The sequence below is a fragment of the Apis mellifera genome, linkage group LG10 (assembly GCF_003254395.2).
Source record: "Apis mellifera strain DH4 linkage group LG10, Amel_HAv3.1, whole genome shotgun sequence".
In the NCBI taxonomy this organism is placed as follows: domain Eukaryota; kingdom Metazoa; phylum Arthropoda; class Insecta; order Hymenoptera; family Apidae; genus Apis; species Apis mellifera.
Window position 1 is genome coordinate 2,797,626 of NC_037647.1, and position 144,179 is coordinate 2,941,804.

At 34.8% G+C, this 144,179-nt stretch overlaps 4 protein-coding genes and 5 long non-coding RNA genes across 18 annotated transcripts in view; 7 read left to right on the forward strand and 2 right to left on the reverse strand.

Annotated features, from left to right (window-relative positions):
• Window positions 1–48,500: 48,500 nt before the first annotated feature.
• LOC410241 (ras-related protein Rab-10) lies at window positions 48,501–50,580 on the forward strand. 2 transcript variants are annotated; one of them, XM_006559986.3, is made up of 5 exons: window positions 48,501–49,018; window positions 49,328–49,388; window positions 49,445–49,583; window positions 49,662–49,751; window positions 49,826–50,580. In XM_006559986.3, exons 1-5 carry the CDS (start codon window positions 48,892–48,894, stop codon window positions 49,901–49,903), a joined length of 495 nt encoding a protein of 164 aa, XP_006560049.1. In that variant the 5' UTR covers window positions 48,501–48,891; the 3' UTR covers window positions 49,904–50,580. The 2 variants fall into 2 exon arrangements, with proteins under 2 accessions (XP_006560049.1, XP_393723.2); XM_393723.7 differs by having other exon boundaries at window positions 48,508–49,018; window positions 49,822–50,580.
• Window positions 50,581–50,953: 373 nt separating this feature from the next.
• On the reverse strand, window positions 50,954–54,853 carry LOC408303 (protein lifeguard 1). 3 transcript variants are annotated; one of them, XM_391854.7, is made up of 6 exons: window positions 54,628–54,853; window positions 53,218–53,288; window positions 52,783–52,875; window positions 52,514–52,694; window positions 52,164–52,434; window positions 50,954–52,019 (listed from the first exon to the last, which is right to left on the reverse strand). In XM_391854.7, exons 2-6 carry the CDS (start codon window positions 53,267–53,269, stop codon window positions 51,660–51,662), a joined length of 957 nt encoding a protein of 318 aa, XP_391854.1. In that variant the 5' UTR covers window positions 53,270–53,288; window positions 54,628–54,853; the 3' UTR covers window positions 50,954–51,659. The 3 variants fall into 3 exon arrangements, with proteins under 3 accessions (XP_391854.1, XP_006560047.1, XP_006560048.1); XM_006559984.3 differs by having other exon boundaries at window positions 51,561–52,019; window positions 53,218–53,300; window positions 54,628–54,849; XM_006559985.3 differs by lacking the exon at window positions 53,218–53,288 and having other exon boundaries at window positions 51,561–52,019; window positions 54,628–54,850.
• Window positions 54,854–55,446: 593 nt separating this feature from the next.
• On the forward strand, window positions 55,447–58,341 carry LOC724542 (U3 small nucleolar RNA-associated protein 4 homolog). Its single transcript, XM_003249547.4, has 4 exons — window positions 55,447–55,681; window positions 55,756–57,295; window positions 57,726–58,028; window positions 58,094–58,341. The coding sequence occupies exons 1-4, from the start codon at window positions 55,578–55,580 to the stop codon at window positions 58,208–58,210; spliced, it is 2,064 nt and encodes a 687-aa protein (XP_003249595.1). The 5' UTR covers window positions 55,447–55,577; the 3' UTR covers window positions 58,211–58,341.
• LOC107965072 lies at window positions 58,304–95,872 on the reverse strand. 5 transcript variants are annotated; one of them, XM_016914451.2, is made up of 4 exons: window positions 60,075–61,177; window positions 58,999–59,990; window positions 58,822–58,906; window positions 58,304–58,734 (listed from the first exon to the last, which is right to left on the reverse strand). In XM_016914451.2, exons 2-4 carry the CDS (start codon window positions 59,085–59,087, stop codon window positions 58,459–58,461), a joined length of 450 nt encoding a protein of 149 aa, XP_016769940.1. In that variant the 5' UTR covers window positions 59,088–59,990; window positions 60,075–61,177; the 3' UTR covers window positions 58,304–58,458. The 5 variants fall into 5 exon arrangements, with proteins under 5 accessions (XP_016769940.1, XP_016769937.1, XP_016769941.1 ...); XM_016914449.2 differs by lacking the exons at window positions 58,999–59,990; window positions 60,075–61,177 and adding an exon at window positions 95,665–95,872 and having other exon boundaries at window positions 58,330–58,553; window positions 58,605–58,734; XM_016914448.2 differs by lacking the exons at window positions 58,999–59,990; window positions 60,075–61,177 and adding an exon at window positions 95,665–95,872.
• Window positions 61,589–64,495, forward strand: LOC102654079. Its single transcript, XR_408567.3, has 3 exons — window positions 61,589–62,379; window positions 62,586–62,695; window positions 62,886–64,495. It is a non-coding gene; the product is annotated as an uncharacterized LOC102654079 (long non-coding RNA).
• On the forward strand, window positions 64,808–74,878 carry LOC102654050. 2 transcript variants are annotated; one of them, XR_003305504.1, is made up of 6 exons: window positions 64,808–67,891; window positions 67,989–70,277; window positions 70,520–70,619; window positions 70,959–71,280; window positions 71,403–74,558; window positions 74,628–74,878. It is a non-coding gene; the product is annotated as an uncharacterized LOC102654050 (long non-coding RNA). The 2 variants fall into 2 exon arrangements; XR_001704531.2 differs by having other exon boundaries at window positions 71,403–74,878.
• Window positions 95,873–95,939: 67 nt separating the features above from the next.
• Window positions 95,940–100,767, forward strand: LOC113219057. Its single transcript, XR_003305508.1, has 3 exons — window positions 95,940–96,029; window positions 96,703–96,748; window positions 96,843–100,767. It is a non-coding gene; the product is annotated as an uncharacterized LOC113219057 (long non-coding RNA).
• A 3,511-nt stretch (window positions 100,768–104,278) lies between these two features.
• Window positions 104,279–111,614, forward strand: LOC107965073. The gene is made up of 2 exons (XR_001704528.2): window positions 104,279–106,876; window positions 111,172–111,614. It is a non-coding gene; the product is annotated as an uncharacterized LOC107965073 (long non-coding RNA).
• Window positions 111,615–142,522: 30,908 nt separating this feature from the next.
• The window catches only part of LOC102654285, a 9,171-nt gene continuing 7,514 nt past the window's right edge, over window positions 142,523–144,179 (forward strand). The window contains exons 1-2 of one of the 2 annotated variants that reach the window (XR_003305505.1): window positions 142,523–143,238; window positions 143,340–144,179. The exon at window positions 143,340–144,179 is cut by the window's right edge and continues 2,381 nt beyond it. This is a non-coding gene — a long non-coding RNA (uncharacterized LOC102654285). The remainder of the gene's footprint in view (window positions 143,239–143,339) is intronic. The other variant, XR_003305506.1, reaches the window with a different exon arrangement.

Sequence of the window (144,179 nt, forward strand, 5' to 3'; positions counted from 1 at the left end):
TAAAAATAGTTATATAACATATGTATATATAATAGTAAAACATGAGCAAGTGGAACGTTCAAAGATTGGAAATTAAATAATTGAATTATTTTTAATGAAAGAGAAATTGATTGATTGAAATTTAATCTCTCGAAGATAAAATTATTAAGATCTGAAAATTATAATGATAATTTTTATATGTTTTTTTTTTCATATTTCAATATTATTGAATTTTCTTAATATTTATAATAATTTCAATTATATTAATTAAATATATCTGTAATTATCAAATGTTGAAATATATTTTTAACTATTAATTTAAATATTTGAAAAGTTATTAAAACAATAAATAATATCCTTCAAGAGATTAAATGAAAATTTAGAGTAATAGTTTTTAACATTAAGTTAGAAGTAGTAAATTATTACCGCCAAAAGATATTTGATTTTTCACATATGGAAATATTTATCTCTATATTAATTCTAAAGAAATGTATGTATACGTGTGTTGAAAAAAAATTTTAAAATTAATTAAAAGCAATTTTTGAAATACAAGTTAAGATATAAAGAATAAAATATTTACGCTACAATTATTTATTATCAATTCTAAATTTATCTCGTTTCAACACTTGTATTTCAAAACTTGCTTACAGCCAACCTATTAACACTTGTAGATTAATTATTTTTTCTGCTAAAAGAATTATATATTTATTAATATTCTACGTTAAAATAATTCAATATATTTGTAAATCATTTTCATATCTTTACGAATTTTCATACTTTTTTCTTTAATCTCTTCAATTTTCTTCGATAATAATATTTTTAACCAGTCCAATTCATTGTCGATTCTAAAGGATTGATTATCGCTGTGATTTCGTTCAATTTTGTAAGCACTTAATGAATCACGAATGCCAATAGAATTATTTAATAGAATTGAATATAAGCTAATCTCGTACTACCAAGAAAGCTTTTGTTTCCACCATAATATCTTCGATATTTATTTTATTAATTATCGTTAAACACATGGAGTTGAAATATATATTAAGTTTTATTGTTTTTACTTTTGGTTAATCGAGAGAAATGGATGCTTTAATTTTGTATTCAATTTAATTAAATATCTTGGTAATGCGAGGGATAATTGATAATTCATCTCTTCAATTCTCATAAAAATCGGAATTCTAGACTTTCCCTTATGACAGTTCTCCGCCATAGTTTCACACTTTGACACATTTTCTTTTTGCTCTCAACTCGTGTCTCGATAAATGATTGTAATTAATAATCATCGCGATTAATTTGCTACGTTATCTTGCTAAGAAAAATTCATTTTTTTTTTTGGTTATTTTCCTTTGTTTTTTTTTGTTGCTTTTCTTATTTTGTCTCTTTATGTACATACGTTAGGTATATACCTACAACATTTCCACAGTTTGTTTTTCTACATATGAGATTTTATTTTTAATTATTTATTTAATTAGTTATTTTTATTCTGTTTCTGTTTCTTTTAAGGCCATACTTAAGGAGAGGAGCGTTTCATTAAATAATTTTCGCATATGTGTATTGTTTGTGTTTATCACTGTGAAAAGGTTTCAACTTTAAGGTTTCAATTTAAAGTATATTATAGGTGCTCGATTTTTTAGTTTTTCGAACATTCTTGTTATAAGAATTTTGTATAAATATCTCTTGATGAGATTTATTTTGTCGCATAACTTAAGACGAGGCAATTTATTGACTATTTTCTCTTTTTTTTATTCATTTTTTCTTCTATTCAAAAGATAAAGTTGTAATAATTGCTACAATTGCAATTTTTTTCATATAGAAACATATATAAAAATTATTTCACTATTTTATTATAACATTGTTTGAATATTATTTTCTATGTTAATTAATAAGATTTTAAAATATTAAGATATGACATCAAAATGTGATAAACTTAAGAAATAAGTTTTAATATTTAGATTATTTAATAAATATTTAATAATAATAATATATTGATAATTTGATAATATTAATAAAAATTGTTTTTCCATATCTAATCTTCAATAAATAGATATTATGATATCCAAAATGTTTTACATAGAAATAAAAATTTCGCCTTAAATATGCGGTTTCAAATCTCGTTTTCAAAAAATTATGTGAACTGTGATCATTAAAATGTGGCTATGTTTGTTGCAGTGATTCTTACGGATTCTTAGAGAACGAACAGATATAGATGAAAATTTTCATCACATAAAATTTATAAGTAGAGATTTGGTAATATTACATACATTTTTATCCGGTTATTATTGTGTCTTTTTTTGTAGTTAAAAATTTGCAAGAATCTCTGCAAAAATACGGTATAAGTGCAAGATGAAAAATACTAAAGGGGACTAAATTGTTGTTTTCAAGAATACGGAAGTCTTGTTGGAGGAAACCAAGCAATTTGTATAAATAAGAATAATAAATAATAGTTCTAATTTTACTATATAAAAACAAGTGTATTATTAGTAAATGTAAACTGTTAGCAAAATAATTAATAGATTTCTAAATCAGTTGTAAATAATATTTTTGTATATTTATTTATGAAAAAATTATATTACTTTATTTCTCCTCACAAGATTTCCTTCTCCTCTAAAGGCAACAAAAAATAGTTAATCGTCCCAAATTCATCTTGCATGGGTGTATAACCACGGCACTGGCACATCTAAATCTAGACTTGCGTCTATAAACTCGAAAGCAGATTGCGCGATGATCTCAACGTTGCGCTTCAAGTATATCAAACTGTATTATACACGTATATATATTTGTATATATTTATTTTTCTTTCTCGAAAGACTATTTCCGTCGTCATCGAATAAATCAACAAAAAGATCAAAATCATCGTGTGCACATGTCTATTCAATTTACAATTTAAGCGTAACACAGATCAAGTCCTCGAGTTTTGCTTATTTTTTTCTTTTTTCTTTTTCGTAAAAATCACTCCTTTCTTCTCCTTATTTAATATCTTCAATCTTAGTCTCTTTTTTTTCCTTTTTCTTCTCTTTCGTTTTCTTTTTTTTTCTTTTTTTTTTTACAATATACCGGAAGGTTCAGAGTTGCTGCTAGGATACTTCTAGTAGAATCTTAAGGCCACGATACCAAGTTAATGAGCGATCGTATAACGAGTCGTCGCTAAATGGGAACACGCTACGGCGTCTAGGAGTTTAAAATGGCGCGCATTCTCTCCTGTTCTCGATCTTTCTTAGCACGCAGAAAGCAACGCAGCAACGAAGATTGACGAAGAAATATCGTTGCTCGGTCCCTTTTCCATCCCTCTTCACTCTTACGATCGAAAACATTTCTTTTCTAATTGGACGAACCGCAATTTCTTCAGGAAGCATTTGAAAAATCAACTATTAAAAAAAAAGAAAAAAGAAAAAGTACCCCTGTCTATCGGTAAATATAATATTTCATCATCAGTCGTGCTACGGAGGAAACGAGGTGTATCGGTTTAAAAAAATATCTCTCTCTCTCTCTCTCTCTCTCTCGTTCGCACTTTCTTTCATTCTCTCCCTTTCTCTCTTTATTCTCTCATCTCATCAGTCTGGTCAAATGTTCAAAAAAGATTCACGCAGTCACCAGGTATCAAAGAGAACTCAACCTCGACTGACCATTTTGTCGTAAAATTGTAACATCGTTATCGAAATCATATTTCGATATCATCATTAGATTACGGATATTTGTGCCATACTTTTTTGCAAATTAAAAGAAACGAATTCTAACAGACATTTTTCTTAGTCTCTAATTTCATGATTCACTATACGTTGTACATATCTTTTTTGGTTCTTTCTTTTTACAGGTTTCAATAAGAATACAAACATCCATTGTCTAATGATCGACATTAAAGATTCCCGACATCATAGATTCAGAAAATAATATCGAGATATTATCCGAATATTTCCGATTTTTCCCGATATTCAATTTTTGAATCATGGCACAATTTCGCGCACTTCTATGTATCGTCAACGATCGAATCAATCGATAAAATATTATTATCCTTTTTTCTTTGACAATAATATCGAAACTATCTAATATATATATATACATATATATAACAATCCCGAATCACTCGTTTCTGCGTGCAAATGAAAACATCGGTAATCAAAACGAGAGGTACTTTCCGTCATCGTGGTCCTGTGACAAGAGAGAGATTTTATTCATTTATTCATGTATTATAAAGTTAAATTCTTTTCTTATATATTGCAATTTTAAATCTAACAATTTTGTTAGATTTAATCAATTGTTATTTTGCAACAGATAAAAGAATAAAATTTTGCAATATATATATATATAATACATATAATATATAACAATGAACAAATATAAAACATAAGACAAGAATATAATAAAAATAAAAATATGTTTTTTTCTAATTCAATTAGCATTTATGTTAAATTCTTTTTTGATCTTTTAGATTTTTAGATTTATTTTTAAACTTTCAAATTAAATTCTTCTTCTTATGTTTCAATTCTTTTCTATTTTATTTTAGTAGTTAACCTTTATGTTGTTATATTCTCTTCTTATGTCTTTATATTTGTTCATTGCTTATATATTGCAACATTTTATTCTTTTTTGTATGTTGCAACATATAAATTGCATAATATATTAATTGAATCTAACAAATGTGCAACATGTAAATAAAAGAAATTTTCAACATAGTTATATAATACAAAATTAATAAAAAAAAAAGGATACAAATTACAGGATGTATTATATTACAAGGATGTAAATGAAATAAAATTGAAAGATAAGAGAAAAATTTAATCTCAAAGTTAAAAAAATCTGAAAGAAATATAACATAAAAAAAAATTAAACAGAAATATTATACAAGTCAAGAAAAACATTTAAATAAAACATTTAAATTTAACAAATTAAAAATGTTAATATTTTTCTATGTAAATTTTTTTTAAATTTAACTTACATTGAGATTTTCTGGTTTAGATTTTTTTTATGTTTGAGATTAAATTCTTTTCTTAAGTTTCAATTCATTTTTATTTTGTAATAGTTAACCTTTTTGATACATTCTCTTCTTATGTTCTTATATTTGTTCATTACTCATATATTGCAATATTTTATTCTTTTTTGTATGTTGCAACATAACTAATTAATTAATTAATTGAATGTAATAAAGCTGCAGCATATTTAAAAAGAAATGTAACATTATGATAAGTAATGACTAAAATATAAAAAGAGAATATAAAACTTAATTATTGTAAAGTAAAAACAAAAGATCTGAAAGATAAGATAAGAATTTAATCTGAAAATTAAAAAAATTAGAAAATTAGAAAGAAGGGACAACATGAAAGGAGGATTTAGCAGAAATATTGTCTAAATCAGGGAAAACATTTACATAAAAGAATTTAAATTTTCTTTTTAATCTTTTTCCAAATTCAATTGACAATTAACAATTAATTTATGTTACATTCATTTTTGGATCTTTGAAGATTTAGATTTTTTTTTTTAAGTATGAGGTTAAATTTTTTTTCTTAAGTTTCAATTCATTTTTATTTTATAATATTTAATCTTTTAGATACATTCTATTATTATGTTCTTATATTTGTTCATTACTTGTACATTGCAATATTTTATTCTTTTTTGTATGTTGCAACATATGAATTGCATAATAAATTAATTGAATCAAACAAATGTGCAACATATAAAAAAAGAAATTTTCAATATATATTTTCAATATTTTCAAAATTAATAAAAAAAAGAGGATATACTATAAATGAAATAAAATTGAAAGATAAGAGAAGAATTTAATCTCAAAGTTAAGAAAATCTGAAAGGAATATAACATAAAAAAAAAATTAAACAGAAATATTATACAAGTCAAGAAAAACATTTAAATAAAACATCTAAATTTAACAAATTAAAAATGTTAATATTTTTCTATGTAAATTTTTTTTAAATTTAACTTACATTGAGATTTTCTTTGTTCATTTAGATTTTTAGGGTTAGATTCTTTTTTAAGTTTGAGATTAAATTCTTTTCTTAAGTTTCAAATCATTTTTTTTTTTTGTAATAGTTAACCTTTTTGTTACATTCTCTTCTTATGTTCTTATATTTGTTCATTACTCATATATTGCAACATTTTATTCTTTTTTATATGTTGCAACATAACTAATTAATTAATTGAATGTAATAAAACTGCAGCATATAAAAAAACAAATTTAACATTATGATATTATCATAAATAATGACTAAAACATAGAAAGAGAATATAAAACTTAAGTGTTGTAAAGTGAAAAACAAAAGATCTGAAAGATAAGATAAGAATTTAATCTGAAAATTAAAAAAATTAGAAAATTAGGAAGAAGGGACAACATAAAAGGAGGATTTAGCAGAAATATTGTCTAAATCAGGGAAAACATTTATATAAAAGAATTTAAATTTTCTTTTTAATCTTTTTCCAAATTCAATTGACAATTAACAATTAATTTATGTTAAATTCATTTTTGGATCTTTGAAAATTTAGATTTTTTTTTTTAAGTTTGAGGTTAAATTCTTTTCTTAAGTTTCAATTCATTTTTATTTTATAATAGTTAATTTTTTAGATACATTCTATTCTTATGTTCTTATATTTGTTCATTATTTATATATTGCAATATTTTAATCTTTTATCTTTTTTTTATATTGCAACATATAAATTGCATAATAAATTAATTGAATTTAACAAATGTGCAACATATAAAAAAAGAAATTTTCAATATGGTTATATAATACAAAATTAATAAAAAAAAAGAGGATATACTATAAATGAAATAAAATTGAAAGATAAGAGAAGAATTTAATCTCAAAATTAAAAAAAATCTGAAAAAAATATAACATAAAAAAAAGATTAAACAGAAATATTATACAAGTCAAGAAAAACATTTAAATAAAATATCTAAACTTAACAAATTGAAAATGTTAATATTTTTCTATGTAAATTTTTTTTAAATTTAACTTACACTAAGGTTTTCATTGTTCATTTAGATTTTTAGGGTTAGATTCTTTTTTAAGTTTGAGATTAAATTCTTTTCTTTTCTTAAGTTTCAAATCATTTTTTTTTTGTAATAGTTAACCTTTTTGTTATATTCTCTTCTTATATTCTTATATTTGTTCATTACTCATATATTGCAACATTTTATTCTTTTTTTTATGTTGCAACATAACTAATTAATTAATTAATTGAATGTAATAAAGCTGCAGCATATAAAAAAACAAATTTAACATTATGACATTATCACAAATAATGACTAAAACATAAAAAGAGAATATAAAACTTGAGTGTTGTAAAGTGAAAAACAAAAGATCTAAAAGATAAGATAAAAATTTAATCTGAAAATTAGAAAAATTTGAAAATTAGAAAGAAGGGACAAAAGGAGGATATATTGAAATATTGTTGCAGAAATATTGTTTAAATCAAAAAAAACATTTATTTAAAAACATTTACATAAAAGAATTTAAATTGAACAAATTTAGAATGATAAATTTTCTTTTTAATCTAACTTTTCCAAATTCAATTGACAATTAACAATTAATTTATGTTAAATTCATTTTTGATTCTTTGAAGATTTAGATTTTTTTTTATGTTTGAGATTAAATTCTTTTCTTAAGTTTCAATTCATTTTTATTTTGTAATAGTTAACCTTTTTGTTACATTCTCTTCTTATGTTTATTCATTACTCATATATTGCAACATTTTGTTCTTTTTTATATATTGCAACATAACTAATTAATTAATTTAATGTAATAAAGCTGCAGCATATAAAAAAACAAATTTAACATTATGATATTATCATAAATAATGACTAAAACATAGAAAGAGAATATAAAACTTAAGTGTTGTAAAATGAAAAACAAAAGATCTGAAAGATAAGATAAGAATTTAATCAGAAAATTTAATAATCAGAAAGAAGGGATAACATAAATGAAGGATTTAGCAGAAATATTGTCTAAATCAGGGAAAACATTTACATAAAAGAATTTAAATTCAACAAATTTGGAATGATAAATTCTCTTTTTAGTCTAATTTTTCCTAATTCAATTGACAAGTAACAATTAATTTATGTTAAATTCATTTTTGGATCATTTAGATTTTTTTTTTTAAGTTTGAGATTAAATTCTTTTCTTAAGTTTCAATTTATTTTTATTTTGTAATAGTTAACCTTTCTGATACATTCTCTTCTCAACATTTTATTCTTCTTTATATGTTGCAACATATAAATTGCATAATAAATTGATTGAATCTAGCAAATATGTCACATTTAGAAAAATAAATTTTCAACATGGTTATATAATACAAAATTAATAAAAAAAAAGAGGATATATTGTAAGTGAAATAAAATTGAAAGATAGGAGAAAAATTTAATCTTAAAGTTAAAGAAATCTGAAATAAATATAATATAAAACAAAGATCTAACAGAAATAATAAAAATATAAAATCTAATATTAGTAAAACTAAATCATGAGAGATATTATTTTAAACAAAACAACTAGATTAGCAAATTTGTGTTATGTTGTTAAATTTCTTGTTATAAATATATTTCAAATTCAATTGACTAAAGTTAAATTGTTTCTTTGTTCTTTTTTAGATTATTAGATTTAGATTTTTTTCAACTTTGAGATTAAATATAATATAAGAGTTAAGTATTTATAAAATAACATAAGTTTGAAAGATAGAAGAAATATCTTTAATCTCAATGTTAAAAAACTCAAAAAGAACTGAAACTTAGGAGAAAGATTTAACAGATTTAACATATTATATAAATCAAGGAAAACATTTAAAGAAAACAAGTAAATTTAGCAAATTGTCAATGTTAAATTTTTTTATTTTTATATTTAATTTTCCAATTCAATCAGTAAATAAATGTATTAAATATTATTTATGTTATTTAAATTTGTTTATCTTTATATCATGCCTCCTTGATATTTGAATTCTGTTCAAATTTTGTTCATCTTAATATAAAATATCTTACTTAGGTTTCAATCTTTCAAATTATTATGTTAAATATCCTTTTGTGTTTTAGTTTTTTTCTATTTTGTTGATTTTTATATTTTTATATTTTGCTTTCTTATATTTTCTTAATTTGATCTCTTAATTTTATTTATTTTAAAATTAAATTCAATTCATGTGTTTTAATCATATTAAATTAAATTATTTTTATTTTCTTTTTTTATTCTATCATTCTTTTTATAAATTTATTTATTTTTTTTTATTAAATTTTTCTTTTGTGTTTTATTTTTATTTAAATTTCATTTAAACGAAATATAATTTTATTTAAATTAATCTTTATATTAAAATCTTTCTTTATGGAATTATCTGTTTTATTTAATTTAATAATTTATCTTGTTGAATTAATAATTTTCTTATTATTATGTTTTTAATAAGTTAATATTTTTGCAGGATTCCAACAATATACATACATAATATTTTAATTTTTCGCGCGTTTTTGAATGGAAAAATAAGCATTATACGCCAGCCAATCAGAACGTCTGCTTAATTTTTGGCGCGAGACGAACCAGTGCGCATCACACTGCGCATCGTTCTGCGCATGGCGTCAGTCTACAGTTGAAAATTGTGTGGAGTGGACGTGTCGTCGCCGAATTGGGATTATTCGGTAAGTTATTTTACTCTTATTATTACGAAATTTATCAATCATTGCTAATTTAAGTTTCTAAATAATCCATTCAGTGTAGTGAAAACGAAATTAATCAGTCTTTTGTGTTTCTTTGCGTTTTTTCCTTCGATTGTTCATTTTGCGTTTATTGCGTCGTTAACGTCTCGTCGAAATATCGAAATATTTCGAAAGAGAATTTGAAATGGTATATTGGTCTGTTTTTAATATAATTTTAATTAAATTCTTGATCTTTATTTCATATTATTTTAGTCGTATTAAAATAAAATAAATTTTTCATAGTTCGTTCGTATTATTCGAGTGTCGCATATATTTTCGATCGTACATATATATATATGTATATATTGTGTGTAACGTCTCACGTTTCTGTTTATTGTTTACTTTTTTTGGTCGTTTATATCTTGCTCGAGGCTAGAAACAATCCTTATAACATTGTGTTTCCAAGAAATTGGATTCGTGTCCAAACATGTTTCGGCTTGTCGAATTGTCGAGCGTATCCCCCTCTCCATGTTGTTATTCGATGCGCGAAATCGAAGCGCAGTGACATTCGTTGATTCGTCGTGAGAAATTAGACGTTTGAAATTTTCTCGAGACGTGTGTTCTATTTAATGCGTAATAATTTAATACTATTTTTCTTTTTTATAATTTGTGCGCGTTTTATTTAATTAATACATCTTTGTTCAATATTTTATACAAAATTATTAGAATCGATAATTCTTTGACAATTAAATCATTTTGAGTTCATTTCTCATTCTTCGTATAAATGGAGTGTCGAATTTAATAAGATAGCTTATATCGAGAATTTTTATTTGATTTGATTGTTGTGATACTTTATTAACATAATCTAATTTCTAATTTTTTATTTAATTGATTTATTTAGAAATTTTGATTTTTTTTCTGCGCAGGTGTAATTGGTAGCGTCATGGTGGTAGCTCTGTGATGGAAAGGCGGGAAAAATTCCAATATGGACGCCTTTCTTGATGTGGTAAAATTTTATATTTCGTATGTATAAATTTTTATTCTGTTTTATAGGATTGTTAGTGATTGTTGTTAAGCAATTCATAATAAAATTACGTTTTAATTAAAAGAAAGTGAAAAAATTAGAAATTTATGAAGCACTTTCATGATTTATACATAATTCGTAATTTTTACAATATTTTCAGGACAAATGTACGATAGAAAGAAGAAGAAAAATATCAAAAAGATATTGTTTCTTCTTTTATCTCTTTCCCATGCCACTAATTTAATATTAATTTCAGAAAATATATTTGTGACCGCGCGCAATGCGGTTAATAGAATCAGTGTTTGCTTCGTCATAGTATTTTTAATATTTTTTAGAGCACAATAGCTCTGATTAAATTTAATTAGAATAATGAAACGCGAAGGTAGAATCAGTGTTTGTTCGCCGATTATAATTTATACGGACGCGTTATTAGTTTGTTATTTTTATTTTTTTCTTTTTATAAATATTCGTTTTCGGTACAGAGTAGAGTCAGTGCTTCTCTCAAGAGAATACGGCGATCATCCATCACGCGAAGAGGTAAGAGAAATCATTAGATTCTCATTTTTTAGATTTTAATCTTTTATATTTTTATTATTATTAAAATTTATTAGAAACTTAACTTTTTATATCAAACTATTTTTATGTTTATTAAAGTTTTAAGTAGTTGAACATAGTTATATTTTTTGCTATTCCAAGATTTTAAATAACGAATATTATATTTTTAAGAAAAAAATTACATAGAATATTTTATATTTGATTGCAGATGCTGATGAAAGTTTTTCTTGGACTTTAATCTTAAAAAATATTTGCGACCACGCGCAATGTGGTTAAGTAGAATCAGTGTTTGCTTCGTCATAATATTTTTAATATTTTTTAAAGCACAATAGCTCTGATTAAATTTAATTAGAATAATGAAACGCGAAATTAGAATCAGTGCTTGTTCGCCGATTACAGAATATGTACGAACGCGTTAATAGTTTGTTATTTTTATTTTTTTATTTTGAATATTCGTTTTCGGTACAGGGTAGAATCAGTGCTTCTTTGAAGAAAATAAGGCGATCATCCATCACGCGAAGAGGTAATTATCTTTTTTTCTATCTAAATGTTTTATTCTTTTAAACAGAAATCAATCATAATTTCAATACGTATCATTATTACATATTGCAAATTTAATAGTTTCATATTTCAATTTGTTTGAATAACGAGAACCGTGTTTTAAATTGATGACGTTTTGTCACAGATTTCTTCCATCCTCCTACCTGATGACAGGCTTCTTCTCGATGACTTCTGGGGCTACAACACAGTGAAGGCGTTCGTCGCATCGTATGGTGAGTCGCATGCTTTTTGGTTCCTCCGGTCATTCAATCATGTCGTAGGATGAAAGATCCGAATCGACACGGATGACTGGTTGTATACGTAGAATTTTGCACGAGCACAATGACCGCGGATATTTGTTTATAATATCCGTGAGTAGTAACAATTATTTCTTTTGTGTTTTATTTATTAGTTCAGGCTAGGATCTTCTTGCGTTTCGCGTTTTTGATTAATATAAAATGTTTAGTAATTTTCTAATGTCAGTAATGCGTATAATAATTATTGTATTAATATAATACAATAATTAATTTGAATTTTTATTATTCAAAATTCTTGAGAATAACATTTTAAGTTATTGGATCAAATATATTTTATATATTTTATATATAATTTGATTATTGTGATATGATAAATAATAAATTTTATATAATAATAACTTTAATATGACTTACAACATTTGTAGACAGTAAAGTTGAAATTTTCTTCGTTTCGTAATTCAGAAATATGAATTAAATTTTGTGCAAGAAGATATTTCGCGACAGATAGATTTTAGAATCAGAGCAATAAGTTTTGAATACTATTTTTATGAAAATATAAAAAATATGCTCTGATGAAGGAATCGCCTGAGGATATTTCTATTAATATTTATGTTAAATTACAATGAATAATTCTAATTCTTTTTTAAATTCAATATTAAGAATTAAAATTTCAATAACTTGTTCAATTAATGAAATATATAAATATAGAGTAGAGTCACAAATATAATTATTTGAAATATAATAAGAATATAATGCAAAGTGAAAGAATATTAAGAATTAAAATTTCAATAACTTGTTCAATTAATAAAATAAAATAATATAAAGTAGAATCACAAATAATTTGAAATATAATAAGAATATAATGCAAAGTGAAAGAATATTAGCCCGTTAGATACAAAACTGGATATATTAATATTTCTTTTTAGCTCAGGATTTTCAGATTTAACCCTTTCCGTGTTCACTGCCAGGAACTCACTCACGTGCCCAGGTGTTACTTGAGTGAGGGAGAGGCAATGGGTATGATGACCTAGTTCATAAGTTAATACAAATTTTTTAGCGACTGGCGATGCGTTAGTGTATCGTGCACGAGGTAGTTTCCACATTGTGTGTGTGTGGTTAGGCTGTGGAATTGCGTCGTTTCAATTATTATTTCTTGCACTGTTCAATCCCTTTTTAGAATCACATTCGCAATTAATGAATTAAATATTGCGAATAATTAATAAATAACAAGATTATTAATCTTTATTCTCAATTTACAATAATGGTACAATTTTGATTCACAATAATGATACCGTTTAGTCTGGTGACTAGTATTTTAGTAGAAAATATTACATATTTATAAATATTCAGAATTAAAATGTAGATTTCTTACACGCATTTTTGTCGCGTTTCACGCAATGGTCGCTAGCCATCGTCAGTCGATTTCAGGAAAATGGTACGTAAAGTTAGAGTGTGCGAGTAGTGTGCCAAGCCCGGGTGTCGGAGGCGTCCCGGGACGTTTTCCCTAGTGTAGGCTTTTGCGCCCGGGTGTTATGCGTGAGAATCGTGGAATGAGTGTGTTGGTGTGCCTGTTTTGCCATTTTTTAAATATAGGGTTAGGTAGGATAGGTAGTATACTTCTGGCATGTCTGTTAATTATAAGTAGGTAGGGCCGGGCAGGTTGTCACAGTCTCTGATCGGGTAGGCGCGTTTTTCGCGTGACAACCTGTTTCAGGAAATAAAATTTGATAAATCGAGGGAAAAGCTGCGATAAATGGACGATTATGCCATTCGTCTCTGGCTTTGCTCATCGATTTTTCGAATTTCGCGGTCGCGGTCGTGATTTGCTTTCGAAACGAACGTTGCGCTCGAGATTCTGTGCATGTACGGAGAATGATCATTGCGATCGTTGGTCGTCCATGTGCACTTAGCTTCCGCGACTTAGTCCCTTTTTTTTTCCTTTTTTTCTTTGATTTGCGATTAGTGAATCTCGAGCCTAGATTTAAGTTTCAGCGGGCATTGCGCCCGAAGGAGGAAGACCGAAGAGGCCTCGACAAACTGTCACGAAGAGGGGCTGCAACGAATGGTTTCTCATTTTTTGGATCTTGTCTGGGTCCAAAGAATGGGAAGTCATTGTTACTACTTTGTCATTGTGCTCGTTTAGTAATACGTAGTATATGTTGTATCGTCTTGGCCAATTTGCATGCTGGCCCATCGTTCATCCAGTCATCATGGGCAAATCGCGGGCAAATTTGCATTAGTGTTGCGATTGATTAATAACGGGTTGAATTAGAGTTGCGTTGAAAAAATTATCGCGATTGCTTTTAATTATTTTCATTATGAATTAGTTTATTTTTTATTTATTTATTTATTTATTTATTTATTTTTTTGAATATTTGAACTTGAATTTATTCTTTCTTATTATATCAATTTATGATATCGTGATATTTCAAATAGCTTTTTAGATTTATAGAATAATAATATTAAATTCATTAAATTTTGTTTATTAATTAAATTCATTTGAAGAATTAGTGTTGCGTTGATGAATGATCGCGTTTTTTATAGTAGTGTTGCGTTTATTTGTCCAAATTGCCCATATTTCTTCCACTTGGATTGTGGAAATACGTTCCAGCTCGTTCCTGAATCACCTATTACAGTCAAAAAGGCTGTACAAAGGGTGATTGTACGACGGCAGTCTCTGAGTATGGCTGCAATCTTCCGCATTTAGTGTTGCGTCTACAATAAAATAATGAGTGCATAAATTATTTTATCAGAGTTTCGTATATGTTTTCGCGAATTTTTTATCTTTCTTTCTTTCTTTCTTTTTTTTTATCTTTCTTTTCTTGATAAAGAATTGCATTTGAAGTATAATAAAGCACTCTTCGCGTTTTCTTTTGAGATTTTAGTATAATAGTGTTGCGAAATAAAAAGAAAATTCCACTCACGGTTTGTTCGGGTTCACATTGAGTGGATAATTATTTTGGTAACCCTTCTGGTTACCTTTTCGTCGTTTTTCTCTTTTCAGCGCCCCCTTATCAAGTGCGTTTGTTATTGAAAATACTGTTAAAAATTGCATTTCTTTCTTATCAATAAATATCTTTCATTTAAAATCATGAATTGCTTAACAACATTTTGATAATTTGATTTTTTTTTTTTAATTAATAATTATTTTTTAATTACTAATCTGGTAATTGAGTTTGTTACAGGTATGAATTGAAGAAAATAAACAGGAAAAAATAGATAGGAAATAACGTGTGATCTCTTCATTTGTTGAAAATTAATTATTTTTGTTGTTTGAGTTTCACTAATTCTGTTGTATAGTCTGTTTCAGGTATCCTCCTCACTTTTCAACGAAATGGATTACATCTCATCATCAAATAAATATTCTAATTTTTATATTAGGTAGGGTAGGTTATAAAAAATATAGGATTTGTAAACCGTGTTTTGTTCTTCTTTTTATTAAAAAAGGCAATTTCGCCTTTCCTACTCTGTTTCGTTTTCCAAACCAATAGTTTTCCTATTTTTCAAGGCAATATGATCATCCTGTCATCCTTAACTTCCTCGTTATAAGCAAATATTTGATACTTGATAGCTACGTGACTTTGTTCACTAACTATCATTGATATATCCTGATTTGTATTTTCCTCTTGCCACATGTGGTTTATCTCGTATCAAATTTTTTGAAAATTGTGTGTCGTCAGTGTGAATGTAGATATGGTTATGAAGAGAATTTGTTAGATTTTCAATAAACAGAATTACAAACAAAATGTTTAACTAGGAAAGAGAGGGAGAAAAGCTTTTTAGAATAAGTAAAATGTTAATGTTATACTTTTAATTTAAATTTGTTTCAGGATTTTTTTACAAGGGAAAAAGATTTTGTTGAAAATGATATTGATTAAAGAAAACGTTTTTAAAATTAAGTACATGTACAATCAAGATACTACTTTATTAAATAAAGTAGTATATTGTAGAAAAGTAGATACTGTAGATAAGTAGATGGGTGTAGTGCTTTCTGGGATGCTTATTTCGCTTGTTTTTTTTTTTTTTTTTTTTTGCCTGCCCTTTTTCTATCAATCATTTTTCATTTTCATGTCGATGGAAATGTAAAATATTGATAGAAATTCTCTTGATTTAAATTTTATTTTCAGGTTTAGTCTTCCGCGCCGGTTTCTTTTCTTACGGCTCCTTTTGTTGCTCGTGTTGCACAACGATCAAAAGTTTGGACGTTTTGCAAACATACATCAAATGGAGAATTTATTTATGAATTAATAAATTTTCGTGCAAATGGAGGGTGGATGGGACGTCGTGGTTAGGGTGGGTCTCCAATACGCAGCAACCTCCACGCGGTGAGACCCGGGAAATCATATTTATTTAATGTACAATATATAATTATATCATTTTGAAGCTAAATCGGTGTTACAATTATATATTTTATAAGAAATAATATGAGCTAATTGGCTGCGATCGCGGTTACATATTTGGTAAATATAATTTTTTATTTATTCGAGATTGTTATGTGTAACATTCTTGTTTCATTATTTAATATTAAAAATTATAAGATTTTTTATATTTGTATCTTTAAAGATATATTTTTTATATATATCTTTATAAGATAATATTGTGTACGTAAGTGGTTTGTAGTATTTTAGATGGCGTAGCTGTAGTGTTTGTTTGCTGCTTTTCATTTCCTTATTTTAGGGAATTCCGTAAGATGGCGCATTAATTTGTATGTTGTCGGTATTTATTTTCTGCGTTCTTCTAACAATCTTATGATGGCGCTACTTTCCGAATTTGTATCATGTTTGGGAAATGTTCATTCTTTCTGCTTTCTGTGTATGAATATATTTTATTTTATTTTTATATTTTTATCTTTGTAATTATTAATATTTTATGTTTTAATAATAATAATTGTATGTAATATTGATATATGTACGAAATGATATATCTATGTCTCATATTGTTAGATGCAATTTGATTGCGATTATCGCATGTTAAGTTTTTCGTGCTATTTTTTGTTTTTTGATTTTCTTGGCATCAATAGTTAAATGTTTTGTAGCTTTAATATTAAGCAAAATTCATGAGAAATGTTTTTTCATGTCTTTAATTGTTATATTAATAATAAAGAGCATATATTGCATATATACTCTTTATTATAGAAAGTATATTGCATATATTGTATGTATCTATTGTCTGTTTATGTCTACATTAATTTCTTAGCTTATTTATTATTGAATAAGACATCAAATTTTTTTTTAGAATCTTAATCAATGAAAATTCGTAGTGTATGTTTAAGTATTTTTTATTTTTATCTTTCGATGATGAGGTAAATATAGTTTCTATGTAAATTCTAATAAATCGTACGGACTATGATAGATAATTTTTTTTTCGAAATTTTTCTAAATGTGTGATATGAAGTACATCATGTTTTTCTTCTATCATGGATTACATATGGAAATTTTTTATTTGTAGTCTTTGCATCCCGTCTGTAGTAACAAAATATCAAATTTCTCCTTGTCGATAAAATAGATTATCCATTATATATTACAGATTTCTTCAATGCAACAGATGTTAAAAATGAAAAGTATGAAATAAATTACAATTACAATTACATACTTTATATTTTTACATATTAATAGGTTAAAAAAATTCAGTTATTTCTAAATCAAAAATTATTCAAAATCCAAATTATATAAAATCATTATAGAGAAATCCATTAAAGTCTTTGTTGTTTCTTTTGTATCTATCTGTATGGATGTGTAAAATATTAAAAGGAAATCTCTTAATTTAAATTTTATTTTCAGATTTAGTCTTTCGCGTCGATCTTTTTTTCCTTTTGCTCGTGTTGCACGACGATCGAAAGTTTAAACATTTTGCAAACATACATCGAAAGAAGAATTTATTTGTAAATTATACAATTTGAGAAATTTATAAAGTATTAGATTTTTATTTCTTTGCATCCTGAGTGATAATAATTGTTTACGTAATTAGAGTATATTACGCTAGACGGCATAGCTTTAATCTTTTTTCGATTCAGAACATATTTTACAATTTTCTATAAGATGTCGGGTCAGTCTATTTCTCGATATTTCGTTTATACATTTATTTTATGAATCGTTATTGAATGGTGGAGAATAAGAAATAGACGAATAAAAAGTGAATAGAAATAAGATAATTGAACGTGAGCACCATCTCTTGCAAAGATAGTGCTTAGAAAATGAATCTCTTTAAAATAATATTTTTAAAAGCACTACGAGATGGCAATAATCCTTAATTTTTACTCTATCTTATCCTCTTTGGCGAAAATTCGTCTCTTATGATTCAATCATTTTTAGTTTATAATTAAGTTAAGTTTTATGTTATATTCCCTTTTTATGTTTTTATACATAATTTGTTACATTCAAGTATTTTTCATATGTGTTTCTTCTAATTTAATTAACATTTATGCTAAATTATTTTTTCTACATTTTAACTTTTTTGGATTGAATAATTCTTTCATGCAATTTTTTTTTATTCTTTTTGTATATTAGAATGTTCAATTATATCTTGAAGCTTTTTTAGATTTAATAAATTGTTATGTTACATTTCTTTTTTATGTTTTCCTTTTTTTTTATTTTTATCTAATTCAATTAACATTTGTTGTTATAAATTCTTTTTTGTTATTTAGTTGTTTTAGATTTTTTTTACTTTGGAGTAAGTTCTTCATCTATGTTCAATCATTTTCTACTTGTAATATTTATGTTGTATTTTCTCCTTATGTTTGTATATTTAAAAAATTATTTATATATTATAACATAAATTCTTTCATATGTTGCAGCATAATAATTAATTAAATCTTAGAATGCTGCAACATATAAGAAAATATTTTACATTGTAATACATAAATAATGAATTAAAAACATTAAATGAAAGTGTAATATAAAAGTTAATATATATCATGAAATAAGATACAATTAAAATATTAATAAAAGAAAAATTTTAAAAAATTTTAAACAAATCAATTAAATTTTCTCTTTTATGTATGTTTTTTCTAATTGAAGAATTTAACACTCATGTTAAATTCTTTCTTTGTTGTTTTAGGTTTTTGTAGATTTAGATTTTTTAACTTTGATATTGAATTTCTCTTATGTTTTATTCTTTTTTATTATAATATTTAACTTTTTCTGTTAAATATTTTCTTTTACTTTTTTTTTTCATTATTCATCATTTATGTACTATATTGTTAAATTTTTTTTTTAATATATGTATATATATATTTAAAATCTTGAAACTAAATTAATCTATGTGTCAAATTTTATTTGCATTCTCTAAATTTTTTAGATTTATTTAACGTTATTCTTCTGTTATATTTTAATTCTGTTCAGATTTTTTTGTTCATCACAATTTAAAATATCTTATTTGTATTTCAATCTTCCCTAATCTCTTTGAATTTTATTAATTAATATTCCTTCTTTGCAACTATTTTATTAAATTGATAAATTAGTAATTCTAGTAATAATTTTTTTTTCCAATAAGTAGATCTTTGTAGGATTCCAATCTGACAAATAACACAACAATAATATATGTGTTGTATTATATTTCAATTTTTCGCGTGATTTTTGAATGAAAAAATAAGCATCATAAGCTAGCAAATCAAAATGTCGTTTTATTCAGGTCGCGGGACGAATCATTGCGCATTGCAATGTGCAATGCAGCAAATTATTACTAATTTAGTTTTTCTATTCAGTAATCTATTCAAGTAATCTATTCAGTGTACAGAAAATGAAATTAATTAGTTTTTTTCATATGTTTGTGTCTTTTCCTTCGATTGTTCATTTCGCGTCATTGTGTCATTTACATTCTATTTATCGAAACATTTCGAAACAGAATTTGAAATCGTATATTGGCTTTTTATAAATATAATATTAATCGCATACGTTTATTTTACAATTTCTACGTCTATATATTTTTTCATTTTATTGATATTAAAGTACAAGAAATATTTTAGGGTTTATTATGTATTTATTACGTGAAATCGAATTATTCAGGTATCGTATATTTTTCCAAAAACTTAAAATCTACTTTTAAAAAATATTATACTTGAAACTTAAATCTAAGGATTTAAATCTAAAACGCATGCACCTTCTGATTTACATCTAATAAAAAATTATAAAAAAGAAATTAAAATATGTATTCTATGTTCCTTATCGTGATTCAACGTTATCTAACGTAATCCATCGTCGTTTATACATCGAATATAAGAAATTACAAAAAAGAAATTAAAATTGTGTCCTACGTTGATCATCATGATCTAATGTCGTCCAACGATGTCCAACGATGAAGTCTTAAATTAATTCATTCTAGATTTTAATAATAATACTAGATCTTAATACTAAATCTTAAATATATCCTAAAAAATATACTTAAAACTAGAACTTACGTCTAAAATGCATGCATCTTATCGAAATATAATAATATGAATATATGAATATATTAAATTACTAAATCGTAAGCCTAGCTTATATTATTCTTATATTATACTTATACTATACTTAAAGTTAGGATTTAAGGCAAAGATGCTTGCATTTTATCATTTACATTGAACGTATTGTAATGAATACACTAACTAACTAATATCTGTATCAAAGACATTCTGGTCTCGTTTAGAAAAATTAAAAAATAATATAAAACAAGCAAGGATTGACCAGAATATCCTTGTCCAGATTTTATTAGTACCTTCAGTCTAGTCCATTGATAATTAATCAAAATAATGTATAGCAATCATATTTTAGACTAAGGTGTGCGTAGTTCTTAGCTTGCCATCGCTTTTCGAAAAAATTTACAATTCAATTCAAGATATTTCTTTAAATGAAAAATATGAAAAGCGATGCCAATTACCGGGTCTCACCCACGGGGAGGTGACTACGCATCGAGACCCATCAGGTTGAATTTATTGAACAAATTTATTAATACAATAAAATTACAATACAATAATATTACAATACAATAAAATTACAATACAATTAATTATCTATAAATTAAATCTTAAACGTAGAAAAGAAATATATGATACAATTGTTAAAAAAATTATCCATCGTCGTCCAACGTTATCCATCGATGAACTCTTAACTCTACCTTATTCTAGACCTTAATACTAAATCTTATATCTATCTTACATCTATTTTACATTATGCAAAAAACTAAGATTTAAATCTAAGATACATGCATCTTATGATTTACATCAAATATAAAAAATTATAATAAAAAAATTAAAATATATGTCATATATTGATTATCGTGATCCATCGTCGTCCAACGTCGTCCAATGTCGTTCAACGTTGTCCATCGAGATATCGAATATAAGAAATTTTAAAAAAGGAAGTAAAACCTGTTTGCTATGTTGATTATCGTCACCCAACGTTGAGATAACGAATATAAGAAATTATAAAAGAGAAATTAGAACCTCTATCCTATATTGATTATCGTGACTCAACATTGTCCAACGTTGAGAAATTGAATATAAGAAATTTCAAAAAAGAAAGTGATACCTACATCCTATGTTGATTATCATGATCCAACATCGTCCAACGTTGACCATTGACATGTCGAATATAAGAAAATATAATAAAAAAATTAAAGTGTATATTGCATGTTGATTATTGTGATCCAACGTCGTTCAACGTTGTCCACCGACATATCGGATATAAGAAATTATAAAAGAGAAACTAAAGCCTGTATCCAACATTGATTATCATGATCCAGCATCGTCCAATGAGATTGTCCAATGAGACATCGAATATATGAAATTGTAAAAGAGAAATTAAAACCTATATCGTATGTTGATTATCGTGATCCAACATCGTTCAATGTTCTCTATCCAGATATCATATATAAGAAATTATAAAAAAGATATTAAAACCTGCGTCCTATGTTGTTTATCGTGATCCAGCATTGTCCAACATTGAGAAATTTAATAAAAGAAATTTTAAAAAAGAAAGTGATACCTATATCCTATGTTAATTCTCATGATCCAACATCGTCCAATGTTATCCATCGAGATATCGAATATAAAAAATTTTAAAAAAGAAATTAAAAACCAATTTCCTGTGTTGATTACTGTGATCCACCGTAGTGGACCATCTATGTCCATCGTAGTCCATCTATGTCCATCATAGTCCATCTATGTCAATCGTAATCCATCGTAGTCCATCTATGTCCATCGTAGTCCATCGTAGTCCATCGTAGTCCATATATGTCCATCGTAGTCCATCGTAGCCCACCTTTGTCCATCATAGCCCATCTATGTCTATCTATGTCCATCGTAGTCCATTCTAGTCCATCGTAGCCAATCTATGTCCATCGTAGCCCATTTATGTCCATCGTAGTCTATCTATGTCCATCGTAGCCCATCGTAGTCCATCTATGTCCATCGTAGCCCATCGTAGCCCATCGTAGTCCATTGTAGTCTATCGTAGCCCATCTATGTCCATCGTAGTCCATCGTAGTCTATCGTAGTCCATCTATGTCCATCGTAGTCCATCTATGTCCATCGTAGTCCATCTATGTCCATCGTAGCCCATCTATGTCCATCGTAGCCTATTGTAGTCCATCGTACCCCTTTGTAGTTCATCGTAGCCCATCCTTGTCCATCGTTGCCCATCTATGTCCATCGTAGCCCATCTATGTCCATCTATGTCCATCGTAGTCTATCGTAGCCCATCTATGTCCATCGTAGCCCATTGTAGTCCATCGTACCCCTTTGTGGTCCATCGTAGTCCATCAATGTCCATCGTAGCCCATCTATGTCCATCGTAGTCCATCGTAGCCCATCTTTGTCCATCGTAGTCCATCGTAACCCATCTATGTCCATCGTAGTCCATTGTAGTCCATCGTAGCCCATCGTAGCCCATCTATGTCCATCGTAGCTAATCTATGTCGATCGTTGTCCATCGTCGTCCATCGATGAACTCTTAAACTAACTTTATCTAAATCTTAAAACTATCCTAAAAAATATATACTTAAATATTATACTTAAAACTAAGACATACATCTAAAACGCACGCATTTTACAATAAATTACAATAAAATACAATAAATAATAATATTAAAAAACTAAATCTTAAAGCTACCTTATATATTACGTTTACATATTATGTCTTAAAGGTTGTCCTAAATGTAAGATGCATGCAACTTATCATTTACATCGAGTATAACAATAAAAATATTAAAATCTAAGTCTTAATACTAAATCTTAAATCTATCTTAAAAAAATATTGTACTTAAAACTAGGCCTTACATCTAAAACGCACGCATCTTATCGAAATACAATAAAGTACAATGAATACATTAAAATTAATAAATCTTAATACTAAATCTTAATCCTACCTTATATTATTCTTATACTATACTTAAAGCTAGGTCCTAAATAATAAGATGCATCTTATCATGTACATCGAGTATAACAAATTACAATAAAAATATTAAAATCTAAGTCTTAAATCTAAATCTTAAATATATTCTTAAAAATATTACACTTAAAGCTAAGATGCGCGCATCTTTCATTTACATGAAGTATATTATAATGAATTCATTAATTAATTAATATCTGTATCAAAGACATTCTGGTCTTATTTAGAAAAATTAAAAAATAATGTAAAAACAAGCAAGGATTGACCAGAATATCCTTGTTCAGATATTATTAGTACCTTCAGTCTAGTCCATTGATAACTAATCAAAATAATGTACAGCAATTTTATTTAATATTAATATTTTCGACTAGAGTGAAGGTGTGCGTAGTTCTTGGCTTGCCATCGCTTTTCGAAAAAATTTCCAATTCAATTCAAGATATTTCTTTAAATACAAAATATGAAAAGCGATGCCAATTACCGGGTCTCACCCACGGGGAGGTGACTACGCATCGAGACCCATCAGGTTGAATTTATTGAACAAATTTATTAATACAATAAAATTACAATACAATAATATTACAATACAATAAAATTACAATACAATTAATTATCTATAAATTAAATCTTAAAAGTAGAAAAGAAATATATGATACAATTGTTAAAAAAATTATCCATCGTCGTCCAACGTTGTCCATCGATGAACTCTTAAATCTACCTTATTCTAGACCTTAATACTAAATCTTATATCTATCTTACATCTATTTTACATTATGCAAAAAACTAAGACTTAAATCTAAGATACATGCATCTTATAATTTACATCGAATATAAGAAATTATAATAAAAAAATTAAAATTTACATCGTATGCTGGTGATCCAACGTCGTCCAACGTCGTCCATCGATGTCCATCGATGAAATCTTAAATTAACTTATTCTAAATCTTAATACTAAATCTTAAATCTATCTTAAAATAAAGTTATACTTAAAACTAGAACTTAAATCTAAAACGCTCGCATCTTATGATTTATATGGAATTAATAAAAATAACAAATTATAATAAAAAAATTAAAATCTATATAGTATGTTGATTATCGTGATCCAACGTCGTCCAACGTCGTCCAACGTCGTCCATCGATGAAAATGAATCTTAAATTAACTTATTCTAAATCTTAATACTAAAACTTAAATCTATCCTAAAAAATATCATACTTAAAACTAGAACTTAAATCTAAAACGCACGCATTTTACAATAAATTACAATAAAATACAATAAATAATAATATTAAAAAACTAAATCTTAAAGCTACCTTATATATTACGTTTACATATTATGTCTTAAAGGTTGTCCTAAATGTAAGATGCATGCAACTTATCATTTACATCGAGTATAACAATAAAAATATTAAAATCTAAGTCTTAATACTAAATCTTAAATCTATCTTAAAAAAATATTGTACTTAAAACTAGGCCTTACATCTAAAACGCACGCATCTTATCGAAATACAATAAAGTACAATGAATACATTAAAATTAATAAATCTTAATACTAAATCTTAATCCTACCTTATATTATTCTTATACTATACTTAAAGCTAGGTCCTAAATAATAAGATGCATCTTATCATGTACATCGAGTATAACAAATTACAATAAAAATATTAAAATCTAAGTCTTAAATCTAAATCTTAAATATATTCTTAAAAATATTACACTTAAAGCTAAGATGCGCGCATCTTTCATTTACATGAAGTATATTATAATGAATTCATTAATTAATTAATATCTGTATCAAAGACATTCTGGTCTTATTTAGAAAAATTAAAAAATAATGTAAAAACAAGCAAGGATTGACCAGAATATCCTTGTTCAGATATTATTAGTACCTTCAGTCTAGTCCATTGATAACTAATCAAAATAATGTACAGCAATTTTATTTAATATTAATATTTTCGACTAGAGTGAAGGTGTGCGTAGTTCTTGGCTTGCCATCGCTTTTCGAAAAAATTTCCAATTCAATTCAAGATATTTCTTTAAATACAAAATATGAAAAGCGATGCCAATTACCGGGTCTCACCCACGGGGAGGTGACTACGCATCGAGACCCATCAGGTTGAATTTATTGAACAAATTTATTAATACAATAAAATTACAATACAATAATATTACAATACAATAAAATTATAATACAATTAATTATCTATAAATTAAATCTTAAAAGTAGAAAAGAAATATATGATACAATTGGTAAAAAAATTATCCATCGTCGTCCAACGTTGTCCATCGATGAACTCTTAATTTTATCTTATCCTAGACCTTAATACTAAATCTTATATCTATCTTATATCTATTTTACATTATGCAAAAAACTAGGACTTAAATCTAAGATGCATGAATCTTATGATTTAAATCTTACATAAGAAATTACAATAAAAAAATTAAAACGTATTTTGTATTTTGATTATCGTGATCTAACGTTGCCCATCGATAAACAGAATAAGTAAATTATAAAAAAGAAATTAAAATCAGTATTCTATGTTGATTATCGTGATCCAATGTCGTATCAAATATCGATCCAACGCAAGAAAATCCATCGACGTCCATCGATACATCGAATATAAGAAATTATAAAAAAGAAATGAAAACCAGTATCCTATGTTGATTATCGTGATCCCACGTCATCCAATGTTATCCATCGCTAAATCGAATATAAGAAGTTATAAAAAAGAAATTAAAATCTGTATTCTATGTTGATTATCGTGATTCAACATCGTCCAACATTGTTCATCGATAAGAAGAGTATATGAGTATATGAAAATATAAAAAAGAAATTAAAATCTAGGTCGTATGTTGATTATCGTGAACCCAACGTCGTGCAACATAATCCATCGATGTCCATCGCTAAATCGAATATAAGAAATTATAAAAAAGAAATTAAAATCTGTATTCTATGTTGATTATCGTGATTTAACATCGTCCAACATTGTCCATCGATAAGAAGAGTATATGAATATATGAAAATATAAAAAAGAAATTAAAATCTACGTCGTATGTTGAATATCGTGAACCCAACGTCGTGCAACATAATCCATCGACATCCATCGATACATCGAATATAAGAAATTATAAAAAAGAAATGAAAACCATTATCCTATGTTGATTATTGTGACTCAACATCGTCCAACGTTGTCCATCGATAAACCGAATATATAAGAAATTATAAAAAAGAAATTAAAACCAGTAACCAATGTTGATTATCGTGATCCAACGTCGTCCAACGTCGTCCAACGTCGTCCATCGAGACATTGAATATAAGAAATTATAAAAAAGAAATAAAAACCAGTAACCTATGTTGATTATCGTGATCCAACGTCGTCTATCCTACTCCATCCTAGTCCATCCAAGTCCATCCAAGTCCATCCAAGTCCATCCAAGTCCATCGAACTCCATTCAAGTCCATCCAAGTCCATCCAAGTCCATCCAAGTCCATCCAAGTCCATCCAAGTCCATCCAAGTTCATCCAAGTCCATCGAACTCCATCCAAATCCATCCAAGTCCATCGAACTCCATCCAAATCCATCCAAGTTCATCCAAGTCCATCCAAGTCCATCGAACTCCATTCAAGTCCATCCAAATCCATCCAAGTTCATCCAAGTCCATCCAAGTCCACCCAAGTCCACCCAAGTCCACCCAAGTCCACCCAAGTCCATCCAAGTCCATCCAAGTCCACCCAAATCCATCCAAGTCCATTGTAGTAAATAGTAATAAATCGTAGTCCATCGTAGTCCATCGTATTCCATCGTAGTCCGTCGTAGAAGTCTTAAATTGACTTATTCTAAATCTTAATATTAAATCCTAAAAAATTTAACTTTAAAAAATATTATAAATAAAATTATGACTTAAATCTAAAACGCTCGCATCTTATGATTTACATCGAATATAAAAATTTATAATAAAGAAATTACAATCTATATCACATGTTGATTACCGTGATCCAACGTCGTCCAACGTCGTCCAACGTCGTCCAACGTTGTCCATCGATGTCCATCGATGAAATCTTAAATGAACTTATTCTACATCTTAATACTAAATCTTAAATCTATCCTAAAAATATTATAACTTAAAACTAGGACTTACTTCTAAAACGCACGCATCTTATCGAAATATAAATTAAAATAAATATATTAAAATTAATAAAACTTAATACTAAATCTTAAGCCTATCTTATATTATACTTATATTATACTTATACTATATTTAAGGCTAGGTCCTAAATCTAAGATGCATGCATCTTATCATTTACATCGAGTATAAAACGCACGCATCTTATCGAAATATTATAAATTATAATGAATATATTAAAATTATTAAATCTTAATACTAAATCTTAAGTCTACCTTATTATACTTATGCTATACTTAAAGCTAGATCCTAAATGTAAGATGCATCTTATCATTTACATCGAGTATAACAAATTACAATAAAAATATTAAAATCTAAGTCTTAATAGTAAATCTTAAATCTATCCTAAAAATATTATACTTAAAACTAGGACTTATATCTAAGATGCGCGCATCTTTCATTTACATCGAATGTATTATAATGAATACAAACTAATTAATATCTGTATCAAAGACATTCTGGTGTCATTTAGAAAAATTAAAAAATAATATAGAACAAGCAAGGATTGTTCTATATGGATTAGTCTATTGGACCAGAATATCCTTGTTGAGATATTATTAGTACCTTCAGTCTAGTCTATTGATAACTATTCAAAATAATGTACAGCAATCATATTTTAGACTAGAGTGAAGGTGTGCGTAGTTCTTGGCTTGCCATCGCTTTTCGAAAAAATTTCCAATTCAATTCAAGATATTTCTTTAAATGAAAAATATGAAAAGCGATGCCAATTACCGGGTCTCACCCACGAGGAGGTGACTACGCATCGAGATCCATCAGGTTGAATTTATTGAACAAATTTATTAACACAATAAAAATACAATACAATACAATTAATTATCCACAAATTAAAACTTAAACATAGAAAAGAAATATAATACAATTGTTAAAAAAATTATCCATCGTCGTCCAACGTCGTCCATCGATGAACACTTAAATTAACTTATTCTAGACTTAATACTAAATCTTATATCTATCTTATATCTATTTTACATTATGCAAGAAGTAGGACTTAAATCTAAGGTGCATGTATCTTATGATTTAAATCGAATATAAAAAATTACAATAAAAAAATTAAAATGTATTTTATATTTTGATTATCGTGATCCAACGTCGTCCAACGTCGTCCAACGTCGTCCATCGATCTTAAGTTAACTTATTCTAAATCTTAATACTAAATCTTAAATCTATCCTAAAAAATATCATACTTAAAGCTAGAACTTAAATCTAAAACGCACGCATTTTATCATTTACGTAGAATACAATAAATTACAATAAAATACAATAAATAATAATATTAAAAAACTAAATCTTAAAGCTACCTTATATATTACGTTTACATATTATATCTTAAAGGTTGTCCTAAATGTAAGATGCATGCAACTTATCATTTACATCGAGTATAACAATAAAAATATTAAAATCTAAGTCTTAATACTAAATCTTAAATCTATCTTAAAAAAATATACCTAAAACGATCGATGTACATCGATGAAGTCTTAAATTAACTTATTCTAAATCTTAATACTAAAACTTAAATCTATCTATAAAAAGTATTGTACTTAAAACTAACCTTATATCTAAAACGCATGCATCTTATCGAAATGTAATAAGTTACAATGAATATATTAAAATTGATAAATCTTAATACTAAATCTTAAGCCTATCTTATATTATACTTATACTATACTTGAAGCTAGGTCCTAAATGTAAGATGCATCTTATCATTTACATCGAGTATAACAAATTACGATAAAAATATTAAAATCTAATTCTTGTTACTAAATCTTAAGTCTATCCTAAAAAGTATTACACTTAAAGTTAAGATGCGCGCATCTTTCATTTACATCGATTGTATTATAACGAATAGAGTAACTAACTAATATCTGTGTCAAAGATATTCTGGTCTCATTTAGAAAAGTTAAAAAATAATATGAAAACAAGCAAGGATTGACCAGAATATCCTTGTTCAGATTTTTGAGTACCTTCGGTCTAGTCCATTGATAATCAATCAAAATAATGTACAACAATCATTTTTTGGACTAGACTGAAGCTGTGCGTAGTTCTTGGCTTGCCATCGCTTTTCGAAAAAATTTTCAATTCAATTCAAGATATTTCTTTAAATGAAAAATATGAAAAGCGATGCCAATTACCGGGTCTCACCCACGGGGAGGTGACTACGCATCGAGACCCACCTAAAACAAACCTAACAACAAACAAAGAAAAAACAAATAAAAGTTATATTAATATTATATTATTAACAATTATTATTAACAAATTAATGATATACCAATCACAAATAAAAATATATAATGATATAATATAAATTATATAAAAATGTAAAATATGCAACAAAATGATATTCTATAATCGTAAATCTTTGTTTTTATGTATAACTTTGTGTTGGTATTTACAAAAATTTTTTACATTTTTCGCAATTTCTACACAATTTATCCCACGCCGTCCAACGTTGAGGCTTAAATTTATAACTTAATCTATATTCTTAATACTACATCTTAAATCTATGATTTATATATCCTACAGGCATCATCCGTACAAAAGATACGCTCCTATTTAATGCAAAAGAAAAACGAAAAAGAAAGAAAAAAGAAACAAATGGATTGAAAATATGTATGATTGAATGTTGTTGTTTTGTATGTATTGATTTTATGTTAAGGAGCATATCTTTTTACCGAATGTGCTTACAATAAACTTAATCTAAATATCTATCTTACATTAAACTTAAATTTAAGACTTAAATTTAAGACTTAAAATTTATTTAAATCTTAAATTTTAATCTTAAATTAAAACGCAGTTATCTTAAAAATTTACATACAGTATAAATTAAAAATTTCATTTTGATATTTCACACAGAATTCCGAATATTTATTCAATTGTTTCGTAATTAAAAATGCAAAAATACTAACAAATTTTATTCAATTTTAGGAAAATAGTAAAAAAAAATTTAATTTTAATTTTGACAACGAATAATTATTTGTCATTTGTTCTAAATAAATCAACTGTGTTTATATCAATATATTGTAGTAGAATATTAATTTATAAAATATATAATATAATAAATATATATATATATTTATATATATATATATATATATATATATATATATATATATATATTTATTATATATATTTATTATATTATATATTTTATAAATTAATATTCTAATTACATAATAACGAACGATTTTATGTAATATTACGAGAATTTAAAATTCAAATGAATGAACATTTTAGCAGTATTTTCATTAACAAATGCTGTAATATTTAGGGGCGCTGAAAAAAAATGATAGCCAGAAAAGGCTATAAGGACCACACTTGTGATCCAAAAGCAGGATCATTCCCACCATGTTAGTGGAAAAATTATGGGCATTTTATAAACGCAACACTACTTTCAAAACGCGATCATTTTATAGCGCAACACTACTTTCAAAAACGCGATTATTTTTTGACGCAACACTATTTTCAAAAACGCGATTACTTTTCAACGCAACACTAATTCTTAAAATGAATTTAATACAAATGCAAATGAATCGAAAATTAATATCTCTAATTAAAACTCGAAATAAAGTAAATATAAAATTTTTTAATACTACTAATACTATTAATAAAAAAAATTACTCATTAAATTTAATAATGATTAAAATTATTAAAAGAAAATCGCGATATCTCATAAAACGCAACACTAAAGCAAACGCGATTGTTATTCATTCGCAACACTAATGCAAACCGTAATTTATTTGTCGCAACACTAATTAAAAAATCGCGATTGCCCCTTTTCCCACTTTGCGACCCAAAAGTAGGATCACATTTTTGCAGCTCTTACAACTGCATTTTATGATCCCAAAACAGGATCTTTTCCACAATATTAGTGGAACAATCATGGGCATTTTATAAACGCAACACTACTTTCAAAAACGCGATCATTTTTTGACGCAACACTACTTTCAAAAACGCGATTACTTTTCAACGCAACACTAATTCTTTAAATGAGTTTAGTACAAATGCAAATGAATTGAAAGTTAATATCTCTATAATTCAAACTTGAAATAAAATAAACGCAAATATTTTAATATTACTTTTTGTACAAAATTATATTATTAAAATTAAAATTATTAAAAAAAATCGCGATGTCTCATTAAACGCAACACTAAAGCAAACGCGATTGTTATTCATTCGCAACACTAAAGCAAACGCGATTGTTATTCATTCGCAACACTAATGCAAACCGTAATTTATTTGTCGCAACACTAATTCAAATATCGCGATTTTTGCCCATTTGCCCATGATGATTGTACGTTGGGCCGGAATTCTCATCGGCCATAAATACTACTACTACTACTACTACTACTACTACTACTACTACTACTACTACTACTACTACTATTACTACTGATTCTAAAACGAGCATAGTGACAAAGTAGTAACAATGACTTCCCATTCTTTGGACCCAGACAAGATCCAAAAAATGAGAAGCCATTCGCTGCAGCCCCTCTTCGCGACAGTTTGTCGAGGCCTCTTCGGTCTTCCTCCTTCGGGCGCAATGCCCGCTGAAACTTAAATCTAGGCTCGAGATTTCCTAATCGCAAAAAAAAAAAAAGAAAAAAAATAGACTAAATCGCGAAAGCTGAGTGCACATGGACGACCAATAGTCATTACTGACCATTGTCCGCACATGTGCAGAATCTCGAGCGCACGTTCGTTTCGCCCAATTCGCGACCGCGACCGCGAAATTCGAAAAATCGATATAAGTAAAACCAGAAACGAGTGGTCATTAATGACCAGTCGTCTCAGCTCCACTCTCGATTTTTCAAATTATATTTCCTGAAACAGGTTGTCACGCGAAAACGCGCCTACCCGACCAGAGACTGTGACAACCTGCCCGGCCCTACCTACTTATAATTAACATGCACACCAGAAAGTATACTACCTATCCTACCTAGCGCTATATTTAAAAAATGGCAAAACAGGCACACCAACACATTCACTCCACGGTTCTCACACATTACACCCGGGTGCAAAATGCCTACACTAGGGAAAGCGTCCCGGGACGCCTCCGACACCCGAGCTTGATATTTCTTTCACACTCTAACTTTACGTACCTTTTACTGAAATCGACTGACAATGGCTAGTGATCATTGCGTAAATCGCGATAAAAATGTATCTTAATTACGATTATGTATACATTCATGATTAAAAAAATATGTATATATATATAACTTTTAAAATATTATTACATGATATTGAATTTGGTAATTAATTTGCAATATTTCATAGAAGATGTAATATTGCGATAGTAAATTGTGATAGAAATGGTAATAGTGTATAAAATAATAATCGTAAACGATGCAATTCCACAGCCTAATCACACACACAATGTGGAAAATACATCGTGCACGATCACTAACTCATTGTCAGTCGCTGGATTAATACTTATAAACTATGGTCATCATACGCATTGCCTCTCTCTCACCCAAGTAACACCTGGGCACGTGAGTGAGATCGTGGCAATGGACATGGAAGGGGTTAAACCTGAAAATCCTAAGCTAAAAAGAAATATTAATATATCCATTTTGTATCTAACGGGCTAATATTCTTTACTTTATCATCTATTTTTACTTGAAATTTTATTTAATGACTCTAATTTTATTAAATATTAAAATTATGATAATTATGTAAAAGGCAAAAAATAAAATAATTGAATTCAAAGTTAAAGTTAATATTAATAGAAATAACCTCAGGCGATTCCTTCATCAAAACATAGTTTCGAATATAAGAAATGTTCAATATTATAGTTTTGATTCCGAAATCTACCTGTCGCGATATATCTTCTTGCACATTTTCGTGTACGAAGGAAATAAAATTAAAAATTTTATATTTTGTATCATATGATTGTTGAAAATTGAATAATTAAGAAAAAGAAATATGTATAAAACAAAATGTAAAAAAGAAAAGAAAATTTTTATTTTACTAGTATTTAAAAACGCGATGTGCAAGAAGATCTAGCCTGAACTAATAAATAAAACACAAAAAATGTTACTACTCACGGGTATAATAACTATACCCGTGATCACTATGCTCGTTGCAAAAATCTACGTATACAACCAGTCACTCGTGTCGATTCGGACCTTTCGTCCTACGACATGATTGAGTGACCGGAGGAACATAAATGCATGCGACTCACCCTTGATGCGAAGAATATTGGCAGGAGGATGTTCCAAAATCTGTAACAAAAAACGAAACAACATAATTTAAAACATAATCCAGATTATTAAAAATTGAATTCTAATTATTAATTTAAAAATTAAAAATCTAATGAATTAAAAAAAGATGAAACTCTACTAAAGTAATATAAAATAAAGTAAAAATTAAAATTCTAATGTACTTTAATAAAAATAAAAATTAAGACTTTGATAAAAAAAAAAATAAGAATTTATATAAAATGAAAGATAATTACCTCTTCGCGTGATGGATGACTGCCTTATTTTCTTGAGAGAAGCACTGACTCTAAACGTATTTTATCGCGACCGGTTAAAAATTATATTCGGCGAACAAACACTGATTCTAATTTCGCGTTATTCTTTAAAGAATTTAAAAAAACTTTTACGAAAGCAAACACTGACTCTACTGACCGCGCGCCCATACAAAAATTTACTGAAAATAAAATTGTATAATAGGGAGGGATGGGGTGGAAAAAAAAGTAAAATATTCTTTGATATTTTTCCTTTTTTTTCCTTTCAAACATTTGTTTAAGAAAATACTGCTATGAGTTGTAAGATTCTTTTTAAAATTCAAAAATGTTTATGAATTTGGAAAAATTTGGAAAATTTGAATAATTTGGAAAAATTACGTTATAATTGTTCGCTATCAAAATTTAAATTGTAATCAAATAGATTATAATAAATTATGTCGCGAATTATAAATATTCGAAATTTCTTGCAAAATAATCAAAATTTACAAATTAAATATACAATAACAAACTTAAATTTAAACTTAAATTTAAACTTAAAATTAGCGTAGTTCTTAGCTTGGCATCAGTTTTCAAAAACTAATCATTCTGATACAATTCTAATACAATTTTTATTTTTAATGTAATACTTGCAATAATTTGATAAAATAATATAAAATGAAAACCGATGCCAATTACCGGGTCTCACCAACGAGGAGGTGACTACATCGAGACCCATATAATTATTATATTTATTACATAAATTATGACAATGTACTTTAAATATTAAAACAAAATTAAATGATAAATAATAAAATTAAAAGAAAATTATAAATTAAAATATAAATCAAATTAAAATTTTGAAATAAAAATTTAAATTGAAAGTTAAAGTGAATTGAAAGTAAAATTAAATAAAATTAAAAAAAATTAAAAAGCAAATATTTAAAGTTTGAAATAGAAATCGAATGATAAACTAAATTAAAAATAAAATAAAAATTAAAAATTAAAAATCAAATCAAATCTATCAATCGAAAAATGTAAAGTTAATGTAAATTAAAAATAAAAAATAAAAGCAAAAAGGGAAAAATGTGTGTATATATATATATATATATATATATATACACACACACACAATATTATAACATTGAGAATACTTTCTTATTATTTATTCTTTTATATATATGAACATTTATATATAAGAATATATAATAATATATATTATAATATATAATAATAATATTATATATATATATATATATATATATATATATATATATATATATATATATATAAGAATAAATAATAAAAAAGTATTCTCAATGTTATAATATTTCAGTTAAATGTTATGATTTCGATGTTACCGCGATGCGAGTTCGATACGAAATGATTGCTCTCGCCCGTCCTGTCCCGTATTTATATAAGCGCGTGACTCGAAGTCGAACGAAAATATACGACCCTTTCCGATTATACCAAAGTAGACTTTTCGAATATATTAATCAATGATTTATCAATTTTTATACTTTTATTGTTAATTTTTGGACTTCTCTTTTTATGTACATGTATTCATCATTTATATATTATAAAATTAAGTTCTCTTTATATGTTGCAATATATAGAAAAAGAATTAATTAACATTGTAATAGATAAATAATAAATAATCCATAGAAAAGGGAATATAATATCAAGTTTAATTAAACTGAAACATAAAAAAAGAAATATAATACATGAAGAATTTAACATAAATGTGATCCAAATCAAGATAATGATCTAAATCAAGTTAATGATCTAAATCAAAAACTATTAAATTTATCAAATCTAGAGTGTTAAATTCTTTTTTCATACTTTGCATTTATAATTATTTAGTTATTATGTTAAATTTCTTTTTATTTATCTTCTTTTCTTTTCTATTTCAATTAGTACTTATTCTAAATTCTTTTTTGATGTTTTAATTCTTTAAATTCTTTTTCAGTTTGATAATAAATAAATTCTTTTCCAATATTTCAATTATTTTTCATGTTTTAGTAATTAACTTATGTTATATTTTCTTTTTATATTTGTAAATATATTCATCATTTATATATTATAAAATTAAATTCTCTTTTATGTTGCAACATATAGAATAGGAATTTAACATTGTAATAGATAAATAATGAATAAATCATAAAAAGAAAATATATTATTAAAATTAATTAAACAAAATATAAGAAAAAGAATATAATAAAAAAGAATTTAAAACAAATATGATGTAAATCAAGATAATGATATATGATTATAATGATCTAAATAAATGATCTAAATCAAAATCAAGATAATGATCTAAATCAAAAATTATTAAAAATATCAAATCTAGAGTGTTAAATTCTTCTTTTATACTTTGCACGTTATATTTATTTAGTTATTATGTTAAATTTCTTTTTATTTATCTTCTTTTCTTTTCTATTTCAATTAGTATTTATTCTAAATTCTTTTTTGATATTTTAGTTCTTCTAGATTCTTTTTCACTTTGATAATAAATAAATTGTTTTCCAATATTTCAATTCTTTTTCATGTTTTAATAATTAACTTATGTTATATATTCTATTTTTATGTTTGTACATGTATTCATCATTTAAATATCATAAAATTAAATTCTCTTTTATATGTTGCAACATATAGAAAAGGAATTTAACATTGTAATAATAGAAGAAAGATAAGTAATAAATAATCCATAATAAGAGAATATAATATCATGTTTAATTAAACTAAAACATAAAAAAAAGAAATATAATATAAAAAGAATTTAACATAAATATGATCTAAATCAAGATAATGATCTACATAAAAAACAATTAAATTTATCAAATCTACAATATTAAATTCTACTTTTATATTTTACTTAGTTTAAGAATTTACTTAGTTACTATGTTAAAATTCTCCTTATTTATATTCTTTTCTTTTCTATTTCAATTAGTACTTATTTCTAAATTCTTTTTTAATGTCTTAGTTCTTTTAGATTCTTTTTTACTTTGATAATAAATAAATTGTTTTCCAATATTTCAATTCTTTTTCATGTTTTAATAATTAACTTATGTTATATATTCTCTTTTTATGTTTGTACATGTATTCATCATTTAAATATCATAAAATTAAATTCTCTTTTATATGTTGCAACATATAGAAAAGGAATTTAACATTGTAATAATAGAAGAAAGATTAATAATAAATAATCCATAAAAAGAGAATATAACATCAAGTTTAATTAAACTAAAACATAAAAAAAGAAATATAATATAAAAAGAATTTAACATAAATATGATCTATATAAATATAATCTAAATCAACTTAATGATCTAAATCAAAAACTATTAAATTTATCAAATCTAGAGTGTTAAATTCTTCTTTTATACTTTGCAGTTATATTTATTTAGTTATTATGTTAAATTTCTTTTTATTTATCTTCTTTTCTTTTCTATTTCAATTAGTATTTATTCTAAATTCTTTTTTGATGTTTTAGTTCTTTAAATTCTTTTTCACTTTGATAATAAATAAATTGTTTTCCAATATTTCAATTCTTTTTCATGTTTTAATAATTAACTAATGTTATATATTCTCTTTTTATGTTTGCACATGTATTCATTATTTATATATCATAAAATTAAATTCTCTTTTATATGCTGCAACATATAGAATAGGAATTTAACATTGTAATAGATAAATAATGAATAAATCATAAAAAGAAAATATAGTATTAAAATTAATTAAACAAAACATAAGGAAAAGAACATAATAAAAAAGAATTTAAAACAAATATGATATAAATGAAAATAATACGAAAGCAATTAAATTGATCAAATTTATAATGTTAAATTCTTCTTTTATATTTTTATAGTTATATTTAGTTAGTTATTATGTTAAATTTCTTCTTATTTATGTTTTTTTTTTTTCTATTTCAATTAGTACTTATTCTAAATTCTTTTTTGATGTTTTAGTTCTTTTTCACTTTGATAATAAATTCTTTTCCAATATTTCAATTATTTTTCATGTTTTAATAATTAACTTATGTTATATTCTCTTTTTATGTTTGTACATGTATTCATCATTTATATATTATAAAATTAAATTCTCTTTTATATGTTGCAACATATATAAAAGCAATTTAACATTATAATAGATAAATAATGAATAAACCATAAAAATAAAATATATTATCAAGTCTAATTAAATTAAAACATAAAAAAAGAAATATAATGTAAGAAGAATTTAACAAAAATATGAGATAATATAATGTCTAAATCATATTTTAATAATTAACTTAATTTAAATCAAGATAATGATCTAAATCAAAAACAATTAAATTTATCAAATCTACAATGTTAAATTCTACTTTTATATTTTGCTTAATTTACATTTATTTAATTATTATGTTAAATTTCTTCTTATTTATGTTTTTTTTTTTTTTCTATTTCAATTAGTACTTATTCTAAATTCTTTTTTGATGTTTTAGTTCTTTAAATTCTTTTTCACTTTGATAATAAATTGTTTTCCAATATTTCAATTATTTTTCATGTTTTTATAACTAACTTATGTTATATTCTTTTTTTATGTTTGTACATGTATTCATCATTTATATATTATAAAATTAAATTCCCTTTTATATGTTGCAACATATAGAAGAGGAATTTAACATTGTAATAGATAAATAATGAATAAATCATAAAAAGAAAATATGTTATTAAAATTAATTAAACAAAAACATAAGGAAAAGAACATAAAAAAAAACAATTTAAAACAAATATGATCTAAATCAAGATAATGCAATAACAATTAAATTTATCAAATAATTTATCAATAATGTTAAATTCTTCTTTTATATTTTGTAATTATATTTACTTAGTTAATATATTAAATTTCTTCTTATTTATGTTCTTTTTTTTTTTTTCTATTTCAATTAATATTTGTTCTAAATTCTTTTTTGATGTTTTAGTTCTTTTAGATTCTTTCTATCTTTGATAATAAATTCTTTTCCAATATTTCAATTCTTTTTCATGTTTTAATAATTAACTTATGTTTTATGTTATATTCTCTTTTTATGTTTGTATATGTATTCATTATTTATATATTATAAACTTAAATTCTCTTTTTTATGTTGCATCATATAGAGATGGAATTTAACATTGTAATAGATAAATAATGAATAAACCATAAAAAGAAAATATAATATCAAGTTTAATTAAATTACAATATAAAAGAAGATATATGATATGAAAAGAATTTAACACAAATATGATCTAAATCAAGATAATACAAAAACAATTAAATTTATCAAATTTATAATGTTAAATTCTTCTTTTATATGTTAAAGTTGGATTAATTTATTCCTAAGCTCTTTTTTGTTGTTTTAATTGTTTTAAATTTTTTTTAACTTTGAGAATAAATTCTCTTTCAATATTTCCATCCTTTTTCTCTTTTTGTAATAACTTTTATGTTATATTCTCTTTTTATGTTTGTATATGTATTTATCATTTATATATTACAAAATTAAATTCTTTTCTATGTTCTAATATATAGAAAAGAAATTTAACATTATCATATATAAATAATGAATAAAACATAAAAAGAAAATATAATATAGGAATTAATTATTATAAAAGAATTAATTACATTAAACAGAATTTCAACATAGTAGATGAATTAAAATCTCCATCTAAATCTTTCTCTTATTATAAAGAATATAAAGAAAATCTAAAGAAAATCTAAAAGAATATTAATTAAAGTTAATTAATTAATTAAAGAAGAAGAATTTAACAGAAATATTACTTAAATCAAGAAGAACGTTTAAACAAAACAATTGAGGTTAGCAAATTTACAATGTTAAATTTTGTTTTATATATGTTTTTTGTAATTTAATTAAGACTTGTGTTAAATTCTTCTTTAATATTCTAGATTTTTAGATTTAGATCTTTTTTAACTTTGAGAATTAATTCTTCTCTTATGTTTCAATTCCTTTTTATTTTATAATAGTTAAATAATTTTTGTGTTATTTGCTTTTTTTAATATTTTATTCATTAGTGACGTATTACAATGTTAAATGTTTTTCCTTTGGACATATTTTTTCAATTCAATAAATATATGTGTTAAATTTTATTTATATTTTGTAAATTTTTCATATTTATGTCTAACTTTTATATCTTTTTTTTATATATTTCAATTCTGTTCTGATTTTATTCATCTCAATATAAAATATCTTACTTGTGTTTCAATTTTATTCTGAATTTTAATGTCTTAAATTTATTTATTTTAAAATTAAATTAAATTCTTGTATTTTAATTATATTAAATTTATTATTATTTTTGTTATTGCTATATTGTGTTATGTTATGTTTTATAATTTTTTGATTTTTTTAATTTTTAGTTAATTTATTTAAGTTTATACAATTTATTTAAGTTTTTTTGGTAAATTTTTTTTTGTGTTTTATTTTTATTTAAAATTAATTAATCGATATATTAAATTCCTTCTTTATATTATTATCCGTGTTTCATTCAATTTAATTATTTTGTTAAACTAATAATTATATTAATAATTTTCGATATTTCTAATAAGTATATCTTTATTGGATTCTAATATTACAAGTAACAACAATTAATGTATGTTGTACGATATTTCAATTTTCCGCGCGGTTTTAGAACGAATAAGTATGTCCGATGTGCCAGCCAATCAAAACGTCGCTTAGTTCGAAACGCGAGACGAATCAGTGCGCATCATAGTGCGCATCGTAATGCGCATGGCGTTAGTCTACAGTTGAAAATCGTGACAAGAGGACGGATCGTCGCAAATTCGGATTACGCAGTAAGTTATTTTATTCTTATTATTACCAAATTTATCAATTATTGCTAATTTAGTTTTTTAAATAATCGACTCAGTGTAGTGACAACGAAATTAATTAGTGTTTTGTGTTTTTTTGTGCCTTTTCTTTCGATTGTTCATTTGGCGTCTATTGCGTCATTAGCGTCTCGGTATCGAATTATTTCGAGACAAAATTTGAATTGGTTTCTTTTAATATAATTTTAATTATATACATTTATTTTACGTTCTTGATCTTCATTTTTTTTATCATTTTAGTCGTATTAAAATAAAAGAAACTTTTTACGGTTCGTTCACGAATTCATTTCGCGAAATCGAATTATTCAAGTATAGCATATTTTTCCGAATGAATATACATATTGCGTGCAACGTCTCTCGTGTGTGTTTATTGTTTACTTTTTTTAGTCTATCGTTTATATTTTGCTCGAGGCTAGAAACATTCCTTATGATATTTGATCGTTTCCAAGAAATTGGATTTGTGTTCAAACATGTTTCGGCTTGTCGAATTGTCGATCGTATCCCCTCTCCATGTTGTTATTCGATGTGCGACATCGAAACGCAAAGAGACGTTATTCGTTGATTCGTCGTGACGATTAGAAGTTTTAAATTTTCTCGAGACGTGTGTTCTATTTAGTGCGTAATATAATTTACGTGAGTTTTTATTTGATTTGATACGTTAATCTAATTTCATACGTTTTATTCATTTATTTAGAAATTTTGATTTTTTTTTTTTTTGTACAGGTTTAATTGGTAACATCATGATACATCTTCGAAGGCGGGAAAAATTCCAATATGGCCACCATATGTGTTTCTTGATGACGTGGTAAAATTTTACATTTCGTATGTATAAATCTTTATTTTGTTTTATCGTATTATTAATGATTGTTGTTAAGCAATTCGTGTATAATATTCGTATAATATTCATATATAATAATCGTAATAAAATTACATTTAAAAGAAGTTAAAAGAAATATTTTCAAAGCAAATGCTCGCTAGAAAGAAGAAGATAAATATCAAAAAGATATTGCTTCTTTTTCTAGTCCTCATAACCCCTCTACTAATTTAATATTAATTTCAGAAAATATTTGTGACCGCGCGCAATGCGGTTAATAGAATCAGTGTTTGTTTCGTCATAGTATTTTTAATATTTTTTTAGAGCACAATAGGTCTGATTAAATTTAATTAGAATAATCAAACGCGAAGATAGAATCAGTGTTTGTTCGCCGATTAATTTATACGGTCGCGTTATTAGTTTCTTATTTTTATTTTTTCTTTTTACAAATGTTCGTTTTCGGTACAGAGTAAAGTCAGTGTTTCTTTCAAGAGAATACGGCGATCATCCATCACGCGAAGAGGTAAGAGGAATCGTTAGATTCTTATTTTTTAGATTTTAATATTTTATATCAGAATTTTATATATTTTTTTTTAATATTAAAATTTATTGAAAACTTAATTTTTTTATTAAAGTATTTATTTTATTAAAGTTTTCATTTTTTATTATTGCAAAATTTTAAATAACGAATATTATATTTGTAAGAAAAAGTTACATACAATATTTCACGTTTTATTACAGGTGCTGATGAATCTTTATGAAAGTTTTTCTTGGATTTTAATCTTAAAACATATTTGTGACCACGCGCAATGTGGTTAGTAAAATCAGTGTTTGCTTCGTAACAGTATTTTGAATATTTTTTAAAGCACAATAGCTTTAATTAAATTTAATTGTTATAATGGCACGCGAAATTAGAATCAGTGTTTGTTCGCCGAATTATAGAATATATACGAACGCGTTAATAGTTTTTTATTTTTATTTTTTTCTTATTTTAAATATTCGTTTCCGGTACAGGGTAGAGTCAGTGTTTTTCTCAAGAGAATAAGGTGATCATCCATCACGCGAAGAGGTAATTATCCTTTTTTCTATCAAAATTTTCATTTTTTTAAATAAAAATTAACTAGAATTTCAATATATATGATTATTGCAAATCTAATAGTTTAGTTAAGTTTCATTATATAGTTTCATTATATAATAGGCTCAGCTTATATTTCAATTATTTCAAATAATTAGAACTGTGTTTTAAATGATGATGTTTTGTCATAGATTCCTTCCTTCTCGATGACTTCTGGGCGACAACACATTGAAGGCATTCGTCGCATCATATGGTGAGTCGCATGCTTTTTGATTCCTCCGATCACTCAATCATGTCGTAGGATGAAAGATCCGAATCGACACGAGTGATTGGTTGTATACGTAGAATTTTGCACGAGCACAATGATCGCGGGTATTTATTCATAATACCCGTGAGTAGTAACAATTATTTTTTTTTGTGTTTTATTAGTTCAGGCTAGAGTCTTCTTGTGCTTCGCGTTTTTGATTAATAATGTTTAGTAATTTTTTAGTGCCAAAACATATAACAATTATTGTATTAGTATAATATATTTGTTATTAATTTGAATTTCTAAAATGAATTCTTGTAGAGAGTAACATTTCAAGTTATTTGATCAATTTGATTATTGTGATTTTTATATAATAATTTTATAACTTCAATATGAGTTGCAACATCTGTAGATAATAAAATTCAATTTTCTCCGTACAAATATGAATTAAATTTTATGCAAGAAGACATTTCGCGACAGGTAGATTTTAGAATCAGAGCAATAAATTTTGAATATTATTTTTGTGGCTTTGAAAATATGCTCTGATGAAGGAATCGCCTGAGGGTATTTCTATTAACATTTATGTTAAATTACAATGAATTCTTCTTTAAATTCAATATTAAAAATTTAATATGCTAAAATTTCAATAATTTATTCAATTAATAAAATAAAATATAAAGTAGAGTCACAAATAAATTGAAATATAATAAGATAATTTAAATTATAATGCAAAATCAAAGAATATTAGCTCGTTAGATACAAAATACAATATATTAATATCTTTTTAGCTGAGGATTTTCAGGTTTAACCCTTTCCATGTTCACTGCCAGGAACTCACTCACGTGCCCAGGTGTTACTTGAGTGAGGAAGAGGCAATGGGCATGATGACCTTAGTTCATAAGCTAATACAAATTTTTAGCGACTGATGATGTGTTAGTGTATCGTGCACGACGTATTTTCCACATTGTGTATGTGTGGTCAGGCTGTGGAATTGCGTCGTTTCAATTACTATTTCTTTCACCATTCAATTACAGTTTACAATCACATTTGCAATTAAATATTGCGAATAAGTAATAAATAGCAAGATTACTAATCTTTACTCTCAAATTATAATAATGGTACAATTTTGATTCACAATAAGAGTACTGTTTAGTCTTAACTAATATTTTAGAAAACATTATATATTCATAAATATTGAAAATTAAAATATAGATACACGTGTTTTTGAGATCACGTTTCACGCAATGATCATTAGCCATCGTCAGTCGATTTCAGGAAAATGGTACGTAAAGTTAGAGTGTGCGAGTAGTGTGCCAAGCCCGGGTGTCGGAGGCGTCCCGGGACGTTTTCCCTAGTGTAGGTTTTTGCGCCCGGGTGTTATGCGTGAGAATCGTGGAATGAATGTGTTGGTATGCCTGTTTTGCCATATTTTTTAAATATAGGGTTAGGTAGGATAGGTAGTATACTTCTGGTGTGTCTGTTAGATTATAAGTAGGTAGGGCTGGGCAGGTTGTCACAGTCTCTGATCGGGTAGGCGCGTTTTCGCGTGACAATCTGTTTCAGGAAATAAAATTTGAAAAATCGAGGGCGAAGCTGAGACGAATGGACGATAATGCCATTCTTCTCTGGCTTTGTTCATCGATTTTTCGAATTTCGCGGTCGCGATCGCGATTTGTTTTCGAAACGAACGTTGCGCTCGAGATTCTGTGCATGTATGGAGAACGTTCATTGCGATCGTTGGTCGTCCATGAGCACTTAGCTTTCGCGATTTAGTCCTTTTTTTCTTTTTTTTTTTTTTTCGATATTCGATTAGTGAATCTCGAGCCTAGATTTAAGTTTCAGCGGGCATTGCGCCCGAAGGAGGAAGACCGAAGAGGCCCGACAAACTGTCACGAAGAGGGCTGCAACGAATGGTTTCTCATTTTTTGGATCTTGTCTCGATCCAAAGAATGGGAAATCATTGTTACTACTTTGTCATTGTGCTCGTTTTAGTAATACGTAGTATATGTTGTATTGTTTTGGCCAATTTGCATGCTGGCCCATCGTTTATCCAGTCATCATGGGCAAGTCGCGATTTTGCATTAGTGTTGCGATTGATTAGTAACGGATTGAATTAGAGTTGCGATAAAATGATGGTCGCGTTTGCTATAGCGTTGCGTTGAAAAGAATATCGCGATTACTTTTAATTATTTTCATTATAAATTGGTCTATTTTTTATTTTTTCATTTTATTTTTTATATTACACTAAAATTTATTCTATTTAATATAATTATGATTTATGATATCGTAATATTTAAAGTAGTTTTTTTGATTTATAGAATAATAGTAAATTTTTTATTAAATTCATTTGAAGAATTAGTGTTGCGTTGATAAGTAATCGCGTTTTTTATAGTGTTGCGTTTATTTGCCCAAATTGCCCATATTTCTTCCACTTGGACTGTGGAAGTACGTTCCAGCTCCTGAATCACCTATTACAGCCAAAAGGGCTGTACAAAGGGTGATCGTACGACGGCAGTCTCTGACTATGGCTGCAATCTTCCGCTATTAGTGTTGCGTGTATAATAGAATATGAGTGCATAAATTAGTTTATTAGAGTTTAGTATATGTTTTCGCGAGTCTTTTATCTTTTTTTTTCTTTTTTTTCTTTTTTTACCGTTTTTTTGTTGATGAAGAATTGCATTGAAAATATATTAAAGCACTCTTCGCGTTTTCTTTTGAGATTTTCAGTATATTAGTGTTGCGAAATGAAAAAAAATTCCACTCACGGATTGTTCGGGTTTATATTGAGTGGATAATTATTTTGGTAACCCTTCTAGTTACCTTTTCGTCGTTTTTCTCATTTCAGCACCTCCTTATTAAGAGCGTTTGTTATTAAAAATATTTTTAATTATTAATTATTAATGTTATTAAAAATATTTTTAATTATTAAAAATATCGTTCAAAAATGTATTTTGTTTCTTATCTTTCATTTAAAATCATGAATTGCTTAACAACATTTTGATAATTTGATTTTTTTTTCAATTAATATTTCTTTTCTTACATGTAAATTATTTTTTAATTACTAATCTAATAATTAAATTGAGTTTGTTACAGGTATGGATTGAAGAAAATAAATAAGAAAAACTAGATGATAGACACGAAATGATGTGTGATCCTCATTTGTTAGAAACTTATTACCTTTGTTATTAAATTTTTACTAATTCTATTGTATAATCTGTTTCAGGAATTTTCCTCAGCTTTCAATGGAATGGATTACATCTCATCATCCGATAAATAGTCTAATTTTCATATTAGATAGGTTATAGTAGATTGTTCTTTTTGATAGATAGATGGGATTTATAAACGATGTTCTGTTCTTCTTATATATATTAAAAAAGGCAGTCTCGCCTTCCCTACTCTGATTCGTTTTCCAAACCTATATTTCCTATTTTTTTCAAGGCAATGCCTTAACCTTAATTTCCTTCTCACTATAAACAAGTACATGATACTTGATAGTGATTTTGTTCACTAATCATCATTGATATATCTTAATTTGTACTTTCCTCTTGCCACATGTGGTTTATGTCGTAAATTTTTTTGAAAATTGTGTATCATCAGTGTGAATGATGAATGTGGATATGAAGAGAATTTGTTATATTTTCAATAAGCAAAGCATATAACAAACAAAATGTTGAATTAATTTCTATCGATAAGGAAATATGAAAAGAATTTTTAGAATAAGTAAAATATTAATGTTATTGTTTTAAATTTATTTCAGGATTTTTTGCAGAAGCATTTTTAGAAGATTATGATTCAAGAAAATGGATTTAGAATTAAATGCATGCACAGCTAAAGGTATTAATAAATAAAGTAGTGTATTGTAAAAAAGTATATAATAAAATATAAATAAGTAGATGAGTTAAAATGGTGTGTAGTGCTTTCTGGGGAGCTTATTTTGCCTTTTTTGCTTATTTTGCTTATTTTGCTTATTTTGCTTATTTTCTTTACTTTTTTCTTTCTTTTTTTTTTCTTTTTTTCTTAAGCTTTTTACTATCAATCATTTTTCATTTTCATATCGATGGAAGTGTAAAATATTGATAGAAATCTCTTAATTTTAATTTTATTTTTAGGTTTAGTCTTCCGCGTCGGTTTTCTTTACAGCTCCTTTTGGTATTCGTGTTGCACAACGATCAAAAGTTTGAACGTTTTGCAAACATATATCATATAAAGGAGAATTGTGAATAAATAAATTTTCGTGCAAAAGGAGGGTGGATGGGACGTCGTGGTCAGGGTGGGTCTCCAATTCGCAGCAACCTCCAAGCGGTGAGACCTGGAAATCATATTATTTAATATACAATATATAATTATATCATCGTATAGTTAATTTATCCATAATATAATTATATATTTTATAAGAAATAATATGAGCTAATTGGCTGCGATCGCGATTATATTTTTCATGGATACTTTTTTTTATTTTTTAAAGTGATAAATAATATTCTCGTTTTAAACTTTAAAATTATAAAGTGTAAGATTTTTTTTTCTTTTTATCTTTGTGTGATAATATTGTGTATGTAGTTAGGATGTATTATGTTAGATGGCGTATCTCCTTTTTTTTTTAGTGGTATTTCAGATATCTCCTTAAAAAAATATTTTTTTAAAAACATTACAAAAATAGCAATAATACTTAATTCTGATTCTATTTTATCCAGTTTTAGAGAATAATTTTTTTTTATGATTCAATTATTTTAGTTTTTAATTTTTACTAATATAAAATATAATTTTATTTTTCTTTTTTATGATGTTTCTTATAAAAATATTTATAAATATTTCTTAATATAAATTTTATTTTTAAATTTAATTTTATGTATCATTTTTTTTTACTTTTTTTGTAATAACATTTTTAATTTATTGATTGTCGAATAAGTAGAATTTTCTTTTATCTTTAATATTTTTTTTTAATAATGTTTCAGCATATTACCGCTTCAGCATGGCAGTCAGTTAATAAATATGTCTCTAAATTATTGTATAATTTGTGATCTATGGTTATAATCTTTTGTTGTACTGAATCGATAATGTAGTGTATGATAGAAAAATGATAAAGAAATTATTTGATTTTCAAATTCTCATAACCAAAAAGTGCATTGAATAAGAAATCTACATTATAATTTGTCTGTGGTATTACTACCCTTTAGAATCGTATTTGAATATGTATTAAGTTATGCTATATAAAATACAAATAATTTTTACTTTTATATTTATGCACCATATATAATATTACAAATACTTAAAAATATAGTAAAACATTTTAATTATAAATAATATATTTTATCATTAACTTTTAATATGTTAATGACCGTGTTGTTTTACTAATCTTATATCTCAAATATAAAAAAGAATATGTACATTTTATAATATTAGTAATATTTTAATAAGCATTAATACAAAACAAATAATATAGAATCGTATGTAAATGTTAATAATACAAATCCATAAAATAAGCAATAATTTTATACATTTATCCCGCTATTTATCCGGATGATTTAAAATTATTTTTGCAGTGGTGGTGACCTCCTGTGGTAGATAGAATATTCGCAATTGAAGACTTTTGTGATTACCGCTAATTACAATGAAGATGCGGTCATATTAGTAAATGTTATTTGATCTATTCAGTCTTATGATCGAACGCAAAGTGCAAAGTTACCCTGATGCTTCTGCGTGTTGCTCTGTTGTGTGACGTCGTATTGTCTTTTAATAGTCAGCCCCTGTGACCGGTTTTTCCGTCGTTAACGAGACACTGAGACGCGCCCTCGTCCGACCTTGAAACCTATAATCGTTCATAGCGTTCGATGTTTGAAATATTATCTGGAAAACTGTTAATTGTGCTCTACGGATTTGAATCTTTTTTGTTTTCTTCGGCGCCTCGTTAACGCAGAGCAACAGTGAAATGGCGAAAAAGACATACGATCTGTTGTTCAAGTTATTGCTAATTGGTGATTCCGGAGTTGGCAAAACTTGTATATTGTTTAGATTTTCTGATGATGCTTTTTCAACAACATTTATTTCTACCATAGGTAGGAGAACCGTTATGAATAATAATTATTCATACATTTCTTAAATCAAACCGTTATTTTATAAATTCTTTTCATTATAGTAGGTTATGCTACTAAGACAAAAATATGATATTGTAAATTGAAAATAAATGAATAATTGAATATTGAAATATAATTATTTTTTTATTTTGTTAAGTATATAAAAGAATTTATATTTCTAAAACAATTGTTTGACAATATTGTTGTCAAAATTGATTGTTTTATATAAATAAATGTTAATATATTGTGAAGTATGTTGCATAAATAAACAATATACTTTTTGTTACTTAGGTATTGATTTTAAAATCAAGACAGTGGAATTAAGAGGAAAGAAAATCAAGTTACAAATATGGTAAGTTATAGATATATTAAAATTTGTTAAACAATCTTTAATGTATGTATTTTCAGGGATACAGCTGGTCAAGAAAGATTTCATACTATTACTACCTCATATTACAGAGGTGCAATGGGTATTATGCTTGTTTATGATATTACTAATGAAAAAACATTTGAAAATATTGTTAAATGGTTAAGAAATATTGATGAAGTAAGTATTGTAATAAATTTTTTATTACATATAATAGATAATAATAGATTATTTACATTTTTAAAATTATCATTTTAGCATGCAAACGAAGATGTGGAAAAAATGATATTGGGAAACAAAAGTGATATGGAAGACAAACGTGTTGTTAGCACAGAAAGAGGAGAGGCGGTAAAGTAGTACTTATTTAAATTATATATAAGTTATAAATATCACAAAGTAAATTAATATTTTCTTTTAGATAGCAAGAGAGCATGGAATTAGATTTATGGAAACATCTGCAAAAGCAAATATTAACATTGATCGTGCATTTAGTGAATTAGCTGAAGCAATATTGGAAAAAACTCATGGAAAAGAACCACAAGATGCTCCTGATAGAGTAACAGTTGATCGAAGGGTGGAAAGAAATTCTAATCGGTGCTGCTAATCTTATATTATTTATTTTAATGGCGCATAATATAATATATATCAGCTCGTGCCACTCAAAATAGATTTGTGGATAGATTTAGAGCATAATTTAAAGCATAATAGTATAATTAAACTCTTCACAACACTGCCTAATTCAAATTCGATTGAAGTTATTTGATGAAATTTCTAATAAAAATATATTTAAATTTAATTCAAAGTATAAAACAAAAAAGATAATTCTAATTTGAAAGTGAAGTTTTTTAATTATACCTGGATTTTTTTTAAAAGGGTGGGTTATAAATGCTGTTTGTCACATATATGATTGTACTTATAAATGTGTCTATTGCATGTATACCAAGCATTAAAGCTCTATCATAATTTTTATAATGAAAAAAAAAATCAATAATATATATTTCTGATAGAGCTTTATTTTCCATGTAAAATTCCATGCATTGTTCCACGAACAAAGTCAACTAGGAATTTGTTTGTTATGAGGCTGCAATTTGTTACCATAATGAGAAAAGTGAGAATGAATGTGGACGTCTTTTGATCTTAAAAAAACTTAAGTGAATATTGAATGCTTTTTCATACGGTCATTGCACTATATATGCTTATTTACATCTTAAGTTGAATTTTGAAAGCTTAAAAGTCAAGAGCTTTTATCCTATTTGTGTAAGACTAATTTACTACAAATATAAATATTCACGATTTCGAAATAAATGTTTTTATTTCCCTTTGCAATAAATATAAATTATAATAACAGATAGTGAATAAGGAAAGTGATTTTATCATTATATATCATTACATAAAGAAATAATTATTGATAATAATTATATATACATGTAATATTATTACTTACATTATTATATTATAATACTATATATTTATATGTTTACATATCACAGCCAAATCATTGCAATATCAAAAGTAAAACGAAGTTGTATAATAAAAAAAAAAAATAGTAATACTATTTAATACTTTGAAATTTTTATTTTATTATGCAAATATGTTCAAATAATATAATATCTATTTTCTAACACATATAATGAATAAATACATGTATACATTATTAGGATAATTTAGAATTATATTTAAGTGTTATAACTATATCTAACGCACATTAATATCATCAAAATGTATTTCATATTATATATTGCAACAATTAAATCAATTATTTATTGGATATTCGGAATTCATAGTCTTAAATAATAATAATAAACCGTTTTTTACAAAATAAAATATATTTGTTTAAGTAAGTTTAATGAAAACGAAAATAATACTTTCTTTTAATAAAAAAGATGAATTGAAATTCATGAGTAAATATATAAATTGTGTTTAGGTTTTTTATAAGCCTATTTATATTCTTAATTATATAACAATTGGCTTATTTTTTTTTAATAGATTTTTTAATAGGAATTATTTGTCTTATAAGACTAGATATTCAACTTTAAAATAATATAATTTTTCTCTGTGTTATTTATACTTTGAAAATTGTGTAAAAGCTATTATTCCATAGAAATTATTGCCTCTCTGCTACTTTTTTATCTTTCATTGTTTTTGTAATGTACTCTCTATATACAAATAAAAGAGAGTCAAAATAGAACAATGATGAATGAAAGCATTTTGCATTAAACATTAATTCGGCAACAAAAAAAATATATTTTATAATATTTAATTTCGCGAAGAACCAATAATTGTTAAAATATAAAGAAAAATATTGATAATATCTATATAAAGGTTTAGTGCTGCAAAGATATATTCTTCTGGAGAAATGGAATACTTATGTTTACCACCGATCATTACTTGTGTATCATAAATCAAATAAATAGAGAAAAGTAAAGCTCCAATCGATGCATATACAAGTGTCATAATTTTTCCATGCCATATCATTGCAAATATTCCAAACACTACAAAAATTAGTAATGCAACAAAGAGAATGCTATTAAGACCAGTGAAATCAAATTTTGTTTGAAATGCGAATAATGTTAATCCAAGACAAACAACTGAAGTAATTCCAGCAGCCAATAGTACCTGTAAGTATAAAAAAAATATTTCATTTTTATTTAATAAGAAATATAAATTAAAAAACATTAATGTATTATGCATATATATCTATGTTATAATAATACATATATATATATATATATATATATATATATATATATATATAATTACCTCTTCAGATTTGAATGTAGAAGCAGCAGTAGCTAATAAAAAACCTTCTGCTATTGTAAATAAAAACAAAAATACGAAATTCATAGGAGCTTTTCGTCTCACACTGGAACAACAAGCCATACATATAATCAAAACAATAGTTGAAACAAAACAAATCCAAAATAGCTCTGGATGCGTCATTACAAATTTATTAGTTGGAGCATGATAAAGGAACAGTGCAATCATTCCTACTGTGATCAAAAGTTGACACATCAATATACTATATACTTTCCTAAAAAGAGATAAAAATTAAAATGAAAATATATAGAATATATATAAATATATAGAATATATATTTTTAATAATAATACCTGATGAATCCATTTCTAATGGATTTTTCATTGAATTCAAATCCTTTGATATCATCAGATTGCATAGGATCCTCTGCATAATTTGATCCATACATGCCTGCTTGTGGTGTTGTACCAAATATTAAGCCAGGTGGTGGAACTTGTCCGTAAGGAGGTGCACCTGGAGGGATAAAACCAGGACCTGAAAATAAAAAAAAAAATATCATATAATATCATTATAAACAAATTAAAATATTAAAAAAAAAAAAAAATAAAGATATTAAATTGACCTGGTGGTGGTGGTGGATTTGCTCCGTAAGGAGGTGGATATCCAGGATTAAATCCTTCTTGGTGTGGATATGCAGGATTTTGTTGAGGATAACCTGTAATCAAATTTTAAAAACGTAGAATATTAAGTGTAATAGAATCTTCATCTAAGTTAAGCATCATTTTTCACAAAAGTTTGTGCTTTATTAACAGGCTCTAAATATTGGTGCATATTTTTCTTTATATATATTAATGTCACCTTAATTTATAATTTTTTTTTAAAAGATCATAGATAATAAAAGTATCAAGTAGATAATTTAATAGATAATTTTTGAATGATGATTGCCACTTCAAACAAGCAACATGGTATGTTTGCAGTTGCTAAATATTATATTGCATGTTAGAAATATAATATATTATAATAAAGAATGTGTATAACTTAGAAAAAAGATCAGAACCTTGTTGCCCTGCATAAAAATCTGCACCAGGTGTATTCTGCCAAGTTGCCATCTTTTGGTTTTTGTTTTAACTGAAAAAGAATCTATTATTATCATAAGATATTGTTGCAATAGAACATCAATGGAACATCAGCGCACGAATGTACCAACAACCTTAAAATGAAGTGATATATAAGTTGCTAAAAACATTTATAACATTTCAATATATTCAAGTTATTTTCAAAGTTCTATTAAAAAAGAATTTTATTATTATTTAAAACAAAAACATTAATATTAGATGAATACTTTCAAATAAACATGCTCATTCATAAAGATAAATAGTAATAAAAAATTAAATTAATAAACAAAAAGTAAAAATAATAGTTTTAAAATTATTATATTATGTATATGTACAAAAATATATATATATATATAATGTAAATAAATAAAAATTGTAATACAAAAAAATAATTACAGTTTATAAATAATATAAATAATTTTAAAATATAATAATTACAAACTTTATATTATTGTTAAAAATTATAAAAATTATTATAAAATTTTTTTAAATTTGAAACTATTTTTGTCTCAGATTAATGAATTATAGACAATATGTCAAATATAGATAATTTCAAATATCCTGAAATGAATTCAAATATTACAAAATATAAATTGCTCATATTTATAAATAATATATTTTTTGAACTTATTATAACTATTATTTTATTTTATTATATTTTTCAACAATTCTAATAAAACATTTATATATGATGATTAATATCCATATCATGCATTTAAATTACTATAAATATGAGCACAATTAACCTTTATTAACTTTTTTAAAGTATTAAGGTCAGCTGAAAATAACATTAGAAACACCAATTAATAATTATTATTATATTTACGTCTACATACAATTTTACAATATTCTAATTTAATATTGCTATTAAAAAATATATTTTTCATTAAAAATATAAATATATATAGCATGCTTTTTGATAAATATTACGATTAAAAAAAAAAGTGAAAATTAAACATTACAGAAATCAAGGAATTTCATGAATCTTGCTTAGAAATGAATAATTATTGTTTTTTATATTTTAATATAAATTGAGATGTATAAAATGATTTTGTTTTGTCAGCAAAGCACATAAACACAACATTATGAAACACAGTAGCAATAAGACATACTTCAACGTTTTTTTTTATGTAAACAATTAATGTAAAAAACGTTGAAGTTTAACATATTTTTTAATTATGAAAAACATTTTTGCAACAATATCATGGAAGTTTTTTATTATATACATAATATTAATTTGAGAAACAAACTACTGCTTGTACACGTCAATCTGATGACTCATGCGCACTTTCTGGAAATTATTTCAATCGATAATCACATTCGTGCGCCGAATATGAGATAAATTTATTTACCTCTTTTAGAAAACGTTTAAGATCCTTAAACGGAGCAACTGTTTAATATGATGAATAATTTAACTAGATTATGTTGTCAATTTTGTTAACTTATGCAATACGAGTTATACATGCAGTTATATCTACAATGTTACAAAAATGTCACACTCCCCACTTATCAACTTTTGACTGCATCTCGTACGAGCAACTGATATGAAGTAGGTTGGCTATTGGAAAGCGACGATTTAATACAATTTGCGCTTGCGTAATACGTTTTTCACTATGCTGTTTATCGTTAAATAAGATATGCATCTTTGTAATGTATATTTATGTGTATATATATATATATATATATATAATATGTATTTATATATATGTATATATATACACACACACACACGCACATATATCTAATCAATTTCTTAGAAAATTGTATTTTTTGATTCTGAAAAATGATCTGTAATCTCTTCAATAATATTATCTAATTATTTAGATATCTAAAGATTAATGATTATCTTAAGATATCATTAATCTTTAGATTTTAATTTAAAAATATTTAATTTTTCATTGCATAATTATTTTAAATTTATTTTCTATAAACTAATAAATAATTTTAATATTATTTATTATATAAAATTAATATAATCTATTTTTATAATAAAGGAAAAAAGCAATAAAGTTTTAAAATATAATTTTTATAAAATAATAATATTCAATTATAAGATTTCATATCATATATATAGATATATTTATATTTTTATTAAAAATTTTAATTGCATTAAAAATTAATGAAAATAGTATGTATTACAAATATTGGAAAAAAATTATAAGTACCAACATAATAACGTAAAAACACACTTTTCCAAAATCCACGTGTGTGACTATTGTGGTTATGTTTTCTAGTGTTTAGTCTAATTTGTATAATTAATTTAATAATATTAATGTAAATGATTATAAAATAACAAAAGATCATGTCAAGTTGTAAAATACATAATATTAGGTTTTATAATCTTGAACCCCGATCTGCTACTTGTTTGTCGTATGAATCTAAAACAAAAAGGTTAACACTTGCAAGGTTAGTTTTTAAAAATATATTTTTATTTAAATTCCACAGATAATTATAATAATATTTATATTAAATTTTTATAGAAGTGATAATTCGATTGAAGTTTGGAATGTTGGAAACGCACCTTTTGTGGAATGTACAATACCTGGTCATACAGAAAACTCTGTAGAAAGCATTCTTTGGATAGGTCCACGGTTGTTTTCAACTGGTCTTCATGGCATGGTAGCAGAATATAATTTAACAACATTATCTATTAAAAGTGAAGTTGCAGTAACTGGAGGTGCAGCTTGGTGTATGGATGTTAATCATAAAAATACATGTTTAGCTGTTGGTACAGAAGATGGATATATTAATACATTTACTGTTACTTGTGATGCATTAATATATGAGAGAATATTTGATAAACAGAAAGGAAGAATTCTTTGTATTAAATGGGATAATACTGGAGAAATGATATACACAGGATCAACTGATACAATTAGAGTTTGGAATGCTATATCTGGTCATGCAATTCATAAGATGACAACTTCCAGAAAAGAAGCAAAAAAAGAAACTATTATTTGGTGTTTAGAAGTTACAGATGATAACATTATAATTTCTGGAGATTCGCGTGGCTGTTTATCATTTTGGGATCCACACATGGGTACTTTAATTGAATCTCATGAGAGTCATACAGCCGATATATTAGCTGTCACTTTGTCTCATGATATGAATATTGTATATTGTGCTGGTGTTGATCCTGTAGTACGAAGTTTCTGTAAAATAACTATGAAATCTAGTGGTAGACCACAATGGGTAAAAGGAATTGAGAGAAGATTACATGCTCATGATGTAAGAGCTTTAGTAGAAGCAGATGGAAAATTATATTCAGCTGGTGTAGATGGATATTTAGCTCAATCTAGTTATCCACCGAAAGTTTTAGTTAAATATCCACCGTTACTTCAGATTCCATGTGCTACTGTTTGTAAAAAATCTAGATGCATTTTATTAAGGTATCCAAATTTTCTTGAATTATGGAGACTTGGTTCATCTACTAAAGTATCTTCAGAATCAATACGTCCTGGTATGTTATATCAATTAGAAGAAGAACCTATAAAATTACTACAATTAAAAACAAAAAAAGACGAAAACATTATTTCTTGTGCTATTAATAAGGATTCTAAAACAATCGTTTATTCAACTGACAGTCATGTTAGAGTTTTTAACTTTGACGTAATAGAGGGAGATGCACAATTATTAAGAAATGATACAGATATTTCTGCAAATAGAATACAAAAGATGTTATTTAGTCCAAATGGAAAATTATTTGTAACAGTAAATAATGATGGGAAAAAAAATATTGTGACATTATATAAAGTAGAAAAAAAACATTTAAGGCATCTTGGTTCTTTTTATACAAACAAGGAATCCATTATAAATGTTGGACTTATGTGTTTTTCTCCCGATAGTAAATATCTTGTTTGTGCCGATTATCATGGTAGAATTGCTGTGTATAATATTAGTGAAACTGTAAGTAATGATACATCTGAAGCATGGTTATTGCCAAAATATAGTTGCCCATCAACTGCTATGGCTATTCAGAAAGATACATTAAATTTAGTTATTGTCTATTCTGATCATAAGGTAAGCAAAAAGAAAATTAATTTTATATATTATATAAGAAGAATTTTTTCTAATGTTAAGAAAATATTAATATATTATATATTATAATAATTATATTTATTAAAATAATTTTTTATATATAATTATATTTAAAATAATTTATATTTATTTTCTTAATATAAATTAATTTTTATTAATATTTTCTTTATTTTCTTTGAAATATTAAGATTTTGTTTATACAATATAGTATTATAAAATGATATATACTAATTATATATTAATTAGATTAAATATAAAAAACATCTTTCTTTGACTTGCAATTCCTGTTTTTCATAAAACAGTAAATTATAATTCTGTTTTAATATTAAAATTAAAAAAAAAAATTAAATTAAAAACTATAATATAAAACCGCATATTATATAAAGAATTATTTTTTTATGTTTAATTTTAGATCGTTGAGTATAATATTTTGCAAAAACAATATACCAAATTTTCAAATAATTTACAAAGTCGACTTCCTAAACAATGGTTAGCTCGACCATTCCCCATAACGAATATAATTTTTGATCCACGCAACGAAAATATTATAATAATGCATGATGACTCAACCGTTTATATAATTGACAAACTAAACGAATTTTCGGAAAGAGAAACAAAAATTCTAAAACGTGAAAACGGTGACCTCAATGAAGATAGCAATTCCTTTATAAGTTGGCAATCTCAACAAGTTTTTCAAGTTCTCAAAAAATACAAGGTAATTTTAGTTATATTAATTATGTAATTCTAATTTGGAAATAATTATTGTTTTATTTTTTGTAGCATCTTATATATTTGGACTGGTTGAATGACGAAGAATTAGTGGCAGTTGAAGTGAATCCCATGTCTTTGACGGAAAAATTGCCACCGACTCTTAAACAGAAATGGTTCGGAATGTAAATAAATATAGTGAAAATAAAATAAATTAAATCCTATTTTTTTAGGATTTAATATTCTGTACAAAGTCATTTAGCGTGTTTTTATAAAGATATGCTATCTTGGAAATTAAGAATTATGTGTATTTTTATGTCGTAATACTTGTGCTACACAAGATCAGGACAATTTATTTTTCGATACATTTCTTACGGTATACAATGTTTTTTGTGTACAAAATATATATTCCACATTATACTCAAATGTTTGTTCATTTAACCGAGAAAAATGAATTTTTGTTGTACTATGCGAAATTCGCCAGGTTTCATGGATGGTTCAATCGTATGTTTTGGCGAAATATACCAACGACCTGTAAACTCAAGATTGTATTCCGGATGAGATGATCGTAAGCCTATCATACCGGATGTCGTTCTGGGAATGGATGGCGATGGTTTCAGAAGAATCGGTGAACGCTTAATCGCATCTTCCGGCGGTTTGTGTTCGAAAGTGTCCGCCGGAAATCCCTTCTTTCTGCATTCTTCGACCAACACCTACGGTCAATGACATCGGAACACATTAAAATTCGTATGGTGCACATGACGGATACTGCATCGCACGTTTCTATACGATACTGGTACTTTCTTAAAAAATCCACCCATCAAATGTTCGTACTTTCTGGACCAATTGCGTCGAAACAATTTTTCTCGCAATATAATTTCCTTGCTGAAATTTATATATATTGTTGAATATTGATCAAATATTAAACAAACTAAACAAACAAATTAATTGTTCTTTTCACAAGAAAGTATTACTACCAAATACTATCGAAAATCACTGGATTTTTAATGTTAATAGTTTTCTCGGTCTTTGTAATTTCTTTTTTATCTTGTAAATCGCCTTTCATTTTTTTATACTACTTGTGGAAATATAAGAAAACTATTTTAACGAAAGAAAGAAACAAACTGTTGAAACCATTTGCAGATAGAATCCAAACCTTTAGTTTGTTCAATATTATACTAGTTACCATAGTTTCTTATCCTATCTTGGCCAAGATGGACACATTTTATGTAAAAACTGATCACCTCGGAAAGAACAATCGGTGATTCAACTTACACTATTACATCACCGAGACGATATTACCGAGTTATCAAGCCACGATCACCTAGGACTATCGATTTTCAGTAACAGGCATATAAAAGGAAGCGGTAGCTATCGCGGAAAATCTCGTTGAGCCACAGTAAACCGAGTCTAAGGATCGGCTATGAGGTCATAAACCAAGAAGTGTTTAATCTTGGCCGTCTAAGTTGTAACCTGGACCCATACGAAGACGTAGACGTAGCTGGTTTAAGCCTCCAGGAAATAATCAAAGCGGCGATACGGCGACAAGTATATACACAACGTCTGTGTGCACATGTGTGCGTGCGCGTGCGCGCGTATGTGTGTCGCAAGGATGGAAACGATGCAGCGTTTGGTATACGTGAATTTAGATGCGTCTAACACGTTCGTCTTGGTTCGGCGAGGAGGTAACGGTTTGGAAAGCTTTGTAGTTGTGAGGTCTCGAGCTAACGGGGGGTGAAAGGGTGGTTGGAAACGGCTGCAGAGTGCAATGCGCCGAGATTACGACTAATCTGCGCCCGAGACTGGTCGGAAGCGTAGTTTCTGTAACTTACATCGCTTAAAGCGTCAGCTCGTTCAACCCTCAAACTCCTCGTCGCCAGTTACCGCCCGCACAGAGTTCCCTCTCTTTCCCTTTACACCGTCCCCCTTTATACCCCTGTTTCCATCTCCCTCTTTCCTCTTTCTCCTTCTATAACCACTCTTGCATTAGCGAGGACTGATTCCCTTGGGAAAATTGCGTCCTCGAAACTCGAAAGTTTAACGTGCTACGCACCTGCCAGGATTTTATCGTGTCCAACGTCCACCAGGGAAATTTTATTCTTTTCGTTCAACCTAGAGTTTTGAAAATGGACAACCTATGGAAGCTTCTCCTTTCTTCTTCCTTAACATGGTAAATTCCATGGGATCTATTATTTACGTTGTCAACGTTGGAATTCGAGTACATGTAAATTCTTTTTTACTCGAGAATGTTGTTGGAGAAAATTGATGGCTTAAATAATACGAAAATATCTTGGTAAAAGATTACATCAATCGAAATGTATCGAGTCAATGTATCGTAGTCAATCATTTTTAAACGAAACGTGTCACAACTTTGAAAAAAAAAGAAATCTTAACACAGAAATCACATTGTTTCGAAGAAAACAAATTATAGAACGAAATTGGAATTCATTTACCAATTTCTTTCTACGAACAAAAATTACATTTTTATTTATATCATTAGTATAGCATAATAAAATTACTTTTTTTTTAAATACGTAAGAATAATGGAAAAGAGAGATACATTCAAAAAATTCATTAAATATTCTTATCTTATAAATGACACTAAATCAAGATTGAAAACAACAATAAAAATGAACGCCTTTAAGACATATCTAACGTTGCCGGTGATGTTTCAGCGAGCGGATAAAGGCAACTAGAAGCGAGGCTTATACGCGGTCGAACGATGAGATTCAATTGACTGGAGCCTCCTGGTACTAACAGCTGGCATTAATCACCGAGAGATCGCCGATATAACGCACGCGTGTTGGAGGATAACGTGGACGGCTGGGGTGGCTCGTACTTTCGGACACGCGAGGGGTTCCCCGTTCGTTATCGCGATACCAATATTCGCACTCTCTTCACGCGCGGCCCGTGTGTACACCGTGTATACCAATTGACGGCTGCTTCCCTTTTCACGTGGTCCGTGATCCCCTCGATCGCTCGTACACCAGTGATATCTGAAGTGGCGGCGTCGCGCACGCGAGCTTCATCGACGGGGGCGAGAGAGGAATTCCCGCGGTGATTCCCCACGATGTCCATCGACCGCACACCACTCTCTCTCTCTCTCTCTCTCTCTCTGCGGCTTTTATACCGTTTTTCCATTCCAACTGTCAATCGATCCCAATTCTTACCAATCTTTACCTTCTTCCACAGCGAACAAGGTCGTTGCAAGGTCGATCCATGCCACGAGATCTCATACGAGATCTGGATGTTTTGCATCGCGAATAATTATCGACGTTTACCGCGAGAGACGCATATATCTGGATGCACGTTGATATTGGACAAGGGTCAAGGGGGGAGAGGTATGAAAAGAGTCAGGTGAAGGAAGGTGGAGAAGGAAGGAAGAGGCGAAGAGGAGGAGGAGGAGGAGGAAGAGACACGACCGGGAAGAGAAATTTGCGGGATCGTAGATGTAGAGACACGGCGGGACGCGCTGTAAATTACAAGCGGAGCGCCAAACCGCTATGGTCTTCTCTCGGTGGCGCAGGGGTGTCTAGACGTATAGATAATACCGAGTTTGTGCGGGGCAGACGCAACCTAGACGGTCCCTGGTTCATCCAGCCACCCGAACCAGCCAGCCAACCAGCCAGCCAGCCAGCCAACCGGGCTAGGCTAGACACATCGACCATGCTCCGTTTCTCTCGTTGCCTCTCCTCTTCTTTCTACGCGCGCCGCGCCTGTCCTTGTCCTGCCCGCCGCTACCGTCCCACCTATATACTGTCACGGTCCTCGTCGCACCCGGCCACCAACGCGAGAGCATACCTATATGCTCCCCAACCGGATTTCCCATCGTTCTCTCGTCGCACCGGCTCACCAACGCTTCCTCCCTCCCCGCGAGAGATGCAAATCCTCAATAGCATCGTTGGATCCTAGATCCCATTGGCAGCGATCGTGACGTAGACGATGCACCCAGTCTTCGCCCTGTCCCTCCTTCCACTCGCAGTCTTCCTCGCGGGGAAGGTGTTGTCTCGCGACCTAGGAATTGTTTCCGTTTCGCGAGACGTCGATTCTCGCACGATCTCTCTCTCTATAGTATTCGGTGAAAATTTAGCTTGCTTTCGACTGACAGCCTTCCATTTGCTATTTGACGCGTCGCGAGAATTCTAATGGGGAGATACGAAGGAATTGTGGAAGGAGTGGCGGAAGATTTAAAGAGGATTTTTATCGAGAACGTTATCCGCGATTCTTGAGTCAAGGGGATAAAGAACTTTGTTGATTGGAAATTGGAATTATCTTCATTCAACGTTACTTCATCACAAAGATATTTTATTTTGCAATTCTTCTGTGACACACTTCAACGTTACTTGAAAAGTTTATAGGTAATAATAATTATAGGTGATAATATCGATTGTAAATGTTTCTAATAATAAATGTTTTATTATAAAGAATCGATAAATTTTATAAATTGCAACGTTAGATTATGGAGCATAATTCTTCTCGATATTATTAAAAAAAAACAACAAGAATTGGGAAACTTGCTTCTGTCTCCAAAATAGTTTTAACTAACTTTCAATTTATTTTCCAGGAAAAACCAACCACCTTTTCCGGTTGCATCCCGTGATTCGCATGCACTTCTTCCATATCGGCCATAGCAAGCAGCCAGACCGAGCTTTCACGAGGAATTAAGTGATATAAGTAATATCGATTAATGTAAATGTTTCCAATAATAAATGTTTTATTATAAAGAATCGATAAATTTTATAAATTGCAACGTTAGATTATGGAGCATAATTCTTCTCGATATTATTAAAAAAAAACAACAAGAATTGGGAAACTTGCTTCTGTCTCCAAAATAGTTTTAACTAACTTTCAATTTATTTTCCAGGAAAAACCATCCTTTTCCGGTTGCATCCCGCATACACTTCTTCCATATCGGCCGTAGCAAGCAGCCAGACCGATCAACTTGAGCTTTCACGAGGAATTAAGGATAGAGCTTCATCCCCCGCGGTATACGCATCTTCCTATATCGTCCCGGCTAGGCCGCCCCTCGCCCCCGGCCCGGCCGCCGTTTTAATCGGCCCGACTGCAATGCATAAATCCCCGTTAAATAATACGGTAGTTAACAGTGCCATTAAGCCGTTCGAGATACCGCAAAACCGGTAGGGTGCTCCTCGCTGTACGCGCGAAGTCCGTATTTATCGGCAGCCGACGCGCCACCACCGAGAAATATTGTTCTGCGCTCGTTTCCACTGGCGTTCGGGGGCCGACAAAATACCGGGGACGAAGAGCAGGAGGGGTGAAATAAAAGAACGAGAAGAAAAAAAAGGAGAAGGTATAAAATCGAAGGGAGAGGGAGGGAAAAAGCAGAGGCGCATGATATGGCCGAGTGAGGAAACGGGCAGACGTACAAATTTCCATTCTCCACACCCATTCCTTTTTGAGCCGCCGTCGTAATTAATTGTTTCGAGTGTAATGAGCGGGATCGTTTTTACGCGGCGCGGATTCGTAATTAGCGGGTTCCCGTAAATATGAAATTTCATCGCGATTATTTAATGCCGAGACGACAGTTGGCGAGCGTGTGCACCGCGGGGCGAGGTTTCTGACACTTGGAGGGTCCGTTTTAATGATCTCGATCCGTTGATTCCGAATGGACCCGTTTCCTTCTTGGACTCTAACGACTGGGCGAGGTGAATGGCGCGATAATGTTTTTTGCTTTATTTTTATGAGATCGGGGGGGAATTTTCCGCTTAAAACTGAAGGAGAATTCGAACGCGGGATCATTAAGGTAAATAGATATTGGGATGATAGTCTAATGGATCGAGGTTTAATGCGTATTTTTTATTACGATAGTTTTATAATTTTGTCGTTGAAAGTTTTCGAGAAAGATCCGTGCACGATATTATTCTTCTTATTCAACGAATATTCAAATTTTTGAGTAAGAAAAGAAATATTGATTTAAAAATCGCAATTATAATAATGGAACAATAAAAAAAGAAACATGAAGAAGTGAAACTAACGACAAATTCATCGATCGATCTTGAATTCGCGATATTTCATGAGAACGAAATTGCGGTGACCTCGTTATTTGACAAACGATCGTTTCTGTTCCGTCGAACAATGCCGCGTATCGGAGAAGAAACGGTAACGAGCAATAGATTTCGATATAACAAGCAACATTCGTCATAGTTTACGTAGAATCGAAGCGTGGATCGCCGGTCGGTTATTTTTCTACCGGTATCACGAGTCGTTCCATGATCGGATTCGAATATTTTTCCGGGGAAAAACGACAAATGAGAAGGATTGAAATTACTTGTAAGAGGGATGACTGATGTCGCGATCCTTATCCACGGCGGAAATACCGAAGAAAGACACACAACGGAAAAAGTATTGTCGATGTCCATTTCGATCTATCGATACGAGTATGTATGACAAATGGCTGTGATGTATTATTATTTTTTATTTATTTTATTTATTCTACTTTAATTTTTAACAGGAACTGATGATTATATTTTTGTTATTTTTTTGTTTTAATTAATCTCAATCAGAATTAAATTATTCACAAGCTTATACTCAATATAGAGTATAAACCATAAACTTATATGTTTCATTTTTGTTTTGAAGAAGCAAAGATTATTTTGTTTCTTGTTAAAGTTAGAACACAAGAAATTAAAAAAAAAGAAAGAGTTTTTGCAATTATTAATATTATATAGATACTTTTCACAAAATTAATATTTTAATGTCATTAATTTTTTTATCATTGGATATAATAAGAAAATATTCTCATATATCCATTTATAAAGTAATTAATAATATTTTCAATAAGAATAAAAATCGTACATGATAAAAGATATACGTTTATTATATTTTGATCGCACAAGAAATACGCAAAGATTCGCTAAAATTGAACTTTCTTTGATACCAGACTTTGATATAGGCTATAAGCAATCGTGAAGAATAACGTGTTACGGGTGAAGAACTCGACCGTGAAAATTGCGAGACGTAACAGAAAATTTGATCGGCCGTCTGCTCGATTTTCTTGCGTAAAGGGGACGAATTAACTTTGAGGCACCCCTATCGCGGACTCAGCCGTCCCTATCGTCGACCCTTTGATTTTAAGCAATCTCCAAGGGTGACTCGCCACATTCCGATTACAATTTTATTTCCTCCCCGCGCTGTCTTCGTTCGATCACTTTCATCGACTAGGGGTTAACTCGTTTTATAGGATGATTCTTTTTTTTTTTCCTTTTTTTTTCTCTAGTCCATCAGACCAGTTGCAGACTTCATTTAATTTTCTAAATCACTATTTATTCCAATTTCTTTTAAGTTGCGATTCTCTTTCGTATATAATATTCATAATAACGCGCTCTTCTCTCGCATGAGATAAAATTTGAAAAGATTTTTCGCTGCTATTAAGATAATTAATAAATCTGATGGTAATCTCCTTATGAATCATGATGTACAGGATTACTAGTCTAAATTTTATTTCAATTGTAACGATATTATCCATCTTGTTTCGCGATTCAAATAAATAAATAGAACAAGGCTATTTGTTAGGTTCGTAAGAATCTATGCGCTTTTTTTAAAATAAATAATATGAACATTCAACACGAATCATTTTTATCAAAGCTGTAACAAGAGGGAAGAGAAAGAACATGAAAAAGTCCACGTAAATTACAAGCGCATCTCATCTCTCCTATCGGCAGATTTATATCCCCGAGTGGCTGTCAAACAAATACGCTGGACTAACGGCTGGTAAAAAGCTCGGATATATGCGCGCCCCCTCGGCGTGGAATAATAAAAAAAATCAAGATTTCTCACTGTGCGCATACACGAAAAATATAAAACGTCGAATTGCTCTGTTCTTCTTCAAGCCACCTTTATTATATCGAATAAATCTCAAATTGTTAATCACAATGCGTATTAAGCAACAAAATAGAAAGATTACAAGGAAATTTTACAAGATCGAGTGTCGATTCTTTCTTGGCAAATAGATATTTTTCTATATACTTGATCAACTTACTTGATCATCTAATTATTAAATTAATAAATTAACGCGAGTGTGTGTGTCTATTCGTATTTCGCTCGAATAAAAGTTTAACAGGAAAAAAAAAAAAAAAAAAAAAGAACGCGTGCACGGTCGCTAAATCGATCGGAAACAAAATTTCTCCCGTATCCGATCCCCGCATCGCGACGTCGTCTATCCCCGCCGCGTTTCTCACGCTTCGAGATCCGTCCCGTAACAAGATCACCGTTACGAAATAATTGTATCCTGCGCGCCAGTCGCGACGAAGCCGCGGCAACCCCTTTTTCCGCGGCTCTTTGCCGCCTCGCTTCCCCCTTCCTCGCCCTCCCCTCCCTCCCTCCTTTTTATTCGCTTGCGCGGCCTTTTATTCGCGTGAGCTGTCCGAAAAAAGAGGGCGAGAGCAGGGTGATTCCGGGAAGCAAGGGCAACAAGAGTGGCTGACGAGTGCGCCGCAAAGTCGTAACGCCGCCCAACCCCCTCGATCTCGATCATCTGCCTCCACCGCCGCCGTCTGTGTGACGCGGCATCCCTGCGGTTTCGAGTTACCCAACACCGCGCCGTCTAGCAACCCGTCTGATGATGATGCTCTAGCCACCACCAGAGTCGGAGTTTTTGTTTTGTCTGGCGGACCGGAATGTTTGATGCAACGTCTCCGACCAATTATATCATTATACGCGCGCCGGAGTACACGGTATGCGGTTTCACTGGCGCGTGTGCAACCGACGAAATATTCCACGGCCTTGTCGCAGGTTAATTGGGATCGTTTCGTTTATTGGCGATGGATGCTGTACGCGATCGGGCTGGGATAGATAGGTGTGATTCGTGTTGCTGGGAAAATAAAATTTGAAATGAACAGTTTTAATTTCTAACAAAAATTTGAAATGAGTATTGCACAAGGGAACAGAAGTGTATTTATCTATTGTCTCAATTGCGAGTCTTTCTCATTTAAAAATTATAAAAATTACATCGAGCATATTGTTTCTTTTTTTTGGTTTATAAAATAGGAAATAATGTTTATTATCCAAAATTTTCTGTTCAAATTCAAACCAATATTCAATACACTTTCTCCCGTCATTACTCATACCATTCAAGTTCCATACCCATTCCAGGAAGCCAGACATCCGGACAATCTCAAATACTCTTCCCATCCCTTCCATCGCTTCTCCAAGCTCTCCAAATTCGCACCTGCGACGATCGGGTTTCATTCAGTCACGCTGCACTTATCTAATCAATCTTGCCATTTCAGATCTCAGTCTGATCGTGGATCTTAATTACCGTGAAGGAGATCTGGACACATTTGGTCGGGCGTTTCGTGTGCTCGTTCATACGTTAAGTCCCATTAAAAAGACTCCGTTTCACCCCAACGGAAGATTCCATTGTGTCGACACAGGTTTACATCAACTTGGACACTTTGAAAGATACCTGCGCGCTCTAAATGGCGAGAAGAGGAACATTGAACAACAATTTTTATATTTTTATGTTTAGAATCGAAAGATAAGATCTCTCGATGTATCTCTCATAACGCTCCGTCGAATTCCTTTGCACACGCGTCGATTGTTGAAACGATTTTGGACGGCTGTCTTGCAGGTGCGTGCACATGCAGATGACGGCGTCCAGTGTGCGCCACGAGCGTTAATTGAAACAACAGTTAGAGCCGGTGAATCATTTAATTAAGCGGATTCCGAACGAGTCGCGCGACGCCGCGTCGTCTGGCGTCATTTCGATCTAATTACCACGCCGGGGCTAAGTGGCTCCGCTGGATTCGCTGAATGCCTCGCGACGAGCGTCTTTTTAAGTGCCGACGGTTACAAGTGCTCTGTCTGCCTCCGCGTTATCCCTTTCTCCATCCTTTTCCCGGCAGAAAAGCGGTAAGACGAGATACCACCGTGGGTTGGTATATGAACATGTAATTATTGGTTTTACCTGTTTGGTCTGATCCTGATTCTTTTGTCTGGTTTTCTTTAGGATTGTGGTTAACGCGGCGTGAAAATTGGCCGAGTAAATGGGAACGGTAAGTGATTGAATTATGCGAAACAGTTTGGTAAATTTTTGAGCGAGGGATAGTAATTAGATAATAAATATGTAAATGTAATAAGATTCATAAGAAGCGGAGAATTTGTAAATCGTGCAAGTAAGCAATATTTTATTTTTATCGTTGTTTAGTTGAAAATAAGAATTTACACATTTGATAATACGGTAAATTGGGATAAATCGATGAATATTTCATTGATGTATCGAGAAAAAGCAATATTTCCATTTTTCGATTTCTCGATTGTACGATTCTGAATATACAGGAGCATTAATCTCATTCTTAACGAGTTTATATAAAACTCGATAGCGTTCCTGCTTCCTGTTTCATCGGAGAAGGGCTTGTTTCCTGTAGTTTGATCGCTCCCTTCGTGGCCTCTTCCAACCCCATTTAGAATCGTTGTCTGAAACGAACCCTCTGCCACGATAATTTGATTGCTACGCCATCCAGGCCAGACCCTAGCCCAAAATTCGTAATCGCAGCTGTGCAAGCGTTCAATTCTATTACAATTGTATCTATGAAAAAAAGCTTTGGCCAAAATATTGAATTTTACGCGATTGTAATACATCCACCTCGACGAACAAAGCATGCCAATTAAAATCATCGCACAAATCAATAATAATAAAACGACAAAATCTATTTAAAAAATATAAGTCGAAAGAAACAATAAGTCATTTTCTACAATTGAATAGAATTTCACTTTTTCTTTACAAACAAAAAATGTTACGCTTTTAATTATCGATACAAGAAGAAAGGGCATGATCCGTTATTCGAACAAGATCGTTTGAAATCGTTGGCACAGAAAGCTCTTAATATTCGTAGAGGCGACTAAACGTCATAAAGCCTGGTACGCGCTAATCATCATAATTTGCAAGGACGTCTAGCCGGTCCGTCGTTGAGGCGACGCCTCTCGTAATTCGAGTGACAACTGACGGCCGTCTACGCGTTAAACGCTCATCCCGGTGCCACGATCCAATCTCATCCGAGGAGGAACTTTTTTTACGAGAACGAGAGAGGTCACGAGACGGCGGCACTCTCTCTCTCTCTCTCGCACACTTTTTCTCCGCTCTTGCTCTTTCTCCCTCCCCCTCCTCCCCTCGTCGCGCTCTCTTTCTCACTCTCCGCAAATTACGTAGAAACGGTGGCTTTCTTCCAGACATTTTTCTCGCTGGCCCGACAGTACAAAATGAATCACCTTTCCCGCTCATGGAACAGGAATTTATACATCGCGCCTCATTTCTCTTATTTACAGATGCATTTGCGTAAATTTCCAACCCTTTCCCTGCCCCCTCCTCGACAGTCTCTCGACGGTTTATTCGCGATCTGTTGGCTCCCCCGGTAATTCTAGGGGAATCCCTCATCTTGTCGCCGTGAGGTATTCGCCGGTGAAATCGTCGACAACGGAGAGAATCGTAAAAATGACGAAGCCGCCATTGTTTTTAACCGTCTCGCGTTTAGATCTTTCCCCGCCGATTCGTTAATGAGATCGAAATCCATGTTTCCTCTTCCCTTTGCCTTTCTATGATTCGAAAAACGGAGAAACAGTTTTGAAGCGTCATTTTTCAAGTTTGTTAAGTTTGAATTAACATTGCCACCTTGACTCTATCGCTATCGAAGAGACTAGAATTTTTGCAAGGATCTTAACTATCGCGATTAGGAACGAGGGGGAAGCTTAGCGACGCGATGTCTGGGATGAGAAAGATGAAAGAATGCACCGTGGCAGAGAAAAGGCTGGTAAAAAGGGGGATCCGGAGCAAAAGACGCAACTGTCATGAATGAAATGCTGCTCACCACCTATTAATATCCATCACCTCCTACAACGGGTGTCGCCGGCCTCATAACGCCACTCGACTCTCGCCAGGAACATCTTCACGCGAGATTACTCGTCGTTTCTTCCAGCGGCGCAGTTTTACGCAACCGCGAGGAACAATCTCGCCCACGTTACCTTTCTCTCTCTCTCTTCTTCCCTCTCTTCCTCCGCGTCGCACAACGAGAGAGGCGAGAAAGAAGGGAAGATGTGCACGTACGAAAGGAACGAGGACGAAAGGCGGAGGCGATGTCACGGAGTGTTTTATTTACCGAGCGGGAAAGCCTAGACTTTGCACTACGCCACCGGTGCACGACACCCCCGCGTGTCTTGGAACGCTTGTGTACAAACACGAGGATCGTCCAACCGTGTCCGTGTGTTTGCTACAAAGCTGCATGGCCGTCGTTGGATCGTCTAGGTATGTAATGGGAAAATACCGGGGCGGTGGTGATCGTTGGGTAAACGCGACATCCAGGTCAGATCGTCTGAAGTGCATCGATATCGGTGCAATTATCCGTGATAATCGAAATTAACTTTCTTGTAAGTTTGTCATTTAGGATATTTTTTTCTTTTAGAATATTAGAAGTTTTGTTTTTCATTTTAATTGTTTCAGTAGAATATGAATGTTTTAAAACTGATTCTTCTTCTTTTTTTTTTCAGAATATATTATCTGGCTGCTGTTGTTACAATTAATTGGTAACATGTCTGGGAAATTATAATTTTAAAAGCATTGAACTTTATAAATGCACAGAGTATGTACGTAAGTATAATAAGATGTAATAAGAAATAGTTATATATTTTTGTATCTGCAAAAGGAATCGTTTCTTTTCATATGAATATTAATATAGAGGAATAATTAAATTAATATTATATTTATCTTTACCTAATTTTAAAAAAGAAATGAGAAGAAAGAAAGAAAAAAGGTAAGATATGCATAAATTATTTTTAAATTTCAAGCATTACAATTCTATCCATATTATAATAATTATGAAATAAATTAACAGATGAATAAACAGATGAAAGTTAAGAACCTCTTTAATCAACTTTCTTCGAAAAATTCGTTAAAACGCATCTACTAATTGAAACGTATTTTTTACAGAATTTTGACGATCGAAACAGTCCACCACGGCACAATTCGAAGTAATTATTGTAATGGCAACGGTCTGGAACACGGTGGAAAAATACAAGGTACCGAGGAAACAATTCAGCTGGGAAGAGCCCAACGGGAGCCGTGAACGTACACTTTAAAGCTTTCGGAATCTGAAAACGCCGGTTCGTTGGACTTTCTCGAGAATTTGCACGGCGGGATAAAAGAATCGTAAGGTGCAGCGCCGGAACGGTTGAAGCCGCATAAAACGCAAGCCAAACAGTTCTTGTTCCTGGGACGATAAAAACGTAACTCACGCGACAAACCGGCCAAGGTAATAATTGTTCCCTGTATTTCTTCCGGTGGGCCAGTCCCTTTGAAATTTTCATCGCGAAATACGAGACCGTGAAAGGTAAGGGACTCGCTGTCATAATGTCGAAATTATTTTTGCCGCAGAACGACCAAGTTACGACCAAGTTTTTTCCCAAGATGCCGTATCCGCGAAACTAATCGCGCCATCTAGCCAAGTCGATCGCGGGACTTCCTCCCAATTGGCAAAGTATATAGAATTAACGAATAAGTTGGTTAAATGCAAGCAACTTGGGCAGGAGAATGATGACTTACTAAAAACTCTGTTTTCTAGATTATAATCGTTATTACGAGGCACCTTTAAGTGGTCGAAATTGAACCACCCTTTAGCCCGACTGTAAGACTCGTAATTATTAATTTTTATGTCTGCTGATAATGTCTGCTCGTCTCTGAGAGAGTGCTCGAGCATTTTAACGGTGTTTTGTGTTCGTTAAAACGGACGGAGGAATTTTTAATTAACACAGTTTCTGTAATATAAAGCTAGCCTTTTCTGGTTTTATTTCTGACAATTAACGGGTGTAAATTAAAAGTAGGTACTTTTGGAAAAAATTATTTCAACACTTTGTTAGCGGTGGAATAATATTCAGACTTGTTGTACAGGTGCATTAATTATTTAAGACTTAAAAAGATCGATGTACTTTTTTCTAAGAATTTCTCAATTTTAGTAAGTAAACGTATATGTTTAATTTTTCAAAAGTGTGTCTTAATTAAACGCTGCAAGAGCTGCGCTTAGGATTAATTCAAGAGTCTAATAACCAGTCTGGCCATTGTACGCCATCGCACGAACTTTTCTCCGGCCAGCCAGTCATAGAACAAAGGTTCTTATCATAACGTGAACCATAATTTATAATAAATCTATTATTTTCATATAAAAAAATTCACAATACTCTTGAAATTTCAAATTAAAATCCAAATAGATACAAATTGACATATTAATTGTTTCTCTTAATAAAAGGGAGGAACAATTTTTTTCTCAAAATTTTTACTTATTCTAAGATCGTTACACAAGCAATACAATGGAATTTTACCAATTGCTGGAAATAATATACATCAATACAATATATACCATCGACAAAATCAACGTCATCACCGATCTGGATAAAATGAGAATCGAAATCAGCCAAGGACCAAGCTTCGTCCCACTGTTGTACAGCCATCTTTCGCTCGGCGAATCTATGCGCGACTCGTTTCCCTTGATTAAAGGAATAATCCCCCGAGGGTGGAAGGAGTACACCGCGATCGTGTCCTTTAACACGGTCGCTCGAGGCCTTGCGGAACGAAGGGAAGAGAAAAGTTTTTCGCGGAAACGAAACTGGTCGAGGGGGGGGATCTAGGCAGAGACGAAAGGGAATCGGAGGAAAAAGAAAGGAACAGATAGCGAGCAGACGGGCGCGGTCGTGCCGGACGGCATTTTAATAGGTTCGCGGGGTTCGAGCGAAAAAGTTGCAAAACAAAATAAATCGGCGTCGCGACAGGTCGGGCCCGCGCTCTCCTCCGCCCTCTCTCTTCCCTTTTTCTCCTCTTTTCTCCTTCTTCCTCTCGGCTTTTTCCCTATCCCCCTTCGCGCCTCCCCTGCACGGGACGCGGGTCATGCATATTCACGTGTGGCATTCGTACGCACGGAATTAAGCGGCCGGGGAATTAAAGCGCTTTTCGGCGAGAGCTAGTCCAGGAGCCTTCCACCGTCCCCTCCCCCACACCGTGCTCCAGGTGATTACGCGGGGATTTTTCGAGAGACGGCGTTTCTATGGCGGCGCGGTAAGTACAGCTGCGAGAGACCATGCCGCTCGCGCGTCGATTCGACTCGCATTATTCCCCGAGACAAATTGGACTCTCGCGTCCTGGACAACGCTTCTCTCTACTCTTTTCTACTTTTTTTTTTCCTCCCTTCGGTATCTTTTATCGCACTGACGAGACTCTCTTTTTTAGGAAAATATCATATCGGTTTGGTCGTACGAGGGATGAAGTTTCTTGATCCATGGATATTGAGAGCATGTCGAGACCGAGTAGATACGTTTATGGGCGTCGAGCAAATTGTTGGAGAAGATTGCAACCGGAATGTAGAACGAGGGAGTGATAATTGATCGAGTACTCTTACTGGAAAATTATCCATGGTTATGTATAACAATTATTGGCCCATTGTACTTCAATTTTATTCATTAGATTCTATGATTTCTTCATTTAACGTTTTTTCACTTTCTTTGCGTTTTATCGTTGGATTTTTTCTTTTCCAGAGAATTTAAAGGATGGATACTCGTTCCACGCGGATAAGTATTAAGCTGTTCTCCGAGTTGGTTGAAAGAATTCTAGCACTCCTGCGCCACTTACGGGAGTAGACAGCAGAGATCTGCATAAATATTCATACCGTTCCTAGTAAAGGCAACAACAAATGCTTTGTCGCGTGTAAAAACGACAGGAAAGGTTGGGTAGGATATTCCAGGCGTTCGTGAAGCGGGAGAAAAGAAGAAGAGTAAAAAAAAAGGGGAAAGGGAGAAGGACGATGGAATAAGATGGAAGAAGAAGGATCAGAATCAAAAGAGATTGACGAATTTCACCTGCTCGTGTAATTTGTACATCGCCACGTGATACGTACACGGTGTCACGCGTGCTACACCTCGATATCCGCCGCGGAAAGAGCCGCGAGAAGAAAAGGGTGCGGAGGAGCGTGGATGGAGAGGAAGGAGAAATGGCCGTGAGGAAGACGAGGCGTCTGAAATAAGGCTCGAAACCTCAAACCTCCCGGAATCTCCGGTATCGTGCAACTATCACGTCTGCCAACCAACCCGTGCACCTTCCCCCTTCGCTCACCCTTTCGCTACCTACCCCTGCGTGTGCCACACAGTCGGCCACCCCTTTCTCCGCCGCGCCGTCGCCGCCGTCGTTTTCATCTCTCCTTTCACCCTGCCCCCTCGTCTCACCGTGCTCCTCCCCAACTTGCCCCCCTGTCTCACCCTTCCCATTCGACCGACCGCCCGTCTAGCCGCCCTTCCAACCCCTCACGCTGTGCGCCGCGCCACCCCCGATCGCGTCCCGACGAAACTCCTCGCCACTCCAGACGACAGCGGCTCTGGTAACAGAGACTCCTCGAAACGTCGAACGAGCCCCGTTACGAGAGCGTTTTCTCCTCGTGGATGCGATCGACTCGCTCTCCCCGGCACCCTGGCGAAGCGTGCGAAGGTCGAGCCGAGGGACCAAGAGCACGAGATCGATCCGTTCCACGATCTTCACGTGGATGGATACCAAGTAATACGTGGTAATTGACCTTTTCTTTTTCTGATCTTTGGAATCTATGTCGATTATTGTATGTTTAAGGATACAAGAAGTGTTCTAGAAATGGAGGTACATATTTTTGAGCCCAGCTCGAAAAGGGGTTGTGAAGGGATGAATTTGTTTGTGGTGCTTACGGTAGTTGCGATACTTTAGGAAGAGGAAAATTATGTAATTTTTGAGAGAAAAAGAGGGGACTGAAAAGGTTTATTCTCTGAGTGCATAAATGAAAGAATAAAGATAATTAATTAATTGATTGATTATATATAAATGACAGAGAAGAAATTATATTTATATCACCAGTTTTTGAAAGAAAATGTATCGATTCATAATCGGTTTTTTAAAAGAAAGCTACTAATTTGTAACTAATTTGTAGCATACAAATAAATTAGATTGAGAATTGATTATAATAAAGAAGCATGGAAGAATCTGATTTTCAAGTCTCCCCTTCCTCCTTTCTTCGGAAGTTCTTCTATTTCGCAGTTCATCCCCGTCTCACGAAAGAGAGGTCCCGATTAATGAAAAGAATTTATGAAAGAAACATGTCTGAAGCGGGCACGAACGACCACATCCAAAAATAAGAATGCGCTCATTGTGATTTATAGCCTGCGTCACGCGTCAATGTTGGATGATTATGGATGGTGTTAAACGGCAGCTCCCGACGCAGCAGATGTGGTTCGAGCGGTCTACCCTGTACAGAAAGGGAGAAAGAGGGGGAGAGCCGTCTAAACCTGCGACCGTGACATTGAAACGTTACGTCGGGTATCCCCCTCATGACGGGCCAACGGATGGACAGACAGACGAATAGATCGAAATCTACCTTCACGGTCCTTCGTCCCTTCTCACGCGATTCTCCTTTTTCTTCCACGATTCGGAATCGGGCCTCGTAAACTCCTGTTAAATATTCATCGATGATAGAAAAAAATCTGATGTTCGAAGAAAAAAAGGGAAAGAAAAATCACGTTTGCTTTTTTTCGATCGAAAATCAATTACTACAATTAAAGTAGTTATTGGAAATACGATGGAACAATAATTATTTCTTTATATGCTGAGAAATTATAGCGAAGGAATTGATTTGTGTCAATTCGTGTTTCTTTTCATTGAAAAGCAATTGTCAAGGAATAATTATTTTATTCTACTTTGAGGAATCATACGAATAATTCTACGATTAAACGATTAATATCTTTCTCGAAAAAAAATCTTCGAGTTATGGGAATGGAAATTTATCATCACTATTTTTATTTATTGCGAATAACTTGTACTTACTTCAAATGTTAATGAAACAAGTGTTCAAGATTGATTATGAAAGAATACAAAAATCGTTCTAATTTTGAGATTTAATTCAATTACAGTACAGTGAATAAAATGAAAAGAAAAAAGCAATAAGAAGAATCGTACATGAGTTTTTGAATATTTCATTACATCGAATCAATTCAATACAATTTCTCAATACAATTCAATTATATTTTCATCGGATTGTACAAAATTGTTTTATACACTCGGCCCACAATCCATCCATAAATTCGGCTAACAACGAGCATCGTAGCTCAATACGTTCATTTACCCTTGCCCAGACGCATGCAAAGTCATTACACGGGTCAATCAAAGTCCATCAACCATTCCCCCCGAGAGAAAGAAAGGTATCGTCCAGCTCTTTCGACTTTCGAATACCATCTATCCAATCTCTCGACTGGAGCGCGGAACGTTTGAGGCACGGCCAGTGAAGCGTTTTGCACGGAATTCGATCTACCCAAGGCACAGTGGGACGTGTATTTATACCCACGGTAGCATGAAAGATTCAAGCGTCGCACGCAGAATGCACGCGGCTCCTTGGCCCGAGTGGACGTCGGCTTTTCGGCTCGCGGCGGAACGATCAGGCTGGATACACCGAACAGAAGTATACGTATCCTCCACGAGGATCGAAGCTGACGTGTGTGCAAGATCCGCCCGATACAACGCGTCCCCGGGGCGGTTGTAAGCGGACAAGATCGCGTTATATTCCATCCTGATCGCGGGAATGTTCACTTTCGTATGCGAAAAGGAGGGGAGGAGGAACAATGGCGTAAGTGGCATGCACGACCGCACAGACGGACAGACGGCCCTGCGGGAAATTGCATTGCACGCATCGGACGGAATTGCGCCTCTGTCTATCTCCCTCGATCGTCGGCCGCCTTCTCTGTCCGCTCGTCTGTCGTCCCCCGGCCGCGTGTCAGGGCCCCGATGTCCTCCTTCCTGTGCCCACTTACGATCGTCAACCGGCGGCCACCTGTCCCTGCGTATCCTGCTGCCCACCCGTCCCTGTCCCTGCTCCTCCTCCATCCGTTCGCCGACGCTTCACGCTTCCGCGAGAGGCGAGAGGCTTGTTCCCGGAGAACGGGTCGCAAATAGAACGGAATTTCCAGGGAACGAATAGGGGCCCAGGATTGAACCGAGTGGCTGTGCTCCGTTTGATGGGGGATTGATTGAAAAGAGCTGTAAAGTAGCCGGGGCAACGGTTCTTCTGTGTTTCGTCATGGGGGAAGCATTGGATCTGGCCTCTGTGCGAGTTGAAGTGGCGGTGGATTGTGACGTGAAGCTCGAGAGATACTCGAGCTACAACTTTGATTAACAAACTTCCATTGTTTGGGATATTCGGGCTGATCGCGGGACAAAGATCCCGGAGATCAACAAAGAGTTTTTGCTTGTCTCAAAGAAAGGGTAAACTTGGCCAAAGAAACGCGCGTAAAGTCGAACTGTTGTTTCGCGTTACGAGGATTCTCGTTTCTTCTCTTGGTACACGGCCAAGACGTAAACGTGATGCAGCAGCTTCTTCCTCTCGTGACGTTGATACGCGAGTTTTTCTTTTTCCTCGACGCGTTCCGAGGATCCTCGATGAAGACGGCGAGATTGCGGCCCGATACCAGGAATCGGGACGTCTTTAACGAGGAAAAAGACCCCTACGGATCTCCTTCTACAGCATAGTAGAAACGAGAAGCCGCGTAAGGTGATGGCGAACGACGAGGCACGGTCCGACTTGCCTATAAGGAGGCAAAGAGGATGGCAGACGCCCGCTCGTCTAGACTCGCTTCGACTCGACTCGACTCAACTCTCAACTCTCTGCAGTCACTCGATAAAAAACAGTCCGCCGCTTTCCTGGCTGTCCGATGCATTGGCGTACAACGCTGGGGCTTTCTTTCCTCTCGTTACGTTTCAACCCTACCACCGTCTTCCCCAACCAACTTTAACTTCGATTGTCGTCACCTGCTGTTTACGTAAGTGGACGTAAGTCTCTATTGGAAACGGAGAGAGTTCGACATCGTGAAAGACACGCACAACTAAAACACGAAGAGATGAAAGAATATCCGTTCTAATTTAAATAACCAAGTATAATATATATATATATATATATATATATATATATATATATATATATATATATATAATAAAAGATATCCCCTTTCGAAGGAAAGAAAGAACACCTGACCGGAATATAAACGAATTTGATCAATAGCAATAAGGAAGGAGGGGGGGAAGGTGTATGAATTATGGAAATGCAGTGACAATTACGCCGTGCGTGCGTTTCCAGTCTAATCGGAAACCGGGTTTACCCGTCCAACAGGGGCTGTCAGATGGGAATCGAATTCACAAGGCGCAGACGGGCGGCAGGGGCAGCCCACGCGCCGTCCCGTCGTTGCGACATCCTTTTTTGCCTCACGCACGTAATCAGAACACGTGCGCCGGTCGGCCGTCATCGATGCAGGTGCACCGGGCGAACGGTTTGCGGCGAGCGACGCAACGCGTGTTGTTGTGCACGCCGTGACCTTTCCCGAAAGCCCATCCCGTCTACCGATCGCGCCAGCTGCAGTCACTGTCTGGCCTCTGGCCCGGCTCGATCTGCCACCGGTGACGTCGACCGTTTCCCAGCTCTCGACGCCAATGCAGAAATTACCCCCTGCGACCCCCTGGACCGTCTGAGCGGTGTCTAGCCATCGCCCCCTACCTCGAACCGTCGGAACCCTCGCCCCCGCTGCGCCCTACCTCTCTCTCTCTCTCTCTCCCCTCCCTTCTCTCCTACTCTCTCTCTCTCTCTTCCCTTCCCTTTTCCTGCCGCTCTCCCTCTTGCGCCACCGACTGCCCCACCCATCCTCCCTTGCCCGTCTCCACTGCTCCTACCCCCGTTCCACGATCTCCGTCGACCTTCTCTCCCCGGTTGGCGGGGGTGCAGTCTAGCCAGCGACTATAGTCTTCGCATCGCGGAATGGTATGCCGTGTAGCGGGGCCCGGGTTGACGCAATGCATCGCACGATCACGAAGGAGTATAGGGACGGCAGCCGAAAACCCATCGACGAGACGTTTGTTGTTGGAGGAAAATTTTCCCCTTTTCTCTCTCACGCGGTGCGTGGCGGATCCCCTTTCTCGACTTACATCTCGCTGGAAGCGGTGACGGACGATTGGCGGCCGCGCCGTTAAAACCCGGGATATCGCTCGTCGATCTTCGATACATCAAGTTGGCGCTTCCCGGTGGATTCGGTCGAACTTGGACGACGACGCAAGAGACGGTGGGGTGGACGGGAAGGCGAGCCAGCCCCCGATCTTTCCTTTGTGGGGTGGCGGAGACCGTAGAGGGTGAGACAGGTTGCAGTTCGAGTCGCGTTAAGGGTTATGATTACGAGGAGTCGACTATATTCCGACGACTGGTGGTAAATATTGAAAGGATAAGGGGTTGAAAGTCGAGATCGTAGTCGAGTCGAGATAATACGATATTTTTTAAGTTTAGAAAAAGAAGGAGAAGAAAATGACGAGATATATACGCGACAGTATTGATGATGGCATACTCATTCATGGGAAGGAAAGTTGTACGAACTCGATGGAGTAATATGCTGTGTAACGGACCTGACGCAAACCTGACGAAGTTTGTTCAACCGAGAATCCCGATGGCTCGTTGCGAAAATACGTGTCTTACAAATGCACAAAGATAATGGGTTGCATACACAGGGTACACAATGAGGAACACTGTGTTCGGGTATTCCAAATGACTAGCGTAAATAATTCTTTCTGTTGGATGCGTTCGAGTGATCACGAGTGGTGAATTCCGAGGGGATCGAAGAACGCGCACAAAAAGCCTCCCTAGCACTTTCCAGACGCCCCCTCTTCCTCGCGTGACTCAAGACGATTAGGTCTGGCTTGGGAGCGCAAGAGTTTAGTCTCGGTTTGATTGGGGTAGGTCCCAAACGTATAGTCGACGACGTAATAAGCCCCAGCCACCGCGAGGACATGCTACCAACGTGGCAAGGTCAGTGATGGGGAACCTACGTTAATTAACGTCTTGCCATTAAACCCGTTTCGATAGGTCTCTCGAGATCGAACCCCCGATAATCATCATAAAGCAACGGAGCAATGGTCAAACTCCTTTGGGAAGACGATAATTTTACACGGGGCTGACTGTTATACTGTAATATCTTATGCTATTAGTGTCATCGCGTAGACGATGAGTAATTGTTTGACACAGTTGGCTAAATGTCAAACGATATTGGAAACAGTTCAACCTTGCGCTAATTCCCTATCGATCCATCTCATCGTTCACTTTTAATCCCTAATATAGAGGGATGATTCGAAAGTTCTTTGCAACGAGTTTCTAAATTGTTGAGAGAGAGGTGTGTCGAAGAGATTCCAGTGCATAAAGAAAAATTGATAATTTTTGATAAGCATAAACGTAAAGATAAAATTGGGATTTTTAAATCAACAGAAATAAAGTATAAATATTATATTCGTGATAAAATAAAGTTTCGTATTTTTTTCTGCATAAATGAGAATAAATAATACAAAATGGTACACGTCACGAAAAATAGGATGGAAAATACGATGATTATATGATTGAAGTTATATCGTATTATCAAGTGACAATATTTATTCAAATAGAGTGCGATTACTAACTTGTCTGATAGAAAAAAATACAAAAATAATTCTGTATTCTGTTTTACAACTTTCACGGAATGTAACGGAGCAAGCTTCAACAGATTCGCTATGCTGCAATCTCGTTGAAAAAAATTATTAAAAAATCAGTACAAATTTACATTTACTGTTATAAAAATATATCATTACAAGTTCGAATAAATTATCAAACAAATTATTCGTAATATCGAGGCTATATAATATTATATTAACAAGATCAATATCATTACATGATAAATTAAAAAAATCTCAACAAATAATATCGACAAATCTTCGTATCGAGCTCTCACGATGAACACGGTCGCAGACCAACGTCGAACCAGATGGTTGTCGTAGGTTAGTTAATCGATAAACTTATTTTTCCCGCGCACGATGCAGTGACAAGAAGTCGGAATATTGCTAGCCCTATTATAGTCCCCAGCTGTACATTTCATCGTCTCGCACGAGTGGTGTTATCAAGGAAATCGTTTTGTTGCGTATATTGTGGCGAAAGATCAATGGAGTGAAAGAGAAAAAGGGGGCGCACGGGGTCGTTCACGAATGAACGAGTTATTGAAAAGCGTGGAAAAAGAACGCCCGTATAGACAGAGCGCAGGAAATGCAACGAGGAACTTTGCAACGTGTACACGAGTGTGTTACGACCACAGGACGATGTCGTCCTCGCATGAAAAATGAATCTAGAACATCGCATCTTTTATATATATATAATATATGCAACGACGTGATCTAACTTCGTCGTTCGTTGATTTCTTTTTTCTTTTTTCGATTTTTCTTATTCTGAAAATCCTTGCACTTCGCACTTACGTGACCGCTATTACGGTCGTGTGATATAACTTTCACGTGCACGCTGAGCGTCGCATCCATGGAAACGTGAGCATGCGTATCCATCGTGAGTAGTAGCCGTGCACGCGCGTCCCGGACGTATCGGAGCGTGAGTATGAACAAGCGGACGAAAACACGCCGTTGCCAGAAATAACCGAGTATGAGTCAACTGTAGAGTCTAAATAGGAGATTGGCCACATTTAGAGCTCGTGTCTAGATTATATCGTGATTTACGCATCAAATAACCCAGAAAATCTAATTATCGAAAGGGAGTATCGAGGCTCGATCCTCGATCGGGAGATCTGTCATGTGTCGAATATCGCGGGTTCGAGAGTTAAAAGGCGTCAAGTTCGCGCTATCTGTATGCATCTTTTGGCGCGCGTCGCATCGATTGGTTGGTGGAAACACGCCGTCTGCAGAGAGGTAAAAGTTAATAGGAATGTTTTATTCATCTGTTAATTGACAATTAAGATACATCTCGTACCACATCAAAGGTGTAAAATCAAGTAGGTGCCTCGAAGTACTCGTGCAATTTAATCTTCATCCTTATCGTTCATCCTTGTTAAAACGTGCGGGTTTCTGCGATTCTCAAGGGTTACTTGATTTTGTAAAAAGGATAATAAATATGTACAAAGAAGTGTATGGAAGGAATAGAGAGGGAGAGAGAGGATAGTAAAGAGGGATAAAAGCTATCGTTGTCTGCACTTGTAATTCAAATTTTCTCTTCCAGGATGCAAGATGTTTCTCCATAGTGAAACGACACAGAGAGATCGTAATTAGCTGGTTCCGGTGTGCATGAGAATCGTTCTTAAAACCCGTGAAGAGACAAAAAAAGAGAGAGAGAGAGAAAGAGAGAGAGAAAAGAGGATAGAGCAAGGTGCTTATTCATCTTTGTAAAACTGTTTACGCATGAAAGTATTTTCACAAGTAGATAACACCTCGCTTACCGAAAAAGAAAAAAAAGAAAAAGAAAAAGAAAAAAAAGGTATTAAATGCTGCATGAAAGCGAAACATGGATACGAGACTGAGATTTTTCATGGACACGTTTTGATTCCGCCGCTCGGAGATTAACCTATCTCTGACGTCTCTGCGTGAATATAAATATATATACACGGTGACGCACGACACACGCATAACCCTTACGAGCTGACCGGCACGTGTCGAGACAAGGCGGTTAGTTGAATGCAAGAAGATAGAAAGATAGACGGAAAAGAGAGAGAGAGAGAGACGGAGAAGCGGAGGATAAAGGGCTGGGAGAGGTGGGGGGTTAGAATTATACGTGCCCCGAGGAAAACTCAATTCGCGGCCACTTTGACGCACCCTCCATCTGGATGGATCGTTGGACGCGTTGATACAAATCCACAAGATATACTCCTTCTTCTTCCTTCTACTCTTTACAATCGGTCCACTCCTCCTTTTCTCTCTTCCCGCCGCATAGTCGTAGTAGTTTATCCTGCTTTCTATCCTATATACACCAGTGTGCACGTGCAGATATACTCATTCGTACACACCGACAGACTCGCAGACACGTGCATGGACCGGCAACAATTCCTAACCAAAAAGCCGGAGTCACCCTCGCCTCCCCCCTCTTACCCCTCGCACGGGAGTGTCTGGCTGCGACCGTCATCGGCGGGGCATCGAGATGCGGGGAAGTAAGAGGGGAAAACACCCGGCACAGTGGCGAGCGGCAAGAGAGGAGTGGGAACACAGACCGACAGTGGCTCAGGGGGGAGGCTACGTACTCGTGACGTTGCGTCTAGACGCCCCCTCCACCTCACCCGAAACGACGTCCACACAACGAGCGCCGAGCCAGAGCCGAGGAAAACGCTCGGCTTTCTCCGCCCCTCGTGTACGTAAATTGCCGAATGCCGAAGCGAGCGTTTCATTCTCGTCACGCTAGATGTCGTTGCTGTTGGCTGAATCAAGCCTCCGCGGGGATTTTCAAAGTGCGCGGGCTTTACCATTTATTCGATGTCCGATGAAGAAGCAAAGCGTTTTTATCTATCCAATTTTCTCAGTCGTATCTCAGCATGATTGCGAAATGAAGTGTGATTCCCTCGTGTTTTCAGGCTACTTCGATGGAAGGATTGATGATTACGTTTCATTTTTGCAATGGAATACTACGACAGGTAAGGTTACAATTTTTTTTGTCTCCATCGTTGCAGAATACGTTAACGTTAACGAATAGTTGAACGCAACATTTATAGGTTTATCGATATGATCGGGTTAATTTTATTATTCCTATCGTGATTCATGATTCACCGCGGAGCAAACAGTGCGTACACGCGTTTATCGGGGATCACGGTTCGCAAGTCAAGAAAGGTTAGGCGGGATTTAAGAGCGGTGTATCCTTAAGTTTGCGTTCTTACGCATGCGTTTAAATTAGGAATGGCATTTAAGGCCATTCGTGAACTTTATTATCGTTTAATCGCGACGGCGAACATACACATACACACTCTTTTAATCACGTGCACCCGCGCATACGTATACACTCGTGCGGAGAGACACGAGAGAGTAGATGTGCATCGTTGAATTTTTATGGACTGAGGGGAGCGATGCGAGACAGACGTTTCATGGCCTTGAAGATCCGCGGCCAGCGATAGGGGCACAGTTCTTTTGTGGAAAATAATTTTAGTCGTGAACCGTCGTTTCCACCAGTGAACGCGCAAGCTAATTAAATTTCTACGGATCGTATACTATGTTTGACGCGGGAAACCTGGATTTCTAAATGCCCCTTTATAACTATTACATTGAATTTCACGATAGAAATTTGAAAGGGCAAAGTCAACCGAGACATTTGCCATTAATTGTAACATTAAAAAGTAAATTAAACGTACGACCAATCGAGCTTTTATAAGAAATTTAAAACTTCATTTCAAAATGTCCCAAATTAAATAGTTTCAATGTTTTTTTTGTACACCAAATTATCAATTGATAATATTAATGAATTGGCCATAATAATAGTCAGTGTACTAGTATGTAAGAAATTTATTAATTAAGAAAATTCAACAATTTGCAAAGTTATTATTCTCATTCAAAAAATAGTATTAGTAGTAGTGGTGATAACATTTTGAAAGATAGTTATGATATTATTGAAATATATTAAATTATAAAAGTACATTGGGAGAAAGGAATGGTCTAGAAGTTATATCCGAAATTGATGTCGTAAATCTAAAGCATTACATTATGCATTATATCTACATACATCAATTTTTCTCATCACTCATAAGATAATATATGGTCACACGGGAGATTGCACTTTGCATAGGAAGAGATTCATCATCTCTTAAAAAAATATGGTTATGGGGAAAAACATTTTCCACTTTTTTCGTCACTTAAAAAAAGAATTATATATCTCGTCTCATTTTCCTCGCTGTTCCTCACATAATGTTCAAACAGTGAGGAACAATGATAACGACGATGATAATAGTGAACGAAATATTTTAAAAAATTCTACATATATTATAAAGAAATTATAACATTCTTAGAGAATTTCCTCAAGAAGATTATATTTATTTTTTTCGTATACCTTAAGCATTTCACAACTCTTAACCTTTTCGTTTTAAATATGAGACTATAAAGAATATTCTTTATTACGTCTTTACGCCTCGAATTGAAAGTACATTCAGACGTATGTAACACGTGTGCAACGAAATCAAAAGAAAAAGCGAGTCGCCGACTACCGTGAAAATTATTCAACCCGTTGATTGGCGCACGTCGGTTCCTGCATTCCTTCGTTCACGTGTACGGCGAAGGCGGTCGCGCAAATAAAGAGTCGGACTCGCCTTCTGTCGGCGACAATGGCAATAACAATTGAATCCGCGGCGAGCGGTAACTGCACGTGTTTATGACGATCTCGGTTTACGCTTGTAAAGAGTGGTTGGCCTCTAAAGGCCGAGGCATCCGACCGACCCTTGCCTCCTCGCTTTGCTTTCATAAATAAGACGAGGCCGATTTCTCCGCTCTTTTCCTTTAATCCCATTTTTTATAGTCTTTATATATATATATATTTTTTTTTTTCGTTTGTCTTTTCTCGTACAATTTTTATTCTTCCTTAAATTTATATCCGGTTCAAAATCAATATCAATTTTGATATTTTATTTCCAAATAAAGTGTATTACATCAACTTCGATTTTTTCGAATATTTTCATCATTTCGAGGTACAATGAATGAAGCAGGGTTTTAGCATAGCAAGATATAATTTTTTGTAAAGCAAAATTTGCAAAATTATTCTACAACAATACCTATTATTAATGAAATAACGAACTGTGAAGATAAGATGTATATATATTGTAGACTTCTTATCTTGCAAACAGTTTTTTTACAATTTCATTTGCTTTCTTATCGTATAATATCAATTAAAAATTTTATCAATATTAAAATTATTATTATCAAATTTCGTACGTAGGTTTCATCGTTCAAATTTCGTCACTCGAAATTCGTTGCTCCATTAAAAGAGAAAAAATTAGTTTCTTCTTTCGCATTTCCAATTATAAAGAAATTATTGTCATATAAATTATATCATTCTCTCGATCATATAATTTTCGTAACAAGTAGTTTCGCTAGATTTCGATCATTCGATCAATCGAGCCAAAATCGATTTGTGAGGATATTTTTGCAATTAAAGGTACGCGTAAGCGAAGGGCTGCGTTCATCGCAAACAAGAACTTACGCAAGCGAACTCGCTTGAAATGTGGGCTCCTGCAGCAAGTACGAGGGAAACTATTTAAAGGTCACGCATATATTTCGCGGCGGCGGTGCAGCTGCACGAGCCGACCACGTAAAAATATGCGAGCGTTTGCTCACGCGCCTGTTTCGCGCCATCGAAACGTTCCAGTTCGTGTGTATTGTCTCTGTCGTTTGTACCTGTGTGCTAGCCCAATTCGTGTACAAACTGTATCTATTCGATTATGCAAAATTTCTTCTTTCACCATTTATAGGGAATAACTTGTAAAGAGTTATCGTTTGATGTTACGTACATATGTAGCGCGTTAACACAAGTTAAAAATTGTAGCACGATAGTAAGAATTACTTTTCGAAAATTTCGTCAAAAAATATTTTCAATATATTTCCTTAATTTCCAATTTTTTATTACGAATGTTAGAATCGTTGCAATCTTTTTTTTTTTTGCATTAAGATTGTATTCAGCTATTTTCAATATTTTATTTTTCAGGCTTTGTGGTCATTTATTATCGGAAGATACATATTTTGGAATAATTTTAGTACAGAGATCTTCGTTCGAGATTTTCATTCAACTTTTTCGATTCATATCCTTCATTGCTATATTCGAATTTCTATTTTAATTCTGTATGGAAAATTATAAAAATTGCAATCCAATAGAATCTCATTAAGATAGAATAAAATTATATAGTTAGTGTGCTCAATAATTGAACTTTTGCATTCGCTATCTATATCTAAATTTCTATTATTCTAACGAAATTAATTTTAAATAGGATTCTATTGTATGCATTTTTTAAATTCTCTTTATATTAAGTACAATAGGATTCTCCAAATTATATAGAGTTGCAATTTCCTTTATAATCTGCAAGAAGTTATCTCATATTTGTAAAAAAAAACCTTGGTTATAGTCAATAGAATATTTTAAGGAATAACTTTTTATAAAAATAATTTATGAAAAATTAGGGAAGGAAAGCAAAAATACGAGAGGCATTTAAGGGTAGAGAATCTAACGATTAACTTAACAGGAAGTCTAAGAATATTCTAATCTCTAACCGTTGATGTTCCGTCTCCTTTTGGATTTTCTTCGGTGTTAGGGGTTCCATTTTATGGGCATGGAAGTTCTCCTGATTATTTTTCCCTTATTCGTGTTTTTGTTTTTTCCCCATTTTAGAGAGTAGGGCATCTCGAGAGGGTTCTTGAAAATTATTTTTTTTTTTATTTTCTTTATTTCTTATTTCTTTTATGTGTTTTTCGTTTTTTTTGTATTTTTGTATTTTTCCACAAAGGGCAGTGGTTTTACCACGAGACAATATTTTTGGTGTTCTCACACCTTTCACACACAATTCTTCGATCTTTAATTCGTCGTCATTTTCGTACGTAATTTATGGTCTTACGTATGGACACTACTACTAAAACTTTAATACTCCTCCTTTTCTGTTCTTCGTAATTCATCATACTCCAAACACTTCTTCTGTAATCTGTAGTAATCGTGGGTTTATTTTTCGTCGACGCCGTTTTATTGACCTTAATCGTGTTGTGGAAAGAGGTCCTTCCATCCGTGGATAAGTTTCCAGCTGCTGGACTTGAAGGAAAAACCAAAGGAGACCAACGAGGATTCGAACCCTAGAACTTCTTGTCAGAAAGCCGAGACCCTATACCCTAAGCCACAATGCCCCTCCTGATTTCCCTATTGTTATTATACCTATTTAACTGACATAGAATCCTCTTACCACTATTCCATAACTCTCGAACTCGGCGAAGGCGTTCGTTAATACCGACTCAGTACAGATATTTCTCTACAGACATTTCTCAAACTGTTCTCCTCTTTTTCTACTAAAAGTATTAAATTCTATAAAAACAATTATATTTCTTTATATATAAATTTTTATTATAATTGTTTTCACGATATATCAAATAATTAAAATTACAAAATCGTTTTTCTTCTAATAAATCTCAGCTCGAAATATCAAATACATAAAAATTATGAAACGATTACCGAAGATACTTTTATTTATTTCATTCGTCATTTCGTTACATCATTATACATACGAGTTACGAGGTAAACAGTCGATGTTCAGGGTATAAGGTACACGATACACAATAACATATGCTAGTATATGTCAACATATCGAACTCGTAGATTGGAAATCGAAATTCAAGAAAAGTTAAAGTTGTTAAATTTTTCTTAATTATTCATACGTATCGAGTGAATATGTGCGTTAGATGTGTAAAGTGTAAAATTCTTGATACATCAGATCGCCTGAATTTCAGTGCGCGTTTAGTTTGAACTTTGGAAAATGAATAATAGTTAAATCTATATTACGAAGAAACATACGCCTCGCTCGGCCAAATGAATCTTCCCTCTTTGTGGCTCATCTTATGACGTCCATCTTTTCGAGGAAAAGAAACGCAGGATGCGAAGATTGCACGGTTTAAGGAGAATAGGAACGTTGTGGATTAAACGAGGAGACACGTACATATATAATACGCCGTACATATGTACACGAAGAGGCAGGAGAGAGAGAATTGTCTCGACGAGAGTTTCTCTTAAGTTGTACAAACACGGTGATACTTGTCGGTGATTATGGTGTGGTTGTTTTGATGATTTTGAGCAAACATGCCGTCGAGGAATTTACCGTCTTAGGGGGTTGAGCAGCTAATCGGTGTGCAAAGATACGGAAAACGAGCTGGTAAAGAGGAGGGAACGAGGACTCGCTGCGTGTAGAGGAGAACGTTTGCGAAGGAGGGAACCATCAAATTCGTCCTTTTTTGATTAATTTTAGTCACCGACCGACAGCCACGTTTCTAAAATCGTCCCCATTCTTAGCTTTCCGTGTGTATAATGCACGCGACACAGCATCCTCTTAACTCCGTTTCGTGGCCTCTTGGAACGGGTACGAAAACAATGTTCTCTATTGTTCGAAGGGACGATGGATAATTATAGTATGTTCAATAAACCAGAAACAAGGCGGATAAACAAAATATTTACGTGTTAAACACGTGGCAGATATAAGAAACTTTCTTGATCGGTAAAAATATATGGAAACGAGCTGGAGTGTGTTGTGAGCGTTAATGTTATTAGTTTTTATTTTTTTCTTTCCGTTTCTTCCATATATTGTGCTCCGTTATTTATGTTTATCATTTGTATGTAGATATATCTAGAATATATATAGATATATTTCATGACAAATGAATCGTTTAAAATTTATTTTTAGACTCAAATCATTATGTTACTCATTCGATTGGTAATAAATAATTCTAAAGTGGAAGAACGAATAAATTAATCTTTATAGAAAGATAGATTATTCGTTCTATTTCATGTGTCTTGAAATCGTAAATTTCGAAAAAAACGAAGAACAAGAATTAATTTAAAAAGTGTAAATATTTTCAATTTAATAATCATATTTACGGAACTTATAAACATCTTTTTTTTCCTCGTTGTGTGCAAGAAAAAAGACTGTTCGAAAATAAACACGGAAAATAAACACATACGGTTGCTCAGTATAACAGTACATAATGATAGAATAAAAGGAAATATTCAGGATTCAAAAATAGATTTTTCGACACAGAATAATATTTCGAAAAGATCTTCTGCATTCGACAATTGCGAAAGAAAAATTATTCCAAATTAACTAAACCGCTGATTACCCGTTTAAACGTGCAAATGGGTGTACTAGTGCTAGCTACATTCAAGATCCCAAGATGTTTTTCTTTCGCGGTCCACAGAGATCTCTAGGCCTGAGATGCTTGTTATCCCTTGCGAACCAGTCATAATAGAGGCACAAAGAAGGGGACAGTGAAACGTGCCCGCTGATTATGACACGAGAAAGGGAAAAAAGTGTAACCAGATGGTTTTTGTTTAGTCTGGAATCGGTGGCCTGCTAACGGAGGCCTTCTAGTTCCTCTCCGGGGAGAAACGCAGCGGGTGCGATAACTTCGTCGAGGGCGCGACTCGAGTCAAAGTTCATTAAAACCTCCCACGAGGGAGATCGGGATCTTTAATTCTTGGAATCCTCCTTTACTTTCGTTACTGATGAGAACTATTTCTGCTCGTAATATCCCAAGTTCAAGAGTCTTCGTTCTCGGTCTATATTCTCCATCCCCCCGATCGTAATAAATAGCATTCTCCTCGTTGCATTTGTATTAGCGTTAGTATTATTGCGTTAAAGGAATTACAATGTTAAAAGATATTTTTATTTAATTGGATGAGAGTTTAATCGTAATATCTACTTGTATCTCTAATTATTGAATTTTTAAATGTTACATCTATTAAATTTTGCAGCATCTCATCGCATAATCGTTCTATGTTCCAAGAAGGATGAGAGCAACTTTTCATCGTTACTTTAAATGTTAAAAAATAAGTATTACATGACATTATATAATACGTTTTCCTCTTAATAATTTCTCATTTTAATTCTAAACTTTCTTTAAACTTGCAGGAAAATCGACCAATCTTTATCATTAAAAAGGAAGGCACTCGACGATATCGAATATGATACACGAAAGGAGAAGAAAATAATCCGAAATTGATGTGCACTCAAAAAGATTTGTCTTCCGTTCGTTCGTCTGTCTCGCGCGCGAAGAGAACGATGGAGCTGAGGAGGTAAGAAGGAAGGAAAGCTGTAGAGAGTATAAGAGTAGCGCTCTGGAAAGGATCGCCGTGGGCAAAATCTGCTTCTCGTTCTCCTCCTACGAGCATAATGCCCCGGCGGGGAATTAAGCAACGAGACGATCGCCAGTCATGAATATACAAAAGCGACCGGGCTGCGTTGCTCTTGGCATAAAACGCGATTAAAATTAACTCGACAATAACCAGCCCGCATTAACAATTTATATTTCGTTGTTGGCCGGCCGCGGGCCGTGCCACTTGAACGCGCTCCGATTTGCATTGTGCGTTTTCCAGGAACCCCGTCTTGCGGCGCAACAATTGCAAAAGCCGCACGAAAACACATTGTTCTACGAATAATCGAATCGTACGAGCTGGTTCCATTTTTCTCTCTCTTTTTTTTCAATACCGTGTTTCCGTTTCGAGAACATGAATACTCGCTATATTGGACATTTTTTGCGATAAATATCGTTAATTAACATTGTGAAATTTTGGATTGATCTAGATGGCACATATATCTCGATCACAATGGAACAGCGATATAAATTATAGGAGAAAGCAATATAAATTATAACGCGACAATAAAAAGAGACAAAAGAAATTACATATATTATTCTAAGTTTCCAAGTCTGATCCGGACGAGTCATATTCCACTTCGAGCCGACCGCGTTTAAATCTCCACAATGTGGATATTTAGAAATAAACTCGATTCAATGGCTTATAATTCAGCCGCCCTAAAAGCAATTCGTAATAAAATCCATAACTCGCGACACGCGGCTTATAATTATCATGACAAACGACCGTTTTATAGCAAAGCTCGGGTTAACAATTTCTACGGGCCGCCTACAGGATTCTTTATGACGGGCAGTCGGTAAGGGTGTTAACTGCACGTCTTGTGAATCGAAGGAGTGTGTCCGTGTCTCTTCTACGTCTGATCGGAAACGGTCGTGGATGGGAGAAAGAGAGGGATAGAGCGATCGAGAGAGAGAGAGAGAGGGAGGGATGGATCGTACAGTAACAACGTCTTTGTCAGCCGTTCGAGCATTCTTCGTGAGCCCGACAATTACATTCCACGCATCGCTTTGAGCTGTGCCCAGCCCGCCGCCGTATTCTGCCCGGCCACACATCGACACGATTTGCTCCTGGAAAATTTCAATACGCTTTACAAGGTGGCGGACAGTCGCTACCGAGATCAAAGGGATCGTGGACGTATTTCGCGTTTCGCTCGTATCACGCCGCTGTCAGGGAATTTGCCCTTCGCTCGCCTTTGATTCCACAAAAGAAATTTCGTGCTGGGCTTGTTGTCGACGGCGACGCTTCTGCTTATACAATCTCCTCTTTCTCCCTCCCTCATCCAAGGGAGGAGAGGGAAAATTGGCGAAACGCGATGGAATTACGCGTCCACTCGGAATCGTTTCCTCGCCGATGTGACGTCTCATTTCGTTTTGAGAATTAGAGGAGATCACGTTGGAAATTTACGGGAAACGTTCTTCGCACGAATGTTTATAGAGGAAGATGAGTTGCTGCTCTATTAATTTTCATACGCTTTACGTTAAAAGCAGAACGGAATAATTAGTCGATTCGAAGGAAATGTTAAGAATAAATATGTATGGCATCGATTATCATTACGGATAATCAAACGAGAGCAATTGCACCCCAAGACCCGCGCATTATACAATCAACCCAATCCTAATCATGCTCGTTCTCCATGCTCAACGAACTCCGCATGGAGCCACTCTTCGATCTTCTCGTACTGATAACCGAACTGATCACGCCTGAAGAATTTCCTCGTGCACATCTACTCCCCCGAAAGATCGAATACGAGAATATCTAATCTCTCGCGAGAATTTCTCACAAGTCTCGAGAAATCGGGCTGACCAACCGCATACGTGCACTCGCCGACCCGACTACGTGATAACAACACGAGGTCGTTGCACCATTGTTTACATGTATAATGTTATTGTTGCTGTATCTCTCGCATGCCCGTCCGCTGTAATGGAACAATAATGTGTTTATTCGTCTCGAACACGTGGACAATCCACACATTTACACGTCTGCCGGGTACGATCGGCTCGAATCAATGCGCAAAGAAATTCAATGTCGCGCAATTTTTATCCGAAGTGGGAAAATATATATTGTTATTCAACGGGGATTATCGCGGTGGTTTGAATTCTGTGAAGAGAAAGAAAGATGATTCAGCCTCGTCACGCTATTTATCTCGTCGTAAACGTATGTAACGAGCACAAAGAGTATTAAGCAACGGTTGTGAATCGTCGAGCATTTTTCCACGAGATTTCTTCTTTTTTCTCTCTCTCTCTCTCTTCTCTTTTTCTTCCTCGTCGAATCGTCATCGATGCCTGGCTTGAATAAAGATAAATCGTCAATCACGCTTTTTCTTATTTTGCATTATTCTTCGAGTAACGGGTCTTCCCGGATCGAACGATACCGGCGGGAACACGTTTGGGGATAATGGCACGTAGCAAAGTTCGAGTTAGACAGTTTAAAATAGTTGGAGCCATGGTGTGCTTAGGCGACTTTATCGCCTGATGAATTATAGAAAGCCGCGAGAGCTTTCACGCAAATTTTGTACGCGTATCGGTGAAATATGCGATTCGAAATTCGAATGGGTTTGTTATTTAATTTCTTTGCAAACGCAATATGAGACTCGCGATGAGACGAAATATCTCGTGTGCTTAATCTTCGATATATTTACGATCGGATTTTGTTTCATATCGTTTCGCTGATTTTTAAATTATAAAAATTTCGAATTGTAATTAACGTTACGTTCCTTCGACGTATTATAATTCTTCGTACCTCAAAGTAAATATTTTTTCTTTACATCAATCGTGCAATATTCCATTTTTATGAAGCTAACATCGAACACATCTTTATGAAATGTATCTGCGTTAATACGCAAGAAAAATGCTTCAAAAATTTTCGCAATCCTTTCAACGGATGTATTCGGGAAAGTCTGGGAATTGGAGTGCAAATCCTGCTTTAATCCTCATAGGAAAGATCGCAATGGAAACGCCGTCTAAAATCGTTTCAACGTTTAATCCAATCCAACTTTCAATCCATTCCCACCGTGTCATATTAATAGTGCAACAACTATCGCATGGCGAGAGTTGTGCCACCCACTCGTTTCCGGAATTACACCGCGGAAGTGTTAATTATCATTGAAACGGGCGGCGAATTCATCCCAACGATTATGCTCCCCCGTAAAATTCGCGTAACGCCGACCCATTTCCGCAAGAAGCCACGCTTTTCGAGAGAAAATTACGGGCCCGTATTTATTTGCGTTATTCGGGTGGCACAAATAAATACGTCGCCCATTTAGCAGCATCGGGCGAACGATGCTTATTCGCGCAAATAAACGCCTCTATTATTAGTATTCTAACATGATGTCTCTGATTCGAAGCGTCGAATGGCTCGCGAGCGAACGATATCTCGCGGCGACCGCCGCTTTTTCGCATAATGCTTCGTTTCCTTCCATTTTCCTCTCCCTCCTTTTTTATATTTCGCCCGTTGATTCAGCCGGGAGTCTCTTCTTCCCCGGCCTCTTTCTTCGCGCCCTTTTTTCGTTTCCTCCACCCCCGGTTTTTTGTACACATCCACTCGTTGGCTCGAGCCTTCTCCAGAGGGAGAGAGAAGGATGGATGTATAGGGTGTCCCAGGACGGATGATGTAAACGGACAGGGGATGATTCTGATATGCAGAATATATGATTCCAAAAAATATGTCGGAAAGAAGGGAATAAAGCTTTTTTGGTTTGGTCTCGAGAACATTGAGAATGATGGTATCATAAATAAACCGGAGGAACGTTACATCATTTTTCTTATTCCTCTCGGAAATAATGATTAAAATTTTTGCTCATTTCAGCACGCGAGCATCCAGATACGAAGAATTAAACAAACAAATCCATTTGCAAATCCGGATAACAAAAATATTACCATTCTTTAAACCCGTTTTTTGCATCCGTTGTCCTGGGACACGGTGTACAGAAGAAAGAGGGAAATAGAAAGGCGAGAAAGAAAAGAAAGAAAGAACGGTTAAGAGATTTTGGACGAGTGCATCGGGGAAGGTGTGAGTAGAAAGGGGTAGAGAATGAGACGAGGAGAGGGGTTGCTACGACATTGGTCGCAACCTGTCTGCTCACAGTCTGAGAGAGAGAGTCTGTGGTGGTGGTGGTGGTGGTGGCGCGCAACGGGGGGTGACCAGAGGGTGGAGAGAGGCGGTGTGGAAGTCGGGGGACTCCCGTCTAGACTAACCCCCGATTCACCCCCAAGCAGACAAGCCAACCAAACTGTTCGAGTGAACTGCTCCGCTCCTACTGCTCCCGTACACCCCCTTAAAAAGTTAAAATACTCTGTCCTCGCGCCTCCCCCGCCCGACCTGTCCCCAACCTGTCTCCCTCTGCACCCACATCCCCCTCTCACCTAACTCTCGACTCCTCCAGATTTTATTATTACCATTTCTAGTAGCCACCTTCTTTCCTCCACGCCTTTCTTTCATTCTCCTCGCTGCTTCTTCGCCTCCCTTCGTCGCCTCGTCGTCTTCAGGGGGGGAGTTGCAGTAGCGGCGGTCGTTTAAATTGTTTCCGTAGGAAATACACCGCATCTGTTCTCTATCTGCCACCCACCCCCTTCCCTGACGCCATCGGGGGGGAATCTCCCATTCACCGATACGAGGGGAGAGAAAAGATTTCGCGACTGGAAAACTGCTCGACTCCTCCGCTTCGTGAAACAGCAGCAACGTGTTTGGAGGAGGGATGGTTCGCGAAAGGGAGGAGAGGAGTAATTGCGCGCTTGTCAAACCGAGAGATATAATCCCTCCCCCACGCTCCGGGATCATCGAGATGATTAATCGACGAAGGGCGATCGAGCGTTGTCCATTGGCGCGGCCACGCTCGTTGACGGTCGACAATCGAGTTACACGCGAACATCATCGAGATGGAATCCCCGATGTATGGACGTATGTAAGAGGGGGAGGAAAGGGGAGAAGGACGACGTACACACATACACACATATATATATATATATCTACCTGGAGTAGTATAGCCGGCGAAGGACGACGATGGAATCGGTGGATCGTGCTCGTTTTAAAGACTGCTTGCCCACTTTTGTACTTGGCCGCGCGTTGCGGTGATCGTTGTGTGCAGCTGTGGGAGGGGTAAGGGCGAAGAGAGGAGGGTCGGTCGGGCTGCGTGCAGCCATGGAGCGGAGACCGCGGCGTTGCATTTAAACGACGATAAGTCTCGAAGCTTTGAAGACACCGGTCGGATGGGATATAAGAGGGGCAAGGGGGGGGTTCAACGACCCGTTGACAGCCAGACAGGCGGACGCAGGCCAGACCAGTGTGCATCACCCCGGCCGAACGAGAGAAAAAGAAGGACAGCGGAACCACTGATGGTAGGAGCAAAACGGGGGAGGAGGAGGAGGAGGAGGAGGAGGAGGAAGAAGAGGAGGAGGAGGGAACGAGTATATCGCCGTTATTATCGCCATCGACTTTTATCGCCAGACGATAACTCTCGACTCCTGGCGGTTACCTAGCTGCTCTGACGATGCTTTTTTCTCATTCTCCTTTTTCTTCTTCTCTCTGCCCTCTGCTGCGCGCTTCCCTACCCCTTTCCTTCTCCCTTCTTCTTCGCCTCTCTCACCCCCTGTGTCCTCTCTCCTCATCGTGGTTAACGCGGGAGAACGATCCGGCGACTGGTCCAGCAGCGGCAAATGCCCTTTGACGGCTTATCGCTCTCTCTTCTCCTTCTCCTCTCCCCCTTCCGTGATAATCGCGTAATTCTTTCCGATTTTTCTTTCCTCTTCTCCTTTTTTTCTTCCTTCCTTTCGTTTTCTTCGCCCACTTTTTCGTTATCTCGATCCCCCCTTGATCCCGCCATTTCTCTTTTTTCTCTCGTAGAAATCGTCCAATCACTTTTGATCAAAGAGTATGTATATATTTGAAAAGAAAAAGGATAATTCGGAATTGAAATCGAACTCCGTATAAAGATATAAGATCGATTATAAATATTACATTATATTGACTCATAAAAAGATCATTTTATTAACGTACGATTATAATTTTTAGTTGCAGAATTTGCATCGCATCGCATTAATCTACACAAAATACAACGGTATGATTGCAGGATAATAAAAGGGAAGATTGTTGTATATAAAAAATCTTGAAAGAATTTCCACTTCTAGAATTAACGCGTTTTTTTTTTTCAGGAGCAATCGAGGAAACTACGCATAAATCCAATGATAAGAGTCGATCATTTAATTATCGGCCACGATCGATGGACAATCGCCGCGATTTAATGTGATTTGAGACGGGATCTGGATGTCTTCGTGCCGGTGATCTGTCGGCAGAATGCGGAATTTTGCAATCAGCGGGAAGAATTGTAAGGAGGGGGCATGTGTGACGGGCAGGCGACGGCGTTGAACCGATAAAGATGAAGGATGAAGCCCTTTCCGAGCGATTTGATCGGATTCCGTGTTTGATCGCCGATAATCCAATTTGCCCTCGACGCCCGGCGAGCTTTCGTATACGATACGAGAGGGGGGGAGGGGGGCATGTATTTTTCAACGAGCGTGCACCGTCTGCTTCGTACAGTTGAATAGATGCCCCCTGTCAGACGTGGAGCCGTTCAATTTTCTGGAATCATGCATATATATCCCGTCGCGTCGCGGAGACAGCCGCCTAGATCGAGGGAGGAAAAAGGTATTCTTGCATCGTGAAACGGTTTTTTTCCCCCACCCCCCCCCCTCCTCCTCCTGGGTCAAAAGGGAAATCGACGAGTCGCAGGATGGTATCGAACGTTTTCTGGATCCGATTGCAACCTTCTTCATAGGATGTCTCGATTTCATCTTGGGCCCCATACTCGATAAAGAAGAAACGTAGCATATATATGTAAGTAGGTTGTAAAATCGTTTGAATTATTGGGATTTATATTAGAGTTATATACGTTGAGAGATTAAAATTAGCCCATCTTGGTTAAAGTTACTTCTATCTAAATCAAAAAGTAATTTTCTAAATGTTCTAAAAAGGTATTTAATTAAATTCGTATAGTAACTCTGTTAGTATAAAATTAACCAGAAAATTGCATTTCTAATTATAATAAATTCTAATTATGAAATCGATAAGGTGAAAGAAAAATCGGTAACGATTCCGAGACTGTAATTCGTGTAGCCAACTCGTGAAGAGGATCATTCAACAGGTGTACCGGTGATGCGCGAGAAATTGCGGAAAGGAAAAAGCGCGATGGGTACAAAGAGTGACGCGTTATTTGTCCGCGCGAAGTCGCGACGCTTGGAAAGAGCTGGCTGCAAACATTTCAGTTATTAACAGATAACAACGGTGCACGTATACGAGAAAGGGAAGAAACGAACGAGAAAAATCAATTCGTGTCGAGATACGTACATTGGGTAAAATTTTAGAATCAATTTTCTAATTATGTTAAATTTTTAATTTATTTATTAATTTGAGAATAATGGTACGAATATTAATTTTACTGATTTTAGTTTACGAGTAAATCGTGTAGATAATTAATAAATGTGTTAATTTGCTTGATAAAGCAATATATTAAATGAAATATTTGTTCCAATGTTAATATTATAATATTTTTAATTTCGACGTACTATAATTCTCAAATCCATAGATCTGTGGATTCTATTGCCTTGCATCATTTCTAAAACACATTACCTCATCCGTGCTGCATCAATGACACGTTCTCTTCTAAAAGAGAAAATTGTGCAATTTTGAATATTATTAAAAGATACGTAAGAAGAGATGAAGCATAGCTAAAACAAATCATCGTATACGTGATCCATCTACGTGATATATATATATATATATGTACAATTAATCGAAAAGAAGGAAATTCAAATTTTTTTCGACCAGATATGGAACACGTGGCACCCGATTCCAAAGGCCGATCGTTCGATGCCGGTCGCGTATAAATTTCATCCGGCCGTTTAATTGAATATTTAAGCGAGAGGCCCCGGCTGATTTCGCATAATCGACAAGTTCATTGACTTCGAAAGAACAACTTCGAGAGGCAGTATACGCGCGGCGTCTGGGTTCGTCGCCAACTGTATATTCCCTTTCGCGGTCTCGTCGTTAGACCGATCGGCCGATCGCTCTTTTCAGCTCCCCCTTTTTCCAGTTTCGGCCGCCCTCTCCTCCTCGTTTCTCTTTTTTCGGCCTGTGGTGTGGCGTGGCTTGGTAACTGGTGGCAGCATCACCAGCCATCACCCTGCGTATTCGTATACAAGGCCTGTTGTCCTCATGTTCCACGCATGAAGTAACGAAGCGATACGACGTTGTGCGTGACGTTTGCGATCAGTGGTTCGGGAACGGCAGGTGTAACTGTAAAAAACAGCCGCAAAAATTCAGGCTGCTCGAAAAGAGAGAAGCCCTTGCCCGGAGCCTCCACTTTCTCATCCAGTTTCACCGTCCGCTCTGCCTCTCTTTCCCACTCCCTTTTCCCCTTTGACCATCCCTTCTACGCCCTTGGCTGCCTTCTGGTATTTGATGGAATAATAACAGGACGAGCGGGGAAGATTCGTGATGGGCCGGGGCCTCGTTTCCAATGCGGTATGACGCGGTCGAACGACTGGAGCTGCTGGATAAACGACAGGTTGGACAGGAAAAAGAAACTTTGTGAAACGGCCCTCCCCGCTCTTCGGGCCCGTTTCTCGAATTATTCAAAGTTTTGAGAATTAACTTTCCACTTTCGAATGATTTGTTGAATCAGATAGATAGTTCGAGGAATCGAATCTCAGTATTTAATTTGCAAGGGATATTATTCTTCTTAAACTTGCTGGAAAACGGTATTTTATATTTTATTCGCAATATATATTTCGCTTTGTATAGCTTTTCCAAAATCACGACACCGCGTAATTGCATTACGTTTGATTCAGAATCGTTCGAGCGCGTGAATTCTTTTTCGAATCGAGCCAACCACGAGGAATGTTCTGCTCCATCAATCAGCCTCGTTCCTAGCCCGACTGTGTCTCGTACATTGTCCAGAGAGACCCACCACTCCGTGGCTATCCACGCTCTTGCGATCGTGTTTCTACAAAACGCGCCGTCTTGTCTGAGAACGCAGGGCCGGTGCAGCCTTGATCGTCGCGCGCGAGAGGAATACGCTTAAAGATCCTTCTCCACCTGGACGAGCGTCCGGGACATTAATTCTATAAGAACGTTGGGAAACATCGAAAGGATATTCAGGCTAGAACGTATGTTGTAGACTCCTCGTAGATAGATAGAGAGTGGAAATTGAATTCATTGTGAATGGAGAAATGTTTGATGTCTGTGCGCGATTGATGAATTAGTCGATTATTCATTGCACGATGGAGATGAGTGGATTCGTTGATCCATTTGAAATCATGGTCAATGAGATATTCCTCAAGAATTGATACGTTTTAATTGTCGTATTAAAATAAAATTAGATTAATTTCACGTAATTTTAATTTTTGTTTACGTCGTATTTCTGCAACTTTTTATATTTTTGATATCAATTTTTTTTTTTGGAATACAAATTGGATCTCATCGTGAAATTTTTATTCATTGCACGATGGAGATGAGTGGATTCGTTGATCCATTTGAAATCGTGGTCAATGAGATATTCCTCAAGAATTGATACGTTTTAATTGTCGTATTAAAATAAAATTAGATTAATTTCACGTAATTTTAATTTTTGTTTACGTTGTATTTCTGCAACTTTTTATATTTTTGATATCAATTTTCTTTTTTTTTTTTGGAGTACGAATTGGATCTCGTCGTGAAATTTTGAAGAGTTATTTCCAAGAGGATGAAAAAGCAGGATTATATGTTTTATAATCTTTTAAAATCTCTTTCCCTCAGAAAAACATGCAGACATTCCCAAGATACATACGGTCACGTCCGGAACGTTGGGTGGTCATGCACACTTCTTGCACCCTAATCTCAAACGACTCATCCTTCCATGCATGTCTAACATTCGATACTCATTGCCAGTCATTTGCTATAAACATTCACACCATGCGTTACTATCCTCTACGGTTACTTTAAGACTTGGTAATTCAAATAGAGTACGGTATTATGGCGTAAATTTTATAGCCTTTTGAACAATTGTTAAAAGGTTTTTTGAATAGCGATCGAAAGGATAGATTTCTTTATTGCTTCAAATCTTTCATTTAATATAAAAATGATAAATATTTACAACATTTTAATAATTTCAAACTGAAATATTCGTACGAAAGAAGAAAAACTCGTCTCTCTATCATCTTTATCCTTCGTTTCTATTAAACGATCTAAAGAATATTTTGAAAGATATTTTAATTAAATCTCCTAAGCAACGGAAAAATGAAAATCGACAGAATTTTCATTATTCGCTTTATTAAATATGATTTCTCTCTTTCTCTCTATCCTCCCTCAAAGGAGGTGCAAGAGGAGCGAAATGGGAAGAAGCGAGAAGGAAAAAAAAGAGGGGGGGAAAAAGTGAGCAAAGAAGGCGAAAAATAAGAAGAGAAGGGAGAAGAAAGAAAGGAAGAATAAGAAAAAAGGAAAAGAGAAAAATGCAAGGAGCAAAGGGGTCAGGCAACGCAAGAAAAGAGACGAGAGAGAGAGAGAGAGAGAGAGCGGGCTCGAAGAAAAGAGAAGAGGGAGAGAGAGGAGGCAGAGCAACGGGCTTGGAAAATGAGAGACGAGACATGCCGGTGAATGGCAATGGCCTGGAGTGTACCAGAAGAGTGAACCAGAAGAAGGAGAAAAGCAGAGAGGGGAGGAAGAGAGGCGAGGAAGGGAGAAAGGGAAAGAGAGTGAGAGAAGGAGAAGGAAAGAGAGCAGGCCTGTGCAGCAGGCCATCACAATATGTTCTGGTTGCTTCGGTCTGTCCGTTCGTTCCTGTGCACGTCCGTACGTCTGTCCGTTGTCTGCCCTGGCACTCCAACCGAGTGCATAGCCGTCTGGCCCCGGTGGAGGGTCTCTGACCGATTATCACTTGGTCTTTATACTCTTTGAGGTTCTTTTAAACGTCTCTCCGTTCTTCTACTCCACCTCCTTTTACTACGTCCGTTCCTTCTCATCGCGCCTCGCATCTCCGCGGTCTTTCTACCTCCCCTGCCTCCACCACCCTTTTCTTCTTCTCCTCCTTCTTTGTCCTCATTTTTTTTTCCTTTTTTTTTTTTTTGTTTTTTTTTCCCTCCACACGAAACTCTCCTTACCCCCGTTCGGCCCCTCTATCTCACGATCCGACGACCAGCGCTTATACTTTTCTTATCCTCCTCTTGTACTCTTCGCCGAGCAGTTTCGTGGAAATTATTTTCGTTCATCTTTATCAATGGTCCTGTAATCCTTCTTTGTCCTTATTTCCGCTCCTCGTTTTCCTAGTTTTCTTAGGAAACTTTTTTTTAGATTCCTTTGCGATTCCGATAACGAGGTTTTTAATTTCTCTTCAAGGATTCTCTGATTTCTTCTTTTTTTCTCTCAATTTTTCATCTTGATTGTCTTTGTGGAAATTAATTTTTTGTTTATATCAATCCTGTTTCTGTTTTAGCAAAATTCCATTTCATACAGATTCGCGAAAAAAATATTCTGTAGGTTTTGATAACGGGAACAGATACGGTTTAATCTATACCCGATGAAAATATCGACGCTTCGTTAGTTCCGAATCCAACTCGTCTCATAAAGATATAAGAGGATTACAGAGGAAAAGGATTAAAGTGAAAAACAACGCGAAACGAATGGTACCATGGTCGTTTATCAGAATTCGTCTTGCACTTTATGGTTTCGTTAAATTCTATTCTTTCGCGAAATCGCGGAGCGAAACAATTCGTTGTTTAAACTTTTAAACTTTTAAACTTTTCGCTGATATTGAAATGTAGAGTGACATTTAGGATTATCTCGATGCTTACTCTCTTTACTCTATATACGTTTACTTTTATCTTGTTATCTCTTCTCATATTACTTTTTTAACAAACAAAAATTTGTGTGGATATATTTTATTATTCTCGAAATATATTTCTCGACGAATGTATAGCAATATATTAAAATTTAGATCATAAATTTTCAATCAAATTCATAAATTAATTATTCTACTAATTAACTATTCTCGAAATGAATATGTATCGGATAGATGCACAATTTTCAAATAAAAATATCAATTATTAACCATATCTTTTTTTTTTTTAGGTACGAAATTTCAATCGCAACGGTAGAGAATATATCGTAAATTAAATATTCAACAAATCATCTATTCCCATTTTACAGTCTGTCGGACGGACAGACATCGCGCCATTAACGATACTAAAAGCCCGATATCATCGCTCGCATGCGAAATAAAAATACCGATGCACGTGTGTATCCTGGTTAAAGGGTTAACCATGAAATCTCGATTGCAACAGAGCCGAGGCACGGTGATTCAACTTGTCTGGCCGCGTAAGTGACGGGCAAAAGGTCGGCGGAGGTTGATAGTAACGGTAAACGGGGTGCTCCTCGGTGTGCCTTTCTTTAAATAGCATAGTTCTCGAGTGACCGTCCCGGTTCCACGAACCCGGTGTCCGGTTCCAAGTATGTCCGTGGAATGCTGCTGTCCAAGCGTCTCGTAAAACTCGCATTTTTACATTTTCGTCCCTTCTCTCTTTCTCTCTCTCCCTCTCCCTTTCTTCTTTCTCCCTTCTCCACTCGCGAAACCTCGTATCTCAATGCACCTATCGGCCTACACGTTTCGCCTTTCGCCGACGAGAGATTCGTTCTCGGTTCGACGTTCCCTCCTCTGGGCCAGTGACTACACACCATCGTGTGCGTTCGACCGATCCTCTTTCTTATGCCGGTGTTCTGTTTATGACACGGGCCGAGATCGAAGACCCCTTATCTCTAAGGCCGGAGATAAGGTTTATTCCGCAACGACGACGGTAGGCAAATGGCACGGGATGAGTCCGCTCGCGTTGATGACCGAGAAACTCGTCTCGTTGCGATTTAGACGGAGGAATATACGGAGGATATTCCGAGGCTCGTTGGGTATGGTAATGTGGAGGCAAGCGGGGTATTAACTCGATTAAATCTTAACGATGTTGTGGTATTTATGGAATGGCCGGTGGTCAGAAAGATCGGGTAACGAGGCAGAGACCAAGAGAACTGTTGGAGAACCCAACAGTTTTGGGGGCTCAATTGGGATTAATCCTGAATCAGGATATAAATATATTTTTTTGCTTCCACGAGTAATCTGCAATCTCGGACATTATTCTTTTTTTTTTTATCGTTTCAGTTGCTCTTTTCATTTATTTAGAATTGTTGTCCAGTTTAAAGTGTTTAAACCGGCCAAAATAAAATAAAAATCTGTTCAAAGGGATTTAGAAATTAAATTTTGATCTCTGATCGAAACTGTCCATGGAGGATTAATTTTATTGCCCGCGTGTTTTTTTTATTTTCGTTTTGATATGAAGCATCAAACAAGTACTATCTCAATAATTTGGCAAACTGACTTTTAGTGATTTAAATCATTTTTTTTTTTTTAATAAAAAAAAAGATATGATATATACTTTTCGAGATCATGAAGTTATAACTTTATGATTACGAAATTAAATGAATGATATATTTACAATAAAAAAAAAATAACAATAGATATTCGAAATTTCAATATTAATTTTATTTTGACTATGCATTATAGTGTTATTATTATAAAGAAATTAAATATAATTAATTTCGAATTACTTAAAAATACGAAATCTTTTCAGTCAAATTTGATTCCATTCGTATCTTTTCATCTTCTGATTTTCCGATTTTCTCTTATAGATCGATACATGAATTATATTGTCCAACGTTCGTCTTATTTCGTACATCCCCGTTAAAGTAAAAATGGGTCCACGAAGCGGTGTATCATGAAATCGTTAAGCGTCGAATTATTAAGATCGGTTGATTCTGGCGGTGAACTCGACATCTCTGACGTCCTCCTTTCTAAATAAGGAACAGCATCGATACTATCACCTACCCTAAGAAATAGAAAGGGTGAACGAGAAACCAGTTTTCGTCACAGAGACAAAAGCTTAAGAAATGGATATCGTGCTTGCCGTTCCACAATTAAACTTTTTGATAAATTATTATCACTGACCCAATGCACATCGATTCCTCGCCTACGATCAATACCTCGTCTTCGTTCAATCTTCATTCATTTATTACTCATTCCCCCCCTTTTTTTTAAAATCATGACTTAAAAACAGCAAGAAAGATAAAAATTACTGTTCTAACAAAAAGTTAGTCGAAATGTGAAATGTAAACGTTTCATATTTAAAAAAATACGACTGAATCAATCTCTCCATCTAACACTGTAATGTTAACTTCGAATTTGGAAGAAAAATAGAACAGAAAAATTGCAAGTAAGCAAGCTTATACACTTATATACTTTCTCAAAATTTGTATTTGAATTCGTATTCAAATACAAATGAATATAATTGTGTATTTGTAATTGGAATTGCAAATTTCCAACAGCGGAATATCATTATTGCTGACTGAATATTCCCCTCCCACGACATTCTTTCCTTTTTTATTTTCCTGAAATGTCATATTTACATTTTCTCTGTAAGCAATTCGATTTAGGAGTAAATATTGGTGCACCGTATCGAGATTCGGTTGTACGACCGGCATGTGTCCCGCGTTACGTCTGCTGCGCGTGCTTGAGACCGAAAGGGTGACTCAACGGAACGTGCCGGGTGTGATGTGCCAAATATGCATAGGTTCGTCTGTATTGGAGAATCTCGGATTCTGTTCTCCGATTGTCTACGGGGAGGGAGGGAGGGAGGGAGGACATTGCGGGTGCGTGCCACGGATCGCGTGGCTATTACACTATCAATAGGGTTCGCGTTAGGTGCACGTGGTTTTATACTGCAACAACCGATCGTGTTCCCTTATTCGCCTCTCTCGACACCTCGCAATCACAATTTTTTCGATATTTTTTTCAAAAGGAGTTTTAACAGTTTTTAATGGGATTGTTAGGAGAAATTATTATGTTACTCTCGGGTAATGTTAATGGACACGAGTTTCACTTCTAATTTTATCGTTCATTTATCATGACAGTCACGCAGTTAAACAGCTAATCTATTGAATACAATAGTTCATGAAATCCTCGAGTAATGGATTAGCCAGATATATGTATAGAAAGGTAATTTAATCGGCGAGTATAGCATCTATTCTTGCCACTCATTCAATAATGAAATTTCAACGAGGCCTTTAACGAGTTTGAGATTATATTTGGAAATAACACGCGTCGGATTCAAGCATACCTATTACGATCGTGTCATGTGACAGGGTGTTCCCCAGTGGAGTGAATTTTTCCAAACAAAATCAGTTTTTAATTAATGCCAGTCGAGACCAAAGAAGGTGTAGAGACGGAACACGGATTTGTACGATTTGAGTGGCGAATCGAATCGGGTCATCGGGTTGACTTGGGCCGGCGATTGGCCAAGAAACCAGACAGATTTTCGCGACAGCACTCGTTGACTATGACTGTGACGGCGACTGCTGCGACGACAGCAACTGTGACGATAGTGGTGGTGGCGGTGACGGTGGTGGAGCCGACGGCGACGGTGGAGGCGGCGGCGGTGGCAGCCACGACGGCTGTAGCGGTGACAGTGGCGATGGCGGCGAGATAGAGAATCGAAGGAGACAGGAACAGTGATGAAAGAAAGAGAGAGAGAGAGAGAGAGAGAGAGAGGGTGTTACACACGGAAGAAGGGGTTTAGAGAATCGCGAGATGGAAGAAGAGAAAGAGAAGCGAGTAAGAGAGTAAGGTAGTACACAGAGGTGTGGGATGAACGCGAGACGCGGTAGAAACTCGAGGGACGGAAAGGGGCGAAAAGCGACGAGCGCCGCCGAGACGAGACGAGGCGCGACGAGGAAAGACGATGAAGGCCGACGGGGGTCGCACACCGCGGCGCTGAACGCAGTGCCATCCGATAGGCAGCACCGCTTGCTCCACGGATCTTCGGCTCGTTCGCTTCGAGCTTCGGTCGTTCGTTGTACGATCCACGCTCGATTCCGCTTCCTTTCTTTTTCGTTCGTTCTTGGCGTGGCTGCCGTGGCGTCCATGCCGAGAAAGGAAAAGCCAGCATCGACACGCTACACACGGTGGAAAACACGGAGCCGCCGCGAAGACGCGTGCACTGGTCGTGTGTGTCGTTGCCGCGCGTAGTTTTACGTGTACTGCGTATACGTCTGATCGTGCTCGTGAACAGAGGTGCCCCCTCCCCTCATCCCGAACGGCGAACGCGTGGTGGTCAACACGGTGCGTGTGCTTGTCTCCTTTCTTTTTCTCTCGCACGTTTAGTCTCTTTTTTTACTTTACATCCTTTCGCTTCTTTTCATCTTTTTCGTCTAACAGAATTCACTTTGCGCACGTTGTGTTGTTGTTGTTGTTGTTGGTGATCATTGTTGTTGTTGTAGTTGTTGTTATTGTCGTCTTCTTTTTCATCGATTTGCATTCACATTTTTGTTTCCCCTTTTTTTCTTATTTATATTTTCGTTTGTTTTTTTCCTCTCAACGATACTCTTAATCGTTCACTGTGCCGTGTGATTCCATCTAACCACGTTTCTCACGAGTGTGAGCGACAACGTGCGCGATAGAATTTTCTGCGAGGGGATACACGAGTTTTCATCGTGTACGCAAAAGGTACCCATTCTCGGAACGCAAGAGAGACCCAGCATGGCCGCCTAGCACAAGACGAGTCAGAGTTCCTTGCCGGTGTCCACACTACAACGGCAGTATGCTCTCTGTCTCCTTCCCTCTCTTCATCCCTTTCGCTCTCCGTTTCTGTCCGCCTTCTCCCGCCATGTATTCAAAGAGTACTCACTCGTGCTCTGTCTTCTTTACTCCCATATATACGCATACAGATGCATCACAATCCGTCTTCGTTTTTGCACAATGTTGTTGCTCTCGTTGCGTCGCTTTCTCGCTTTCTGTTCCATGCTTTTCCCTCGCAGTTCGTTCCTACATCTATCTTATTCGCTTCTTCTCTTCTTCGTTTCGTATACACGCTTTACGGATTCGTCTTTCTCTCTTTCTCGTGTCTGTCCGTTTTCTCTTTCACTCCCTTTCTCTCCCAGTTTCTGCATCTCTCTTTCGTTCTTGTCCCCTGATCGCGCCTTTCATTCGAAAATAGAACGTCAGCACGCGTGCCGCGCACATTTTTCCTCATGAAAACACCGAATTCCCACTCGCTGACACGCGCGCGCGACACAGACCAAGCGAGCACTCGTGCTGTATTCTAACCTCACTTTCCGTGAAAAAATTCTGCGGATTGATCGATATTGATTTCATTAACAGACGTGTAAACCAACGTCTTTAACTTATTGTTGTTATTATTCAATTGAATATATATATAAATAAAGAAACTTTTATTAACTTTTTATTAACCATATCACTTAATATCATATACACAGCATGCGTTTTTTCTTTTCCAGCCAATCATAATTTACGATTGTGTCTAATAGAGGCGCTATTTACCGTGCCGGCAAAATTTTTCTGCGTCTTTAGATGGCGTTTCAGTTGCTCTTGGGAAGCCATATACAAAGTGTCTGTATCGGTAGTTTTCGATCAAATTGCGAAGTGTCAAATGCATCAGAACCGATGAAATATTTTTATTGTGACAACAAGACGTAATAGTAGAGTCAGTTAATCGTTCGTTTATCGTCTATCGGCTTTGTTACGATCAGACGGAGTCAGACGATATTCTGGCGGGAGACTCGTAAAAATAGTGTCTTCGTCGTTTCCTCCCTTCGACTCCGTGACTATAATTAGCGGGATTCGCGTTTTCTACGTAAACAAATATTCATCGGTTGTGTTGTGTCAGCCACTTTTCTCGTTGTTCGTGATTTCCTGTTCGATAAAGTGCATTGAATAAACATCGCGAAACACGACTATCCGGCCAGTCACCGATGTCATGGCTAAAGTCGACGACTATCGATGCTACATGAGTTTTGCATTAGGAGAGTGTGGACAGTAGAAACAGACCACTCTGCCTGTTCTCGACCACCATCCCTTTTCCTCCTTCGTGATTCTATGTTGGCGTATTCTAGGAGACGATGCCTGTAGCGGAGAAGTGGACTGAACTATTCATGTCCGACGACCGTTCATAAAAATAGGATTTTAGCGATTTCTCTCCCTACGATGCTGCGCTTAATGGAACCTCTAACGTGCTTGGTAAATAAATTTTGCGGACATTCTTTCGTGGATATCTCTTTCAATCGATATTTAACCGTTAATATATTGATACGCGATTCCGCGCATTTTGGACGCCATGATTAAAAGACCAGTCACGTGATCCGTGAAATTTATCCTCCGTTATATGCACCCGGCTTTGAAAAATTATAAATTTATCTGAAATTTAATACATTGTGCATATTTGCATATTTGCAATAATTATTTATTATTTCAATAAACGCAAACTTATCTCTTAAGAATTAAACGATCGTATATTCCTTTAACCTATACATTATTCTGCATTCCACACGTTCCCTCGTTCAAAATACGTAGAATAATACATATACGTATGCTCGCAATCGTATGATATATCGTGATCGTATAACTTTCCACGAGATCGCGTCCAGAGCGATATATCGTCTCGATCGAACCTCGTTATCGAGTCATCTTATCTCTTATCGAGATATCAATCGTTATTATTATTTTTTTTTTTTTTTTTTTATCAGCGACATCATGAATATTGATTACAGTTTATCTCGATCGTTCCCGCCTATGCAGCTGGAATAATTATTTCTCGCTCGATGATTACGTGCGTTTACTGCCAAGGGGTACGAATATTCCCGTATAAAGAGCTATAGGGAGTTCACCGATGCTCGACGTAAATAATAAATCTACGCGATACGAGGTCGACTCGACGAAGGATCACTCGAAATCTCAAGTGTGCGTTCCGCGGGGCAACATTTTCATTTTTATGCTGTATGCGTGCGTGCGTATAGAAACGCATGTTGCAGAAAAAAGTAAAGGACGCGTTTCACGTGTGTGTTGGATATCGGTTCATTACATTGTATTATATTGTCAGCACGCGCGTGCACGATGGAGACAAAAGAGGGACGAAAAGGGGAGGGGAGGGAACGAGGGTAGAGAACATAGAACGAAACGAATCATTCGAGATACGTTCGTGAACTATTTCCTCGGGGCTCGTATTTTAGGAAGTTGTAGGAAGCATGAGTCCATAGACCAGAATAAGACAGTGCATGGTGCACGGGGCTGTTCCTCTTTATCTCGTGGCCCATCTCCTCTTGTTTATAATTGGATACGTTTGATATCCGTTGTGCATTCGATGCCTTTATTGCAGTGATTTTATTTTCACCGTGTTATGTTTAGGAATCGGTTTAAGCGTATCGGTGTATGCATCTGATTTTTCTTTGATTTCCTAACTAAAAATGTTTAATGTAAATAATATAATGTAAAGATGATTTTTCAATTATTTTTTATTCGGCTAGTTGAAGTAAAATTATTGTTATATTTTGTTATAAATAAATTATATAAATATTATTCTTTATTATTCTTTTGTTACTCGAAAAACAGGATTAAGATTGAGATAGGATTTTATATAGAAATGATAATGGCATATCATCCATTGATATCTTTGGAATCAATATTTAATTTTTTAATTTCTTGTAATTTATCCCAATATATCATTTAGATCGAAATTCAATTGTTCTTTTATATCGAACGCATATATGATATTGAGCCTTTGATAATTATATTTATATCGCATTGTAGATGAAGAAAGGCATATCAATAGCTTTCTGAATTTCCTAATTGTTCGAATTCATTTCACGCCTTTTTGTTTCTTCTTATCGCAAAATCCACACATTCGTTTTTAATTCGTTTTTAATTATCATTGGTATAGTTATATCCATTGACATAGTTAATCTTCAATAGATGATATTTCTTTTTCATCATCAATAATAACGTAACGTTTGAAAAAATGATTTATATCAAAATCTATTTTATTTATAAAAATTAAATTCTACTTGATTGACTTTATTATCCCTTATCAGACACGAGCGTTTCACAGATAATTTGCAGCTCGTCGTTTCTCTTGGAATAAATAGTAACGTATATTTACATTACTTGATACGACAGTACACGTTCTTTGCATAAAAACTTTTATTTTAACAATTTCCATTGCAATTGGTTAAATTAAGCAATTGGTTAAGCAAACATGGTTAAATTAAAGCGGACATTATTACAAAACGAGAAGACAAACGTCCCTACATCCAATCATACAAATTCACCTACATATATATACTTAATTTTGTCAATTTTCCAACATGATAAGATGGAAATATCGCATCATATCGCGAGTGACACATGTTCGATAAAAGTTATATCAAACATTACATCAAACAATTGGAATAGAACAATCTATCAACTTATTTATTATCATCGTATCATCACATTATTAATCCTCCGCGAATCGAGTATATTATTTTTGTAAAAATAAAAAACTTCGGGAAAAATTCCCTATAATCCTTTCCTCGTAAATTAATTAAACGAATTAAAAATAACCTTTCTACGATTATTTGTTACAGATAGATCGTAATCCTTGCTCGAGGCCGATAAACGCTTGACGAAGAGATTCGCAGAAGCGCGGCGAAGCGGGAACACCAGAGGATGCGAGCAGCGGAGGCGCGTGTACTCGCGGATGCTCGCCCGGCGATCGTTCCTGGCAACGATCGGCACGGCTCGCGATGATGGCGGAGCGCGGTCGCGTAGCAGCGATATCGTGGTTCGAGTACGCGCGACGCGGATACCTCGGTAGAAACGTTCGACACACGACGGGATAAATGCGAGACCGAAATCTCGTGGGTGGACCAGTTGTCGCGGCGACGAAGAAGAGGAAGAAGAAAAAGAGGCAGCTGGAATCGGGTCGATACGAACGGAGCCCGATCTGCTGGTGGTGGTTAAGGGCGAGAGCAGGTGTCGTGGAAAGGGGGGACGATAACGGGACGAGGTTGGATGTAGATCAGGAAGAGGAAGAGGAAGAGGCGGAGGAGAGGAATCTTGGCGTGGGTAGAGGAAAGAGGAAGGGGGGAGAGGGTTCGAAGAGAGTCGGTGGAATCTCGAGGGTTCGTCGTCGTCGTCGTCGTCGTCGTCATCGTGGTAGTGGTGGTGGTCTTTATCATCATCATCATCATCATCATCATCATCATCATCGACAAGATCGGCCTACAACCAGCTGGACTGGACGGCCTCGAGAGTTTTCGCTGTAAGGCCGGGGGTTGTGGGGGTCACCACGGGGGCGGGGGTGGGTTTGCCCCTGCTTCTTCTCGTCGTCGCTGTCCTTGGCAATCAAACGTGCACGACGACGGCCGCGCCGGTGGTGTCCGATCCGCACGTGTCCCTCGACGCTACGCCTCCTCGTCTTCCGCCTCGATCAACCTTCGACCGTTCATCGTCATCATCGTCGTCGTCATCGTCGTCGTCATCGTCTTCATCGTCTTTACTCTCGTCCTCCTTTTCGTCTTCCTTTCGAAGAGCTACCCGCCGATTTTCCAACCTCCACCCGGAAAATCCACCGCACGATCGTTCCCCGAAGGGAGAATTGGATTATCGCGAGCAACTACCTTCCCCATCGGAAGACGGCCTGGATAGGAGTCGGTTGCTCTCTCCCTGGGAACAAACGACAATCGATCCATCCATCGGAACAACGGATTCTTCTTCGCCTGCATCGGCAAGAGGAGGAGGAGGAGGAGGAAGAGGAGGAGGAGGAGGTCTGGCTCACGAGAGGACCAAGTCGAGACGGCGGCAGGTTGTCGCTGCAAGGTTGCTCGATGATCGAGGATCAACTACTCTAAGCCTCGTTCAACCGTACTGGCTGCCGACGAGATTCCCTCGTCCCCGTTACGCGGAACGATCTTCGAGCCTCGTCGATAGGATCAAACAGGAGCGTAGCCACGGTGGTGGTACCGTTTCGTTACCTGGAACAACTGTCGGTGGTGGTGGTGACTCGACGTCGTCGAGTCTCGAGGACTCGAGCGTCGGCGAGAATTACCGGGACGAGAATTACTCGACAACCACGGCGACTACAAAGACTACGACGACGACGACGAAGAGGAGAAGGGTGAGCACGGTACCCGTCCCTTGGACTACAGCTCCGTATTATCCGTATTTGATTCATCGAACTGTGCCGTGGGACGAGGAAGGTGAGAATTCGGATAGATCCGCGGGAAGACGCGACACGACGAAGGCGAAAGACGAGGAAGGGGCCAGGTTTGTGTTCGGGGGGGGCGGCGGGGGTGGTGGTGAGGTAAAAGGTGGTGGTGGTGGTGTCGTCGAGTGGACCACAAAAGTCGCCAGGCCGATGTCAGCGTGGTCGTATCCCGAAGATGAGGAGTCGGGAGCTGGAAGCGTAAGGACACGCCCGAGCCCGGAAGAGGCGGCGAGCGAGGACGAGGAGGGCGAGGAACAGGTCAAGGTCACGGTGTCGCACCCCAAAGGCTCGTCGTCCACGGCTAGGACTACGTTGCCAACCGCGACGACGACGACGACGACGACGACGACGACGACGACGACGCAGTTGCCACCGCCGAGTCAAGATACCTCTATGGAAGCACGTGAGTACTACCGTCAAATGTAATACTCCTTTTATGCTTTTTCTGTCTCGTTTCGACCACCAGGGAGACTCTATCGGATGCTCTCGTTCGGTCGGGAGGTGGTACACGCGAGCCACGTGTCTCTTCCGTTGCTTCTTTTGCCGTGCCTCTCCCCACGGATCTGTTTACAGGAACCGGAGCTCGGCGCAGGACACTTGGCCAGGTTATTTTTAACTATTCCAATCGCGCGCCCACTCTGTCCTCTTCCTTTTTACGCCCTTTTTGCACCTTTAAGACGCGATGCCTCCGACTGGTAGGATCGTAGGATTGATCCTTTCACTCGATAAAAAGAATTTTCTTTCGATCTTCCCTTCTTTAAGAGAAGATCGATGATCAGATTAATTATTTCTTTTCTGATAGATTTACACGAGATGATCGTCAAATAATAGAATTTGACTTAATTATGATTGGAAAAATTTACTTGCCAGAATAACTATAGGGAAATAGTTCGTAGAGACTCGAATGATTCGCGAGCATCGAAGAACGTTCGCGGAAGGAAGAAAGAATTCGACGGTATAAAAACGGTCGCGAAGGAGGGAATAGAAGAAGAAGAAGAAGACGACGACGACGAAGAAGAAGAAGAAGAAGAAGGGAAGCTCGCCGTGAAACGTGTGCATCTCGTGTGTTTTCGATTACGCTTGCACGGCCGTACGCCGGCTGCGTACGACGTACGGCTCGTGACTTCGCGTATGAATCAGCCAGCTATTCTTTTCGCGCACTGGCCGACCGCCGACTCCGTCTCTTCTTCTCCGTATGCTCATTTCTCGCGCGCCTCGTCGCACACTCCGTTCCGCTTTTACTCTGTCCTCGTCGCACGCGCGAATGAAGCGAGCCGAATCCACGCGAGCGATCCCTCCGTCTTATTTGCCACCTCCCTTTTTCGCCCTTCTGCGTCGCCCTTCCCGACGACCGAGTCACTGCCTTCCTCGTCAATCTTCCTGAACTCTTCGTTCCGCGTATACCGTGGAAAGCGGCTCTCAGTTCGTGGATTCTCAATCTTTTGGGGATGGGATTGGAGTACAGTAATTTGAATTTCAGATTTAAGGGGTAATAAGTTGTTACGATAGTTTGGAGCGGTGGTTTTCGACTACTACAATTTCGTCTTTCATTATAATTTTTCTTTATTATCTTGTGGACGAAAGTTTGCATTTTGTGAATTGTGGTCGCACTTTTTAAGGATTGCAAATTTTAGGATCGTTTCAGGACTTTTTTGATCAAAGATATTGTACAGGAAAGGAAATTTTTCGAGTTGTAGTTGTAGTTTTCTGGAATTGTTTTATTTTGCAAAATTAGGGTTGCTAGGAATTAATTATACTTTGGTATTTTAAGAATCTCGTGAAATAATTTGTTGTATCGTTAAGGAATTTTATTTATAATCATGCATACTTGCAAATTAATAGAAATCTTGGGAATTAATTTTTGTAGTCCCCAATATGATTGTGATTAAAAATTTTGAATTATAATAGACTTTATCTTTTCAAATCAGGATAAGTCTTTGATACAAAAGAGTTCAGATGCATGATTCATAAAATATAATATATCCACTTTGTAGATCATTATCGGTATATCTCATAATTCCAGAACAATTATGTGTAGAGTCGTTGACAGTGTAGATCAAATAGTTGATGAGCAGATTCATAAATTCGCATGAATATTCTCTCATTCAGATTAGTATCTATATTCTTTAAGCTTGTTACAAAAGCAGACTACTTTAAGTACTCTGCATAGATGCAACTAGCTTTTCCTCACTTTTAATTCGGTGTAAAAAAATGTTAAAGGTTTTTCAGATTAATTTGGCATGAATATTAAACGGGGAATAGGTGTAGTTAATTTGTGAAAATTACAAGTTGCTAGTCAACAATCTTGCTAGAGTAAGAAAAAAGAACTTGTTACATTCTTCAAACGATAGATATTTCTTCAATATGAAGTTAGATATAATGTTGTTGTTGTTGTGAGAAATTTAGCAAAGGAAATATTATTTCCTGTTTGATTAACATTTAAATTTAAATGTTAAAATACATTCGAGTCATACTCGAAGTAAACATTTTTAAAAGGATTTATAAAAGATCTTGATGGAATTATAAATAGCGACTATCGCATCTATCTGGAAGTTTTATATTAGCGAAACGTAGAAATAAAATATTTATTAGTATGAGAAATTTTAAATTGAAATATTTAACCCTCCCAGCGTTATGAATATATATGTTTTATCCATTTATTTTTTTGTGCAATTAATTCAATACACGTTATCATATTCGATACTACCGTTAAACATAAATGGAAAAACAATATATCAAATTGAAATTAAGAAAGGAGTAAATAGCAGGAGAGCGAAACGATTTTATCCAAATCTTTGCATTTCAATTTATTCAAGTAATTTATGCTATGATATATATCAAGAGTAAAAGTTATTTAAAACAGCATAATTTGTCATAAAAATTACGTTGAAATCTTAAACTATTTTTTAAATAAAATTTTACTATTATTTATTTACTGAAACGTATATAATATTAATAAATATATACTGATAAAATAAATAGTAAAATTTATGCAATATTATGCATGCATTATTCACTATTTACTATTTACATTTTATTTATTACTGATATTATCCACTATACTTATTAATATTTATTCACTGATAATATTCATTACATTAGAGAAGTTTTTAAATCTATTATGCTTATACTAGCTCTTTATTTTTAAAAAATATAAGCATAATAGATATACACCATGATTTACAATTACAAATATATATCATAGCATAACATAATAACAACATTAAAATTCGATTAATGGATACAATTCAAAAAATATACCATAAATTTCATCAGTATTCACCGTATATACAATATCGATAAAAATATTACGTACCCACGTGACAATCCGTAATCTTCATATCGACAAACGTCCAAACATGGCAAACAATATTTCGTTCCCCCGAAATCTCGACCGAATGATCGCACCTTAAGCCACCTTAACCGGAGATCGACAATCGAATCTAATCGATAACTCTGTCAATGAGAGCGGACTGATTACAAGAGAAAATCGCGAGGGCAGCGGGCCCCCCAAGTCGCAAAAGGAATGCAACGATTTTTCGTTGAAGTTTCGCGGTGCTTTGTAGACGTGACGGTTGTTTGCAATAACAACGCGATATCCGTATCGCGTGTTTGGCGAATACCGGTTTAAAAGCGGTTGATAAAGCCGGGGAACGGTGCGTCGGTTTATTTTAGATTATAACGTCGCATATCACCCCGTGTAATCTCGATAAATAGCTCGTTAATTCCGGTTGATCATAATAAGATAACCAAGCATTGGCAGCGCGCCAAAAATTTCGGCATTCCCAGATTCTGCCCTGGTCCCTTGTCTCCCCACTTTTTCTTTTTCTTTTTCTTTCTAGCCCTACTGCGTTTTGCTCGTGGATCCGGTTCCTTTTCATTTTTCACAACCACGATTCATCGCTTCTTCTAATTAACCCTCGTACCTCGAAACTTTGCGCCCCTTTGAAGTGAGATAATTATATCGTTGTTTAATATTCGGGCATACAGGCATTTTTTTAAGGACTAAAGATACATTCCCTTTAAAGAAAATTTTAAGATATAGCTGTGTCGTTAACATGCTTAGAGTTTTATTATCAAAAAAATTGAAGGAATTTAGTAATATTTAGCTGTTGACGTGATTAAAGATTTTGTATGATATTTTTTTCTCTCTATTCTTCTTGATTTTAGTGTAGGTTTTCGATGATTACTTTTAAGAAATGTTATTGTCTTTTTTAATTTTTACAAATCGCTAGAAATCACAATAGAAAGTATTTCTATTGTGATTTTATATAAATTTCGTTGGATTTCTTATTTTCATTTCGATAAAATCAGTGTTACCAGTTTTGCAGCCAGTTCAGGATAATTCTATCTCGGTTTCCGTGTATCCAGAGTAAAATCAGTTAGTCCAGTAGATGCAGTTTAGCCGAATCGAGGTCAGAAAAGATTGCTTCGTTCAGGTTTATTGGATTCAGATAATCGAGATCATTGTCTATCTAATAGACCTAATTTCCCCTTATGCGTGTTTTCGTAAATGAGATCTCTCTACCGATCTCATCATAGCGAATGTAAGCAACTTTCTTATTGAACAGAATTAAATTCATTCCATTCTCTTTCGCGTACGATTTTGATTTTACAATTTTACGTATTTTCTTTCGAATATATAGTTCATAAAAAATAATAAAATATATTAACAACAAATAACTATTATTTTTTCAGTTGCATAAAGCGCGCAAGAAGTATGGAAGTAAATTTGAAAAGTTTTAACGAAGCTTAATTCAATGAAGTTGACAGATTTCCACGAGACAATAATCGAACAGTGTACAGCACAAAGTAGAAAATTTCCCTCAACTACTTTTATATAAAGGAATCAACTATATTCTACCAACTTACTCAGTCTACTACAACTCTTCGATCAAGCTTGCACAAAACGCTCGAGAAGAGAATTTGAATAGAAGCGTCTCGAAAGATGTTTAACGGAGCATAATTCAACAAGAAATTAACAAATTTCTAAGGAGTAATAACCGAATGGAATAAAAATTAATATTCAAAATTTTCCTCAAGATCTGTCAAGTAAGTAAATTCCATTTCCATCGGATTGAAATTCAAATTAAAATCAATCCCATCAATAAATAATCAAATTGTTCATCGGATTCGCTGTCGTTTAAAATTTCATCTGGAAAATTTCACCATCGTCTCGCCATAAGCGTTGCATAAGCGCGTTTAACCCACGTTTCACGGTAACGGTCTGTGACAGGGTTTCTTACGGAAATACGGAAAGTTGGTCGCGCGAAATGCGGGTTGCACGCCTCCCGTACACCGGGCCCATGTGTATTCCGATGTTGTTACTTAACGTGTTTATTTCGGTGAGCTTCTGTAACCCTCTCTGGCGTTCTTTTTTTTTTCCCTCTCTCTCTCTCTCTCTCTCTCTTCTTCCTCCTTTTCCCTTTTTCCTTCTCTCTTTTTTTTTCCCTTTTCTCCTCCTTACGAGCTAATTCGTGATCTGGATAGTTCCCAAAGTCGTGCTCTGGTGTGCGATACCGGGTACCCGGTATAAGAGGAATGACTAAATGGTCTGACTAACCGGTCAGGCATCCCAAAACTCGGCCTTATTTTCACCGCTCTATACACCAAGTGACACGTGAGTGACAAGAAAAGGGAAAGCAAGTTTTTGTGGGACCGTACGAAATTCCAATCTGGTATTTTAGTGGTTTTCATCGCGCGGCGTCCAACCGCGATCCCTTATGGGATCGGTAAACAGATATTTCGCGTTCGAAACGATAAATTTATCGCGATGCCGGCTTTATTTTAAACGTTCCGCGCTATTCTCGCCCCGTTCAGATTCGTCAAGATACATTTCCTACGCGAGATATAATACGTACGCGTAGAGAATTTGCAATATCGTGGAAGAAATCGTATCATTTTATATACATATTTTCATTTACTATCAATAATTATCCGACACTTGATCAATCTTTATTTTCAATTATTTTCCGGTTCTCTTTTTTTTAAAATTGGCACGCGTATGCACTTTTTCAACAAGAGTTTTCAAAGTTCAAGGTATCGAACCACGGCACTTGCCGATCCTCCAAAGGTTAAGAACCATACTTCCAATTCTTCCGTGGACGTGATCGCGATCATCTCGAGGTAGATAATCCAGGCGGAGGCTGGATTATGTGTGCACGCACGAAAGAGAGAGAGATATGTTCTGAACGATGAAGTCGAATAGTAGAACCTTTAGGCCGTGAAACAATAGGCTTGCAAAGCCGGGTAGACACGATGATTATCTTTACGACTTTGTAATAGTATAATGACGTGTTATTAGACGGACAAATTGGTTCTAATAATTACAACCGTCTGAAACCGATGTTCCCACGGTGGAGAGGCGGCCGTTCCTCGGGGTCCTCTGGTATACCGGTCACGCGAAAATATGCAAACTGTCCCAGGAATTTCACGTGCGATCCCCGCCGCGTTGCGAAACGCGAGCGCACCGCCTTTTTCCCGCCCACCGATGCAGATTTATTTGCGCTTTCGTTCCGCGGTAATTATTCACCCTGTGGCCGTTTCGTTTTTTTTTATTCTCTCTTTCTCTTTCTCTTTCTTTCTCGAAGTTGAAACGCACGCTAAACTGTATCTGTTACAGACAGCGTAATGTAGATTTGATTTATGGGTATGGGATGATGACGCTATTTTTAAGATCGCGAGAAATTCTTTCGCCGCCTGTTATTTCGCCCGTCACTCGTTCCTTTGATTGAGACGAGAGAGAGAGAGAGTTGGATTTTAATTGTTAGGTGAGCAGCCTCGCTTCCTGGTCAGGCGGCCGATGATCGATGTCCCTCCGGTATTTTTAAACTTTACTGTACCGCGATAGAATTAGCAAAATCTTTGGAAATCGATCGATTATAAGCTGGTATAAAATAATTCTCGCGCGAATACTTTTATAAATAACGTAATCTGTCGTATTAGACTCGTTACTGTGCCACTATCGTTCAATACTTACCTGGACTGTACCTTGTCGTTGCACAAATGAGTTAAACGTTCTGATTAAATAAATAGCATTTTCCTGCATATTCGTTCGTGCAATAGCGATTTAAAATAATAATAAATTGCGGTACTATATCCTTCATTTTCTTCTTAAATATCGTTCTAAACCAGTTCCATAAATTTCTTTCGACGATTTATCGTGCTACGGGAAGAGTTGAACCGTTCGTTTCATTCCAACCATGGAATATATATATATACACGTAATTCGAAAATAATTTCTTTAATTATCCGTCGCGGAAGGGTTAAACATTTCCAGCGCGGTAGGAAACGTGATGGTTGGCGCGTAGTTCTCGCACGGCCGAGCGAAACCCCTCGATCGAGCCGCGGCTCTCGACAAATGCCTCGCGGATTCGTAATTTTTGTTCTCCCCTCGACGAGAAGGGAGAGTAAGAAGAAAGCGAACGGGGGCGAGTGCGCTTTGGTGGAAGGGAGAGGATCGTAAAGCGGGGAGGGACGCGTATATACGAGGAGGAGGGAGCGAGATGGAGGAGCGAGTGGGACAAAGGGAGAGGATTCAGGGTACAACGAACGGAGAGGAGGTTGGAGAGAGAGAGAGAGAAGATGGCGAGGTGGAAAAAGTGAGTGAAGAGGGAGGAGGAAGAGGAGGTATAACTCTCCTGTGGAAAGGAGCACTCCTGCGATGAGAAGGAACGGAGGGATGGGCTGGAGAGAAACAAGAAAAGGGTTAACGTCCTTTCGTTCGCTCCTTGCTCTCTCTCTTTTCTCTTCACGTTTCCCTCTGTCCCACCTTCTCCTTCGAATCTCTCTCGTCAGCACACCCTTTCCTCTCCACCTTGCCTCTCTTTCTCTCTGTTCCTCTCTCCTTCCGCGTCTCTTCTTCTCGCCCTTCTTCAGCTTCGAGGCGAGGCTGGAGCCCACGTTGGCCTGCGCTACATACTGTCTCCCTCTCTTGTGTTCTCCTTGGTTCCCCGCCATTTATTATTCATCGACAAGGAAAATTTATATACGTCTTACAGCTCATACTTAATTCTCAATTTACGATTCCTTGGCTCTCACCTTCTTTCCCCTCCTTTTTCTGACGAAGTTGCATGTCTGATGCGAGAGAAGCACGAGATGCGCTTCTTCTTCTCCCCGATTTCTCGATTCCCCGTGCCTCGAACTTTCGTCCCTTTCGATTGAATTTTCTTGTATCTTTTTTTTATCATTTTTTCCCCTCCGTCTTATCTCTCTCTTTGTACGCTTAAATTTCCCTCGACGACGCTTGATAATGATCCCCTCGTCGAGGACGAGGGCTGGCCCGATCTTTAAAAATGAATTATAAACGAAGCCGAAGGTACTTGGCCTTGTTTTAGAAATGTGCCCCGGGTTAACTATTTTCCCTTTGATTAAAAATCGAAAATCGAAATCAAAGTGTTTCGAGTTTTAAAGATTCTAAATCCTCTTTTGTCGAATTATTAGAATTTTTGTTATGTTAAGAGAAATGTTTTTATTTTCTATTATGTTATCGAAGTACGTATTGGATTCTACGTTGTAAAGTTATTTTATAAACATTCGGATTTAAATTCTTATGAACGATAAATCCTTTGTTTTCGTACATTTCGTCGAAACACTTTGGTTTTACGAATTACAATGTTTACAAGCCAAGGAGAAATGAATCTTCGATACACAAATGTGTTGATATTATTCATTCGGAACGGAGCTTCGGAACGTGTAAGGAGGTATCGTATTCTTTTCAATTCTTTCTATTTTCCATATTAATATTATTCACTAACTACTTTGTTAATTTGCAGTAATTGTATTCGAATTTTAAAAAAATAGAAATTATTTGTTAGAATTAAATACGAGTATATACGATTTTATATATACTTTTATATAATCGTTGATAGGTAATATAATTTCTGTATATCTAAATTCAGCTTCTCAAATAACAAGAAGATTCCTTTCATTGTTACAAGATAGGTTTTCCAAATTAATTCAGGATAATTTAATTTTTCTTTATAATGTTAGTTTAAACGAGGAGTATCGATTAAAGTTATTGTTCGAAAATCATCGTTTCGAGAATTTTGAATAGTCAAATGAAGAATAAAGTTAGAAGATCCTCGTGATATTCTTTTTAGAAGGGCGGACGTATGTAGGTTAATTTTATGGTGTACTTTTGAGCGACGGTATATCCTATAAACCGATTTTCTCGATTTCATGACTAGTCAGGCTGAATGATTTATTTCGTTAGGGGGGTGATACTTCCTCGAACGATGGAAGTATCTTTGAATTCGTCGTAATAGATTTAGGGCAGGCTGGATCTAAGGGTAGCAGGCGTGGGTATAGGTCAACGACAGAGGGGTGCGAAAGGGCTTTGGTCGCTATGGAAACCCTGGCGCAGCGCGTTGACTGTGGGGTGCCTCAAGTTTTTTATGGGCTGGACGATTGTCGGTGGGGTCGAGATTCTAAAAATCGTTACACAGACCTAGATACTCGCCTCTGCTCGGCTCGCCCTCCCGCGGAGGGAACTAAGCTTGCTCCCTTTGGAACTTTGAAATCTGTACCGATTCGTTGAATCTTTCGATTCTTATTTTTCGCGATAGAAAATTCTCTGAATTTTTAGAATCGGTATCTCTTGTAGAAAGAATGTCATGGCAGAAATCTTTGGAGGATGGAATTAGGGCAAAAGGATCTGTACACGTGTGTAGCGAAGGAAGGAATCTCCTAATAATTTCAAAATTTGCAGAATAAATGTTTATATGAATAAGATTAAAGAATGAAAAAAAAATGGAAATTTGTCGTAATATCGAATATATCTTAAGTTTTAAATTTTCTATCTAAAGTTAAATTTTCAAGAAAATTCCTCTTGGAATGTGTTAGAAGTAATTGGATTCTTATATACGGATAAACAAATTTCCAAACAATTTGAAAATGAAAATTTAAAATTCAAGATTTATTTATTCTAGACAAAATATAAAAAATGACTAGAATTCTAGTGTCTCGGAGATAAGGTTAAAGGGATGACTTGAATTTCCACTAACAAGATTTATATCTTTCCAGGTCACGGAAATTTTGAAACAAGAGGGCAATTCTCAAGGGGGGAATGGGACTCGATAATTTCTATGTGAAAAATCTTCTCGATCGTGATTTATATCCTCCAGAACACCCGTACAGAAACACGGTATCTCGAGAACGGTTAGCTTTCGGGGATGGCAGTATCAGGGTGAAGGGAGCCGCGACCTGGGCAGCTCGATTGATCAGCTCGGTCGACCGGTAAACGGAACGTTCCCTTACGATTCACGATTCGATAAACCAACCCCTTTTCTACCCTTATCTACCCTGGAACACCTTAAGGACATCCAATACACGTAATCAGCCCTACGGATAGAAACAGAGTAAATACAAAGAGAGGGAGGCTCGGAGGGAAAGTTTCGAGGGAATTGCAGATTAAGAGGGAAAATACAAACGGAGGAAAAGGAGGAGTAGCGGTGAAGTAGCGTGGTATCATCGGTTGTAGTTGCAGCTGCATCTTCAATCTTCACTCCGTGTATCCCTGGATCTTTTCATCACGGGGTGGAAAGTAGCGAAGTCAGTGGCTGACACGCAACGACGTTCTTTCCTTCCATTTTATTCGTAGGGTGCAATGCACTTGAAGCCCGCTGTAAATTCGCAGCCCTTCATCGCTTTACGTTCTCCCTCCTCCTTCTCCTCCTCTTCCTCGTGGGAGTTAGAAGAGATGTACAGGTCGTTCCACGCTATTGGATCGGTTGAAGAAATGGGGAAAGTTTGAAATTGAAGGAAATTTCATCTCGGTGAAAATTGGTAAATTCCATCATTCGTCATTCCTATGGTTCCATTAGAGGGTCTCTAAAATTTAGAGACTCGAAAATATTGGAAATATTCTTTTTCTGAACTAATTAATTAATCAAAATGAACATACAGTTGAAAGGATACAATTTTCGATACCACTTTCCACATTTTCGAATCCATTTTAATCACACCTCATCAAATTTCATTCTATCTTCTTCCATGACTATGACTCGAAACACCCTGTATCTCACACACACATACACATACACACATTTATATAGATATATATATGTACAGAATATTGCGAGAGCTACAGAGACCGATGGGAGATCGTAGAAACCGTCGCTCGTATTTGCCCCCGGTGGTGGAAGAAAGGACGAGAGGAAAACGACGACGGGGTTTGGTACCCTCAACTCTCTAGCTCTGAAGGGAGGAGGATGGATCCGGGACGGGGGTTGGGCGTAAGAAGCAGGAGGATGGCGTGGCAAAGGGACGTGGCGAAGGGCGAAAGAGGAGACGTGGAAAAGATGGAGGGAGAGAAAGAGAGAGAAAGATAGAAAGTTCGTGCTATAAAGTATTGACTGACTGTTGTACAGCGAACTATATGTACCGGCTCTATAATACCGGCAGACTCCACTCGGCCCTCGCCTCCAGCCAGGAGGAATAATGCGACTTCCGGAACCGAGGAAATACCTTTCAGCTTTTTAAGAGCTCCATGCCGAGCGAGAATCCGGCCGAAAGGAAAAATAAAAAAAAAGGAGAGAGAGAGAGGGAGAGGGAGAGGGAAGAAATGAGAAGGAACCAAGCTGGGGAGTTACAACGTTCGTTCGTTCGGTTCGTTCGTTAATGTACGTAATCTCGTTGGATACGGTTGGATCCGGATGTTGGGGCCTCGAGGTTTGTGTATCGAGAGTTGATGAGTTGATAGGGATGAGCTGATAGGGTTAATTCGGACACCTTATTTGTCATTGCACTCGAGATAATCTCGAGCGATGATGAATGAGCATAAAAAGTTGAGGAGGATGCTTGTTTTTTGGATACTCGGCTCTCGAAGAGGTGGTTGATCTTCGATTCATACGTTGAAACGAAATTTTACTCAATCTTAGTTGTTTAACGCGCGAATATTTATTATTATTCGAACCAAGTGGTTTTCGAAGGAATTATTTATATCCATCACGATATAAATGAATTTCAACCGTACTCTGGAGATCCAAGATTGATTAGAAAACGTGGAAAAATATTCTCGGGCTAATTTCTAGAGCTAATTTGAATGAAATATGATGGCTAATCTCGTAGAACACGCAACGTGTAACTTCATTATATTCGAAATATTCTTGAATAATTCTTGAACTATTTCTAACATAAATTTGAGAGAAGCCGTTTTAGAAATAGAAAGAAATTTATTTAAACGATGATTTATCGAAGAATCCTAAACTATACACGTGTGTGATACTTTACTACTAGCTATGAGCTAAGTTTACGAGAAGTCATTTTTCTTAATCACTCTTTAAAGGATTGCCTCGTATGTGTTACGATAGTTATTCGAGAATAATAATTCTCGTCGGGATTGATGGTCATGCGTGATGAGCAATTTAGCGATTCCTACGTATGTAGCGTGAGATGTCGTGACGTTGGTGTCTCTATCCCGAATTAATGCGATAAACTCACGCTGGGAGCCCGATTGAGTTACGTGGACGTAGGAAAAACCGAACTCCGATGATGTATGATGTTTACTGCCGCTTTTAAACGCAGGTGGTGAAAGTCGTAACGTAACCAGTATTTAAATGTAACCACGCAGTGGTGATTCCTTGATATTTTTCTTTTTTTTATCGTTGTTTTTTCTCTCTCTCTCTCTCTCGACATTCGTCGTTTGTTCGAAATTATCGCTTAATTAATCGAACATTTCTATTTTTCGTGTAATCAATTTAATCATTTTCCTCAGCGCATCAATTTTAATCTTTAATCGAATCTTTCGATGGAATTCTGGAAGATTAATCTTATTTTTAAAATAAGAGTGCCTTCATTCTTCCAAGATTATTCAGATAAATAATATATTTAGGTAATTGCATATTCATGTATTAAAATGTACGCGTTCGTGTTCCAGTTGGGATAATATACAATTTCGTAGATACATTCCTCTCTTATCAAAATTTTATTAAAGGGGACTTGAAATCCATTTCGAAAAATTCTCCGATTAAAAATACATTTTTTTTCCATCGTACAGAGAATCTATGAACTATGATCAAAAACAACAGCTGATCTATTTTTACGAATAGTTATTTTAAGTAATCCTGAAAAATTCCCTCGTTACCAAAAATTTCTTCTTCTGTTATCGAAATCCAGAATCCATCGAAAATAATCGAAACTATAAATCCTAAAACTATATCTTACGATCTTCGATGTGTTCTTCTCCCAACCGATTTTACGAAAAAAAAAAAGAAAAAATCTTCTCCAACACGCAATCCAATAAATCACGATCATCACGATACAAATACAAACTTTCACACATCTCTTTTTACAAAATGCCTAAATACTACAACGCTATAACATCTCGAGAAATCTCTTAATTACAAAAAAAGAGGGAAAGAATCCTTTCGTTCGATTTTCGCAATAAACGTCCCCTCCACGAAGTCGAAGCGACGCGACGCGAGATTGAAAATTAAAATCCCGTCGGCATTAATTGCCGATGTAAATGTTAATTACCGCAAATCGCGCGAGACTGGGGGGAGAAAAAAAAAGAAGAAAAAAAGTCGAGCGCAGGTGATCTCGACATGGTCGTTGATTCTTCGATCTAATGGGCTCGATATACGTGTGCATGTATACACGCGCATGCGTGTACGCAACGAGACGGGATGTTCGGCCTAATTACCGCGTTTTATCAATAGGGATTCTTCCGCGCTGCCGTCTAATGGAGTGTCTAGGCTGTAATCTGTAGTGGGAAGCACGTGACACAATTTCGAAACCCGGAGTTCGTCGACCCAACGTTGCGTCATTGTCGTTGACGTTCTAACCGCGCTGAACCGATGTGTCGCCCCTGTCTTCCTTCGAATTTATGACGTTGCGATCCGGCTTGTTTAAGGTTCACACGCGAGGAGGAAGCGGCCTCCTTTCCTCCACGAGCACGCGCGTAACACGATTCGGAATTGGCGTGACTGAAAACTTTTGGAGATGGTGGAAGGAGAGGCCCCGGTGGTATAGAATTCGAGGAATTTCCTCCGGTGGTCTATTTTTATTGTTACGGCGGAGGAAGTGTGGGTGGCGAAGTGGTTATATTTGACATGTTATATATCGAGTTGATGCCGTTTGATTTTTGATGTTTGGCGTCTGTTTCTTCCGAGGGGATTGGGTTTGATTTTTTTCTTTGAGAATCGTGACAGAGAGATTACTTAAAAAAGGGTGGCGAGTTATAGAGTTAGATGGGACGAGGAAAGATTTTTGAAAAGTGTGCGAATAATATGATTTTGAATTTCGAGGAGAAAAAAGTGTTATTTATATATATATATATATTTTAGATGAAATTATATTTAAAAAAAAATTCTCATCGAGTTAGCCCATACGATTTTGAACGATCGATTCGACGGCAGCGTGATTCGATTAGCCTTTTTTTCCTCTAAGCAATTACGGGAACAAGTTGTTAAGTACTTTTTCCATTAGCCCCGACTCTGTGGAAGAATTCCCAAGCTTAATCAATCAACTTCCGAATTACTCCCTCGAGGAATTTGATCGTTTCGAGCTACTTCGAAAGTGACAATGATATAGGTCAAAAAACTAGGGAAACGACTTCTCGGGGGGGGGGGGGGAAGAAGGAAATATATGACTCTTATTTATAATACTCGCATGGCTTTTTTCTTTTTTTTTTCTACGCGGAATTTCGTATTCCCAAAAGCCACTTTTCTCTTCCTCTGTGTCCAAAGATAAATATATTTCTTCCCGTACTTTTTGATTTACGCACATCTCGATGTAAAAAAAAAAAAAAGAATTTACGTCTCTTTATTTATCAAACGCGATTCGATTATCGGATTCTCTAAAAATTTATTTTTTCATCTCGTAAAACGATCATCCGATTCGAGACAGATAGATGTATTCGTTGTATATAAATAAATTTACTCAAATTGATGATATTTAAATATCATCAAATCCGATTATAAATTACCACTTACGTATCGTTGGTCGAGTCGCAGCAATAATCGTCAGGGACATGGATTAGTTTGCAAACCCTTAATCAACCAACCACGCGTCGTTACCACGCTTGTCCCATTAACCGGCCAAGTTTCTGCGTACAGTTGAAAACACCCCGTATATCTCGACGCGCTGACACCGTTGCCGCGTCAGACCCTCCACCCTTTGATTTAATCCGTCCTCCCCCTTCGTCCCTTCATCGCGAAAAAGGGAAGGAAAGGGACAGAGAGAGGGAGAGAGAGGGAGGGTTGCGTTGGGTAGGGTAGGAAAATGGTGCCAAGTGCACAGTACTGGGGCATCGACCAGCAGTCGTTCGCGGCTGTCGTATGTCCGATACTTCTCTTGGCCATTTTCCATCGCCGATATCATCGGATACCAACCGTGGAATTTTCGCGATAGTTCGATTGGACGAAGTTGAGAAACAGCAAGTTGCAAAACGTCTCCTTTATTGGCGAAAATTAAACGAAGAATTTATTTATTTATTACTTATCGCGATAAGATTATTGAGTGACGTTTCATAGAGGGGATCAAGAATAAGATAATCTGAGATATAAAATATAATTTTCATTCAGTGTTTCGATTAATATAACAAAGGAAGATTTTTCGCAATTCTTTTCTCTCTATCAACGTATAAGATATGGAAGAATATAAATAATCCTCATCCGTTTTACTTATCGTTGGGTCTGCGATAGAGCTGTATTTTCAATGGAATCTCGATGGAGGGTGGTCGAAAATTCAGAACGCGGTATGCATCTCGTGCTCGATTCTTCGCACGATGATTACCCTTACCCGTTCCAATGGAACGAGCACAATTACGATTCGGATACGTCGATCGAATGCTCAATGTTCCAACGCTTCTCCTTTCGAACGTTTAAAATTCCTCGAACACCTAATTACCGAAATCAAACGGTTCGAGCGATGATGCATCGCTGGGATTAAATCAATGCTCTCTAATGAGCACTTCGAAATCGTCTGCAATGCCTGTCATTCGTACCCGGTGATCACGATTATTCGCCGTTCCCTTTGTTACGTATGAGCCAGATCCATCCAGTTCGTATTCCCCTGGCCACCTTTCTGAGAAGAAAGACACGGTAATCAAACCGTCGTCTCTCTTTTCACTTTTCAGTCTTATTCTCTTCGTTCTCACGCAAATGCTTAGCCTAGGAAATCGATTTTCCTCGTGTATATAATACGCGGCATTTCTTTCGAATCTCTTCTTCCACGCGTTGATAGGAAGTTCTTTTTGATCGATTTATTTCGGCAAAGATACGGAGAAAAATTATTCTTTTTCGTTTGAACGATAGAATTTATTATAATACTGTTACAATTATTATATCATTGATATAATCACAGTATATATGAAATTCTACAATTTCGACTCATCGAAATAACAGCATTTATTTAAGAATAAGAATAATTATTCTTAAATCATTGGATTAAAAAGTGAGATACAAATATTTCCAGTCGTAAATCTGCCTCTTCTCTCGCTTCTAAATCATCACTCGATGAAAAATTCTATTGGTACAAGGTCTAATGAAAAAATCCTTCTCAACAGTCCTCTTCCCGAACGGATGATAAATAGCGGGGGAGGGAAGGATTCTAAATCATAAACAAACGAGACAATTCGTCAGCGGTCGAATAATTCAAGTTGGCTCGTGGTGTGTGCACCTATAAACCCGTGCACAGTAGCAACCGTTTAGAAGGGAAGCAGCAGACTAAACAAAAATAATCTCTGGCTGCTTGCACGTTGCCACGGTGGCTGCCACCGGGAAAAGAGGGTGACATAAGCATATTTCTAGCATACTTACGAAGAAACCCAGCGGTGTCTCTGTTTAACGTACCATAAACTAATCGAAATCATTTCGAAATTCGCATAATTTTCCATATTTTCTATTTGGAATAAAATATATAGATAGAGTATTAATCTTTATTTCAATTTTTTAGTTTATTTCCAGAAAGAACACGGTCAGGGCTTCCTCTTCGTATTAGTTAAGTCTGTTACGCGATTCGATGAACGTGGAAAGGTGCGATCGAATTCTTGGCCGAGCTCTGGGGTCGGGTTATCAGCTACTGTCACGAGCACGTCGGCAAACGATCGCCGAGGGAATGTGGAAAATGTAACGCCAGCTAAATTAGTTAACGGGCCCAATTGCGATGGTCGCTTGGGAAATGAAAGGGGTGGAAGTCGGCCAATTATGAGAAACGAGGGCGTGTTATCGAAGATAATGCGAGGATACGAGAGAATAACATTTTTATTTCAACGTTTGTTTTGTTAAATTAGAAGAATAATTCGATCACAATGATTTGTGATATATAAGAACTTAATTTATTATTGAAACGATTTGATTCAATTTCTCTCTTCTGCATCAGAAATAATTAATTTTTATTAACAGTGGATGCTCACGAGAATATATTCCATAAAATAATTATTTCCATAGAAATAGGATCATTTTAAAAACATCTCGAAACTAAAAGAAATTACAAATTACACGTTCAGGAAAAAAAAATTTCAACGATTTCTCCTCAATCTCTTCCCAATCTCTTCTAAGAGCTCCAATTCTCACGAATCATCCGCGATCGATCGAAATCAAAAGGAATATAATCCCGTATAATCCCAATAATATTTCCCAGTTTAAAACTGGAAAATCTCCTCACCTCGCTCACTGAAAATCGATTCGTCGCGTGTTTCCTCGCCTCGGTCTGTTTCCTTTCCAAAGACGTTTGTGTACACTGGCGCGCGCGGTAAAGACACACGCGCGGCGAGAATGCACCCGGCAAAATGCCCGTCTGTATACAATGCGTCGAACGTCTGGCCAGCGTCTGGCCGGGATCCTTGAATGAACGCCTATTTTTAAAAGGGCGCACAAACGGTATAAACAAGCGGGCGGCGAGGAGGCGAGCGGTCGGTCGGTCGGTCGGTCGGTCGGTCGGTCGGTCGGATCATCCCCCTGGCCACGAAATGGAATTCGAGCTGCGGCCAAGCTTCGAGAGAGAGGAGAGGCCTTCGTACGTGTCTGTCGTCGGGCGTCGCGACGCCGACGCCGACGTCGATGCCTCATCGGCCACGTTTGCGGCCGCGTTTCGATCGATACCTCGCCGCCTCGACAAAGTTCGCTAATTGAAAGCGGAGACTAATTCGATGGATGTCGATCCGTGATTTCCGATTTTATGGTCTCATTGGGGTTTACAAGTATACGAGCTGTGTGTGTGTGAGTGTGTAAAAGAGGGAAGTTTGAATCTTGTGAATCGAAGGTTTGGTTCAAGGAAGGGATTCTTTTTTTTTCCTCCTTCTTTGCAGTGGGAAGTTTATTGCTTTGAATTTGATCGTTCATTCGGTATTGTTGAAATTTTCCACGCGATGATTTGCACGGTGTTTCTTCGTTCGATTTATTTCTCGAATATATCGAATAATTAAAGATAATAGAAATAGCAGGTTTGATGGATTTTTTGGATCATTTAAATGATCAAGTTTGTTCATGTCGATGAAATGAACAAAAAGTTTTCATTTCTATCTTGTTAATAATTAATAGAAGAGAATTCTTCTTCCTTGCATAATCTTGCACAATTTTATCTTCTTAAAGGGTTCGTCCTTTTTCTTTTTTTTTATGATATATTCCACGTGTCTTCCTCAAAATTTTCTCAAACACAGTTAACGTACGAGGCGTCCTCGTGAAACATGTGTACTTTCCATCCAAGTTCACTTTATCACGCGTTGCCCACGTTCTCTGCCCGCGAAACGCGAAGGGGAAAAAATCGAAACACGCACGCCAGGAAGATATTTCAAACGCGATACGTAGGTACTCTCGGTCACGGGGATTATATAAAAAAAAAAGAAAAAAAGAGAAAAAGAGAAAAATGTCGCAGACGATGACTAATGAATAAAATATATGGCCGTGCGTGTTGTAACGATGCGGCGTAAGATAGTATCAGCCGACACTAATAGCTTGTCTTTTTATCGATAACTGCAGTCATCGGTAGACAGTGACTAGACACAAAAATCCTCGCCACTCTTTACGATAACACATCTAAAAAACGATTATTCATAATGTGATCTAATTCTTTTTTCCTTTTTTTCTTTTTTCCAATTTTTCTCGAGATTTATTTGCTTGTTCGTCGAGTTTTCCTTTTACTTTTTTTTTTATAGATTCGTTAGGCTTAAAAATATATCATCAAAATTTGTCGATATATCGAGGAAGGTTGTGAAATAACAGGTTGTAATTACATGTTATTTTGTATGTTAATTAATTTTAGATGCAAGTGTATCATATTTAGATGTAAAGGAAAAAGCCGTCATTGTAATGTAAGTATTCGTTTGTTATTCTATGATACAATTATCTAAATTTTAATATAATATTTCGTACATCGTTATATACACAAAAAAAGGAAGAAAAATTTAACGAATTCCTCTAACGAACGAACGTAAATTTCAGATTGCCAAGAGAATTTACCAAACCCGTGCCGCATAAACCATCCATTGCATCCCGTTCCCCGCCAAGATTCATAAGAAACAGGATCTTATTATAATTTTAATCATCGATAATTATTTCTATCAGAATATTTATATGTATATCTATATACATATTCATCTTCAAGTAATGAAACCCACGTTTTATAATATATTAATACAAATCTCCACAACGATCTTATATTTAAAGCATAATAATAATACTCTTACACACATTTATAGACGAAGACGAAGGACAGGGATATCGTAACCCTTGCCATCGATGTTGCAATCTCGTATATACCAACAATAGAGACGCGGTTATTCGAGAAGGTCGCCCGCGAATCGCGGAAATTGGGGCCCGACTCGAATGAAAATTGACTCGTTTTATCGTTCGGGTGCAACGACCGGTGTGCGTGACACGGTTCGCCATTTCTGCCGGGTCCATTCGATCGTCGGTTCGATCGCGGCTCACGGAAGGAAGGCCACCGTTCACCACCTCGAGTGTCCTTGGCGACGATCGAGATCGAGACTGGGTCGCCAGACAGGAATTTTTCGCTGGGCGAGGCTTTGGAGGTAAGGTCGTGTTCGTTTTCTGCGTGGTGGATAAAAAACTGATTTAATTGATAACGTGTTTAGGAAGGTATTGCGTTATCGAGAACGGTTTCTTTTTTCTAGGAGGTTGGTAGTTGTTGGTGTTGGTAAAATTTTATGAATATGTTTACATCGTCTAAGAGAATAGGAATTCAATAATTTCAATAAGTTCAATCATTTCTTTGCAGAAAGCAGAGTTAGTGTACGCTCGTATAACCTGATTCTTACATACATTTGCATATATTTGAATATTGATTAGTATTTCTGCGATACAGGTTTCGGAATTGTCTACCTTGAAGCTATATCTTGATCGAGAGTGAATGGACTTTTTTCCTTTTTTTTCGGTCTAGAATGAGATCATAAATCGCTTATCAAAGTTTATCTTTTATTCTATACAGGTATCTACTTGTCATTGATCGAGTAGATTTTGTGATAGTAGATTTATTTTTAGCCAAATTTAAAAAGAATTCTAATTTAATTGCAACTATTTCATGCGTATTAACGATAATTTTATTATACTCCCACGATCAACTCTTCTTATATAAATCCAATTGGAGAATGTTTAACGCATACCAATCACTTTTGAATACTTAACAAAATCATATAAATAAAAGGTAAGGATGAAACAATATATTGGTCAGAATACTCTGATCAAAATAAAGAAAGGAATTACCCGTTAAATTTTTATTAAAAACGTTTGAAAATCGAGGATGAAGTCATTTTTTCTCACGAGTTTTACCACGTTATATCATCCAATTTAATAAAGACAAAATATATTCATGAAATCCTCGAATTCTCCCCTTACCCTCTTCCGCCTCCCCCCGCGACGAAATAAGACGTTAATTCTCACCCAGCGTGAGCATAATAATATATCGTTAGTGTCGCGATGCGGTTCGGGGTTAACATCGCCACGTGTACACGCGGCTTTCCTGCCTCGTCCATCGATTATACGATAAATAAATCCTGGCTTAAGTAACGCGACCGCACAACTCAACTTGCGCCGCAACATTCTTGCATCTGGTTTCACCTCCACGGGGGCTGGATAATCGCGATAATATAGCCGGCTATTTTACATCCGCCATGAGGAAAAAAGTAACGAACCCCTCTCTGCGCCGTAGATTGTCGTTTTAATCGCGTGCCAATTATTCTTTTCCGCGATTCCTTATTGCTTAAACGATGTTTGCGACCGTTGTTCAACATTTGCTCCTGTGTTTTTAATTGCTCGGGAGGGACGTTAACGCAGCGTTTCTCAATCTGTACGGACTCGATATATCAATACAGTTTTTTTAATGCATTGTTTTAAAATGCAAATAATTTTTAAATACTTTAGAATTTTTTTCAAACTCTTGATAACATTGTAATTAGGAATAAGAGATACGCGAGTCGTGTGATCGTTGGTGGAGGATTACGATATTACAAATATTTGAGAATTATTACAAATATATTTTAATAAATGCACGGCGAAAAAGATCGAGAAAGATCCTGATTTCATATAATTTCAAAGTATAAATAATTTGTGTTATTTTATTCTATTTTATTCGATTCATTTTCATGGGAGTGTAGTATTTTATGGGACCGCATAATGAGGCACGATCGTAAAATGGCGTTGCCCTCGTTGTTTTGCGAGACTTGGTTTTCGCTCATTTGAAAGCACGATTAATTTTTATGTTTATCGATCACCAGTGTTACAACATGTACACTTTACGGCGATGAAAGAATTTATTTAGAGAGATATATACATATACGTGTGTGTGTGTGTGTGTGAATTTATTAAAATTCGAATAATATCTCCGCAAGGGTTGATTTTATCTACTTTCGAAGCGACGTTAATAAACGAAACTTACTCCATTTATAACGAAACACACACACACACGCACTATTACCATCTACATTCACGATGCTTCTTCGACAACGTTCGATCGAATCCGTTCAAGATGTATAAATACTCTCGCCAAGAGAGATTGCGCGTATCATCTTCACCGAATCGCAATGCAAATTTACACCACGTCAATCGTACCACTTTTTATCAAATCTCCCCCATACCCACTTATTTAAACACGCGATGATATTTCGCGTATCGGACCCCCCTCCATGCCCCCTGCACGACTGTTACGCGTAAGCAAGTAAGCACGTGCCATATCGCGATACGCAACCGGCCGGTCGCGTATAATTTATACGCGGCTGTCGTTGCGCCCCTGCTTCTTCTTTTCACGACTCTGTTACGCCACGTAGGATCCTCCCAGCGGGTCGTCCTCCTCCTCCTCCTCCTCCTCCAGCAAAAGATAATCTTCGTTCCGTGCCGCGGAGAACGGTGGCACGCCGTTCGAGAGAAGGGAAGGAAAGAAAAAAAAAATCGAAGGAAAGGGGGAGGGGGCATCCAACCGTCGATTTTCCGAGTTGACGCGATTTCACGGGGCCGTGCACGTAAATGGACATCCCATGCGACACCTTGCGTCTTAATGGACGTCGATTTAAAAATAAGAAGCTTCTCGTGCAGCTGCCGAGACGAGAGGTTTTGCAGGCGACCGATCGAGAGGGAGAGTGGGGGTTACATAAAATTCCGGATTTTTATTTCGAACAAACCGATTTTATGAAAATCGTCATTGCTTGGTCCACGATCTTTCGTTATTTCTTTAAAATCTTCGTTTATTTTCGTTTGCAAATAATTGAAAGTGAAAGGGGCCGAGTTATTTTTTTGAAAATTGTTTAATTACCTCAAAAATGTTGATGCCTCGTTCCTCGTTCGAGATTCCTCGCAGCGAGGAGGATAATTTTTCTCTCGATCTAACGATTTTTCTAATCCCGCAGGGGAGAGGGAGCGAGGGGAGGGAAGAGATAAGAGGAGTTGGCGAAGCGTAGCGAATAAGCGTCGTCGAACGAATGCACGGTGATTATGCAGGAATGGATGAAGAGGAGAGGGCTGGTGGACGTCTAGGACGGTAGACAGGAGGTTAATCGAGCCCGAGAAAACTCGTTCCGCGAATTTTTCTAGGATTCTAGGCGAGGCCGGTTGAATATCCAGCCTCTCTCGGCCATTAGTTGTAATCTTCGTAGCTACGTGTAGCTATTAATAATGCGTATCGCCGCAAAGAGGACGTCGCACTCGCGCTCACGTTCAGCTCGATTACGCTCGCGCACATTCCCGCCACGTATATTCTCGAACACCTTGCGTGGAAAAATGAAGGAATCTCGTCGAAGCTGCGAATTGCGCGGAGGAGGAGGAGGAGCTTTTTATACGCGAGAGATTAAATCGAGGATGAGTACACAGTTTTGGAAATTAGTTAGTTTGCTTTTAGAGAAATGATCAAGCGATTTTCGTTAAAAGGAATCGTGCAGAAATTATCAGAAAAGAAGGGATGATATTTCGTTATCAAAATGATTAGGAATGTATATATATTTCTGATTCATAATCCACGATACAATTTTAATGGAAATAATACGATAAAGGAAATTAAAAAATTTCTCGAGAAGAGATTTCATCGAGCGTGGAAGTGACTCGGTCCTCGTCATTTAGAACGAATCATCTGTGACCTCGTTACGTCCGACCATCGCAACGGGGAACACGTCAATGACGTATTAATCAACGTTAGGCGGTGTCTATCGCCAGCTTATGGACGTGAAATGACTGCCGGTCGTAGCATGCATTCGAATGAACAGCGTTTCACGGTGAACAGCCTCGAAGATAAGGATTATCGCGAATCATGGGTACGTAAAAGGTGCTCGAGACGATCGTTGAATTTTGTTGCACGGCCTCACGTTAGCCACGAGGAACTATACTCTTCCCTTAAGGGAAATTCAATGTTGGATATAATATCTGTATTGAAAATTGCTACTTTTAATGTTGCGTAAAATACACCTTTACACCTTTATTAAAGAGGTTTCTCAGATATTATAAAAAATATTAGCTCTTGGTCGTGGAATATCCGTAGCATGGACAACGGATGGAAATAGAAAATTGCCGGTTTTAACGTTGCATAAACTCTTTTCCACCTTTTTTTTTATTTCTGGTATATCATAAAAGAAATATTAGAATTGCCGGAATATCCGATAAAATAGGGATGGAATAGAAAATTGTTTTAACGTTGCATAAACTCCTTATTCAGTTTCATCAAATTAACAAACAACGAAGTAATATCTTCTAACATCTACGATATTTAATATTTCTCTCGTTCGAAATACAGAACATAGTTCTAGATCTAAGATCCACTCCTCGATCCTCGATTTTCACTCGACAACATTCTCGAAATTATTGACCAAGTGCAAGAACAGTCCAATTTATATTTATTAAAGATATCTCTGAACTATTTAAAAACGTCGAATGGAACACAGAATTAATTCCAAACAATTTCTCAAAGCTGATTTCTGAAAGCGGAGTCGAAAAGTGGACGCAAGAACGATTGGGCCGAGGAAAGAGGCAGAGAAAAGAGAGGAAACGTCGGGTTGGGCAGGTTATAGAACGTGGTGGCGAGACGCATACGCGCATAGTAGACCTTGAGCCACTATTACACGACTGTTTATGCCGTGATGTAATCGTATCCTATCCGTGGCTGGCCTAGGCTACACCTAGCGAGCCCAGTGTCGTAAATAATACTCTCGGTACATTCGACGCTTTAGGTGCATTGAAATAATTTACGGCTAACCACGTTCCGCCGTCTGGACGCCTCGCGTCCCTATGCCCTCTGCATACGTAGGCACAGGCGTCAATATGTAAAGGATAGTAAGTAAGTAATGTGATTGATTGGACATGGTGCGACTGGTGGTGAATGTACTGTCGAGGAGAGAAATAGAAATTGATTTTTTCCTTCTTTTTTTCACCATTATTCATCTTTATGCATATTGTGATAGTGAGAGAATCAATGTGATTGATAGGACATGGTGTGATTGGTGGTAAGTTGCGAAGAGAATAATTGAAATTGAATTTTTTCTTTTTCGAATATGATTATGATATTTGTTATAGGAATTATATTATTATAAATTTACATCGAAATCGTATGTACCATTATACTGAATTATAAATGGATCGCTACAAATTGAATGAGAATCGTGTTATATCAAAACCACGTTGCATAAATGTTATATCATACAAGGATACATTGTATATTTTTAATATTAATATCTAATATTCCTCATCTTGGTAAATTCGTCATTTCACTTATAAAATGTATCAAGCTCTATGTATTGATTCTGCTAATATTATTAATAGGCAAATTATTGCGCAACAGAGAGCTCAGATAATTAGTTAGCAATAAAGAGAAGATGTAGGAGTCAAGTGGCGATAAAACTAGGGAAGATTGCATCGCTATGGGTCAAACTCCACCCTTCTCCGTGGGTGTAGCTCGTTACGATACGTGTTAATGTTATATAAATACACATTAAATCATCCAAGAAGCTTCACACTCTAAATACGTGATATTATTCGGATCATAAAAAGGATCGTTCAAAGGAACCATCGACCGAAACGATTATTCTTGAAGAAAATTAAAGATTATACTCTACACGTTGATGACACTGGATAGCGATAAAATTTACACCGTTAAAAATGCATTTCGCAGCAAGGAAGGAGGTATATCCAGTGTCTCGGAGGAGAGGTTGGGAAACACTGTTCTATAATATATTGTCGCTCATTAACAACTCTTCTAAAGAGCAGATCGCGACGACTGGTTAACCATCACCGACGCAAGAGATTCGAAGCCGGATCTCTCGTTTGTTGGGCGTGTTGCAACACAATAGAGAATCATAAGCGTGCAGACAAGTATCCCTATCGTAATCTTTCAGATTACCGTTCCGCGGATCTTTTAATTCCTCGTCGTTCTCCTATCAAGGAAACTTGCGCTGTTAGATTTATATTTTCTATATAAGTATGATGCGTGAAAAGGTTTAACCGAACGAATCTTTAAACGATTTCGCAACGTTTTGTATCACGGTTCAGAGGGAAAAATGTCGACCAATTATAATACTTTTTTACCATTCGATGTTTTATTCGATGACGCAATAAAATTGCAAGCTGATTAAAATCGAGATGCGAGCAATGATGCGAGGAATAATTTTCTCGCTTGGCCGGTTGATTGCCCTAAGGGAATCGAAGCCACCTTTGATCTCGTGGAAATGGCATTAACTTATGAATATGCATAGAGTGTTTAGAAAAAAATGTTATTATACAAGTTGAAGATTAATTTTTTTTTTTTCTTCAATTTTTTTTTATCTTTTTTTTTTTTTTCTTTTCCTTCCTTTTTACGTTAGATATAAAGGTATGTTATTACTTTGGCTTGGAGGTCTCGCGACGATGTCGAAACTCCTCGGACTAAAGTGGTTTTAGCAGAGGTTGTCTCGACTTGCGAGAATATTTTTATGACATATACTCGCGATAGTGTCTGCAAATGACAAAGAGATTGATAAAATTTATCTACTATGCGTCATAGTTGGACATTGTGCACGCTTATGCTAATGGAAACCATTTTTTATACAAATATAAATTTCAACATGATTCAATACTAATTCGAATTTTCAATTTTGAAAAAAAAAAAAGAAATATCGAACGAATAAATCATCATAATTCATCGATATGTATTTCGTATGGATTTATAATAATTTAATACATGAAATGTAAAAAAGGCGCAAAATATGCAAAACAAAGTGCACGTTAATGCGTATTCATTAAAATTTAAATTCAATCATGTGAAATGTAAATATCCTTAGTTCTGTAACTACGCAAATGGAGCATAAAAAATTCCATGAAATTATTTCCAGAATTTTTTCCCTTTAAATTACACCCAAGTCGTTTAAACGGAAAAATTAATGGAAACGGCAGCACGAGCAAAATCAGAGAAATCTTTCGATTTACGAGGTGTGTATTCATCGATATTACGACGCAACTTAATGCGCCGTTCACAAAGAGACGCGAGAGATCGAAGACCTCGAAAGCACGATTTCGTCCTGTACCGGTGCATCGGTATATGCCTCGAATCATCATCCGTGAGTACGTTCACCTCGCAAGGCCAATTGCATTGCATTACATCGACGTTGCATCCCTCCCCTCTCGGGCCCCCTTTTAACTTCTTCGCAGGCATTCAATTCTAAACGCCTCGTGAATAATATCGTGCACTCGTGAATGGTCGTCACGAAACGGCCACGTGGTGGACCAAACAATGCGAAAACGACACAATTATTTCGTACTTATCGCGCTCGCGTGGCCCACGTTTCCTCGTCGATGATGATTCCTTGCGTTTGTCTGCTAGAAACGGTCAAAAGAAATCACGCTCGTAATAAATATTTGACATATTGTTATTCCCTTCCCTTATCGGAATGTAACTCTGGTTGCTAACATATCTGCCAATAGAGATGTGCTCTGTTTCGAAATCGAATGCTTGGAAATACTTTGTCGTCCCATTCTTTTCAACGCTTGTATGGAAATGCATCTCCCGTCGCGAATATTAATACACATCGGTATTATAGGTAAGTTGGATAATAAGAGGAAAGTGGTTTTCACTATTTCTAACTACTTTTTTTTTTCTCCTTCTTGTTTATTATTCAATCAGACGCATGGATTATCTTTTTTACATATGACACTTCTTGGTATTTATTAATATAAAATTTATATTTCCGTTTCTAGGAATTTTCTAGAAATCATCGGGCAAATTGATTTTTACACATCGATTGATCCACACACGTTGAAGAATTTTATCATTGTCACGCGATATCGAGGAATTTTATTATTATAATTTGAGACACGAAATATGTTTCGTCTCAAAAAAAGAAAAAAATATTTAAGATCGATCGTATTACGTGGACAACAATCACGAATGTAAAGTTGGATTGATCGATGGTGGATCGCCTTTGGTGATGAATCATGAGTTCGTTTCATTTTCGTACCCTTAAAATTAGTCTAATAACAGCATATCCGGGCTCGCTTCGTTTAAAGTCGCGCTTCTTAACACGTAACACTTAGCACGATAACGTTACACGCAGTCACGCGTGGGCCATAGCGACGTTCCATACTCGTTTCCTCGTGTCTCGAGGACGTTCCTGGAAATTGTAATCAGTTTCGAAGTACTGGTGGAGACTCGGCGTTTTACGTAATTCGCTGACAATTTTTTTTTGCAAGCACGAATATTTTAAAACTTATCGAAAATGGAATTTTCTTAGAATCAGCTGCAATTAAATAATATATTATTTGTTCGATTTTTTAATAAAAGACGATCTACATCTCGCGTAAATTTATTTATTTTTATCGCATAAATATTTAAAAATTTCAATTTCTGTAAAAAAGATTCGAATTTAAATCTCGATCAGAGGACTAAAAGCCGGAACTAAAATTCACCAATTCTCTTTCATCAACCCTCCTCAAACTCTTTAACTATAATCCGTGAAACCGCGACCCCATACTCGGAAAAATCAACTTTAATCATCTTTTTTTCCCACCATTTCCATGGGGGGTTTATCGAAACAACGGTTTCCAACACCGGAGGAGGAGGAGGAGGAGGAGGGCAGATTCCACGATCCAATACATCATCCAACCGCTTCATCTTCCTCTCTCTTTCTCTCTCGCCCCACTTCCAACCCCCTCCGTGTTTTTGCTCGTAGGCGTGAGAGCCACGGTGCTCGCTCGCCGCCCCTATTGATTTTGGGAAATTGAATTCAACCTTCTCCTCCTCCCTGTGCGTGCGCGTGTGTTTTCGTCGAGCGGCCGTGGAACCGGGTCATTGGGCCTCCCCGTTATTACGTCTCTCATCCTCGGCCGTCACGTCGCCATTACGTAAACCTCGATTGCATCTACCGCATTCTCAAACAAACACACGAAGAACGCCTTCTCCTCGGCCAGACAGACGTTCCTCTTGGCACGGAGGAGCTCGAAACACGCGTCTCCGTGTCTGGCTCCGCTTCCCCCTCCCCCTCGTCGCGCATCTCCACTCTGTCGCGCTCTCTCATTCGCCTGTGCTCATTGTAGCAATTGCACGCGCCCCGGTGCACCTCTCAATCTCTCTCGCCCTGATGGGGCAGAGAGAGAGGAGACGAAATTTTGTAATCTTAGAGAGAAAAGTTCGAGAGTTAAGTTGCTCGAAATAATTTGTTATATTCGAGGGATAATTTTGGAAGGGGAAATTGATGGAGGATTTAAGTAAATAAATTTAATTTTTGAGGATGTTAATGAAGGGGTTGGTTAAGCTTTGGAATGTTGTGATGATGCAGTTTCGAATGCAAGAGAAAGTAATTCAATTCAATTGCATTGTCCTTGGAAATGGATAGGCGTCGTATTTAAGAGAGTAAAGTGTCTCAAGGTTTCGTCTCGTGATAAGCGATGCGCGAATGATTCTTCTTGTAAATCTTCTCGGTTACAATGATGCTTGTTATGAGGAAGTTGGGGAGTTCGTTGGGGAAGGAAGGTTCAGAGATTCAAAATGTGGGGTTGTGATGATTGAGAAGATTAAGTGGTTGGTAATTTTATGAGGTATCTTTGAGTAAGTTTGGAGCCGAGCCAAATTTTAGATTTGAATTTGTTCGGTGTTATTCTGATTGTCGTTGAAGAGGAATTGGGTCAGAAAAGTGTTAGATAATGAATCAGAGAAATGTTTATGTAATAATTTCCGAATTTTTACGAATATTTGGAATATTTAGAACATTGAAACGATATATATCTTGGTATAAATATTTAGAAGGGAATAAAATTGATTAATTTCCAACAACAATGCATCTCATTTCTCTTTTTATAATTGTCATTCTTTGTGTATCTATTTATATCTAATATATAAACTGTGAAATTATCTCTGGGGAAAAAAAATCTTCTCTCTTACTTGATAATCAAGTTTATCGATGATACGAATATAACAATAAAATTGAAATTGTACAATTTTATATAGAAAATAATCACCGACGTATCGTTCTATTCTCATCGAAATATAATTCATCTTTAATCTCCATATATATTAATCATCGTCATAAAATTCAAATAAGTAATATCGGATCGGATCAAAATATCAACATTGGATATTGAAATTCTCGGTAAAAACGTTATTACTCACGAATCATTAACACATTCCAAAACGAAGAATATTTATACGAAAAAAAAAAAAAAGAAAATCTTATCCCCTGCATGTATCGTGTAATCGCGCAAGAAATATTATTCTCGTTCTTCCTTGTGTAATCATCCAATTTATAATCAACATTCCCCGTCTCGATATGTTATGTCAGAAAGTGTTTGCCAATTACACGCAACGATTGGATCTATGACTGCGGCTATGACTCATAAATAATGCGCAAGTGCATGTCTCGCGGCCTATTTGGAAGGCTCGTTTGGAAAAACTCACGTGGAAGGCACGTGAAGTTAATCGCGCGACCGATTGGGAGGCGGAAGGCCACGAAGTCACGGCGCCTGGGATTCGACCACGATCCGAACGAGAGAGGATCGAGAACAAGCGAGAGAGACAAATGAGGCCTCGTTAAATGGAACACAATCGACGTGTACGTGAGCAGAAAAAGAAGAAGAGAAGGAAGAAGAAGAAGAAGAAGAAGAGGAGGAGAAGGAGAAGGAACGTCTTTTCTAAAGATACATTGGATTCCAGGACGCATGGCCTTAGCCTAGTTGTGGGATAGAGATAGGAGAAAGAGAGGGAGAGAGAGAGAAGAGGTTTTAAGTAAATCGTCTAATCGCGACTGCGGTACCTTGTAAGGACAAATTCGTGTTTGTCGAGCGGATGAAACTTGCCTTTTGGGATGCGTTAAATCTGGGATCGATTGGTTCTATTGGAGGTATTTTTCGCAAGCTTTTAGGAAAGGAACTATAAGAAATTTGGGAAGATTGTTGTAGTTTCTTCTTTATTGTGGTATTAAATTATTCTTTCAAAGTTCTTCTTCAGAAAAGTCATACGTAAGTAATGCGACCAATATTGCGTCGAATTTAAAACACTTTTCTTGAACTAGCATTTACAAATCTTCGACAAAGCTCACGTATTTCCTTTTTTCTAATCTTCTATTTCCATTTTTAGATGATATCATCGAATTCAAGCGACTGCCAAAAAGTTGAGAGCTTCATAATCTCCGTCATATTAGCATAGGAAAATGGAAGAATTAATTTTTCATTCTTCGCTCGAGTCGATCTTGATTCGATCGATCAAAGTGCCGACGAAAATGATTGAACACGCGCGTGTACACGCGCACAATCTGAACCTACACATGGGGCATAAAGAACGAGAGGAATTAGCGTTCAGCAACAGACAACAGGGAGTCTCAGGGAGTGTGGAACGTTTCGTTGAGGCGGCCTACCTAGACACTTGACAGACTTGTGCTTTGCACAATAGTAGGAAGCGCTAAAAATAATCCGGCTCCACGACGTTCTGGCCTTGGCCAGCCTCGATCCTCTCAACCTGGCGGTACCACCTTCTTCTTCTTCTTCTTCTTCTTCT

Coding starts and splice junctions, on each gene's coding strand:
- LOC107965072 (XM_016914448.2), bottom strand. CDS start 95,858: ATGCAACGCCGCGGTCTCCGCTCCATGGCTGCACGCAGCCCGACCGAC. Junction 58,907..95,664: donor CGCCGGCTATACTACTCCAG/GTAGATATATAT, acceptor TATAAATTTCAG/CAAGGAAATTATATTGCGAG. Junction 58,735..58,821: donor TGGGTGGATTTTTTAAGAAA/GTACCAGTATCG, acceptor CATTGACCGTAG/GTGTTGGTCGAAGAATGCAG.
- LOC408303 (XM_391854.7), bottom strand. CDS start 53,269: ATGGCAACTTGGCAGAATACACCTGGTGCAGATTTTTATGCAGGGCAA. Junction 52,435..52,513: donor ATTAGAAATGGATTCATCAG/GTATTATTATTA, acceptor ATCTCTTTTTAG/GAAAGTATATAGTATATTGA. Junction 52,020..52,163: donor CTACATTCAAATCTGAAGAG/GTAATTATATAT, acceptor TTATACTTACAG/GTACTATTGGCTGCTGGAAT.
- LOC724542 (XM_003249547.4), top strand. CDS start 55,578: ATGTCAAGTTGTAAAATACATAATATTAGGTTTTATAATCTTGAACCC. Junction 55,682..55,755: donor AAAAGGTTAACACTTGCAAG/GTTAGTTTTTAA, acceptor AAATTTTTATAG/AAGTGATAATTCGATTGAAG. Junction 58,029..58,093: donor AAGTTCTCAAAAAATACAAG/GTAATTTTAGTT, acceptor TATTTTTTGTAG/CATCTTATATATTTGGACTG.
- LOC410241 (XM_393723.7), top strand. CDS start 48,892: ATGGCGAAAAAGACATACGATCTGTTGTTCAAGTTATTGCTAATTGGT. Junction 49,389..49,444: donor AAAATCAAGTTACAAATATG/GTAAGTTATAGA, acceptor ATGTATTTTCAG/GGATACAGCTGGTCAAGAAA. Junction 49,584..49,661: donor GGTTAAGAAATATTGATGAA/GTAAGTATTGTA, acceptor TTATCATTTTAG/CATGCAAACGAAGATGTGGA.